The sequence below is a fragment of the Lutjanus erythropterus genome, chromosome 7, assembly GCF_056507025.1.
Source record: "Lutjanus erythropterus isolate fLutEry1 chromosome 7, fLutEry1.hap2, whole genome shotgun sequence".
In the NCBI taxonomy this organism is placed as follows: domain Eukaryota; kingdom Metazoa; phylum Chordata; class Actinopteri; order Lutjaniformes; family Lutjanidae; genus Lutjanus; species Lutjanus erythropterus.
This window is the reverse complement of record NC_139323.1, coordinates 7,031,582-7,151,123: the sequence shown is the minus strand read 5'-3', so window position 1 is coordinate 7,151,123 and position 119,542 is coordinate 7,031,582. Positions and strand designations below refer to the sequence as shown.

Below are 119,542 nucleotides of genomic sequence, written 5' to 3'. Positions count from 1 at the left end.
TTTCACAACAGCTTTTCTTAGAAATTGCAATGAATGTTGTGATGCTTTCGGGCATTTTTTTGCAATGAAACTGCAAAACTAAGTGAAAATTGCAAAAGAAAGTCACAATATTTTTTTGTATAATTCATTGAAAATAAAAGGTAACTTGTTCCAGGGAGAACAAAACCACACTCTGCTCTGAGTATTCTAACTAACCTTACCGAAAAGGCAAAGAAATACAAAAATTATGAAAATCTGTTTTATATGCAAATGCAGAAAGGCACCAGCGGGGTATTCCACAAAGAAACACAACCTCTGAAGAATCACTGACAGTCTCAAACTCAGTCAAAACAGCACAAAATTATAAAATAAAAGTGCACAGAACATCGACAAATGTCAATAACAACGTCTTTTCAGTACCTGTGACAGAATTTAAAAATGATGTTTATGTGGGGAATTGCTGTGATTGGTGAAACTTGCGTGAAGCAACGGTGATTGGTCAAATTTGCGGAAAAGTTGCAAATTTGCAAAATTGCACAGAATTCGCAGGAATTGGTTGAATTTGCGTGAACTGTTGCGATTGCAATGTTGCAACTTCCTGGAGGGACTGATTATTGGCATGAAAGTCATATACACAATATTGCCAAAGCATCAAGGATAACAGTCAATAATAACATGAAAATACACAGTTACATACATAAATACATAAGGAAATGACAGAAATTGAGAAATGTGTATTTGAGTGTGTACATTCATGAAGTGTGGCTGCAGCATTCTTAAGTTGGAGAATGGCTGGTCTACTGTATATAGAAACAATCAGTTTTTGCTTAGAATCAGTTGATCAGTTCAAATCAAGAAACAATTAACACTATATAAACACAAAACTGTAAAGCTGTGAGGAGAATTGACAACGTTTAACATGTGTTGTGTTTGTTCCCATGCTGTGACCTACACTGACACATGTTGCAGCTTCCATAGTGATGATATTATTTTCTTCCAGGAGATATTTCATTTTGGTTTGATCAGAGAGAGCATCAAAAATCTTTGAGTTTACACATAATTTTTGTGAGGAACCTTGTCCTATTATCTTCATATTTGCCTCAGTATGGCAGGGGATATTGCTCTGTCTCCAGCTGTCTCTGTGGACACGGTTGACACAGCCTGTCCTCTGCCTCTGTCTGCCTGTGTCAGCCAGTCTCTAAACCAGGCCGTGATCACTGAGTCTGTACATAGTTAATGTCTGTCTCAGTTTCTGATCAGTCACAGTGGTCAGATAGTTTGCCCCCGTACTGTCTGTTTAGGGCAAAATAGCATTGAAGTTTGTTTTGAGTTTTCATAGATGGTTCATAGATTCATGGTTAATGTGACTGTCTTTTTTGGTTGGGCCAGATTGCATGAGGCCTGTCCCGAGGCCGTGTGCCTCAGAACCAGCTGGCTGAGGGAACTACTCTCTGTGTTCTCCTCTCGGCAATGGAGGGCTTTGTAATGTCAGGAAATGGGATCTTTAGTTTTTAGGTGTTTATAGAATTTGAATCACTTTGTCATTGTTTTGTGCCTTTTTGTGGCCATTTAGTATCTCATTATGGTGTCTCTGTGATCATTTTGTGTCCTGTAGTTGTCCCCTGTGTCTTTGTGGTCACATTGTGTTGGTTGTTTTGTTTCTCATTGTGGTTGTTTTTCACTCCATAGTTTTGTGTTCCTGTCAGTGTTGTGCAACACTTGCTCCAGTTCACAGCCCCAAAAATGAACTAGTTCACGATTTTGTTTTTTTGTCCTTTTTGTTTGTTAGTTGTTTTTATCAGGGACACTGGAGTATACATGACATTATACTAAATGGTGCGCAATATTTTTGTATGTATTTATTTTTGTATAAATTACTTTTAACTCAATTCAAATCATTAAAATCTTAGTACAGTAAAACATTTTTAAGCAAAAGTAGAAACAGATTTTTGCTTTGAATGCAGATGATGCCTGACATCTTAGAGAATTTGAACCACATAAAAAAACTTAAGTAAGATTATTAGATATTACAGCAGTAATGTGATTACTTTGTGATTGTATTTGAGATACAGTTGGTTAACGTGACTCATTTTTCTCTGTTTGAACTGCCCCCAACTTCTGTAACACCCACCAAGAGTGCAATTTATTAGGTGCACCTGTTCAACTGCATGTTAACGCAAATGTCTAATCATCTAATCACATGCCAGCAATTCAGTGCTTTTAAGCATGTAGACATGGTCACGATGACCTGCTGAGGTTCAAACTGAGCATCAGAATGGGGATGAAAGGGATTTAAGTGACTTTGAACGTTGCATGGTTGTTGGTGCCAGACGGGCTGGTCTGAGTATTTCAGAAACTGCTGATCTGCTGGGATTTTCACACACAAACATCTCTAGGGTTTATAGAGAACGGACCGAAAAAGTGAACGGCAGTTCTCTGAGCGGAAATGTCTTGTTGATGCCAGAGGTCAGAGGAGAATGGCCAAACTGGTTTAAGATGACTGAAAGGCAACAGTAACTCAAATAACCACTTGTTACAAACATGGTATGCAGAAGACCGTCTCTGAACGCACAACACGTCAAAGCTTGAAGCAGATGTGCTACAGCAGCAGAAGACCACACCGGGTGTGACTCCTGTCAGTTAAGAACAGGAAACTGAGGCTACAGTTCACACAGGATTATTCATCCATCTAGATCTTGTTGTTGTGAGTTGCAGAGTTTTGGAGATGTTAGCCATAGAGGTGTCTGCCTTCTCTCCGATATAATAGTTCTGACACACAGCCTGCGGTGCTCAAAGCACCAAGAAAAAAAAATTTAATTAAAAAAATTTAAAAATTCAAAGCCGGTGTCTCTTTCCAAAAAATCATGACCCAATTACAGCAGATAATCCACAGACCTTGTGGTGAGCAGGTTCGTGTAGGAACTGCATTCTTTCTGCAGAAGAATCCATCAGAACTGCTTTAGAGAAGCAACTACTTTCTTTCAAATAGAAAAGGGAAACTGGCCTGGTCGTAAGCAGTGTCATGTAAGAACTACTTTCTTAGAAAGAAGGTCGTTCACACGGACTGAAACAGAAAGTTTATGAGACGGTTTAGAACTTCCAGTCTATCTGAGCATACGTGAGCACGTGCTGCTGATTGCTATGATCGATAATGATACAAGACAAAAAAGATGAAACAAGATGAAAAAAGGCGTAACAGGACAAAAAAGACAATGAGACAAAGACAACATAATAGATGAGAATGACATAACGACATAAAAATATCAGAACAAGACCAAAAAAGACGTAAGATAACATAACAAAATGAAATAGACAACAAGATGAAGATGAAACCAACAAGGCAAAACAGACAGAAAGGGAGACTTGGCTGCAGAGAAAAGGTGAGGTTTTCTCACGTTTACTGCAGTAAAGAAGTTAAATCAGTACTTTTACCTTAGTGTTACCTGAGTCTTTTTTAAACAAGTATCTGTACTTCTATTTTAGTGAAGGATGTGTGTACTTTTGTCACCTCTTAAAATAATTTTATTGCATGTGAGAAAGCCACACCAAGAAAATGTTTACAGCCAGAACCACCAAGAATTTATTGCAATTATTAAACATATTTATGTCAAGGAGAAGCTAACAATTTTTTTTTAAGCTGCACATACACAGATTCCAAATGGATACAGAACTCTAATACCATAGAACCCAAGTATTATTTCTTGGGTGTAAACAATGGACAAAACCATTTCCCTATTAGTCATCTAAACTGAATTAATCTCTCCTGTTATTTCTTTTTCTCTGACTCTTTTTGTTGTTTTCTTTTTTTTTTCTTTTTGTATGTTCTTGTCTGGTTTTGATTGTTGTATGTAGTTCACCTGATTTCGAATGTTGCTCTTTGTTTTGTACTTGTGAAAAAGGCCAATTTTGTAAGTCAGATGACGAAATGATTTGTGAAATTCTCTCCGCAAAACAGGGGGTAATTGTGTTATTTTAATGTTTAGGTCATGTTTTGCATCAGATAAAGAGGAAAGCACCTGCCTGGCTTATATTACATTCATTTGGCAGATGCTTTTGCTCAAAGCAACTTGCAATAAATTCTTTTAAACCTGCGTAATACGTGGACTCAACCTCCTATGTGATCTGTAAATAATTTACACTCCATTTTATTGCTTCTGATATTTATTTAAAGAGGAGTTGAGATTAGCTTCCTTTCATTGTGATCAGATTATCACCAGGACATATTATTAGGTATGTGAATCACAAGAAACATCAGTGGCATATTTGGCTTCTCCCATATTTAAATTTTTTGGTGGCTTCTAATATTAGGATGTAAAATGTTTTTTGTTTTTTTTCACCTCTCACAAGACATTTTTGTCACACACTTTGAATTCACCACCCCACAACCCCAATCACAAGCACTAAACTGTGCGCAGAATGATTTCTGTGTGTGAAATCTCTCCTGAACAAACACTGCGTTTCAGACTTCCAGTGAAAAGGAGATGCCGTGTGACTTAGTACAACATAAATGTCAGCTTAGTGATTTACCGCTAATGAGACGGCACCTGTGACAAGAGGGAAGGAAACTTTTGTTGTGGAGAAAACACACACACACAAACACTCTGCTGCTTTTGAGAGTTGACAAGGAAACGCTCAAAGGGATCAAATAATTTTACATCTCATACATATGCATGTCTCCGTTAAAGCGTTCCACTTTGTTTATTTACACTGTGTTAAGGTTGTGAATACAGCTGAGAGGAAGGGGAATAGAAAGCGTAACAGTGCATCAAAGATATGAACAATCTGAAGCATCTTCACTTTCTATTAATGTGACTCCAGTCCTTGAGTTTGTATTGACCTAGTTGATTGCACTCACTGTCACATCCAACAATGCTCTGTCAGAGATTTCGTGCTGTTCTCAGTGCAAATGCCACCAAGTGTTACTGCAGAACATATCAAATGATCTCAGGATGTGGTTGGATTGTATTACAGATAATTAAGATACTGCATTTTAGACAGTTTTATGCAGCATGTGAGTACATTGTTATATGTTATGTATGAGTATATGACAGTTTGATAAATGTGTATATATTATTTTTTGTTGTACCATAATATTTAACATTCAACCATGATGCAATAAACTTTGCTCATAAACGTCTCATAATGATCGCATGATGGAAAGTAGTAAGAAAATCTCATTTAGACACAGTAATGTGACCATTTATCATCATTATATTAAGGTAGATATATGCTGAGATTTCCACTTAAACGAGCTCTTGTTAAAGGGATAATCTGCACCATTTTCCTAAAGAAAACAATGTATAGACTCATATGACATAATTCCTTTCAGTCATCACTTATGACTCACTAGAAATGTGCAGTGGTGTCTGTATCTGCAGGAACTCTGCCCTCTGTTTGCAGTTCTTTAATACTTTTTTTTTTCTCATTGATTTGGTGTGATAAATCATTAATCAATTAATTGCCATTGAGAATTTAAGCAAATGAAAATAGTCTAGAAATTGCAGTAATTGCACCTCATTTGACAGTGTTTTGTCTGGGGAGCCATTTGTTGACTGAGGAAACTTAAAATGAGAGGGGAAAAAATGACACAACAAAACAGACACACAAAAAAAAAGAGAAAAAAACAATGATGCATTTTCCACTGTTGCGTAAGGAAAATGCACAAAATTTGCAACCCCAGTTTAGAGAGGTTATGGTGACTACTGCACTTGTACTTGATTTTCAGTACCCTTTTCATTATTGATGCTGTCAAAGAATATGTTGTTGTGGGAATAAAGCTTTAACTGGGGGAAAGAAAAGCATACTTGATATTGTTGGCGTAAGGCACTTGTATAAGCAAAATTTCAATTTTTTTTTATAACAATTAAATGATTAATTGTTCATTAATATTACCCATGATCAATTAAGAAAAATGCTTACAATTTGGAACCCTAATACCTGCCAAAGTACCCAAATCCCCTTCTGTGGTAGTTCCCATGATCACATTTTGCCATGATGACACACACAGAGGTCACGAGGTGAAGACAATACTGTCCACACTATATCACAGCTGCTAATGAGGGAAGATTGCAGTTGTTAATTGACTCTCTGAGAAATATGAATTATAAATAGATCTTTTAATCATGATTGCTCTTAAAATGGATAGATAATGGCTGCATATTAAATTAAGTGAATGAGTTCATTTAATATTAAAAGAACCATTACTTTAAAGGGCTGTCAAAGACTATAACTGTAAGTATATAGTTCTAAATCATCCTGACTCAAGTGGATGGTGGACTTCAGACTGTAACTTTATACTTATGGTGTGGTTCCTCCATCTACTTGAGTTAGAATGATTTTAGAACTATATTTTTTATAGTTATAGTCATAGTTCTTGGTGTGTACAGCTCTTTATTGTGTGCTATATAGTATACTGTAACAACCTGCTTTTCTCTGAGTGTGTAATGCTTGTTATTTGCTTTGATTTTTTTTAATGAATAGAATAACTTCTCTCTGTGAGAATCCCCTCTGCTTTGTCTTTGTTCCAGCCGCGTCTTTGGGACACTGTAAATATTTGATTTGGGCAGGGATTGTTATTGGACTGCTGCTGAGTTGAGTTGCAGGGAGTTATCAGACAGCCAAAGTGAGGAGGGATCCGCTGTCTCATACTTTCTCAATCACATAGCGGCCACAGAATTCAGATCAAGTGTTAAAACCGTACTCCAGCTGGCTCTCAGTACTACATTATGACTGTGAATGACTCACATGATCACTTTGATTTAAAATACCTATCAGTAGTAGGAAAGACGAGCTGATTTTCATCTTTTTTTTTTTTTTGTAATGCTATGTTCAGTGCCCTAAGTCAAAGCAGAAACACATCTGAATTCTATTCAAACACGGATTTTCCTTTTAATTCGTTTAAAAACCAAACCACATGCTACTGGACCACTTCGAGCATCTTTAGCTATTTGAACATCTTTTACCAGCAACATATGGGACACATTAAGAAACGACTCAAACTGTAAAGCCAGTTAATAGCAGATTCCTGTGTGTATCAAGCATACTACCCCTGTCTATTTTAGGTGTCCACAGAAATAGTCAATTTTGATTTTTTTTTTTTTTTAATCAGGCCCAGAAAAATAGTACATTTTTAGTTAGTTTTTAAGAATCAGACCCATCACAACTTTAGGCTTTCAAGTGCCTTCATGTGTCCTGTATGTTGAGAGTAGTTTATAATTCATTCTGACACTAAAATATCATTGTGACAGCCAGCATGCAATGTAATCATTTGGTAAACATGGATTCTGTTGCCCTCTTACAGATGAGGTCATCCTCAGGCCTACAGTGCATATTTTTTTATCGGGTAATCTTTGCTGATCAATTCAGACAACTAAAATCCACATATTAGTTTTTGAAGTAAAGGCAGCATGGTAGTGCAGTGGTTGGCACTGTTGCCTCATAGCAAGAAGTGTATGAGTTTGAATCTCCCAGTAGGCTAAGGGGCTGGGACCTTTCTGTGCAGAGTTTGCATGTTCTCTTCGTGTCCATGTGGGTTCTCTCCAGGTACTCCGGCTTCCTGTCACAGTCCAAAGACATGCAGCATAATATGTTAATTGATAACTCTAAGTTGCATGTCGATGTAAGCGTGAGTTGTTGTTTGTCTCTCAGTGTCAGCCCTGCGATGCACTGGTGGCTTGTCCAGGGTTTACCCCGCCTCTCGCTCAATGTCAGCTGGAATAGGCTTCAGCCCCCTGCAACCCGTCACAATAAACGGTTAGGGATGATGGATGGATAATTTTAGAAGCAGTGGTTGCAGCAGTGGCGCAAGTGTTCTTTACTTAAAGTTACAATATTTAAAGATTTCCTTTAAAACATAAAACATTCAGAAGTCAACTTATTAGCAACAGATTGTGAGGAAATAACAGCTCTGGTGTTCTATCAAAACCCCGGAGCTGACTCATAGATATATTATAAGGAACTAGATCATGTATGCAAAGATGGCGCTCATTCAATCCAATAAGAGCCAAAAGCCATAAGACAAAAATTTTATAGCTCCCTGGTTATACAGCCCACTGAATGTGTGCAGTAGTGTGGCCCCCCACCCATGAGTTCCAACTCAGACTTTACATTCTGATGATGTCACAGGTTTTTCAAGGAAGTTTTTACAAATATAAACACTCCATAGCTCAAAAATTCATGGCAGAAAGAGTCATACCATATCAACAGTTTTTTCAGAAATGGTGTACAACACATAACAAGACGAAAACAATGTAACAAGATAAAACTAAAAAGACTTAAGAGGATGAAAATGATGTAAAAAATGTAACACGACAAAAACAACTTAAAAGACATAAACAGATGAAAAAGAAAAGACCTGACAAAACAACATGACAAGGTAGAAAATGTCCTTCAGAGGGTGACTTTTAACTTTTATATCGTCTGAGTATATTTCAGAGCCCATACTTTTTCACTTGTCCTTGAGCAAAGAAGTTGAATCTGTACTTCTACTTTTACCAGTCTTTTTACTGTCTTTTTACACAAGTATCCGTACTTATATATGTGTAAAGAATGTGTGTACTTTTGCCCCCTCTGATTAAATATCTGACGTGTTAGCATTTTGTGGTTGTTTGAGGTGGAGCTTAATAATGTTGAGTTTCATTATCTACAAAAATGCATCAGATTCAAAAGATCATCACAACTTACTATAAAACATACATCAGACTGAAATGCTCAGTTCAATTTTAAAATCATATGATACTTGTGGAGTACATTACTTGAGTAAATGTACTTCATTGTACCACTCAGTAGCAGCAGTAGTAGGTGTAAACTTTGCTTGTTCCTTTACTTGGTTTGAGGAGTTTATATTTATTCATTCAAAAACAAATAGTCATTGTTAGTCCTCACATTTGAAACATCAGGGGGCAGATCCTTTTCCTATATGACCTCCTCCCTCCTGAACAAGCTTCCTGTCATTGTCAGGGGAACGGACACTGTGTCAGGATTTATGGTCAGATCCAAAACTCATTCAGGACATCTGACAAGCTGACGCACCACTCATACCTTTCACTTTCTAAGTCCCCCAGCACTGAACTGATTCACCACGACACAGTGCAGAAAATAACTGCAGGCTTTCCAGCAGAAACTGTTGATGACCTGTGGCATCATGTGTAGAACAATTTACAACACAAAACTGTGTTAACAAAATGAAATCTAGTATTTTTCTTGAACGTACAAAGAATTACAGTTTGTCCTAGCAGACTGAACAACTTCCAGTGTTTGTTGTTGGGAGTGGAATAACAATGTTATGTCACATCACTATGAAATTTCTAAAATTTCAAATATTTCAGCCAATCACTCCAAAACACAAACCACAACAACATTCCTCAAGCCTCTCTGCCATCAGAACTTCCTCTTGGAGAAAAGTTTGGACCCCACGTTTTTGCCAATGGCTCCATCTTGTGGACAAAAAGTGAAGTCCTTCCATTTATGAGCTAAAATGCTGGGTTATTTTAAAAATTTTGTTTTTCAAGCCACTTTGATTTATTAATGTTTTCTTTATTGTGATTGCAGAAGGATGTGTGAAGCACTTCTGTACTAGTGGGACTTTTTCCCCTACATTTCCTAATTTTTAAAGTCAAATTTTGATTTTAAAATGCTGAAATTCATTTAACAATAAAGGGACGTAATCTTTCATTTTAGAGACCACTGCACTGACATCTGTTGGTGTCAACTACTTGCCTTAATGGGTTTAAATTATATTTTGAGTTTTAATTCACAGCAAGGCTGCAGTGAACACAAAACTAAATATTGTAACTAAACTAAACTAACTAAATATTTTAACTAAATATTGATCAGAATCAGAATTAGCTTTATCAATCAAGGAATTTGATTTCAGATTTTTCATTCCTCCCAGTGTAATTACACAAGAATAGAATGTAATAGAAGTAATAGTTGAGAACAAGGACAACAAAGTTGAACAAATAAAAGGAAAGAATAGACAAGATGACTGTGTACACAAGGATGTGAACAAATAGGTGTATGTATGAATTTATGTAGGGTTGGGAGGATTATTTTAAAAATGCATTCTGATACAGTTACTAATTACTGGTTAAAAGCAGTAGTCAGTAACATAATCCAAATATCACAATGTTAAAGTAATCTAACTTTATTGCTTCCTGTTACTTTTGGACTACCTCAATATAAAATATGAATAAATTGTTTAGGTTAATATGCTGTTTTTAAGGCTGCAACTGAAATTACTTTCATCATTGATTAATCAGTTGATTGTTATCTGAATTTATCGATGACTTGTTTGGTCCATGAAATGTCAGAAAATGGTGAAAAATGTTGCTCAAAGTCCAAGATGACGTCCTCAAATGTCAAATGTTTTGTCCACAACCCAAAGAAATTTAGTTTACTGTCAGAGAGATGTAAATACTCACATTTAAGAAGCTGAAATCAGATAATTTAGATATTTTTAAATTAAGATTAATTTTAAAAAATGACTAAAAACAATTAATCAATAAATTAATGAATCCTGTCAGATGAACAATAGGTCCAAATGCACGTTACTCAAAATTTACTCATTAATCAGTTAATAGTTGCAGCTCTAGGTGTTTTATGTTTGTTGTTAGGTTCATTAGTTTGTCCAGTTGTTCTTTCCTTTGTTGTGCACAATTTATTGATTGATTGATTAATTTAAAGACAAAATAATTTTGAAATTTCCATCTGGTGAAGCATTTTTCACTAGAGGTCATGATAATGGGTTGGCAACTGTGTGCTGTGCATGGTACATCTTCTTATGTGTAACTGTGATAAATACAGTAACCGTTTTTGTATCCACATTACATAATCCTGTTACATGTAATCTGTTACTCCCCAGCACCTATAACCAAGAACATTAATAAAAGCTCCATGTACAAGTCAAATGTTTGTAGGCTGTAAACATTACAAATAAAGCATAGGAAATATATCATAGACTGATATACATGGAATGGATTATTTTTTACAGTACATGAGATGTATACATGTCTATACAGTATGTCAATGGTACAAGGGTTATGTTGATAGTGACAGTGCATGATGATATCTACATGTTAAAAGAAGGATAGTGCATTTAAAATCTAAAAATACAATCTATAATGGAATTAATTGGATATTATGGTAACAATTCTTCTTGCAGGATTTATTAATGGAGGATTTGTTATTGTGCTCATCAATGCTGTCTTTTTTCTTTATAGCTGACTTACCAGTCTTTACATACAGTTTATGACAGGTATATCACAGTATGTAAATGCATCCCACTGCCCATATTATCATGGGTGAAGATGTTTGATATTTATGTCTGTAATGTGAGTAAAAACACATTATGACTTAATCATTTTTTCTTAAATCAGAAATTAATAATTACCCATTATTTGCCATCAGGTGAAATAATTAATTGGTATTCTTTATCTTCTTTAAGGGCTTAGGCTGGGTCAGGAACAAAATGTTCTGTAAATCCCAATTGTGATTCTAGGATATGCATATATACACTTGAACTAGTCTAAGTATTTCCATATTAATTCAAGATTTATCAGAATGTTATTTCATTGAAAATTTGTCTTCAAATTGGATTCCACCATAACACAATAAAAGCAAACCAGTTACAGGTACAGATATCAAATCCTGAATTGTTCCGGATTTCTTCCAAATTTCCAATGCACAGGAAGTACATTTGTGTGTAGTTCGAGGTACCCTGGTAAAGTCCAAAGTCGTCCCCTCATTCTAATACTCAGAGCTCTCTCCATTTCTGACGCATTCAGACTGCAGTGATTTGTCGTGTTAGTCATATTAATTCTGTATTTTAACATTTCACGGCTTAAAAGTCCCGGAAAAAACATCTACTATACAAAACAGTGACCTTCAAAGCGAGAGAGATGTTACACAAGTCTTGTTATTACTGACAACGAGTAGTTTTCCACAACATACAAAGGAGGAACATAATCGTGGTATGTGGAACAAAAATTGTATATGTTCTTGCTTATAGAGGGGGTTTGGTTAAAAAAAAAAAATCCCACGGAGAAACAAAAAATTTCCACTTCTGTGTCAACACGTGAAAGCACCGCTCCGCCCACTTCCCAGTTTTCCGTTCCTGTCTATCCACGGTCACACATTACCCATCCTGTAGCAGTCAGAGAACCACTGCCTACCTCAGCGGGTACACACTGAAACGATTGACAATATTTACAGGAGGTCTGGTGACTTTGCACTGATCAGTCGGTATTCTTATCGATCCATAATACTCGAGGAACTTCAAGTTGCCATTTTGTTCGGAGCAACCCAACAAAAATCTTTATATAATGCCTTAAAACCCCAGGTAGCTTACGTTACACATTTGCAGGAGACATAATGATTGCATTTCTGCATGAAAGAAATTGTCTCGAGCGCCTTTCTTAAACTCGCACGTGTAGGTAGTGTCCTGACCAATCAGTTCTTGGGGCTCGTGCAGAGCAGAGGGGTATAAATCTGAGGCGGTTGCCGTAGAGACGTCTGCCACTGAAGAGTTGAACGGAAGATCCCGTGATTATCGTGTAAGGTAATGCTAGCCCGGTAATGATTACTATATGCCATGCTCACCAAACGTAAACTTATGTAAAGGTATCTGGTGTGTTTCTGCGAATGAGTGAATCCTTTGCGAAAGCTGACATTAAGTTGGCAAGATGGTCAAAACGTCAACGCAACCACATCTTGGCAGCTAACGTACCGTTAGCTAGACGTTAACGTTAGTTTGGCATACATGAAGTGATTCTTAGGTGAAAATGTACATGGTTAAGTGTGTCGGTCTTATTTCGGTAAATAAAACAAAATTGAATAAACGGCTAAAAAGTGAAAATGACTAGTTGCTGTACTGATTACCAGTTAGCTAGATAGCAAGCAGGCTACAGTGGGTCGTGTACAGAAGGGAGCCCTTAATTTGCCAAACTCTCGCGAGATGTGTACGCGTCCTTACTTTATGATACACATTGTACAAACTAAATATGTTTTAGAACGTGTCAATGCTGTGTATGTTTACAACAGAAATCACTCGGTTAGAATCAGGGAACCATAATTGTTGGGGTTCAAAATGATCACTCTCGCGATATGTTTCGCGGGTTTGAGGTTCTCTTCTAGACACGGCCTAAGTTAACGATAGCATTTTTCTGAGCGGCTTGTGTTAGCTATTGTGACTGCGTATGTTGTCATTGCGTCATTTACGTAATTCGTCGAACGAAATTAAAGCGGCAGAATTTTTCAAGCAAGGCTCTGACAACTAGTTTTATTTCCCTCTCCTTTACCATGCCAACGTCTTCTCAGCATTGTGGGAACTAGCCGTAGCTAACGTGAGTAGCTAGACTAGCCGGTGGGCGTGGTGGTGGCGGCGGCTTCACGTGTTGGCCTGAACACTGTCAACAATGCAGCATGCAGCCATGCTTTCTGTTCCAATCAGCACTTGACATTATAAAAGTTGTGGGATAAGGCTTAACCTGTGTCATGTGGGGTCTAAGATAATTCATCTAATCTCACAATATCGTGCATGGTTTAATGTTTGATAAACGTTTGGATTAGTATAATCAATTAGCTAAAAGTTTAGTTTTCACATTAAAAAAATAGTGATACACGAGTGAAACTCAAGGATGGGAAGTGATGGTTCACTTTCTTGACACGTAACATTGTGGGACAACCCAAATCCAACCAATCAAAAATTGTGTGTTTGCAATGATGACTAAGTTATTGCAAGGGTTTACTAGTAAATAAGCTGGATATGTTTTCAAAGACAGCCTCATGTAATTTGAACTGACATATCTCCTTTTTATTCCACAAGTTAAATTTTCAGAATTTTGGATTGGATGACCTGTTTGACTTCAAATATGCTGACTTTTCCAATTTGTTTGGTCATGTCTCCAATATCTGAGATGAAGCCAGTGAGCTGAATTCGCTGAAGCCTTCTAAATTACTATGGTATCACTGATGGGTTTTTTGTCTACTAATGGGTATTTTACATTGTCCAGATTCTGTTGAAGCCTGCCCATTTACTACAACACATTTTGAGAGATGACCTTGATCAGTCAGTGATGGTGTATTTTTAAAAGTACACCATCTTGGTATGAGTAAAATCATTGTTGTGTTAATTCTTTGACTGGAAGTGGAATCAGACACTGTATATTTACCAAGTTGCATTATGCAACTTTCAAATATTGGACAGTAAGAGTTTAATAGTGTAAAGATAATTATTTGCTCTTATTCTGGATAGCTGTGTTTGTCACAGACCACAAACAGCCCAATATATCCACTATGTCAATTACATTTTCAATTAACTGGTTAATAATTTAAAATATGCCATTTACAGTTGTTTATATTAGTGACCCATATTATATTAGCTTGCCTAACCAGTATTGGGGACTTGGATGTTTTTCTTACATCGATATATGAAATACTTAAAAGCAATGTTTCCATCTAAAAAGCAGAACAAGTAAACGCAATGGAAATTTTACTTGATAAATGACTTGGGCTAAACAACTGATTGTGAGAATAGTTCTACAGTACAAATACTTGTCAGTTAAATACTGAACAAATTGTTTCAACTGTAGAATGTCCAAAAAAGATTACTTGTTTTATTGGAATAGTGCATTCTGTATATAAGAAATAATTGTGAACATCAAATAGCATATGACCCCTGACATTGCAATTGAACTAATCACCAGATCATTGTTACAGCAAGACTTAGGATATTAAGGAGTTCATCATTTAGTTGCTGCTGAAGTGTCGGTCATATGCTACTTGAAATTCACTTTGCATCTCCGCGGACTCAGCAAAAGGACAAGCATATGATACGCTGGACTTCATTGGATTTATTCATGTATGAAAGTATTGTCTTAATTTGTCATCTTTTTAAAAATAAAATGGAAATAAGATACAGAACTTGCAATGTAAATTTATTTTGTGTTGGGTTTCAAAGTAATAGAATCGGTATGTGTAACAAAACATTTTCAATTTGCAGATAAAGAAAGACTTTTAAAAATGTGTCCAGAATGTTACTTCTGTCTTCACTACATTTTTTATAGCCACACTTTTTTTATCCTGCTTGGGTATTTGGAGCATTGAAGGTTTATAGATAAGCTAGTTGCTTTTTGAAAGGGATTATAAGAACAAACTCTCGGGGTATTTCATCGGTTTTAAAGCACTCAGTTGAACTACAAATCTCTTTCTAAAAGGCAGGAGTACATTTTTAGCATTACTTATTTTAAGTTCATTCCAAAACATGTTTTCTCTCACAGCTAGTTTTCTTAAACTTACACAAAACATCTTCAAAAGTTGATTGTGACCCTATATTACATGGATACCCAGTAAGATAAACCTGTACTTGAACTATTTTGACATTAGCAGAGACAGTATTATGACATGTCAACATGACATATGGCCTACCAAGTCACTGTTGACACTGCTTTAGTACTGAACTTTTTTGAAATATTGAAAATGTTTGTGTCAAGTTTTTTCAGAGCTAAAATGCTGATTTGAACAATGTCTATGAGACGCTGCAGGTGGCAGTATTATCCATGTTTTGCAGGGAAGATGCCTCTTGAGAATCCATTGCACTGTCAAGAATTTTGATATCCATTTGACTGACATTGTAAATATACTGTCAATGTTGATCTTTCTTTGGTATTACATATCAATTAAATGTACAGACATCCAGAGTTCTCAAAATAGTTTGTTCATATTACTTGAATTGGAAGACATTAAAGAAAAACTTTTTGGTACTGTTTATTTTACATTATCTTCAGCATTGCAGTGCCTTTCTGCCATAGAATCAAATATCTGTTAGAGTGAGTAATTAATAGTGACATTTTAATGTAATTGTTAGTAAGCAATATCTGTATCAAGCTTTATTCACACCTTGTCACCTGAAGAGATGAGATGGGTGCCAACATTTTTGATACTTCTTGGCACTATTTAATTTGTTATATAAACCTGCCATATTGTGGGCCTGTTAAAGGGCAATATAACACCGGATATGATGATGATCACATCCAACCTGCAGGCTTCTTGATCCTCAGTCTTGTCTTACCTTTATCTCTATATATTGTTTTATGAGAGATGGTTCTTGAAGTTGTACCTAATTTAAATCCTGACCGGCAAAATGATCTCAGTTTAATATAGTCGGCATAGTTTTACATTTAATGAAACAGATGGGATGGTAGCTATTTTAGGAATGTTTAGAATTTAGGATAGTTTAATTTCAAAGTGAAAACAACATTAAAGCAGTGACTTTCTTTACCATATCCCAATGAGGACTTCATATAACTATTAAATGATAAAGCAGATGTTATTCTATATTCTTATTATTGTCAGCAAATCCCACAAAAAGTTCAAAACCAACAGCTTTCTGACTTCACTGCTCTCTGGCACTCTCCCCAACCCCAACCCTGTTTTTTCCTATATATTTCCTAAAACTGCTGGGCACTGGTTTTTAGCCAACTTTTCTCAAACAGCAGTGCATTTGTTAGGAACTATTTTCTGCTGTGGACTGATACACATTTGATGCTACACAGACATTTGTCTAAAGCCTTTTGTGGCTTACCAGACTTTGCTTGAGGTTAGCATCTCAAGGCTACATTAGCTGCTACTGGCATAACCCATCCAAATGTCAGACTGAACTGTGAACAGTTGCATTGTGGATCCATGTTTTAGGATCGGCTGTAAGACATAAGGGCAGAATCTGTTTGAGCATTGCTGTACTATTAAGAAGATACTATGATTCAATCACGTTTGTTTCAAAATTTCATCCCCAATATACATTTTTACTGATGCTCTGGTAACTACTTTTCAGTCCTTGTTTAGGAAAACGTGTGATGAGCACCAGGTTGCAGCAAAGCCTGCTACAGACAGCCCCCCTCCCTCTTCATGATCTTTGGACAACACAATGTCTGATGTTAAAGTCTGTCCCACTGTGAGTGGAAATCCCCCACCGCCAGAAGTCATAAATCCCAAGAAGCCTGGACGTGTAACCAATCAGCTACAGTATCTGGAGAAGGTGGTGATCAAAGCTTTATGGAGGCATCAGTTTTCGTGGCCCTTTCACCAGCCAGTTGATGCAGTGGCACTGCGTCTCCCAGTAAGTGACAGAATTGGATTTAAGTCTAAAATGTGTTGTTGCTGAGATGCCATCATGAGTGTTTTTATTGTCAGTCAAACTGTACTATTTTGGTGTTAGAATATAAAGAAAGACTGCCGTATTCATGCCAGTGTCTTTGTTGTCTTTCAGGATTATTATACAATTATTACAAATCCTATGGATCTGAGCACTATTAAAAAGCGTCTACAGAACAAGTATTACTGGGAAGCACTTGAATGTATTAAGGACTTCAACACCATGTTCACCAACTGCTATTTGTACAATCGGGTAAGAGGCCACAGTTTACATTTGGAGCGCTGTATAACACACCAACTACATTAAAGTGTCTACACAGAAAAAATAGACATGTAGACAACCAGTTATGAGGACATTTTGTAATGCAAAAATAGGTTTGTGAGCTGACATGCTTTTATTATATACATGCCGGTATATGTTTTCTTTTCACAGCCTGGAGATGACATTGTTTTCATGGCACAGACCCTGGAGAAGTTTTTTTTGCAGAAACTGTCTCAAATGCCTAAGGAAGAGTGTGAAGTTACAGCAATCACTGAAAAGGAACCAGTGAAAGGGAAAAAGACAAATGCAGGTATTTTACACAACGGCAGTTTTAGCATTCATTTTGTTTGATTGTTGCAGGTGTATTTGATAATGACAATTAAATGCTCCAAATATGCATCAGTATTATCATGTCAGGACTTTGTAGTAACATCCTCTCTCAATTTTGATTCTTTTCATGTATTCACTTTACTTTATGTGACGCAGGTACAATAAAGCAGAGATCCCATGTGTCAGAAGTTGTTCTCCAGCAGACAGTGACAGTCATTCCTCCCGATGTGCCTCAATTCATGCCACCCATCCAGGTCTCTGCACAACTTGATGCAACTGTAAGTATATTATTGATTTGCAAGCAACTTGCACTGTATGTATATATATACAGACTTTGGCCTTTTTATGCCTGGCATTAACATGCGTCTTGGGGGATCTTATCACAAGTGGACAGCTTGAAGTACAGGTGTGAATGCACCCAAGGCGCTTTGAGATCCAATCACTCAGACCACATTCAGAGGTGGTCTGTCTTGCATATGGCTGCATTCTTTTAGCAGCATGGACACAAATGTGTCCTGGGCCATAGTGAAGGACTGCCGACTCCACTGACGTCAACAGATGTTCATGAACAGACAAGAGCAGGAAGGAGAGACTCTCTATGGTGCACTAATATTTTATAATGTAAAAGTGTGCCTCCTGCTTTAAGTATAGTTATGAAATCAGTGTGAGTGCATCATGGAGCTTCTGTCCTGCCTAGCTGCTGGCAACAGAGGTAAAAACACATGGCTCATGTAGGCTGATACAGTTTCATATGGCACTGAACTGAAAAAAGGAATGAATACTTTAATCTTTGCACTGAATGGCCTAATGGACAATCAACTTATAAAGTTGCCCCAGTGTTTTTTGCATTTACAAGGATTCAGTGACATTTGTTAGCATTAAACAACACATATATACAGATAATTAATTATATTAAGAATTGAATAGGGTGAAAATATAAGTGTACCCAAGAAATAATTCTGTAGTGCATTTTTTAATTTGAATTTGCATCAACAGCAAGATTGTGATGATAATACTTAATGTAAAAATTTCAGTGTCTGAGATATATTGTTCATCCACTGACTGAGTTTGAGCATGATGCATCACTGATGTAAAAACACAGTCCTTCCCCTGCTGGTGCCCTGTCCTGTCAGATTGGAGTGCGATCCACTCCTCAGGTGTAACAGCCCAATTGAGGATGTTGCAGGGCAAATCCCTCTGTGTGGACACAACAGTCTCTGGTTTCCTGTTGTTTGGCCAGCCAGAGTCTCATTTTGTGTGTTTAATTTTCTTGGACATTAGCCAGTAACAGCCTCCAGTCAGAGCTGCAGCACGGCTCGAATTTGCTCACTGCCTTTTCTGTTTTTTATGTCTATATGTTGAGAAAGTGAGATCTGATCACAGATGGTCACTCAAGAAGCCTCTTGAGACACATTCTAATGCTAGGTATGAATTGACGTACTTAGAGCTGTCAACAAGACACATGTTGATGCCAGGTGTAAACAGGCTCTTTATATAAGGAAATCAAAAAACTGAAAGCATGCAGAAAAGAGATGCTTGGCTTGTCATTTTGGTAAAAAAAGGATTTAAACTTGGTTTAATTTGTTTTGTCATAAAGGGTAAAATAAATGTTTTTACATTTGAGTCAGATGCACTTACTCATTCTGTGTTTGTATGTCCATGGACATGAAAATCAATTATTGTATTTGTACCACACTACAGTAAATGCTTTGTCATCTCAGACAGACATTTTACAAACTTGAATCGTTGCAGCCAAGCACTCATGTTTAAACACTTTGCAGATTCCACAGGCTGTGCTTGTGCTTTTGCTGAAATCCATTGCATGTCGGAAGTTGATAATTCTGAGCTGGTGTTCCCAACTTTAATCTGAATGTGTCCCGATGCATCTGCTTGGGAAAACATGGACACCCGCAGAAAACTGATGTTTGTGTGGCAAGTCTCAAGCTAAATAGTACACTTAAAAAGGGGCAGGAGGAGCAGGATAGTAACACATGCTCAGAGAGACCACAATCAAACACACATCAGCTGAATGGAAATGGGAATGGCAACTACAAAGTTGTTACAGCTTATTTTACAATGAACAACACACACTTCTTAGTGTTCACTGTTCTGCCATATTGATGTGACGTCAGGTGTGTTTATGTCAGTGAAGTCAGGCCAGATGGATCTTGCCCAAGTTTCAGACTTTGAATTCTGACTTTTATGACTGTTTCATTGCACTTTCCCATGTTGGAGGTCTTTTTTTTTTTTCAAGTTCAAGAATAATTGATTGCATTATTTAAACTGAACTTTTCAATGTCAAAATACAAAACCAGCTGTAAATTCTTTGTCCCACTGTTTTGTCTTTAACATAAGGTTATGTTGTGATTTACTGATGTCCTTTTTCTAAATATTCAGATCAAAAAAGGTTTTAAAAGGAAAGCCGACTCCACACCCTCCATCACCTCGGTGATCACCAGCAGTGATGCATCCCCTGTTGAGGATCATTCGGTACCTTGTACATTATTCTCCCGGAGAGGCAGTGGAAGACCCATAAAACCTCCTAAGAAAGACTTGCCTACCTCTGAAGGCAAGAAGGTCAGAATGTCTGAGCAGCTCAGGTACTGCAGTGATATCCTGAAGGAACTGCTCTCAAGGAGACACTATGCATATGCGTGGCCCTTTTACACCCCTGTTGATGCAGTTGCTTTGGGCTTGCACGACTACCATGACATCATCAAGCAGCCTATAGACCTGAGCACCATCAGGGTATGATGATGATGATGATGATGATGCTGGTTAATAGGAGTATATAACATTATTTTCAATTATTTCAAATCCGTCTTTCTGACATAGTGTTTTTTTTTTCTTCAGAAAAAAATGGATCAACGGGAGTATGCAAATGCAAAGGAATTTGCTGCTGATGTCCGATTGATGTTCTCCAACTGTTACAAATACAACCCACCTTCGCATGAGGTGGTCTACATGGCAAGAAAACTGCAGGTAAAGATTTTTGTTTTCAATTTCATCAAATCATGCTGGCAATAGTGAAGGTACCATATAGAGCCAAAATGCATTATGAATACCCTTATTTTAACCCTTAAGGAGTTTTCTCTGAAGAAGTTTGATGGTTGATTTTAAAGGGATAGTTTGGAAGCGGGGTTATATGAGGTACTCATCCATAGTCAGTGTATTACCTACACTTAATGGCAGTCGACACGCCCCTGTTTTGGAGAAGTAGCAGGAGTACTTGGGTAAGAAGCTAAGCAATGTACTGCCATGTCCAGGGTCAGAAGCAAAATGTGTTTTAGCCATTTTAAGTCCCATCAGTTTAAGAATATACTACATTTAGAATATTTCTAACCCTTTACCTTGCCGTCAGGCAGCCTTTCTGACAGAAAACTACCATTATATAAGTTGTTTTATCATTCTCTCTAAAGACACCTGACTCCTTTGCAAAAACAGAATTTTTACCTGGCAGGACACTGCAAGTCTGTAGCTGCCTTGTTAGTTTTTCTTTGTTATTTGTGTGACTTTGGTGTTTGAATGGGTGAGTTTGAATTTACTTAATTCTCACAATAACAGAAACAAACTAACCAAGACAGCTGTAGTCAAGCAACTCCCATGATCTGCCAGGTAAAATTACTGTTTGGCGCCAAAGCCTCCAGACTTTGGCATAGTGATACTTGTCATATATAACAGTGGTTTCCCTTTGGAAAAGGCTGTTAGACGACAAAATATAGTGGTGAAAATATTCAACATGTAGTGTACAGTTAAACAGATTTATTTGTTATTATTATTATGTATTTGGGGTGGCTAAATGCATTGGGATTTTAGGTTTCGTCAAACCAGCAAAAGCAAAAGACAGCCTGGCAGTGTTGAACTTGCTCTGTAGTGCACCTGGCTCTGAACAGAGAGGGTTACAACAAACAAAGGATCATAAATAGACTGGGCTTTATAAAATGAATTGTGCTAAATGTTCCATGTTCCTGTGCCACTTGTGTAGATTGGCCATCCCTAAGTTTTGTTTTCTATAATGCAGTAAAAAACATTAGTGTTTGTTTCAACAGGAGGTTTTTGAGGCCCGATATTTGAAGGTTCCCCCGGAGGCAGAGGGTTGTGCCATACCTCATCAGCAAGTTGACAAGGGAAAAGCAGACAGATTTGGAAGTCTGTCGACTTCAGCAAGTTCTGAAAGTGAGAGCTCCTCAGAAACAGAGAGTTCATCAGAGGAGATGGCCACGCAGCTGGCCAATCTAAAGGAGCGGGTTGGTATATACATGCCAGTAACCGTGCAATTGGCTTTTGAGAAGTTATTCACTTCAGTGCATTTTACCTAACTGTCTCATTAATGGCTGGCTTCTCAGTTGAAAGCCGTCAGTGATCAGCTGAAGAAACTTACCCAACAGCCTCAGATGAAACCAAAGAAGAAAGACAAGTTGAAAAAGGAAAAAAGAGCCAGAGAAAAGGATATTGCTAGACTCAAGCACAAATCCTCAAAATACAGATCTATGGTAGAGAAAATTGCCAACAGCAAGAACTCTGCTTTGTAAGTGAACCCCACTTGATCTTTTTATTATGGTTCATATTTTATACATGTTATACTTGACTTTATTCCAAAACATGTGCTACGGCTAACATGAGATGTTTTATTTATATATATATATGTCTAGGCATGGCAACAGACACAATATTCATGGGGTCTTACCTTTAAAACGTGAGGATGAGATCTCATCAATACCAGTGACCTACAAGGAGAAGAAGCAGCTGAAAATGGACATCAACAAACTGCCTGGTGACAAACTGGGCAAGTTGGTGAACATCATTCATGCCAGGGAGTCCTGTCTGCGAAACTCCAGTTTAGAGGAGATTGAGGTTGACTTTGAAATGCTCAAGCCTTCCACACTGAGAGCCCTGCAGAGGTTTGTAGCAGCATGTCTGAGCAAATGCAGCAACAATGGAAACAGTAAGTCCAGCTGAATCCTTCTTTGACCTGTCAGCAAATACAGCTATTTTTATTAAATTGAATTGAATAAACTTCTGTCCCTCTTGTAACTTTTCTCTTTGTAATGAAAATGAAGGGTTATCATCTCTTTCGTGCCACAGAAAAAAAGCTGAAGCCCACAGGAGGATTGCAGAACGGAAAACTGAAGGATGCTGGGAGATCTCAGGTTGTCAGTAAAGAGCAGCTGCTGATTAAGAAAAAAAAGCCCGTTGGTAAGAACTGGAATTGATTAAAAGTGCAACCATCACAGTTAAGCTTCCACATATGAGGCACTGAGTATAAAAAATCTACTTTTTGTTAACAGCTAAAGTTGTGGAATCTCCTGACCTCAGCTTCCCTTCATGCCTCAGTGATAGTAGCAGCAGCTCATCATGCAGTTCTGACAGCAGCAGTCATTCTAGCACTTCTGAGAGCAGTGACTCCGATACAGGTTGGATGCTCTTCCCTTAGGTCTTTGTCCTCACCTACCTTTGTTTTACCCCATTTCTCTTGGCTGCACAGTGAATATTAATTGTTTTATATTTTTGCACATTCCTCAAGTGTTTGCACTTCATGGGTTTCTTTTTTTCACACATACTTTTAATTATCTGTCTTCATGGAAGATGTGCACACATCTGTCCCAATGACACCTGAAGCCATTTTAGGAAAATATTTGATTGAGTGGTTGTTTTGTTATAGTGGACAGACATTTATGCCTGATATTCTGCATCAGTAACATGGATAAGTCAAGGAAATTGGATGAGTTAAGTCAGGAAGAGTAAAATCATATTGCACTCAAAAGCAGAGCTTTACTGTCCTGTGAGGTTGAAAGTTTGGTGTGCCTCTGACCTCCTTTGTTGGACCCTTAGCCACAACTAACAGTGGTACCACACAGTGTACATTCTGAGAACACTTCTACACTACAGCAAGGTGACAAGTCAACCCACTGGAGATCAACAAAAACAAGCTTTGTATCTATGATCAAAAGATATCCTCACATTTTTCACATTTCTTTTCAACTTCAACACTTTTTTAATAGTTTCTTCCCCAAGTATTGTTAACAGTTTGATAATTATTGGATGCAGGGGGTGTGAACTTTTACAGCTTCTGAAGGGAGGGCTTCCTAGAAAAAGTTTGTGAACTACTGGCTTAAGCTAGAATAATGCACCATAATTTATTTTTATATTTATATTAATGATCTGAATCTGAAAATTAACTAAAACTGTCAAGTAAATATAGTGAAGTAAAATGTCCAAATTCTAGATTCAATTTTTACATTATGAATTATTTTCACAATGTGTTCAGTATACGTTTATGAATTATCATGTTACCATAACCCACTACATTACTAAAGAGAAACATTGTGAAGTGTTTTATATGAACAATTTTAGAGAAAAGTCAGACGCCTGCCTCGGTAGACTGTGAAATACTAATGTGTATGTCTATATGTGTATGTTTCAGCACCAAAAACAAAGAAGCAGAAATCTCAAGATTCTTGCCAAAAGGTTAAGACAAAGGTAAATACATTTAATATTTGTTTACTGTATATTAATTAAGAGATCCATGGTAAGTTAGCCTTGCTGGTTGCAATGAAAAATAAGAATGTAATTTCTTCTCAAGCCAAAGGTGACTCCTGCTGTCTGTAGCAAGCCAGTATCCGAGACTAAAGACTTCACAAAAGCCTCAATCAAGACTTGCCAGACTCCTGTTGCGGTGCAGTCCTCGGTAACCGAGACCAAAGGCCCCCCAACAGACCGTAATGCAGACCAGACCTGTGATGAGCTGATTATATCCCCTCCAGGTACTGCTTCATTTGTCCTTTTGTCTCAACTGAGGGAATTGAGATTTCTTGAAAAATGCACATTATTTTGAATTGCCGTAGCCGTTTACAATATTTTTCTGTTTAAAATTCAGATTTTCATTAAAGCAGAACCTGCAGGTTGGAGCCCCCACTGAATCAATGTTTAGTGAAATGATGTAGAACTTGATGTTCAAAAAATACATATATACACACTGCAGTGAGTCCTGGAGCCATGAGAAAATTTTACTTCCATGTCTAAAAACAACAAACCGGAAAGACATGGATCGAGGCAGACAGACTGCATAATTAATATTTTAATAAATGTGAGCCAGTTTAGACTGACTGCTGGTTTAGACTCTGAAAGGGTTGAAAATGTATATTCATATGAACATAATGGACCACAAGCTCATGATCATGAGCCTACTAGGCATCAAAGAGACCAGGAGCAGAACAAGGTTAGGAGAAATTACAGTCACAGGAAAAGAAATTGACTTGTGGTGTGAGGAGAATCAGTTGAGAAGCAGGCAGGTAGGGCTGAACGATTTATCGTTTTCTGATCGAAATTGCGATTTCAGACAACACGATCATGTGATCGCCAAAGCTGCGGTTTTTTGCAGTGCTCCTGAGGGCTGTACTACGAAGCAAGCTCAACACAGCCAGGCTTTCTTTGTATGATCTGGATCGACAAAGCCTAAAACCGCAATCAGAGATAACAGGTATCACGACGGTGGTTATGAACTCACTGTGTTAATCCAGGCTTTCGTCTTCAGACTCTGTGCGCGCTCACATAAAAGGGGCGTTTGTTGCGTCATTTCACTCTTCTTCCGCATGAAGTGAAGCGATCGCGAGCCACTTACTGAAGTCAAAATGATGAAGTTGTTATAATTATGAGCTGTGGAAAGTATACTAAATACATTACGGCAAAAAACAACATTGTTGCTGCAAATAAAGCAGGAGAAGAAGAATGATGTCAGAAAATGACTGATGGACTAAATGCGGTCTTAATGGTGTCGTTTATTCTAACATGAAAACTGCACGTTAAACAATAAAACTCCATACAGCAGATTTAAACATGATAAAGTCTGTCTGACACTGTCCTATGATGACAGAGACGTGGAGATCACTGAAGTTTTTGGCTAAACGAACGTAAAATGAGTGTAACTGATTTAAGACTGTCTGTGATAAATGATGATAAATGTTCTAATCAGTGATCTGAGCTGCAATATCACCAAGACAAAAGAGATGACAGTAAAAAGTATTCAAAGTGTCTGTAGTTGCTTCATCATTATTTTACTGTGTGGATTATATACAATGTAAATTTAAAGTGTTAATATGATCTGGAGCAAACGGGAAAAATGACTCTGCATCACCAAACGGGGGTTACCATGACACCGCAATGCATACAGTTTGTACCGCTGTTTCATTTTTACATTATATGGATTCGTTCGGTGATATAACGAACATACAGCTAAGCAGCTTTTCATTTTTAATGTCTTCCCTCAGTTTAAAAGCTATATTGCTCATAAACAACCTTGTTAGGACAGTTATAAGTTAAAGAACGGCGTGTTTGTCTTCAGTATAGTCAGTAGTTTTTCTCTTAATGTTATTTCTCTTTGAAGCCCTCACAAATACCTAGTTTGAATAATTAATAATGATTGTAAATGTTACTATACATTGTGAATATTGCACTGAAGCTTGATTGGAAGAAAAAATCGTGAATCGAATTGAAATCGCAATATCTGCCAGAAAAATCGCAATTAGATCTTTTCCTAAAATCGTTCAGCCCTACAGGCAGGTGTCTTTGTGAGTGAACAGTGTTAGCTGACAGCTAATGCTGTGTTCAGCTCATGCTCATGATGGAGTATCAGCTTTTATCAGTCCTGCCTGACATCACCTTGCTTCCTATAAATCCACACAAGTGCCGCAGCAGTGAGAAAGAGAGAGTGACAAAGGGATGGAGACTGAGGGAGGGAGGGAGAGGCAGAGATGAACAACAGTTCCCTGATGAACTTTTTGTTTGTTAGGTTCTTGTGTCAGTGTCAGCTGGCAGTCAGACTGCTGTTGTTGTTACAGAGGCAGCAGTGAAGTCCCGCTTCTTCACCTGCATGAAATGCACCCAGGAGCGAGAGCCAGCGCCTGCTCTTCTCCTGTCAGGAAAACTGTGGACTCAATATCCTGACAGGCATGGGCTGTGCACCCGTGGCATACACAACGATTCGGCATGGTCAGAGGAAGTGAAATGGACTGTAAAACTAGCTAAAAATACCAACTCACTGAAAGACAACCGCTCAGACTCAATACCACCTACTTCTGCACATTGGTTAGAAGCAGACTCAGGCACAGCGACTACCTCTTCATATGTAATATTATTATAAAAATAAGTGTTTAGAAGAGCCTTGCTCAAACAGTGGATCATTCATGTGCATTTGTGTGTGCACGTGTGCATTAGTGTGATTGACAAAGCTGCATCTTATCAGAGCTAATCTCAAATACCTCTGACCGATCATCCTAATTTCTTTTGTGCACATTGGTAGCAGTGTGCTGAAGGACCTCTGTGACTCAGAATTTTTGAAAAAAAGATTTTTTTTTTAAATGTCTTACTGCTGGTGACAGCTGTGGCCAGAGGCATTACATTTTTACATCCTATTCTTGTGAATACAATATCTCAAAAGTTCCTTGAGGGAATTTCTTCAGAGTTGATACAAACATCCAGTTGGACTCAAGGATGAACTGATTAGATTTTAACTCAAAAATTCATATGTCAATTATGACAAAATGGAAATGAACTTTTTCTTCTACCAGCCAAAGTGGCTGGTGGATTTAATTTCTAGCAAGCCACTATTTTGTAAGAGTTTTGTATAACATTTCTCTTGCTTTAGAAAAAAACACATTTTCCCATAAATAGTATAAATTTAATATTATTTACCCTTTTTAATTCTCTCTCCATCACATCACAGACACACAAGCAGTCAAGCAGTGGTGCATTGTAATCTTTGACAGTCTGTTGTAAAGGGAGCTCTCAGGAGCATTTCTTATAAAGTTAACTAAATTTTTAAATAAATAAGGAAAATGGCTGCCCAGAGTTTTCTAATGTATAAATAAATAAAACTAGAAAAGCTCAAATTTCTGGCAGGAGAATGACTGATTTAAGTCATTGCTGTCACCTCTGAGTGAAATCTTTATGATGCTCAAGTGAAAACCTTAGAGACAATTTTAATGGACATTCACTCTCATGTCTTTCTTATCCCGCATGAAGGCTAAAACACACCACCAGCGGACACCGCACATCAAAACAGCCACCGTCATTATTTTCTATGGACAAGCCCCACACAGGTGGCAGCAGGCGTGTGCCCCCTGAAAAACAACTGTTTAGTGCTTCAGTACAATGTTGGCCGGACTATAGACGTTTATAGACATAAACTATGTTTCTTGCTTTTCATTGTAGTTTCAACTGTTCGTCCTGTACTCCAGCTCCACTCTCTGCCTGCAGTAGCCTGCACCCTGTTTCCTCTGGTAGTTCTTCTCTCTCTCTGCTCGCATGGCAGCTCAACCTGTGCTCGTCTCTGTCTCTAATGTATGTAGAAGAGTGGAGAGACTAGATCCTCTTTACATACACTTGCGCTGTCTTGAGTCAATTTGACCTGGCTCATCAGCTCAGTAGAGCGGGTACTTACATCTCAGCGCTGCCAACATGTATGTGTGTGTGTGTGTGTGTCTTTTAGCTGATACGGGCTTGTCTTTTATCAAGTAGCTGACACTGGACGTTTCACTTCCTATAGATATAAAGTTCCTCTATTGTTTTCTTATGTAAATGCTTTTATTGTGAAGCAGCAAACTCAGGAAGAGTTAGTTTTCATCAGCTGTAACTTAATGATGAAACCTTGATGCAGACCTTGATGAAACAGTCAAGTAAAGCGGACCCCTGAAAGTACACACAGCAACAGAAGAGAGAGAAGAAGAGAGGAACTAAACCTCAAACCACATATATTCATTTAGGAGCTACAAAGACATTTCTATAGACTTCTATACAGGAGTTCAGTCTGACAACACACACACTTGTTTGAGGGGACAGTTTGAGATGCTGAGATCAAGAAGTATCCTGAGCTCAGTGTCCTGAATTTGGGTGACGCGCTGCAGTGTGGCGCTGCCCATGCGTGTACATGAAGGCACATGATGCACCAGTGGTGTGTTTTAGCCTTTATCTTCGCATTCTTTCCTGTCTTTTTTTATTGCAGCTTCTTGAACAAATACCTCTCATTGAGATTCCTTAGTCCTCCTTCACTGCAGTACCATAACCTCTAATGAAACCTTGCTCTACCACTGCCTGTACACTTACACTTACTCTCCCTCTAATCATTTATGTACCTTGCAAAAATAATTTCATCGTACCTCTTTTTAAACTACCTGATATCTTTACTTCGTTTGATTTCTTCAGCCAGTGCATTCCAGAAAAAAAACATCCCACAAATTGATATGCACATGCTTTTAAAAGTGGTGCAAAAACAACATTGTTTCAAGTTTAATTTGACTCTCAAGTTATACCCCCGATTCTGTCCAAGAACATTTTTTGTATGTTGTTGGGAAGTAGGTTATTTCTTGCTTTATAAATGACTTGAGCAGTTTTAAAATCCACCAGACCCATCAATTTCAGTACATGTGACTTATAAAACAGGTTATAAGTGTGTTCCTGACATCCAGCATAGTAATATTATAGTAATAGCATAGCATTATAGCATAGTAATATTCTTATGGCTCTTTTGTGCAGTGTGCATAAGGGTTGGTTTTGTAGGTGTGGCCCCATACCTCAATACAATAATTTAATTTCCTCTGCCTTCATTTTATTTTACTGTAGACAAGCTCTCTGTATAGTTGACTAAACACAGTGTGGCTCCCTGACTCTTGCATAATTATGGCATGTTGATGATGAATATGTGTCATTTGCTGTTTGACAGATTTGTCTGCCCTTTTGTCCCCCATGGCATCTCCAGGAGTTTTGTTGGACTGGGCTGCCACCAGATTTGAGGTACTTCTGATGAAACAGCAACACTCCACTAACACTCTTGGCTTTGGCGTTTTAAATCTTGTGATACGTTTCAGATCTTTAAATGATCTGTTTATAATTAATTATAACTAGCCCTGATCTCTCACTCACCCACAAATTCTGGATATCACTGACAAACCCACCCGATCAGAGGCAAATCATGGTGCGTCCCTAGGAGTGAGGATTGTGATGTATGAACTGTTCAAAGACATAGCCCAGACTCTGCTAGAACTCACTGGTGACTTGCCAGTGCAGAGACAGATATCAAGCAGGTTTAATACCTGTTCATGTCAGGGGCAACTCGAGGAACCATACAGCAGCTCCTCCAGTGAGAGCAGACACAGTGCACAGGCTGAGAGCTGCAGACATGGGATAAAGAGGAGGAGGAGATGGTAAAGCCCAAATATAGAATTACTACAACATATTTATATCTGAAAATGAGCAAGAAGTCATTGTAAAGCTGCAGTGGCTATAAAGTAGTTAAAACAAGCTCCACCTCCAGCACTGCTGTGGAGACAGACAGGTCTGACTGTGCGAGACAACACATGCTGCACACTGATGCTTCATTATTAATAATCTAATGTCATCTCCCATTCCCTTTAAGAGAGCCAGGTGCACCTACCTCTGACTCTGCAAGTTACAGATGAGTTACAGATTTGTGCATAAATTGGCAGTGTCTCTCTCTCTTATGCACACACAGCTCCATTCTGTTTCACCTGCCTGCAATCAATCCACTGTTAATCAGAAGGTTAATTTTAATGGCCCATGGATTAACTGCAGTGCCCTAGAAACAGAGTGTACACATGTTGTGAATCTGCCTATAATGCACCTTTTAATTGCATTATCTGCACGACAGGCATCTGTAAACTACAACTTGCCTTTGCCTTAGACTTCTCTCTATTTCTATTTAAACTGACTCCATGAACATAAGCTCTGGAATATTTTCAGACGTCTTCTTTTTTCCTTGTAATTTCATGTTGATTTATTTATTCACTTGTGTAGCCCCTCCTCACCCTCCAAGCCACTGGGGCTTGTATCACAGACATTGATTATAGTCTGTCAAAACAGGTCCCCAATCTCTGCTCTCTCAGCTTTAAGAAGTGTTAACTTCATCTGTGGTTCTCATTTCGATCCCTTTCAGCCACATTAATGAACGAGTAGCATCTGTTTTTGTGTTTTTCCTTTTTCCTAAATCATTTTCTTGCCATTTCGCCACAAAATCTGTGGTCAATTTAAGCTACACTAACAATGAGACTGACTTTTGCATAGTTCTATTTTTTACAAAAATACAAAATGATACTCATACATTATCTTTTTTTCTATCATCTAACAATAACTATGTTGCTCAAAAAATGCTAATGAAAGCTGCACTGTGTGCTGTTTGGCATTGGACGTAAGGTGGAACCTGAGGTATTTGCAATCTGCAAGCTCACCACTAGATGCCACTAAATCCTACACACCTCAGACAGAGTTCAGGAAAGCAGTAACTCTGCACATATAAATTAAACAGTCAAATCAAAAGTGTTGTTCTTCATTTAACTGGTTCAAATTTGGTCCATCAGTTTACATTTTCAAATAGAATCATAATTGTAAGAAAAGCATTCAAGAATTGTAAAGGAAAAGACCCCAAAGCAACATGACCTATAGTAGCAGTTCTCTGTATTGTACCATATTATCCTCACAATATGATATTGGGGATATTTTTCTGTGTGGTATGTGATAATCATATTGCGCAGTGTTTTTAACTGCTGCCTGCATTGTTGTTAAGCATGAAGAACCTAAAGATTTTGATGTAAAACTAAATCTCACCTTTCAGCAGGGCCCAGTGCTGTCCCCTCTAAGAGACAGCCCACTGCAGGCCAAAGATGAGACCAGTAAGTCAAAACAAGACCCTTACTTTAACATCAGTTTTTTAAATTAAGCAGGACACTTATTTTTGAAGTGACTATGCCAGGTTTCAGATGCCCTGAGGATTTCCCTGACAGTCAGGTGACTAATGTGCCTTACACCAACACAACAAGCAAATCCACTGAGGAGGAAAATTCCCAAATTCCCAAGAAGGTAAGCTTTGTTTAGTTTAATTGTTACTCAAGAGTTAACAGGTATTTTTAAACCAGGGCTCTATTTTTTACACATTTTGGAGTCTAAACTTAAAAAAGCACCCAATAGATACAAAAAGTTTTGGAATCTGTTCAGTAGATTGTCTCAGCTGACAGCTGTGAAACAGGCTGCAGTGAACAATGTAATGCAATGTAATCCCTGTCAAAGTATGCCCTCTAAAAGTGCTTGTTTTTCCCACTGACCGGATCTGATGTTATTCTAAGTGCGTGACAGATCCAGACAGAGAAAGAGACCTTTTCAGGCAGCCCTTTCTTATGGAGAACTGAAGCTGTTGCAGTGTTCCCTTCAAAACCACCAAACAGGCAACAGTAATTTAACCCATAGAACATCTAATGTTTTAACGTGTGTTAAAACTAAAAGTTGCACAGTACCGCAGATGAACAGATCGAGTCAGCAGAAGCCAAGCAGTCCCTACGGTAAAGTTACCACGTGGTGAAATTACCACGTGGTAATTTCACCACGTCTGTCCAAGTCCGTCGGGATCCTGTCCATAATGTTGTCAGACATCTGAGCCTGTCAGTGGCCAAACAAGCACTTTTAGTGGACATATCTTTGACAGCTGCCTTTGCCCCCAAGTTTTATGCTTCCACCTGTTTTGCAGCTGCTGAACAAGAGTGATCTACTGGACGAATTCCAAAACCTATTATACCTATTTGTCATGTAGAGCCCAAAATTTGAACAATATGGCCCAATTTTAAAATTACTGGAAGTACCTTTTAAGATCTTACTGAATTGTTGAAGGATAATTTTGCAGATCAGGACACAGACACTGAGAACTAAGGTAAAGTTTAGTTATTTTTTAATTACATCCCTCTAGAGGCCAGAAATTAATGGTTGAAACTTCTAAATTTATTAGCCATCTCATCCCCCCAGATTTGAAACATATTATAGATTAACAATATTGTTTTTTGGGGGGTTTTTTTTCCAGGACATTGTTCTGAAGAATGCGGAGTCTTGGGCGAGACTGGCAAAGCAGTCAGTCACTCCAACAGCAATCAAGTCCTCAAAAGAAAGCTTCCAGCAGTTCCGTAAGGCAGCCATAGAAAAGGAAGAACGTGAAAAAGCTCTGAAGAAGAAACAGGTGGAAGGAAATAAGGACAGGGAGGCTCCTGAAAAGATCAGGTATTCAACACATGAGATTTTCCTCAAAATTCAGTGTCTTTATTTCATTTTCCAAACTGAAATTGCTGCATTTAAACTCTTAAATATGCTAAAACTACATTGTTAAACACAATTCAGTGTCAAGGTTTTTGAAAGAGAGTCTAATTCTAAGGAGTTTCCTCTGTAAAAGGTGATATTTGATTTAAAGAAACAGACATGAGTGTAAACTGCAACTTGACCAGTTGGCAGAGGCATACAACTGGAAGGCAGTAATTCTAGTTTAGGTGTCTAAAATTTGCTGCTGACCCTGTCCACAGCAGTACATTTCTTAGCTTTCTGCAGCGGTACTGGCTGTCTGCCATCTACTGTTAGTAATACACTGACTAAGGATAAGTACGTCACACAACCACACTTTAGAACATCCAAACTATCCATTTAAGTGTTTATTTAAAGAGAGTGACTTCCAATTAATAAAGACATTCTGTTTCTAGTTTACCAGGCCCAAGAAAAGCAGAAACAAATCCACAACTGACGAAAGAAGAAGCCGATTCACCAGAGAATATTTGCAGCGAGCCTACTGTAGACACTCCTAAAGAAGCTGAGCAGCATATACCAAAGTCCCCCACTGAAACACAGCTTCTAACCGCACAGTCCTCAGTGGATAGGGAAAGGGAGATGGCCCGCAAAAAGGAACAAGAACGTCGCAGACGAGAGGCTGTGAGTATCTTCGTGCATGTTTTAGTGTTATATTGCTTTTCTGGTATTGTTAAGTGACCTTTCACAACTGCTCTGTTGTTTATTTTTCTCTTACAGATGTCTGGTATTGACATGACTATGCAGCGGGACATCATGACTACATTTGAGCTTAACCTGGACTAAAAAGCTTTGTGCAAGACTTCTGTGTATTGTCTCAATAATTTGTGCTGTTCTTCTTTGGCACAGAAGACAAGTTGACATCAACCTTATGTATGTTCTTGAGATTTAAAAAGTTAAATGTTAATTGTGGAAAAAAAAATCAATAAACTATACAGGGGTCTGGCCCTTAATTTGTATTTGAAGTGGTTGGTAAATGTGTACACTGACGCAAACGATTGGGTGAAGCATGGACACAATTCAAATTTTGTGCATGTTTTTCTGTTGTTTTTTTCACATGCAACCATACACTGAAGTTAATATACCACCTTGTCTTGTTTGCTAAAATGTGCAGTGTTATTTTGTTTTAGTTATGCAATTTGTTGAACCACCATGTTTCTGTTTATCCTCACTCAAAAAAATGTTAAATGTAGACAAAACACATTTATATGTCTGTTACATGCACACATGACTTTATTTTTCTTTAGGAAATATTCTCGCACAGAAAATAGTTAACATTTTGAACAAAGGTTGGTAGGTCGGAGTTGCCAAAGATTCCAACATAAAATGGAATTGAATAATCTCAGTTCCTTACTTGAAAAATGCCATACATTGTTTACTGTACACGCACTGCACTTTGTTGTTCATACAGTTCTGCCTGTTCCAAAGTTGTTTTTGGAGATTATCAACATATTCTGTATGTTACAGTTTGTATATGCCAAAATAAATATTTTTTTCTGTTTTTTTTTTTTTTTTTACTCCAAATAATAAAGCTATTTTCACTAAGCAATCTGAATCACTTCATCTAGTTATAACGGCAGTGTGGTGCAGACCACAGTAACCCGATCAGATGCGGATCGTCCCCATCTAGGAAGTGTGCATGATCTAAGTAGAACTGTGAGTATGTTTATTTATACACACTGGACAATTTTTGCTATGTCCTTCTGTATTTAGAGTTTACCTTGTTTTTTCTGTTTTCTTCAAGGTCATCTATGAATTAAAAAGCTCAGGTGATCAGGACAGGACAGGAGCAGCAGGTGATATGAAACAGTGAGGTAGGCCCACTTTCTAGAATAATGAAAAGAAAGATGAATGGAGCTAAATGTTTGCAGCCATATGTTTTGTTACATCCATGCAGAGACTGAAAGAGCAGAGGAGTTTACTCAAGTAAAAGCGCTGTTACTTTAAAGGAATTGGATGTGTAGTGACAGTGAGCTGGGTAGTAAATATGTAGTGTATGCATAGTAATAATACACATTTTCTCCAAAGTAGATATTAAAGACACAATATATATTATTTGGAAATAATTGACTTTGGTGCCCTCCAGTGGTAGTGTCAAGACGGATACCATGGCACTTTTTTAAGGGATCATAAGTTGGAACGTGGCTTTATTGAGAGCAAATAAATCACTAATTTTTTGTAGATTGGTTATAAGCAAATAATAGGCACACATTTTGGTGTGCCAGGCTGTGAGAAATCCTTGTGGCCAGCCGTTATCCTTTGTATCTGGTATGGATGCCAACAGCTACACATGTTGGTAATGCATTAATAAGTCTTAATAGGGTTGCTCCAATATTTATTAAAAAGTGTTTAATTTATTTTCAAATTCAACATTATTTTTTTCAAAGGCTGTATTAGACGATGTCCTTGAACCACATGGAAATGGAAAGTGGAGTATCAGTCTTCCATGCCACAGAAAAATATTAACTGTGTCCAGTTTCCTAACTGGCATCCTAATTGTAGGCAGGGGTATCTCATGTTGTATCTCAAGTGGATTACTAGTGATCTGACCGTATAGCCAGTCAACAGTTGAAGTCTAATCTGCCTGGTTTATTGATCTTTTATCTGGGTGCGATTTGCTGAAGTCAGAATCTATGGCCCCGACCACTGGCATAAAAAAGAAAGATGTACGCCGTGTTTCCACTTCCTCCCACTGTACAAAATATCCTTGATAAGAGCTCTGCCATCTTGCACTGGTGACATCATTTGAAGCCAGAGTCTGCGTGGTAGTGAGGTCCAGCCCATACACCTGGCTGACTCAATCACAAGCAGAGCTCAGCTGTCAGTCATGCAGTGAATCCCACTTTTTATATAATCAAATAACTAATTAAAAATAAACTTAAGAGAAAAATGAACAATTGACCATACATCAGTGTGATAGGAACTAACTGAACACAGAGAAGACTTTATTTGTGTACTTTGAGGTTTTAGTTTGGCTCATGTCCTATGTACTAACATGGAGAGAGTGGGGTATATGACTTATACTGCAGCCATCCATGATGGAACGATCAAGATGATTTGGCATCACTTTTGAGGAGCTGGCATGTATATGATAAATCCCTGGTGTTGAAATTGCGTCTTTTTCTCTGCCCCCCCCCCCCCCCCCCCCCTTCTAGTTGTACATGAGTTGGTTCACTACTCGCGGGCGTACGAAACAAAGCAGGTCCATCCTCCCTGTTAGAAATTAACAAATTGCCTTCTCAGTTTAGCCTATAGGACAAGAATCTCAAACTGGTGTTCCAAGGGTCATTTCCAGCCTCCACTCAACCTCCCTCCAGCACAACTAACTAAAAGATGTAGAGAAACTGCTTTTTGTTCAGTATGATGAAAATATTTTAGTAAGGGTATATTATATAATATTTTATGTTAGTAATAAAAAAATAAATTTTCAAATATAATGCACTGTCTTGTAGTACTTCAACAGTGAAGCAGCCCCACATTTCCTACAGTACAGGAGTCACAAGATATTTAATTTTTGTTGCAATGAAACTTACTTTTATGGAGCACCAAAACTGACAAAATGTAGTAAAAGGTTGAATTTACAAAAGAAGGTTGGGCTTCAACAAGTGGGTTCTCGGTGGAGCGGTAGACCCAAAATCTAGTGAGCATATTCCAAAACAACTGAAAAGGTGCACATCTCAAGTCATCAAGTCACGGTGGACAAAATGCTCACATTTCACTTATTTATATGAGCATTTGCAAACGCTCTGATGGAGGCTTTGTGTTGAAATGTCTGTTTGTTTATTCTGATGTGAGCAATAAATAAGTGAAATGTGATATGTGCTACCCTTTCAGTTTTTTTGTAATATGCTCACTGTGGTAAAAGGTTATCAGACAACAATACATAATTATTGGTAAATATTAGTTAAATATTTAAAATGTTGTGTAAAAGAAAAGATAAGTTTTACACACAGATTATTTGGGGGAATTGATAAATGTATGTCAAACAAAACAAAATCCAAACTAGGTTTCCAATTTTCTGCATTTTCCTTAAATTATACTGAAAAATGTAAAAAAAAAAAAAAAAGAAATTAATCGTTCATAATTAATGAACTCACTTTCTTTTTTCCCTCCTTTTTGTTTTAAAGTTTAACTTATTTAACAAAGGCCTCTGTCAGACAAAACAATGTCAAATGAGACGCAGTTAGTGCCATTTCGAGAGCACTGATTAATTATTGATTAATATTTAAAAGAAATTCTTACAGGGGATTAAATAATTAATGAGTAATCATTAATTTAGCAAATCCAAACAAAAAAGTAAAAAAAAAAAAAAAAAAAGAATTGAAAAAATAAGGCTTTACATGAATTAACAATATAAGTTCCATTATTACAAATTCTATTTTGCCTTTATTTTGTCAGCTTTAGGGCTCCATATTTAGAGTCCAAAGATCTTAATCTGTTACACATCCAGTCACGTGAGGGATTAGGCTAATCTTGAGTTGGTTAACCTGCTTATTATTTGTCTTATCTTGTCTCGACTTGTGTTTCCTAACAAAATAATTGACCTGCTGCGCTGTGCCTGATAAAAGCGCACCTGTGACCGCATTACAGGCGATTAAAATATTAATGCGCTGCCCAGAAAACACCAGTCATGCCTGCTAATTAACTGTCGAAGCGGGGACTTATTGTCCGAGAGCCGGCTGGTGGAACAAACGCAGTATTACTGGTATAATAGAAATCTTTGATTTTGAACACGTGCATGCTGTGTTTCAGACACAGTATTGTTGCCATAACAGCAGCGTGCAGCCCCGGTGCTTTGCAGTGATTTTCTGTTGGGGTTTTCTCTCTAGCGCCTCTTAGCTGTGCAGAAATCGCCGTAAAGCTCTGCATCGAGGGGCTTATTGCTTGATTTCGGACTTGCCTTGTATAGTCAACAACACCGTCTCCTGCTAAACAACCACTGCTGACACACGCAAGCGTGAAATCTGACGTGATGCTCTTGCCACCGTCCCATTCAGCCGCTTGTTGGGATCCTCCCTTCAGACAGTCGTGCGTATGCGCTGGTAACGAAACAACGGCATTGTCAGAGCAGTATTTAAACAGAAAGGAGCGATTAACAGAGAGGGATCAATAGGTAACTTGATCTGGATTGATTTCCTGCGGCAATGTAAAGATGGCGAGAGTGCTCCACAACTTGCTCTTATTTCTAATCAGACTTGCGCTGAAAATCAGAGTTTTGGGGTATTGGTCGTTGATATACGGTTATTGTGCTCTTTGCACCATCGTAGCCCTGCTGAAACTTTGGTGGAACATCATCTTGAGGCCGACAACAACCTTCCAATGGGTGATCCGTGAAACTCCCCCGGCTTGTCTGAATGACACGTCCTTGGGAACCCACTGTTATGTTAGGATCAAGGTAAGACACACACACACACACACACATGCACTTGGACATGAGAGGCGTCTGGTCCTAAAGGGGAAAAGCCCATGCATTGTGTGTGAGAGGCTCTCTTGCATGCTAGGACATTCAGGTGTAAAAATGCTTCAACACCTTGCCTGTGTTGCGTCGTGAAAAAAAAGACAAACAGGCCTGATATGTGAGCAGATCATGAGGCAGGCGTGTGTTTGTTTGGTTTTTTTTGAGACGTTCCTCAGTGGAATCAGGGTTTGCTGCCCGACGCTGCGCTCAGGTGGTGCTGAAAGAACAGCTCCTCTCCTCCGCCTCACGTCTCTGCATGCAGGGCAGCAGCGGCGGGCTGCCAGCCTCCAACTAACAACCTACAGTATGTGTCCAACATTATGTAATTAAACACCAAGACAAAAAAAAAAAAACTACCTAAACCAAAGCCTAGTGTCAGTGATGGAGGAATTATTCATATCATTGACCTGGAAACTGCAATACCAGTGGTGGAAGAAGTACGCAGATCTTTTTACTTTAGCAAGAGTAGAAATACCACAGTCTAAAAATACTCTGTTACAAGTTAAAGAAGCAAAATGTAACTTCAGAGTGCAGAATATTATCAGTATAATGTACTTAAACTATCAAAAGTAAAAGTACTAATTGTGCATAATTGGCCATGTCAGTGTTATATCATTTTAGAGTATTATATCATTGTGTTTTTAACACTAATAAAGACATGTTAGAGCATTTTAATGTGGTAATTTGTCAGTATTAGATGGTTTGTATAATATGAGGTCAGTCGTACAGGATCATATCATATGAGCATATATGTTTTAAGTAGTAACTACGTACATTTACTCAATTACTGTACTTGAATACATTACTGACATACATGAGTATTTTCATTTATACCACATTATACTTCTCAATACATAAGATATTTTTTTTTTACTTTTTAGTCTACATTTATTCTACTCTTATTGTTATTAGTTACTTTTCACATAAGAAAACATGAAATGCTTATATGATAGGATCCAGTGTTATACTATGATGATAATATTCTATAATAACATAACATTACTTTAGATACTTTAAGTACATTTTGCTCCTAAGACTTAAGTAACATTTTGCTTTCAGGACTTTTACTTGTAACAGAGTATTTTTAGACTGGTATTTCTACTTTTACTTCTACTTAAAACATCTTAGTACTTCTACTACTGTTGAAATGTAGTGGAATAGAAATATGAAGTAGCATAAATGGAAAATACTCAAGTACAAGCACATCAAAACTGTACTTAAGTACAGTAATTGAGTTAATGTACAAGATAAACATTTACCAGTTAAAGTCCTTCATCTAAAAGTACAGGAGTATTATCAGCAAAATATACTGATCATATGTTTTGTAAAATCTTCTTTTGCTAAGGTTCTTCTTACTACGGCTGGTAAAGTTATTGCAGTCAAAAATGCAATATATCATTCTAAAATGTTATGAAGTAGAGGAACATAGCAGCAGAAAATGAAAATATGCAACTAATATACAAGTACCTCAAGACTGTACAGTACTCGAGTATCTATACTTACCCACTGACGAGTGTTATTTTAACAAACTGACCCCATGTTTTCATGCAGAAACATTCAAGCATGGCATATTTTGGTCACCTATTAGAGCAATAAATCCCATCTAGTCTATGTTTGATTTCATGCTGGGATCATACATGATGCAAATGAAACAGACAAAACTGAGACTCATGATTTGACCTGCAGATAGATAATAAGAATAAGCACAGTCAGACAAAGAAAAGAGAAGGGAAAAAGCAAATATTTGATCATTCATGTTAAGATATTCCGTATCTTCAGTGTCAAGAGCTGCCTCAGAGAAAATGTCCATGCAGGCTGAAATTAGTCCAAGGAATGACAATAAGTATGATTTAGAAAGGGTAACTTAAGCAGTTCAAACTGTTGATGCAGCCATTCTCAGTGCATGAGCTCATAAAAAACACAGACTCCACTGCAACTGTAATATGCTTTATGATATTGTCAGCAAAGGGACCCCTAATCTGAACAGATTTACAGCATGAGTCAGACAACTAACCACTTCTTAAAACAGGGAGGGGAGGCTGATTTCCATTTTCTCAAAAATGAAAATGAAAATCTTCAGTTTGACTTGTTTATTGATCTACAAAACACACCAATCCAAGGAACAATATATTAAAGTAAGAAGAATACTTTTTCCAACGTAGCCCCAAGATGCTAAATGACAAACATAAGACAGACTATTGCTCAAGAGTAATTATAGTAAAAAAAAAAAAAAAACTCACACTCAATAAACTCTGAACAGACATCTACAAGTCTAAGACTGTTCCAGAGTCAAGCACCTGATAAAGAAGCTTACATTATTTACCAAAGGTACCACATATGAACCTGGTGTTACATCACTGTTGAGTATGCACTTTCCTTAATCCATCATTGGTAACATTAATGATGAATTCATCAGTTAATCTAAATTATTGCATATTCTCTGGCAGCATTATATAGCCTATCAAACTTATAAAGACGTAAACATCTACATATTAAACACATTTACTTGATTATCAGAAAACATGCGGAGCACCATCATAAAAATACTGTCATATTATCTATTAAACCAATTATATTTTACTCAATAAATTACATTTTTAATGTCCGATTAATCGATCATTGATTAATTGTCATCATCCCTAGTATGGACCACTGTTATCTGGCATTAAACACTACAGTGTGAACCAAATATTCAGGAGCCCGTTGAATATATTGTGCATATGATGAAGCCTTTATTGTTTGACCCTTGAGTTTGCAACTTGTGTAGGTGTGATGTGGGAACTTGAAACCTCAAGTGCACACACACACAGAATGAATTAACAGTAAAGTAGTGGATGTCTTGTGTCCAGCAATTCAATATTTGATTTTGATTTTATTATTTATTATTTATTATTCAAAGCTAACATTTCTGGAAGGCGTATTCAGGATTCAGCACTTTTCATGTGGATGTCCACTCAGTGCTGATGGTAAATGTCGTCAACTGAAGCAATAAATTCCTCAGTGTGTGCTATATTGACTGAGAAAGCTGAGTTCTCCTGCTCGCGGAGCTGTGCCAGCAGTGCCTACATGTACCAGGATACATTGCGTGCATGCTTCTGGCACCACGCCCATGTTGGCATGTATCACCACCCTGGCCTATAGCTATGGATGAGAGCAACACAATTGGGTACTTTGCTTCTCCGAAAACAACAGCACTAATTTGACTGGCAGTCAATACAAAACTCGAGGTCTTTGCCAATTTAAATACACTAAATTGTTTTGCTTTTTAGCTGTTAGGAACACACGTCATTTACTCCGTAACATAATGGCCGTTGTTACATAGAAAAAAATAAAGAAATAGGGGTCCTTTCATTCTGTCTCCATCAGAATGAACGATCCTTTCATGCAACCACCTTATTGAATCGTTAGGCAATGTACTTTAGACATCTGTCACTTTTATGTCAATAAGACACTTTATTTGGTTGTTGTGGTACTGCTGAACCAAACTTCACTCTGAAAGCAGGTGTTTTATGGTAGGGCCATAGTTTTTCACCTTAAAAACTTTAATTCCATTGGCACTCTTTTCTGACTCACTTTGATCTACAGACACAAACAGCACACGTCATTTACTCAGCAACATCGTTAACTAACCTGTGATTAAGTTTTTGACACAAACACATATAATGACTTCCTGCTTATCCAGCACCGGCTTTCACACAAAGCATAGTCGTGGACATGATGTATGGCTGCTCTCATCAGTTAGTTTGTTGGCTAAAACATACCATTAAGTGACAAAAAATATTGTCTAGCACGCCTCCTCGCTACCATAGCTGATATAGTCTGTAGAACAGATTCTGCAGCACAAGAACTCAGCTTTCTCAATTAGTTTAAGCAGCACAGAGGATTTTATTGCTTCAGTTGACCACAATCACTATCAACACTAACTGGACATCCATGTGAAAATTGGTGAATATTCCCTTTAAGGTTACTGGAAATTTCTTGATAATATTCTAGCAAGAGAGTTTGTGATAGACTGATTTTTATGTATGTGTAGATTCAGAGGTAAACAAGCTTTTCCTGTTTTGTTTTCCTAATAATTACATTATACTCCACTTATTTCCATGCAGCTACACTCAGTAATAGTCATTTAAAAATGCTGAGTTGTTTTATTGTGTCTGTGGATGAGACTGTCAGCTTGACGCTTCCATCTATATGACTGTCTATGTTCTTTCCACCCAGGAGTCTGGCCTGAGGTTTCACTATGTCGCCGCTGGAGAGAGAGGGAAGCCACTCATGCTGTTTCTACACGGCTTCCCCGAGTTCTGGTAGGTCAAAGGGAAATCAGGGTTTGGAGTGGGGGGGGGGCAGATGCGGCAACAGTGTTACAGCTCCACTGCACTCAGCAGCAGACTATAAGATTATGCTTGTTCAATTGCTCGGTGTTTGTTACATCGGTCACCTCTTCAGAAATTTCCCCTGACTATGAGAAATGCTTGGCTGTAATGTTTCAGCTTTGCTGTGAAATCTCTGCGGTCTGGCTCCTGGGCTGCAAAAACAAATCCACTACAGTGAGGAGTCCTCACTCACAGACGCGATTTGCCACGGGGGGAAAATGGTCCAAAGCATTCAAGATCTCCTCCTCCTGATCTGAAATGAAAAATGGTGTTCAGCGTCGCTCCTGGATTGGGGCCAAAGAGGTTGTCAAGAGCTGTAAGCCTGTCCATATCTCTAACATACTATCTAAGCTGCTGACAGGACAGGGATTAATTAACGGCAGAGGGGAGCTCTTTCTGCTTCACTTGCCGTATTCTTTACAGAAATGATGAACTGTGCTGAGAGTGACATGGTTGGAAAGAACTCCTCACACTTTTTTTATGAAATGTGTTAATTCCCTCTTAGAAATGAGAAAGAGGATGGTGTATGTGTGTGTGTCAGAGGGAGGGTGGAGGGGTCGGAGGGGGCTTACTTTCCTCTAAACCTCATCTATATTCTAAGATCTGAGGGTTGAGTGCTGGGATCTTATACTGACTCATCAGAATCACAGTCAGGGCTCTGCATCTTGCTTCCCCTCGCCGGGGCGGAGGATGAGGAGGAGGAGAAGGAGGGGGATTTCAGTCCTGATGAGGAGCCTCTGCAGCAGACAAGATCTCCAATTAGGAAGCCAACCCAGTCCAAATGATCAGTGGGCGGATTAGAATCTAAAACAGATTCTATTATACTGAGGTGACCTTCACTGAGCTGGAAAGAAAGCTGAGTGCTTGCTTTAAAACAAAGTTTGCGATGTTTGCAAGTATCTCAAATTTGATATGAGTACTTTTAAAGGTGCACATCAAGTTCACTTTAATCATCATGGGGAGAACTACGCAGCCTATTAAAACAGTTGTGTAATTGCTGTGTGGCTCTAAAGGGGAATCTCTACTGACTGAAAAATACCTTCACTGATGTCATCACAGTTATTTTGGTCTGTGCTTGGAGACTCCTTATGTTTAACTGAAAGTCTGTGTTACAAACTGGGTATTTGGAGTTGAAAGACAGATTTACCTGGCAGGGAAGAACCAGTGAAGGACTTATGGGGAATGTAGGAATCAGTGTTTTGCTTGACCCCACAATAGCAACTAAATGTCAATGTATCTAACTGTTGTTTTTGAATCTGTCTCCACTAAATTGCTGGAGTATCCCCTTTAAAAGGATATTAGGCTGTAAAGCTGCAGTGGAAGAAACAAATTGTCTAAGGTGCAATGTGTAAGATATGGCCAGAATTTAAAACATTTAAAAACAAACTGATATTCACAACAGAGGTAACTGTTATGATGTTATGTCAAAGATGTCTATGTATTGTGATGCATAGAAGTTAGCATGCTAACCAGCTAGCTCCAGTCCACCATGTCTCATAATACAATATTAGACCACTGCCTATTGAGGTAGTGGTCTAATATTATAGCTCAGATCTGCTGGGTCTGCTGATCTCCAGCTGGGAGATGTGTGTGCAAGTGGAAAGTTTGCTGTTTAATATTCTCTCATAGCCTTTTTTAGTCAAATAAATCGACAAAATAAACTCAAAAACTGCAAAGAAAGGAAATGTTTTTTATACCATGGTTCTCTCTTTTACCAAAGTAAGACAAGCAGCTTAATTGGTTTGTTAACTCATTGTAAAACATGCTTCATTCAAGCTCGACAGAAACAAAATCAGACTCACCAAAATTAGTCTTTCCAATGTTCCAACAATCACCAACCTTGACTTGGTCAAAATAAGCCCTTAATTAAGCGAGTTAGAAGTAAAAATGTTGTGGCTTCCTCTGCCCCGCTACCTCTCTCATGCTGGCCTCCCTCTTGCTCCTTTCCTGCCAGATGCATTTCTTGAACCCGCCATTTCTTGGTCATCCTGGTTGGAGTCACTGTAAATCACCTCAGTACTGTGTGTTGGTGTTGGAGGCTGTGTTTGGACCTTGTCTGGCTGTGTTCACGGAGAGGCTGCTTTAACCTGGGTCTGTTGCCTGTGATGTAAATACAAACCTTCCACGACTAGAGTCAGTCAAGGGTCACTAGCTACAGGGCTAACTGAGCTAACGGCAGCTTAGATGGCTAGCAACAGCCAAAAATAGTTACAGCTGATAGATATAGTGAGGAGTAGTTAGCCTTTACTTTGGTGATACGCTAACCTGACATGCCAGATAGTTTGGTACACAGAACCATCTGCAATGTAGTCCTTAGAAACTGTCTGGAAAAGGGCTGGCACTTTAACAAAAGCACTTGGCAGGTGATTGAATGAACTATATATCATCTATCACGTCTAGCAGGGGCAAACTTTAACCAACCAGATCAAACTCTTGCCAATACCAGTCGGTAGAAGAGCGAAAACATCTTTTCCATGGAGAAAAACCTTCAGTGTCGTTCTTTGCTCTTCTTTCAATGAAGAAATATTATCCAGTTCTGACATAAACTGATGCTATCGTAGCATCTACGGTAACCTCTTCAGGACACTTCTCGCTGTCATCACACCTAAGGATGCTGATTGGCTGCACCACTTTTGGTGCGGACACAAACGCATAACTTGAAGCCTAGCAAGATGGATTCTCACATGATCTTATGATCTAATGAATCCAGCTGCAGTTTTTTCGAGGCTTGACCCATAGCACAATACACTAAAAGTCAGGATAGTGCCACAGTTGTCTCTTGCAAAATCCAAAATCCAAAACTAAATGCCAACATACACGTAGGACAGACAACAAGAAAAGCATGTAGAAAAGGCACACACCTCAAAGCAGTCAAAGATAAGGGAAAAACACAGCACCATAATAAATAGTATAAACATCAATGAGACTGTTCCCCAGCTTAATGGTGGTGCAATACAAAAACTGCTGCAGAAGAAGTGTGACAATATTTAAAAGAAATTAAGTAAATAAATCACCTTTGTATCTGTTTGTGTGCCTCAGGTTCTCCTGGCGATACCAGCTTCGTGAGTTCAAGAGCGAATTCCGTGTGGTGGCCATCGACATGCGAGGTTATGGAGAGTCTGACCTGCCGCTCTCTGCTGAAAGTTATCGCTTCGATTACCTGGTCACCGACGTCAAGGATATTGTGGAGTACCTAGGTGAGGCAACACAGGAGAGCTGTGTGTCTGTAATCTTAAAATAACTTCAAGGAGTGGACAGTGTTTTGACAGTGTCTTGAGTCAAAAATAAACTTGTTTATCAGTCTCAAACTGCGGACAGCCCTCAGGCCTGCAGCATGGCATGACAAACCCCCTGTGACTCATTCTGACTGAACATGGGACACAGTGCAGATACAGAGCATCTGACTGCATGCTAACACTAGCAGGATGCTAGCCCGAGGCAGTCTGCACACACCAGCATCCACTAATCATCATCTGGCCAGAATGACATTTTTTGCTCTTTTATTGGCCAGCACTTCACAGTTTTATACATACTGCAGAAGATAACCTGTCTTTGAATTGAAATGTCAGTGAAGCTTCCATCTCCAAGTCCAGATACAAGCAGATGGTGTCTGAGAGCTCTATCTTTGTTTTCTCCTTCACACCTGTCACTTCATTTTCAAGTGTGTTACAGCTACTGTTTCAGCACTAATTACAAGTAAACTGATACAATTCAGATGGTCATGTCTTAATTTTGCTACACAGACACACTTCCTCACTTGTCATGCATGAGTTATTACAGGATCATCCTGATTTGATTTTTATAATCTTGCAATCATTCCTATCATTACTAATAACATCATATTCAATAAGTTCATAGCTGAGATCTAGGACTGTAGTATCACAAAAAAGAGGTACAATGGGACATGAAACACAAGCAACACAAGCAAGAATCAAGGGTGTTACAGGCTGTATACAAACTCCTAGGTGAGCTAAACGTATTTGGAGAAGGAAAACATAGGAAAATTGCAAAATAATACTCAAATAGTGACTTAGAGATTTAACAAAGTGAGAGATTTAACAAGTGAACATACAATATTGCACAAGGAATATGCAGCAGACCTAACAGTGCTACATTAAGTCACTGTAGTGTTGGTGTTGAAAAGTCTGACAGCTGATGGGATGACGGACCTGCGGTAGCGCTCCCTAATAAGGGATTATTAGCAAAATTTGATAACGTGATTGCAATAATTGCAAGGCAGTATAATCATAATATGGCCATGTTGTCAGATCTCATTAATTAGTACAATGAGTATCATAAACAATAGAAACGAAGACCAAAACTGAGAAAAAAGGGAACTTATAATAAACTGTAATAATCCATTTAAGATACTTCCATTTGCGGTTGCATGCCTCCAGTCTGGACAAGCAGCAGTACTGGTGAAGGAAGCCAAGCAAAGCTGCCACACTCCTTTGGCAAAAGCAGTTTCCCTTGCAGAACAGGGGAGTTGCTTGTTTGCTGCACCCTTGATTGTTTTTTCGTTTGTGTTATTGTGTGATTTTGGTGTTTTATAGGGTTACTACAGACTCACTGAAGTCACACAATGCCACAAAAAAATAACTAATTGAGGGAGCAGTAGCTGAGCATCTCCCATGTCCTGTGAAGTAAAATTACTGATTTTGTCAGAGGACTGCGGTGGCTTTGGAGAAAGTGATGGTATAATGGTGGTTTCATTTTGGAAAAGGCTGTTTGACAGCAAGGTGAAGTGGTGAAAATATTTGAAATATTTGTACATTGCTTAGCTTCCTACACCAGTACACTTGCTGCTTCTCCAAACTGGGGGGTAAACTGTTGACCTAAATCTACTGTAGGTAATACACAGACTATTGTACCTCATACAACTCCTTCAAATAATCCCAACTATCTAGCCCAAAAACTTGGGCATTGAAGAGATGAGAATAGATGTTGCTGTAGGCTCCAGTGTTTTTAGAGAGCAACCCACAGTAGGGACCAAAAGTCAGAATATCTATTCCTTTAATAGCCATATTTCAGACATTGTTCATAAGGTATTTTTTGGTACTTTGGGGCAGTGGACACGTTCCATACATGACAAAAGTTAATGTGGCAAACGGCTGTCTATTCACTTATTGTAAATTCATTTGGAGTTGTGTTCATGTCAGCCTGGTGAATCTAAGTCCAGTATCCACTCTCCTTTTAGCTCTGTGTTTGGTCTCCACCAGATCCCATTTAGTGGCTAAATGTTCCCAGCCAGACTCTTAACTATGCCTGTCTGCGGTTTGGTCTGGATGTTTTACTAAATACAGCCTGCCTGCTGCTCCTGGAAACAGATTTGACAAGAGCAGTGTCACTGACTCAAAAGAGGAAACTATTGGCTTATTGTTTCAAAACCAAAACTGCTGAAAGATGCTAAAATGCTCTATAGAGTCAAGAAGAAACTACAGAATCCGGTGATAATTCTCTTTGGGTTCATCACAACGAGTGACACCTTTTACTTTACACTTTTCATTTGGTCTGTTATTATTATAAAAATATTGAGTCATGCAGCATTAAATAATGCCAGATTAGGTCTATGTTCCACAACAGGAACCCAGCCCAGAGGCACCATAATGGCCTGTAAATATTCTCAAGAGGCTTTTGAACAAATTCCTTATTAAAGATTTACATTCTCTCAGAAAGTGCTTCTAAAAAGAGAGGCCTACAGATGATGTTTTGTAGCTTCTTAAATTGTTCTAGCTGTCATTTTTAATTTCTTAACCGTCTTTCAGGAGCTAAGCACTCAATAATGCATATTGCTGTGCAAGGGAGTCACTTAATGGTCATTTCAGTGGAAGTGGGAGGCTTGCATTGATCATATGATAACTGCTGTACTCTGATCTGTGGTTGGAGCTCTGTTAACACCAGCTGTTAGAGCCCACATGTTCCACATCGTGGTCCACATTCACACTCAGCTAATGGTGCAAACACCATTCTAAGGTCTGGCCTTTAACCATACATGGCAAGTAACGTTGCCCCTTTTTCATTGTGGTAACAAGTATCAGTGCTAAAAGCAAACACAAAAGACCTTTTTCATTTTTCAAAAGTGGCTCAGTCCCTTTGTATGTCAAATCAGTGTTGAGATGAGGTCTGCTATTATGATTCATGCCAGTAGGTGTAAATGGTGCTAGCACAGGTACAGAGATGAGTTTGTAGGGACAGGAACAGTAATGTGATCAGTATCCCTTCAGACGGATGCCCTGACCTTGATCTGCATTTGGCTGTATGTCATGGAATACATCCATTTGATGGGTGTAAATGTCCTCTGAGGGACGGAGCCAGCAATAAAGAAGCGAGAAGGGTATTGATTCAGAGGCACTGACATGCTTTAATAAACAGCACAACATCACCATCAACATCCAGCTGCTATTAGAATCTATGGAAGGCTGTTTCTGTTATAATAACAAAGCACTGTCTTATTTGCTTTTCTGTCAAGGATACAACAGATGTTGTCTCGTTGGCCACGACTGGGGTGGGACCATAGCGTGGCTGTTTGCCATTCACTACCCAGAGATGGTGACGAAACTCATCGTCCTGAACTGTCCCCATCCTTCTGTGTTCACAGGTATGATTTGCGCAGAGGAATGGATCCGCGAACATTCTTCTTTATTTTGTGAAAGAAAACCAATTTTCTTCATACTAATTAGAGAGACTCTGGTTTGGCTCTTGGATTATTACCATAATTATTATCATTAATTAGGACGTATTACTTCAATTTCATGTTTGCATCCATCTGGCAAATCCTCTTCTGCCTTAAGGGGAAGATGATGAGAAGCTAATTACAGGAGGCTAATGTGAAGCTGGAACAGCTGGTTTAACTGGTGCAAACAGAGAGGGAAAGTAATTGACAGTTATCACGTCCACAACCCTGACACACTTGCCCTTTAATTACTATCGAACAACTGAACTGCCCTCTCCTTTCCTGTCCTCCTCTCTTCCCCTCCAGATTATGCCCTGCGTCACCCGAGCCAGCTGCTGAAATCCAGTCATTTCTTTTTCTTCCAGCTGCCCCGCTTCCCGGAGCTCATGCTCTCCATCAATGATTTCAAGGTGGTCTGTTATGTGTGGGCTTGAGCGGTTTCAAGGTCAAGGTCGTGTGTGTTTGTGTCTCTGTGTGTGTTGTGTGTACATGCATGTGTGTTGATGTAGGCATGTTTACTGGTGTGCATTGCATGTTATTACAGTGTCAAGATATTTGTAGTGTTTGCATTAGTGTGGCTAAAAATAGCCTGCTGTGACAAAGGTTAGTGGTATTTAACAAAAGGATCAACCAGTCCTGCGGGACATGTGACATTATAGATTAATACCAAATCATATGCTAAGCTGGATCAGTGCAGTATTGAATTTTTGATCTCAACTTTATTGTTGTTCATATTGAGATACTAACAGAATAGAGTGCACATTTAAAAATTGCACAGTTTTGGTTTTACAAATCCAGATTTTAGCTTTTATTGTTTTTTTTTTTTTTTATCTTAGGTACAAATAAAACAGTCAGTTTAATCAAATAAAATGTTTGACATTCTGGGAAATATGAATATTTGCTTTATTGCAGAGAGTTGGATGAGAAGATTTATACCACTCTCATGTTTGTCATTAAATATAAAGCTACAACCAGCAGCTGGTTAGCTTAGCGTAGCATAAAGACTATAGTCAATTGAAAGAAAATTTGTTGTCAACTATTTTGATAATCAATTCATCATTTCAGTCATTCCAACATTTACTGGTTCAGGTATCTTGATTTTAAGGGTTTGCTGCTTTTCTTTAACATTCATGACAGTAAATGAAGAATCTTTGGAATTTGGACAGTTGGTTGGACAAAAGAGGTCATTTAAAGGTGGGATGTGATGGGAATTCTTCACACTTTTTTTAATCATGAAACTAAACACTTGTTTGAGTAATTGTGAAAATAATTAACAGATTAAATGATAATGGAAATATTTGTTAGTTGCAGCCCTATTGGCATGTTTCATTGTTTTTTTTATGCTAAGCTAAACTAAGCTAACTGGCTACTTGCAGTAGTTTTTATATTTATAGGGTTATAACACCACTTTATAACAGCAACAACTTGAGTGGTTGGAGTGTGAAAAATTGTCCAGATATACTGCAAGCAATGTCACAGAGGCACTGCTTGTACAAATGAGTAAGTTAAGTGTTATTTATTCATAACTAGTATTCTGTTTTAAATCAAACTTGTTTCTATACAGCTGAGGGACAGTTTACTTATTTGTAACTCCCAACAGCTCCTGTTTTCCTTCCAGACTTCCTCCTTTTTGGGGATATCCCTATAAAACGATATGGATGTGTTTCCTGTCAGCCTCATAAATCAGTCTCTCACCCTCATTGTTGACTGCTGACTGGAGGGGAATTAGACACATTAAGGATGTCAGCGCCGATATTGATTAAGGAAAACAGGTTGGAGGTAAAACAAGTGCGTGAAACTTAAAAATACAAAATGAGCAATTTTTCAAACGAGTCACTTAGCCTGCTCATTAATGCACAAATTTAAGGTTAGGACATCTTCAGTTGGAAAAACTGAAACGATCTGATGTTTGCTCATTCGCATTGCTTCCAGATAAAAGAGCAAATAAGTGTATTTCCCAAAATGTTGAACTATTTCTTTAATTAAAAGGTTAAAATTAAATGACTCCTTGTAATGATTAAGCTGGAAGTGAGATATAGATAGGTATTTTAGGTATTTGCTATCTAAGTGTACTATTGGATAATGTTCCTTTATGCCAGTGTTGGAGTTTTCAGAAGTAAAAGCACAGCATGTAATGTTGTCGAGGCAGCAGTAAGTCAGGGCGCCGGAGCTGTGGCCGAAGGTCATGACAACTGATTTTCACCACTGAAGTACTTTTTCTGACTCATGTTACAGTGATATGGACGACCTTCTGTACCTAAATGTTTTCTGGATCAAATTGTACCAGTCGTAGAAATTTCACCCCGGTGTTTGCTGCTGTCTCTGCTGCAGGCTCTGAAGGCCTTGTTCACCAGCCGCAACACAGGGATTGGAAGGAAAGGCCGATGGCTCACTGCGGAGGACTTGGAGGCCTATCTGTATGCACTCTCACAACCGGGAGCTCTGACCGGAGCCCTCAACTATTACAGGAATGTTTTCAGGTGGGGGATGATTAACTCACCAAAAGATAAATTCTTTATCATTTTATACAGGGATTTAAAATGGTACAAGAAATGTTACTGTTGTACTATTAGATATTTTATTATTGATTCTAATTTCTGATTCATTAACGTGTAAGTGGCAGTTTACTGTTGTAGCTGGAGCTAATTTTAACTTTTATATGTGGTTGTGGAGTTTAATCTATAACAGTGCATCAATATAAAAGAGAGGCATTATACAGCAGATACTGGAGCAGGTATGCTGTTGCCATAGGAGACCATTTCACTGTTACTGCACCACTTTGGGATGCTTTTTAGTCAGTGTCAGTGTTTGGTCATGGTTAGTTATTGTATAGTGCAATCACACAGGCACTTTATATGTTGTATATGTTGTGCATTTTTCAAAAACTTTACGTTACATATTGAGTGTTGCGCATATGCACTCTTAGAAATGAGGGTTCCAAAAGGGTTCTTCTACAAAGGCTGAGGTTCTACACAGAACCATTTGCTTCTGGAGAAGCCTTTTTTTTTAAAGAAAAGGTTCATCAAGTGTTCTTTGTAAGCCAAAGATCTCTACTAACAACCCTTTTTGGAAGAAAGACTTCTTCAGTGATTGTTGAAATCCTCTTTTTCTTATTCATCAAGAGTTCTTTGTAACATTATATAGGGGTTCTCAGTTGAACTCCCTGTGTGTCTTCTAGATAAAACCCTTGGAATATAAAACGTTTATTGGTAGAAACCCCAGAGCGTGTTCTAGATAAATCTCTAGGAATATTAAAAAGGTTCTTGGTAGAATTCCATTTGTGTTTTCTAGATAAAACCCTTAGAATAATGAAAGGTTCTCAGTAGAACCCCCTGAGTGTATTCTAGATATACCTTAATACAAAAAGGTTCTCTGTAGTGCCTTGAGTGTGTTCAAAATAAAATCCTTAGACTACTAAAAGGTACTTGGTTAAACCCCATCAGTGCGTTCTAGATAAAACCCTGAGGATATAAAAAGGTTCTCAGTAGAACCCCCTCTGCAGTTTCTTGTTTATGCCCTTACAATTTGGTAGGATTATCAATGGAACCCTCAGAGAGAGTTCTGGGTGGAACCACTACACCATAGGGCTCTCTGTAGAACTTCTAACAGGGGGTTTCTGGGTGAAACCTTTCACAGGTGGTTCTAGATATAACCCTCAATGTTGAGTTCTAGGTAGAATTCTCTGAAAAGGTTCCAAGTGGAACCATTAGAAAAGGTTCTACAGGTTCTTTTATTTCAACGAGTGTCGACACCATAGATAGTGTTGATATTTAATGCAAATTTAGCAGCGCCCTCTACTGTCTGAGCTCTGAAGGGACAGAAAACTCAACCTGTCCCTCTGTCAAATATTTATATGTACATCCACCTTCACTCTTAAATCAAAGACTGTCTGTCCAAGAGTGATCGGCACAGATCAGATCAAAGAAAGTATCAGTGCATGCTTTTTGACATGTGAAATGTACATGCATGGCTGAACGCACCATCTGCTCCCATCTCAAGCAATGAGTTATCTCTCAGAATAGCTTTTATGCTTACGTAAAAGAAATATCACTGACCCATGTCCAATTAGTCTCTCTACAAGCGCATACAGTACCTAAGCACAAATATACACACAACATCCATCCATCCATCCATCCATTTATATATATCCACTTGTCCTGTCCAGAGTGATGGGGGGATGGAGCTTGTTTCAGCACATTGTAGGCAAGACATAAAACAACAGTAAACACCTGATGTAAAATGTCCAACTCTGAATGTAGGATTCACAGAATGAATGTATGATTTTACCAGTGTTTTTAAATTAGAGCCAGTCTCCTGTCTGCCTGCTTTTATGTAGTTTTTGTGTAGCCAGTGTGATTCATTTATGTTTTGTTTTGTGTAAAATTTCAGAAACTCGCTTAAAACTTGTGCAGTAATTTAATGGAAACATATTTACAGACTGTGGAGACCATTCTAGTGACAAATTCTTGCCAGGCAGTTGTTTCCAGCTGATATCAGATATAACTTATTTGGATGGAATATCTCAACAAAAACTCTCTGACCCAATAGTCATTCTAGAAAAAAGAGACGACTGGCTGCTCTGTATATTCAACCATAGGTTAAAAATGTGTCAGGTGCTCTTGGAAAACAGGGAAAAACAGAATAGACAGGAAGGTGATCCAGACACTTCAAAACATAAGAAAAATAGCAACAATGAGAAAGAACGTGTAAAAGAACCCTTTATTTTAGTGGCTAAATCGTGGTTTGACCATTACAGGTTTTTTTCCAGGGCTTTAAACAAACAGACAATACAGGTGTAGCCTCACTTATACAATAGGAATAACCAATGGGAGATAATCAGTGACCCAGATAATAGGAGATGAAAACAAATAGCAGATCAGATAACACAGAATTTCTTTTGTATAATATAAAATAAACCAGGGTTTGCAAAAGTGCACACGTTCTATACTCAAGTATAAGTACAGTACCTATGTAAAAAAATAAAAGACTTTTGCATCAAAGTGGAAGTACTAATTCAACTTATTTATTCAAGTAAAATTGAAAAAGTATAGGAGGTGAAATGTACTAGAAGTATAAAAGTAAGTATTGGCTGTTTCTGTGCAAAGCTGACTGAGTAGTCTCCCGCTTTGTCTGTTTCATCTTGATACGTCTTACATCATTTTTCATCTTGTTCCATCTTTCCTGTGTGATATGCACTGATGAATACACCAAGGAATTGTCTTTTCTGTGTTATTGTTTCATCTATTTGGGTTGAAATCAGTCCTCATGTTGGGAAGGTGGCGTGCCATGATGCAAAATAAAAATAATCACTGATTCCCACTGAATGCATTAAAAGTGAAAAACTTGTTTTGAAAATGTGAGGAGTGGAAAGTACCAATATTTGTGTGAAAATGTAGGGAGCAAAAGTAAAAAGTAAATACTCAAGTTAAGTCTAGATACCTGAGTAACAGTAGTAAGGTACAGTAACAATGTTTTTATACTTAATGAAGTACAATGTGCTGAATGCCCTCTATGGTAAATACTGAATCATTAGCATTATGAAATTCACTAAAAGTCTAGACATGGGGTAATTACAAAGCTGTCTTTTTGTACTTCCTATGAAGAAAAAGTCTTCCACACATGGAGAGGCTATATGACAAAAGCAGTCTTACATTTAATAAAATCACAAATTATTTAAAAGTTCTTATTCTCAAAAAGGCTCATTGCATGGGTGAAATAGTCTCAAAAAAAGTCATCTTAAAAACAATCCAAGACACACTGTAAGGTTTGTAAAACCTTAAAAAATATATATATATATATATATATATATATATATTTTTTTTTTTTTTTTTAAAGTAAAAATAAAATGAAAATGTCTTTATTTTAGATGGCAAAAAGTGGTGTTGACCAGTGAGTTGCGAGGTCTTCATCAGGGTCAGTCAGGAGGGACTTCAGTAACAGCAGCACTTCCACTCTATTGTCATCAAGTTCTGTTTGTGTAAATATCATTTGAATACTTAGTTTGCATTTGCAACATTATGACAGTGAGAGCAATGCTTCCATTTTAAAGTACCAAACAGTTTGGTACCTTTATTGTCTGCTGGATGATATGAATGCATCAGCCTGTCTATAAATGTGGGGGTGGACCTAAAAGAAATAATAAGCGGTTCAGGAAAAACTGAATTCAACAAGGTGTCTGATGTGCCAGTGAGCCTTCATGAACAGTACCTGGAGTCATACTGCAGACGCTTCTTATCTCAAGTCTTAAGATAGGAAGAGTTTAGGATTTTTCCCAGTTTGCTTTTACAGAAGCAAATCCCAACTATTTTTTAGAATCACATTTTTATCTTATCTTGAGTTATGAAATCCTAAATACTCATTCCAACATTGCTCATCAACTTTTATGTCTGTTACCTAGCAACCAACCCTACTTTTTTCATCTTGCAGAGCAAAACAACTTTGTGACAGTTGGTTTACTCATCGAAAGACACTGAAACCACTGAAACATACAAAAGTGGAGCAAAACAACAACTGGTGCTTAACTTAAAGACAGTTGAGTTGGAGGTTTTGGTCATATCTGGAGAGGAATCCAAAAATATTTTTTGAAAATTTATAGTAAATTCTACCTTGGGAGATAAAACAAAGAGTGGGCTAAGATTGCAGTCTCCATTGGATCATTATGTAAAAGCAACGAAAGAGCAACTACACAGATTAAACAAGGTAACTAACACACAGCTGAACTTTTATCTAGTTAAGAGATTTTAATTAAGATTTTGACAAGTTGAGATACTTGTGTAATAAACTTTTCTTATCACCAGTTAGGATAAAAGCAGTGATTTATAGGAACTGTTCATTTGTAATGGCTTTTTTTTAAATCATGTCCTAACTCGTATTACCATGGTTACCAAACAGTTAAAATAGGATCTGCAAGTTAGGAAGTTTTTTTTTTTTTCACGTGCCCCTAGGACCCTGAATCTGAAGCAGCTAAATGGAATTCAGCCATGTTGATATTGATTTTACTGTCCATCCTGAAACATCACTGTGTAAATTCTGTTTCAAATGTACATTTTGCCCCTTAAAGGGACACCAAAATCAAAAATACATATTTTATTTCATATTTTATTTCATATTTTATTTCATATTTGGCCTGTAGCACTATTTGTCCATTTAGATGGTTCTGAGGTGAGTTGCACAGTCTTTAAGATATCGAATATAAATATGTCTGTCCTCTCTGCAATATAGTGGGACTAAATAACAAAGAATCCAGAGATCTTGTTATGAGCAGTTTCATTTGGAAACTTTCTTTATCCTAGAAAGAAAGTAGTTTCAGTTAGATTCTACTGCAGAAAAAAAAGTAGTTCCTACATAAAACTGCAACAAGGTTTGTGGATTGTCTTGAGTAAATTGGTCATGATTTTTGGAAAGAGACACTGGTTTGGAATTTTTAAATCGTTTTCAAACATTTAGTCCCATTATACTGGGAAGAAGGCAGACATCACTACAGATGATCTCTCTAAAATCTACAACTCACACCAAAACTATCTAGATAGATAAATAGCACTACATGCCAGGGGAAAATATGTATTTTTGATTTTTTTGGGGGTGACATGTCCCTTTAAAATCTCTCATACAAAAACATTTTGATTCACTCAGGTTTTTTTCTTTCTTTTCTCTTCCTAGCTCCCTCCCCCTAAGCTACAACCATGTCAGGTCTCCAGTTCTGCTGCTGTGGGGCGAGCGGGACGCCTTCTTGGAGCAGGAGATGGCCGAGGCGTGCCGCCTCTACATCCGGAACCATTTTCGTCTCAACATCATCTCTGGGGCCAGTCACTGGCTGCAGCAGGACCAGCCTGACATTGTGAACACCCTCATATGGACCTTTCTCAAGGAGGGCGAGGGTCGCAAAAGCTACAGGAACTAAATCCACAGCGAGGCCTCCTCCTCCAGCACCCCCACCCCCTCTTCCCACTCCCTTCTCACTTGCCACACCTGGAAGCCTGGAATATGCCTGTGATACCAAGCAACATAGTGATAATGCAATCATTCTTTAAATCTTTTCACATTTCAGATATTTTTTAAAGAAGTCAGCAGCAGTAAAGGAAAGAATCAAAGCACACTTCACCGGAGAGGACACTGGACAGTACGTGTGACACATATTCAAGATGTTTTTTGCACATGACATCCGCCTTAAAGTTTGTCAGTTACAGCATTACAAATGTGTGGCGAAATCTCCTCGTGACTTGTATTGTGTGGTGCCTTTTAACTTTCAAGCTGTCGCGGTGTTAAGATGTCCTGAGAGACTGGGATGTGGCGTCGTCTGCTAATACCTGTATGTTTCACTGGGTCGCTCCGCTCTTCTTTAGGCACAGTCCTCTGGGAGCCATAACTCTCCCGTTCCCTTTATCAGGTAGTGTTGTCTAAAGGAGTTTTCTTTTTTGTATTTTCTCCTCAGAGATACTTGCTCAGAAGTAGAGAATGTTGTTGATCTTGATCTTTATGTATAGAAATGTCAGTGATGGTTGACTATTGTACTATTTTGTATCTATTCCTACACACTGCATTTTGAAATTCACTGAGCCAGGTCTACACCATTTGATTTTATAAATAAACTAAGTGTCAATCTGTTGGACTACACTGCTTTTTACAGTCTCTAACAGTGGTATGTTTGAAGCTGTGCAGTGCGCCTCATGCCCCCCATGTGTTTGGTGCCGTCTCTGTCCACGCTTTTACACAGGAGAGATGAAAAACGCCAGAAATAGTAACGGATGTGCAGTTAAATATAGCACAGGGCTGAGTGACACAGCAGTCGATGTCAGCTATTTTGGGTCCGCAAACATCTGGGTTCATATTTATACCCTCCCCACAGCAGACATGTTGACGTGGAATTAAACAGAGGTGTGTAATCATGAGACTTACATAAACAGCACACAACTGCACACACAAATTCACTGCAGAGCTATTTAGAGAAGAGAACACTCAGGCAATAATGCATGATTACATCTGCAGAAACCATTTAGAGGATTTTTCATGCAAGCATTTTTTAATGTTTGGACAAAATATCCCAGAATTTGAATAATGATGACTAAACTTTTTTTTTCTTTTACATCCAGGCTAACCTCTTTCACAAATATAGGCTTTGACTGTGACTTACATGTAACAAACCTTAAAAAAAAAAAAAAAAAATGGCAGACCAAATTATTGCAGAAAATGTGTCAGTTACAAAGATGTTTGACTTGGAAAGTTTAGCGAAGAGTGTAACCGTACAAAAAAATCTGATATGGACACGCAGTGACAGTGTTAATCCCATCGCTGAGAAAAGCATGAAAGATCTTCAGAAAATATGGTACAAGATGCAAATAAATCATCTTTTTTGTTGTTGGGTGCTTACTGATTAGCTGGTTACACTGACTGTTACCATGGTAACATGTGTCTTACGCCTGAGTCAGCCTGAGGGTAAGGTCTAGGTCTAGGTCTAGTTTTTCTGGCTTACAGTTAGTCAGTCTATTATTGTGAAATGGTCTAGCTTGCAATAGACTAATCCATGAGCAAAATTAAGACTAGTCTAACATTACAGACTAGACTAAAATATCTTTGTGAATTCAGCCCCAAATGTTCTCATTAATGGCTTATTGTCTCTGATTTATAAATAAATAAAATATGATTTATTGACCTTTAACAAGCCCATTAATTGCAGTTCAACCGTATTAATAATTAGTATAAATCTGTACTGATGTTGCACCAAATCTCTCTGCAGTAGCTCCCACTGTCCAACCAGGCTGTTCATCCTTTGTGTTTCTGGCTCTAACGCTGATTCAAACATTTACAGGTACATTTGCACTGACATCATGGGACAAGAGGAAGGATGAGGTACACGACAATGACATCACCACCAGTCAGGGCCAAGCTCTTTTGTTGCCTTCATGGACAGTCGGAAATACTAAATTTAGCAGTTGAGGGTATATAAGGTCCAGGTCAGGATTTTTATGACCTTTTATTTAAATAAATATTGAATGAATAGCACACAGATCGGAGTGTAAAAATGATATTCCCGTTAACATTGTTTCTTATGTTTTATTTAATGCTTGTGTTGTTTCATTCAAAGAGAAATGAATGAGACTGAAACATAAGTTTTTGCAACAGTATGCTAAAATATTATGCATTTATTTTTTCTACCTGTGTTAAAATCTTAATAGCCCATATATTTGCCCAATCCATGCTTCTCCTCATATATCTACTGCAGCACAGCAAGGCTAGTTCAGTTCAGGATTATTTTCATTCCTGGTTCTGTCTGTAAAGAGCTGCAAGGGTTTTTATCTGCCCAGATGCTGATGAAGATCTCCACCTCTTATGTGAATGGCGGAGCAACTAAATAAGTAAGCAAGCCAGTTTACTGCAGCAGATTATCCCTGATCAGTAATGGCAATCCTTTTCAGCAGATCAGATCAAATATTAATTTGAAAATGTATTTGAAGATCAGATAATGGAGGATATACACAGCAATAGAATGTTTTTTTTTTTAGAAATAGCCCAACTTTAATCCAATTTAATGGTTAAAAAACGATAACCATAAAATAATAGGTAGGTACAGATCTGAGTTCCATCACTACCTTATTGTGCAGCATAGTCTGAGCCATTCCTCTCCAAGATATGGAACTCCACCAGCAGAGGGCACCTATGTGTCTAGAAAAAGAAAAGAAAAGAATAAAAAGAAGAAAGAGAGGAAAACCCTTTTATCTTTTTGACAGTGGGGTGTTACAGCAGAAAAGGGTATAACAAAATAGAAAGAAACATCAATAAAATGCCAGCAAGAATGCACCCATATTCAATCCTTTTGGTAGATCAGTAGTATCAGTATCCATTTAAGGATACTGATACTGGTACTGGTATCATAATTTTTTATCATAGCCCAACCTTAGAAATGATATTACACCTGAGTGAAATATTGGTATTGCACAGTTTGGATACAATAATACTGCAGTCAAATAGTCAGTTCATCTGCTAGGAGCACTGTTAATTGTAAAGTGTATTTAATGTCACAAAACCTTCTCATTATTATCAAATCAAAAGTTTATGTTCATATTCCCTGAACAATATTTTGCTCATTTCTGCATAAAACACTGCAAAACTATACAGCTTCTTAATTAAAAAAAATATTTTAAATATGTTTTCAGAATTGTTCAATGTTCTATTGCAGCTTCTTTGGTTTGCATGACTTGCAGTACTTGCTTTCATGTTATGTACCAACACCTAAAACCGACTTGACCTTACAGGTAGCACTGAAATTCGAGTTGGGGTACAGTACCTGAACGCACCTTCGGGAGCACGGTACCTCCTCGCTTGCACTGCGCATGCGCCACAGCCAGTTGTCGGTTTCTTCTGTTTTGCAAACCGTGCCTAGTGGGTGGTGAGCAGCGTGCAGCAGTGATGTCAACAACATCGGTCAGTGGGTCAGCCCGTTAACGAAGATAGACTAATTTTAGTCGCCGCTGAACCTCATTCTAACAGACAATTATCGGCTGTAATTTATTTCTACATGTCTGTTTTTTCACCGGGCGTTCAGGGTTTAAGGTTGAAGAAGATAACTAAGTAGTAACGGTCGCCTGTGTTAGCTAGTGTTAGCATGCTAGCCGCGAGAGGAAAATGAGAGTAGTAGTTAGCTATAGTATATTTAGCTTACACACAGAGAAAAAGCCGATACGTGTGTTAGGAAAGGTGTGTGTGTGTGTGTGTGTGTGTGTGTGTGTGTGTGTGTGTGTGTGTGTGTGTGTGTGTGTGTGTGTGTGTGTGTGAAAGTGGCGGAGTGTGATTTATTTTGGACGAGTGCTGCTTTAGAATAAATGAAACTTCTCATCGGGAGAAACTGGATATTCATGATGATGTTATCAATGATTTGTTTTCCTGGAAGCGAAGGGAAGCAGCTCATGTATCATTAAAGCTAATGTTGCCGTTTTAATAATACAGTTTAATCCTTTCAGGTCACATAATAATGAATCTGTGTGGGGTTGTCGCGGTTATCTCTTTCTATTTTAATTGGTTTTCTTCAAATTGGTAAAACAGCGCCTCTCTGGGTTGCAATGATGGTGGTAATTATGTCAAGTCACCTACAGTTGGGGGGGCAGATGAAGTTGGCATCCAGTGATTAAAAAAACAGAAGTATGTTAAGTACATAGGACTGCAACTAACGATATGTTTCCATTGTCGATTAACCGACCGACTGTCTTCTCGATTAATAGATGTTAGCTTTTAAATATCAGAGAATGGTGAAAAATGTCAATCAATCAAAACTGAGATATTTGTCATTTGTCAAGTTGTGCCCTTTGTCTTTGGTTTTTTTTTTTTTAGTTTGGTCAAGGGCTGGGCCATATATTGATATCGTATCGCTATCTTAATTTGAGACTATATACTGTAATATAAGACTAGATATCATCTTATGCCAAATTATGATATAAGAATATCCAAAATCTAAGTGTTGTCTTTTCCTGGTTTTAAAGACTTTGACTACTAAATTAATCACCAACTATTTTGATAATCTTTTTGAGTAAATTTTCAAGAATAAAAAATCAAAATTATCTGATTTCAGCTGTGAATATTTTCTGGTTTCTTTCCTCTTCTTCCCTCTATGACAGCAGACTGAATGTCTTTGGGTTGTGGACAAAACAAGACATTTGGGAAACTCTGATTGACATTTTTCATGATTTTCTGACATTTTGTGGACCAAACAACTGAGAAAATAATTGACAGATTAATCAATAATGAAACGTCATTTGCATCCCCAGTTGCATTACGGTAAAGTGATATAGTCTTCTGGACTTACCAGACTGTTCTATTATATGCCTTTCCCCACTTAGTTAGTTTATCCACATTAATCATTTATTTAACATAAATCTTACTGTGTTAATATTTTGTGAAAGCACTAGTACTTATCCCTGCAATATTGCAATATCCATATTTGGTCAGAAATACAGGGATATTTGATTTTGTCCATATCACCCAGCCATAAGACAACCTGTCTGACTTAGCGTCCTCAAAATGTTTCCACTGCATGCCGCTGAGTCCTATTTCTTCCTCTTCTTCTGCTTAATGAATTCACAGGCTGACGGCTCTGTCTTGTCTCTGTCTCAGACAACGTAATAAAACATGATCACCACTGAGGCTGCCAGAGACTTCCAGGCCAAAGAACGCAAATACAAAGAGCAGCTGAAGAGATGTTTGTCATCTGCTTTGTCTGCAGACCTAAACGGGTAAGTCATGTGACGGATAATGTGACAGATAATATGAACTGACCTGCAAAGGCCAGATGATGAATGATTGACAAATGTCAGTGATAATGGGGAAGTTTTCACACTGTAGACAGAGCAACACAGGGAGGGCTTTCAAATGGAAAAAACTTTTGGATTTTATGATCTTTTTTTGCTGCTTCTGCAGTTTATTTTAAAGGCACTTGAATAGTCACCATCACACAGTCAGTAATAGTGAACTGGTACAAAGAACCTGCTGGTAGATCCAGTTTAATCAGGACTCTTACTGTCATATAAAGCATATTTAACAGTTGTTTGACAAACAGATCTTACCTCATGGGCCTCTTTTAAGCCTTTAAAGAAGCACTCCAGTGCTAAGTGCAATATCCATCGCAGAACCAGATTACAATTTTTTGAGAAAGGAAAAATGTGTGAGAAGACAGCATTATATTGAAGTATTTTAGTTATGCTTAGATGGCCCAAAAATCTTGTAATGTATGTAAAAAAAAAAACGCGTTTTTTTGATACAGACCCCAACAATCAACAATTAAATTTTTTTTTTCAGTTAAAATTAAAATTGAGATGCACTAATCATATTGCATATAATTAAATTGAATTGATATTGATACTGAAGTGACTAAAATATATTTTGCTGCTGACCCTCCGCTGCAGTTCCATTTGCGTAGCCTCTGTGCTGGTACTGAATGTTCTCACTTTCAAAACACCCTTCATGTCAGTGTACTGCCTGTCAACTACGAACACGGCCTGCCGGCAGAAAGGTTTTTTTTTTGCTGTGAATGATTTAATTGTCAGCAGTGGCCTTTTTGCAGTTGTTCCACTGTTGAATAAGAAATGTCATCCACCCACATTTGACAAGCGTCTCAACTGACTGAGGAAAAAGGAGTTGAGGAAATAAAGTAAAATGAAGCTTTTAGGCACAAATTACACCCTAGTTATGACAGAGTTTCACACTTTTGTTGTATGTAATAGCATTAGAATATCCAACGAGGCTGGAGTCTTCCTCAGATAATAGAATCAGTGGGTTTGGAATATAAAACTCATAGAGCGAGTACCGTCCAGCAAATTTCACTGATGACTGGAAGCTCACACGAAACAAGCTCACGTGTGTTTGAGCACTTCACTGGGCTTCAGTCGTGAGTCTCCTTGTTGCACGAGTGGCTCATCAATTCAGGCACTTTTCATCAGAGGGTTACAGTAATGGACATACCAGCATTTGAACTCGTGCCGCCCAGTTGGCCTTGAGCTGACTGATTTCTGGGTCACCCAGATCAGTCATTGAGCTGGGACGAGAAATAATGATGGGGAAGAAGAAATGGACTGCCTCAGGACTCTGCATGTCTTACTGTGAAGTAGAAAAGTAGGCCATCAGATTCATCTCTGAATCTAAGATCATAGAGGTTGTTTAAGAGGAACTTTGTTTAGTGTCTCTTGTCTATAATATGTTGTTTTTCTAGTCTGAGTAGGTACTTCATTCACACTGGGCTATATGTATGTATTTTCATCTTCAACCAGTTAGTAAAGGGAAATTATGAGGGCATAGCCTCTGATTAAGTGTTCAGAGTTCTTGCTGGTGTGGAAATCTTGAAAACACTTATAATGTTGTGTTTTAAAGGCTTGAAAAGTACTTGGATTTTGGATAAAGTGGGTGAAGCAGCTTGAAATTGTAATTGCATTATTTTCATAATAAATGACTATCTGACTGAATAGTTCATCCTTTAGATAAAGATATAAAAGAAGTCAGAGAAAGCCTGTTTGCTTTTTGCACAAACTGAAGATGACTCTGCTCGAGCCTCACTTGCCACTCTGCATGTGTGGCTACACTTGGTGTGATCTGCCAAGTCTTTGTTGATGTGCACCCTCTGATGGAACAGCTAGTGGGAACACAACAGATCACAACATGCTGGGATGTTGCTGTTTCATGGGCATTGGATTGAAAATGCAAAATTAAAGAAAATGAAAAGGATTTTATTGAAATTTAAATAATTTGTCTAGCGTTTGTTTGAATGATTGTTTTGTATTTCGGTCTTTATATTGGATGCCAGGTGACACATTTTGAAACAGGAAACTTTGTTGTGTTTTCCTTTAATTTGTCACCCTTCTTTCGAATCACAAAATGAAATACTACTGAATAATTCTGGTAGTTCATAGCACAATGACATCTGATTTAATGTGATAAATATATGAACTATATCAGGCCTGCAGCTAATGGTTATTTTCATAGTGGATTCATCTGTTGATTATTCCATTAATCCATAAGTTGTTTGGTCTATAAAATGTCAAAAAATGGTGAAAAATGTTGATCAGTGTTTCCCAAAGCCCAAATGTCTTGATTTGTCCACAATCCGAAGATATTCAGTTTACTGTCATAAATGAGTAAAGAAAAAGAAAATATTCAAAATTAAGAAGTTGGAAATAGAGAATTTTTCTACTTTTTTTCTTAAAAAATTACCCAAACCAATTAATCAAAATAGTTTGTGGTTAATTTAATAACAGAGTAATAATTGATTACTTTCCTACTTCCTTGCGACCATTTATTTTTTGAAGAGCCTGGATTATCTCTTTGATCATCCTGCATTTTTCCCTGTTTTCCAAGCACACCCAACACATTGTATATCTGTAGTTGAATAAACAGCACAACCGGTCATCTTTTTTTCAAGTGGTGGAAAAGCTTGAAGATGCACCTGGAAAATGCTTGAAAAGTGCTTGAATTTTACTTTGGAACAGCTTGTATGAACCCTGAGTGTTTTAATGTGTTTCCCCAGGTTGCTGCAGGAGGAGCTGGAGGCTGATGTTTCTCTGTACGCCGGGTCGGGCTCGCTCCGAGCACACAGAGCCGTACTGTTGGCCAGAGCTCCCCATTTTCTTCGGGGACAGATGCACAAAGAGCCCACCATCATTCATCTGCCTGGCTATGAGCTGTCTGCGCTGAAAGATTTCCTCAGGTGGGCAGGGGGTGAAGTAATTGCTGATTTTCTGATTACAGCATTTATTTTTCAGTTTTTTTTTATATAACCTGTATTTGTCCTTGCAGAAGAAAGCTTCAAAGGCACAGTTCACCCCCAGAACACATTTTTCCTCTGACCTGTAGTGCTGTTCATCCATTTAGATTGTTTTGGAGATATCAGATATAGAGATGTCTGCTGTCTCTCCTATAATCCTCTCCTCTCCAAAAATCATGGCTCAGTTACTCAAGATAATACACAGATCTTTTTGTGAGCAGCTTCATGTAGGAACTTCTTTCTTTCTGCAGGGACTACTGTAGAATCTTTCTGCTGGAAAGAAAGAAGCTCCTGCATAAAACTGTTCACATCAAGGTCTGTGGATTATCTTGACCAGATCATGGTTCCTGAATGTATTTTTTGGTGCTTTGAGCACCACAAGTTGAGTCCCATTTAGTCCCGTTATCTTGCAGAGAAGGCAGAAAGGGGAAAAATGTGTAGTTTTTACATTTTAGTGTGAACTGTCCCTTTAATAACTTTTTCTGAATACATCTCCATAGTTTGAATTGAAGCTTTTGCTCTAGAGACATAATTTCCGTTCCTCCCCTGGTGTGACAGTTTCACAGACTCTCTGACAGAGGGCGCCAAGCACACCATCTTTAACCTGCAGGGTTTGCTGGTGTTTGCATGTTTGTTTCAAGGAGCACTGCAAATGCTGCAGCTATTAAATAATAAATTGCGCATCATGTTTTCATGTTAGTGTTGAGACACACAAACTGTATGAGTGTTTATAATCATCTGCTGTAAGTTTGCAGCGTAGCAGTTGTGTAGTTTTCGTCACGGATCTGCAGTGCGGTCTTCTAGAGTGTACAAGTCTTTGATCCACCGATTTGTGTCTGTGTCTCATTAGCAATTTATAATTAGGGCTAGAAGAAAGAGTTGCTCTCATTTGGTTGCACGACCATGGAGTCTAAAAGTTTGTTTAAAGCTCCTCTTACACATGGAAGCTGCAACATTGCTGAGATTCATGTTGAGACTGTTACTACAGAGCAGAACAATTTTAGGCTTTGGTTGAAAAATAATACCACAGAACAAAAGTGACACAGTATTCTTTAGAGTAGTACCTTTATACTAAGTTTGGGCACATAATCAGGTTTCCTCCAGGGGAAGGTTGGCTCTTACTGGAAATATGATTAAGGTGCCAGTATCATATCAGTAGGGATTTTAATTGATATGATTATATTGATATCAATGCCATTATCGATTCTGCTTATCAGCCTCATTCTTTATTCAGTCCCTCATTGATTCCTGATCAGTTTTCTGTCTGGAGAAAAACAGGTTTTCAGCACCAGTGCAGAAGACTTGGCAGAAGAGCCCAAGATGCTTGCAGCATATTTCAGAAGTGCTCAGCATTTCAGGAAACTATAACAGGTTGCTTCTGATTTCAGCCTGTCAGTTTACAAAATGTTTAGCTGACTAAAAACAGGAAATCCTGCGTAGGAGTGGGCGACATCCAAAATCTCCTATCACAGTATATGTTATTTTATGCCACGATACAGTTTTTTTCTCTGAATTCATTTAAGAAATGGTTTTAAAATAACCATAACATACTGTACGTCATCACATTTTATTATTTTTTTCTTTTAGTTTAGTTTTATTATTTTTAGTTCTTTAAGTTAAAAACAAAATTCTCATTTTGTAAATTTCTATATTATGTACAATTTCACTCTCCACTGTTTTCTTGTCTTTTTCTGCTGCGTTTAGCAAACCAACTTATGATCTGTTCAGACTGAAAGCAAAAGGTGTTATTTGCATGATCATATGTGTTTATTCACAACAAATAACCAGAATACAACTAGCGAGCAACAGCAGGCACTGAGGGCGTGTGTCCATATGCCTTTGTTCAGTTCAGCCTCATACTGACTTCAGCTCTCACCAAAGACTCCACTTCTTTATTTTCCCCTTCAGTCTGTCTTTTTTTCCCTCTCTCTGCTCTGTATTCAGCAGTTAACCTGGACGAAGAGAAACTAATTATAACACCCGACAGTGGAGGTCGGCACCTCCATGGCACGAAGTGAGAGTGAAGATAAATTCGCTTTTTAATCCAAAAAGTTTAAAAATAAACTCTCCTCCAGAGCTCCCTGGCACTCAGCAGCTGTCTGCTGGCGAGCAGCGTCTCTGTCTCTCCGCTCCGCCCGAGCCTCCACAGACAACACTTTGCAAAGCCCCATGATATGTGCACATTTATCTGTGAAGTTGAATATTTTCCACTTGCAAGAATTTTCGTGTATTTGCATTGCGTTATTGATGTCATCTGCTTTGTTTTCACTTTGCTTTCTGTGTGAACACACCTTTACACCGCCTCCAAACTTAGAACATGTGAAGTCACCCTTGTTTCTATATAGTTGGGGGACACTTTACATACTTAACTCCCAACAGTTGCCTGTTTTCCTTAAAAATCTTGTCCTTTTTGAGTATACCCCCACTGAAAGGGTGCTATGGATTACAGGGATGTAAGAAAATAGAGTATCACAATATTGATTCTCACAACACTAAATTGTGATAACCCCTGTATTATGATATGTATTGTATGGCCAGATTCTTGCTGATACACAGTCCTAGTGGGTGTGCTGCCTCTCAGCCTCTCTAATTAATCTCTCCTTGTCCATGACTGCTGAATGTAGGGGGGAACAGAAACGTCAAGGATCTCAGTGTGGAGCAAGTCTGAACTGAAACTGAACAAAAATAGAAGCAGGGCAAGCAGTTTTTCAAACAAACGACACGTCAATTAACCTGCTTGCTGACGCACAGAGAAGGTTAGGACATCCTCATTGGGGAAAAGTGAAACAATATGATGCGGAAGCAGTGTTCAAGATTCAACTGCCACACCCTCGGTGAGACTAGAGCTGCAATGATTAATCAATTATTAATTGGTTATTAAATGAATCGCCAACTATTTTGATAATCAATTGAATGGTTTCTCTCCCTACTCTTCTCTTAAACTAAACTGAATATCTTTGGGTTGTGAGCAAAACAAGACATGTGAGGACTTAATCTTGAGCTTTAAGAAACACTGATTGCCATTTTTTCACCATTTTTTGACATTTTATAGACAAACAACTATTCATCAAGTTAGTTAGTTGCAGCCCTTGCAGAGACAGTAAGGGACATCTCCCACAGTCACAACAGTATTGCCAAATCTCTACTAGTGGACACACTTCACTATCATTGCACAGCAGACACTGTCATAATGCCCAACCCTAATCCTGCACAGTTCAGGTTGTGGCTGGCCACTGTGTCACCAGAGTCACAATGCATCAAATGAGATTTTAATTTAAAAAAGTGTGAAAAGCTGTGTTTTAATTAACCTTTAGAGTTTCCCCCCCCCTTGCAGGCAAGTGTACACAGCAGACCAGAGCATGCGCTCGGCCGAAATAATCCCAGACCCGGTGGGCTCAGTGCCAGGAAATATTCTGTCTGCTCCTGACCCGGCAGACCTTCACAGTTCCACTGACTCAGGTAAACACACCAACATGTTTTTTCCATGGAGGGTTATTTTAGGTGATGTGACTGTTCAGCTGACCCCGTCCTGCCCCTCGCTTCACATCATGTTATCTCTACCATAATCCACTTAAGAGCTAATCTCATTTGCATCCCTGTTGTCGTTATTGCTAATTGCAGCACTGCCATGCTACGGCTAATGTACAATTCAGCTGTGTTTTAACAAACTGTTGTTGCAGTATTTTGAACTAAGTGGTTTAATGATGGCTCCCTCTGCTCTACACACACAATACGTTGTAAAATGTCTCACACGTTCGCTACCTCTGTCCTCATCACTGTCCCTCGGGTCTGTCCTCATTTTCCATCTCAACCTCACTCCAGATGCTGTTCTTGAGCCAGCCTCGGGCCTCGGAGCTGACCTGCTGGATCTGTACCAGAGAGGAGAGCAGTGTGACATCACCATCCAAGTGTCAGAGCAGGTCTTCTCCTGCCACAGGTAGAGCTATTTATAGTGACCTCTCTGCCCCCTACCCCCCCACGTCATACATCTGGAATCCAAAAGCCAGTTTTATCACCGTGGTGAGAGCATGTTCACTGCAGTACATCACAGCCACATTTACCAGATGTGAAACACCACAGAGGTCGCACATCTGCTGTTGACTCTTGCCAGTGCTGAGCAGTGGTGGGTGGTCATTCAGTGATGCAGAGGTAGTAGTAGCAGCTGGTAACCATGGAGACAGGTTTCTCCCAGCTCGTGCTCAGGGGAGCAGCCAGCCAGTGAGAGCTAGTTGCTCTGCAGCACTGATGTGTAGAGCAGCTCGATGTTAGCTGCTGCAGTTCTCACCCAGATGTTGAACCAGGGCTTCTCCAGCCCGATGCCCATATATACCTCTACTTCACTATTAATGTTTTTAACTGTCTTGAGATACATCATCCTTTTTACAAGAGAGAGTCATACACAAAAATACATTTACACATTGTACAGTAACATAGGTCATAAGGGGCATCACATAGAGAACTTGTCTATGTCAAACAGTTACATTCTTTGCAAAATATGTCTTTAATTCCTAGCATGAAAGGAAGTGTGTCCACATGAACAGATTTAAAGACTGTATTTAGATTTTTAAAAATTTGTCCAACTTTGTGCCTTTACAGATTGTCTCTTTCTCCACAGTCAAAAAACTTGTTTGACTTAAAATATATTTCCAACAACTTAAATAAACATAAAAAATAAACTTGGTGCCAAATTTTTTTAGCTCACCATATTATCAACATCATGGCTTGTAAATTTACTGACAAAGTGATTTTTATTGGCGTATTTATGGAAATTTGTATACAGTCAGCAGGTACATTAGGGAAACCCTCTCACTCCAGCAGCTCCCTCAGCATCCATAAGCAGGCCACTGTCCAGGTGAACATGCTCCATTACAGTATATGTTATGTATATTATATTATTCTCTCACCTATCTCAGTGAAAGTTAAGAATGAAATGCACAGAGCCAGACGCTGTGTGTCACAAAGGTGCCGTTAAATGGATCTTTTTAGCTGCTACACATACTCCATCTTTGAGGCATGTGGCTGCGTGCCAGCTGTGTTTTCTTAGGAGGTTTAAAGTTGGATAGATGATGATCAGCTTCAGTGTATGCATACTGAGTTTTGTCAAGTGATAATGCAATGCTTTACTGAATAGCTAATTAATCTTTCTAATTAACTAGGTTGTTGTAATTACGGCATCATGGACGCACAATGATTTGATTGATTGATTTTAACATGTGATGTAAAAACATACACAAGGTTGCTCTTCTGGTACAGTGAGGTATTTCAATCAGTTTTAAACAGATTTAATTGGTTTTTCATACAGTTCTGTGTAGTTTTTACTTGTTGGGGGTCATAGTCGCATGTAGAGAAGAAAAAGGGTCGTGTTGCGTGAGCGTCTGTGCCAAATGTATTTCAGCAGTTACATCCCCTTGACTGCCTCTGACCTAAAGCAGTGTTTCCATTTCATGATACAGCTCAGCTTGACTCCTCTCGTGCTTTTTTTGTGGTACCTTGGACCTGGTACTTTTTTTTTCATTAGTTTTTTTGGTATCGCCTCGATTGAGGTTTCAAGCAAGCTGAGCCGATACTAAAAGGTGATGTGAGAACACTGCAGGCCAGTGATTGGTCAGAGGGGCATAGCGAGTGTGTGATTGAGTGAGCGAGGCAGAGCCACAGAGAGTGACGTTGAATGCAAGCAGAGGAAAAGGTTAACAGCACAGTTGTCAATCTGGAAGCATGTGTACAGTGCAAGTAACAGATCGTCAGTGAATAAAATCTGCAGCCTCTTAAGACCAAAGTAAAGCTCTCATGTCTTGGTTCCCAACTGTTGGAATGGCGTTGCTATAACAAGTAGCTCCTCTTCCGTGGAGGTGGTACTATTTGCAGTGGAACATGAAGTAGAAGTACCAAAAGTGAGTGGATTAGATTCATGCCAAGCTGAATCATGTAGTGGAAACGTGGCTTAAGTGCATTTACCACTAGTCCAGTTTACAACTTGGAAGAGAAGGGTACAGTCCACGATGTAAGGCAGTGCAGAGGGAAATGTCATTACTACTACAGAATCATTCTCGCAAACTTCCTTTACATTAGGGCTGCCACTAATATTGTTGGTTTTGTTTTTCGTGGGACATAAAATATAAATGTTAGTATACCTCACAATACTTTCTAATTTCCCTGCTCTGTTAGTGGGTCTAAGATTCAAACCTATTGGTTCCTGCTGAAAACGTAAGTCTCTAAAAAAAGGTCACACATTATTTTTTTTCATTTTTGCAACAGAAGGAAAGGAGGGAGTAGTGCATATGTTGGGTGCTATTGTTAGCTGCAGATGAATACACATTTGGCACGCTGGTAACTATTTGTGGCAGTAGGATGGTGTACGTGGGACTGAGTCAAAATAAACTACAGTGCTGTGTTCTTAGTAATGAAGTGTGACTCACTGATGTGTTTTATTAGTGTTTGGACAACAATGGAGCTCTGTGGCAAAGAGGAATAAGATACATCAAATTTTCATTCACTTTGATACACACACACACACGGTACTTTTTAGCAGCATCAATTATTATCTTATTAGTTTTGATATCACCAGTCTTCTCCTTTAATGGAGCAAAGTAAATACTAGAGACTAGTATTGTCATGATACTTGAATTTTTAACTTTGATACATTACCTTGATTGTTCGATACCATTTTTGATACCACAGGGAAAAACTGACACAACATTGAGGACATCAAATTTTACATTTTTATTGAAAGATAAATATGGCAAAGCTATAACATTAGACACAGTGAGAAACTTAACTTAACCTAGAATAGAGCTGCAACAAGTCGATTAATTCATTAGTTGTCAACTAATGAATTAATCGCCAGCTATTTTGATAATCATTAATTGGTTTGACCTTTTTTGAGACAAACATATTTTTTGTATATTTTCTGGTTCCTTTAGTCCTCTAAAGGAAAGACAGTAAACTGAATATCTTTGAGTTGTGGACAAAACAAGACATCTGAGGACATCATACTGGGCTTTGGAAAACAGTGATCAAAATTTTATGGACCAAACCACTAATCAGTTAATCAAGACAATGAACAGCAGTGAAAATAGTCTTTAGTTGCAGCCCTACTTCAGAAACAGTCAGGGTGTTTTTTCTCTTCGATCAGGCCTTTGAAAATAATTAAATTATCTAATTAACTAGTAGCACAGCTGGATTGATATTGTGGAGTATGAGTACTGAAAGCCTTTCGTATATTGAGAATCAATGTGTATGATATATTGATAGACTACTAGAAAAGAAGTAAGTAAAGAAGTAACAGCATATTTCCATATCGGTGACAGCACAGTCCTGCAAGGCCAGGGAGAATAAAAACACCCTCCAGAGACCACAAAACACACATTATAATTTTTTGTCTTCCTGCTTGAGACTTCAAAGCCACTAAAATGCACACAGGCCGCCCAGATGACATGTGAAATATTAAAATGGTGGGTGGATCTGACATGCAACTGCCTGCTTTATTGGGTTTCTAGGGCAATCCTGTGTGCGCGGTCCCAGTACTTCCGAGCCATGCTGAGCGGGAGTTGGATGGAGAGCTCCAGACAATGCATCACTCTGCAAGGGTAAGACCGGTGCATCAGCATCATCCAGCAGCAGGTCACAGGGATCAATAATACACCTCCGCTCCTGGCCTGACCATTCTACATTTCATTCCTGAACAATACAGCTGAATTACAGCGTCTGCTGCATCAATTATTCATGTCTCGCAGCAGAGGTGGCTCTGTACAGTATGGGGTTTCACTCACAATACCATGTTAAAAACTCCACACACCCAAACACACGCACACAGCCAGTGGAATCTCAAATCGCTTGCTCAGATTTCTACCAAGCTAGGATGTGATGTTTCCTCTTTGAGGCACATAAATATCCTCTCATCCACTGGCTGCCGAAGAGTCCCCCCCCCCCCCACACCACCACCACCACCACACCCACCCCCTCACTACCACCCGCAGTCTCCTTTCAGAGCGGCAGAGGCGAGTGGAGCCCATTTTTTTCCTCCAGGGAGAGACGTGTCACTTGCCTCAGCATTACTGATGTGAGGGTAACGGGGGAAGACGCGGCTGTCAGAACGGAGAGCGGCTGCGTTGACGTGCGGGGGGAAACCTGTGAAGTGGCCCTCGGGCGGCAGTCACATGGACTGAGTGCTGCATGATATATGGATTTTGTTTACAGCGTTCTGAGTTGTGTTTGCTTCCCTTCCAAAAAAAAAAATGTTAAGTATATACAGAAAACAAATCAGCCTGCACTCACGTAGAGGAATATCAAGCTGTGACTGGGGACAATTGTTTATGTTAACTTGAGAAATATTGTCTGAGAACAGATCCTTTTGTTAACCATTTCAGCCTAGGGCCGGATGAGATGGAGATCCTGCTCCAGTTCATGTACGGGGCCATTGTAGATCTGCCGCCTGGAGCCAGTGCCAGGTACTGTGTTTAAACAGACTGTCCAAAATTAGAATACAGGCCCAGAAAACAAACTGACCTGTATTTAGTGTCTCTTGTCCTACAGTCAGGTGGTGCTGGCAGCAGACATGTTGGGTTTGGAGGGGCTGAAAGACGTGGTGGAGATGGTACTGACCCGAGACTACTGCCGCTTCTTCCCCAAGGTCAGATACACTGAAGGAGAACTAGTGAATTCCTGAAAGGGACAATTCACCCCAAAGTCAAAAATACAGATTTTTTCCTCTTACCTGTAGTTTCATTTATTCATCTAGATTCTTTTGTGTGAGTTGCAGAGTTTTGGAGATATCTGGCAAGTAGCTCAAATAGCTTTTAGCACCATGAGTCATTTAAACCCAGGAGAGAGGGCAGACCTCTCTACATCCGATATCTTCAGAACTCAACTCACCACAAAAAAAAATCTAGAGGGATAAAAAGCACTACAAGAGGAAAAATATGTATTTTTAATTTAATTTAATAATTAATTGAACTGTCCCTTTAAAGGATGGATTCAGTAGGCTTATTACCTTTCTATATGTACTGTGCCAAGTAATTTCATTTTTCTTCACTTCACTTTTCTTAGTTATTGTTAATTTAGTGCTGTATGTGGTCAAATATGAAGTTACTCGCAGTATTCACACTTGTTATTTAAGATTATGCCTCAATCTTTGAAACCAGATTGAAACATTCTGTATGTATACAGAGCGTCTTTTATCTTAAAGTAAAGAATCTTACTATTTTAAGTATATATAATTGCCTTTGGATGTACAAATTTTAAAACCAAAACAAGGCTTTCCTCACATCAGATAAGTGGCTTTCCTAAACACAGGGTTCATGTGTATTATGATGTCTTAAATATGATTTTGACATGTCTTAAAAAGTGATGAACAATGCTGTTAAAAAGTTGGATATAACTTAAGTTTTGCTTAAGTTCTGCTTTTAAATGTGTAGAAAAAATCAGAGGCTCTCGATTACGCTGTAACCGCTTCAAAACAAAACCAGCATTTAACCAATAACCACTAATGCAAACTGTGCACATTTGTGCATATACATGTGAAATAGGTCTGAAATTGCATTCATAATGGCCTTAAAAAGGTTTTACAAAGTAAATATATGAAACCTGCAGAAGCCCTGCTGGTCCTATGATGCTGGAATAATAATCAGTCATGTTTAGACAAAATCAGTCTAGTTATGGAGGGATTGGGATACAGTTTTATACATTAATATGTGCAGGGTTTCTGCAGGTTTTTAAAAAATCTAAAATCATATTATCTGAACTTTAGGCTTTAAAATATCATAAAAACTGTTTTGACAGGTCTTAAAAATGAATGATGAAGTTAATATTACTTTTCTTTTTTTTAATATTACTAGATAATTTTGACAACCTTATGTCAACATCAACTAACAACATAGCCATTAACTATGTAAAATACATCACCGTCAACAAAACATGACTATATTGCAGTATTAAAAAGCATAATTGTATCATCGTCATCTCGATCGCCATCATCATCACTATCAAAAAGGTAATGGACTTGTCAACAGCAGCAGCAGTCATGTCCTCCTGTCATTAGCATTCAGTGTTTGAATAGAGACAGAGATGAAGGAATTCTTGTACCTGTTTTTCATAGCGCCACTTAAGCGTAGGCCAGATGGTAACAGCTTGTACTCTGAATTAAGGGGATGGGTACACTCTGAACGAACGGCAATTGCTTTTTTTTAAGCACCTGCTTGTTGGATATGTGATTTAAACTACTGAACTGTACTCCTACTATCTTACTGGCCACTTCCACAATCTTAGCAATGGTAGATTTCTCTTTAGTACCAAGGCTGCAATACCAGCAGATAATAGAAAATGAGATGATAGTTGTATACACTTAGTTTGAGTGAGAAATACAAAAACAACACTTGTTCATTATATTACAATGCACATGCATCCACCCATCACCCATCTTATCTTAATAAAACAGGTTGCTAGTTAACTAGAATGCACTGCTGATTAATTTATTATTTTATCCACAAACAAAATGTCAAATGGTTTATAGGTGATGTGAGAATGAGAGGCTGTGTTTACCACAATTCTATAGAACAGAGTGTTATAAGAGTTTTATCAAGCTGGAATTTAGTTTCCTGAGGCAAGAAAGTGTTGCTGTTCTTTCTTACACAATATTTCAGTTTTTTCAGGCAGTTATTGATCATAGTGCTCAGGTTTTAATAATCGGTCACCATGTCACTGCATGACAACACTACTCAGGGGAGCTGGGGGAAGGCGACTGAAGTCTATACACATATATTTTCTTTTAGAGACATTAAGTGGCTGAAAAGCCTTGCCATGCTGTTTCCTACACTCACAACTGAGTTTGTTATCCCAGTCTGCTTTTTTTTTTTTGTCAGTCATTCGGCAACTCATTCGTTGTGCCACAGAATCAAGTCTCAGCACCACATGAAACTCCTCCAGTTACCTTGCATCCAAATGATTCCACTGAGTTTGACATAATGAGGTATACAGAAGAACCACTCTGTATTGGCAGAGTGCTTCAAGTTCAGGTGTCTGAATCAGTGTCAGAAGAGAAAAAAGTTGCATCTGTGCTCCTCTACTTGAAAATCTCCACCTTTCATTAGAGTGCTTGATTTGTTCCGCATAGCATGCAGTCAAAATGTGAAGTGTCGTTATTGCTCCCAATCAAATGTTATCAATCCTAAATTAAGATAATAATTTTTCTACTAGTAGTTACGGTATATCAGATCATTTTAGTAGTCCAAAGCAGCAGTGATTTAGCAGTTTGTGGAGTATCACAGCTGAGAACACCAAGAACAAATCCCATTTTTATTCCTTTGGCTTTACACTTGTTGGTTTTGTTTGGTGCCTGCATGCTCAGTGTCAATAATAATGTTGTTATACTCCTCTCAACACTTTTTCATTCCTATTTTTCTATGTGGTAGTTTCTTAGTGTATCATTTTTTACTCTAGCTACTGTAGATCACAGAAGCCTCAGAGCATCATTTTCTAACATTACTGTATGAATCTAAATGGTCCTTTCTTTTTCCTTGTGTGTTTGCAGCTGATTGACGGGGTTCAGAGAACAGTTCTCGAGTGTCTGTCTCTCACACATGCCTTAGGTCTCCAAAACCTCCACATGCTGTGCAAGAGGTGAGTGTCAACACTCAGTGCTAATTGAGCAAGTAGCTTTTCTAAATGTGTTACAGCTTGGAGATTCATTATACATCATGTACATAAACATCTGGAAATGTCAACACTTTTTAATGAATGGCCCTAAAAATTTAATTGCTATCAAAGTTGATCTTAGAAATAAATTATTAATGTCACTAGAAAAAAAAGTGCAACACATTCCAACCTGTCGCCTCTCTTGCCACTGCAAGTTACATCTGCATCTTGTTGCTAGGTAACCAGCATGTGGGTTTATACGTCAGTGTTATTATGTAGCCTAGGGTCAGGGTTAGTTGTGTAATGCAGTTTCTTTTAGTATAATTTAAAACAGCACTCCAATGACAAAAATATTTTGATATTTGTTATCCTTTAAGGTAATTAGTCTTTAGGATTTTTTCCAACATTTCTTGATTGATTTTTGTTGTTTAATTTAAATGGAGATGTCACATTTCAAGGTTAAGGTATTTCTAAGGACTGTTGTTTAATAAAAGACAGTGTATTGCATTGCACTGAGAAGCTTACTTGTGCACTTGGATCACATTTTAAAGAACAGTGTGTGGGATTTAGTGGCATCTAGCAGTAAGGTTGCAGACTGCAACCAGCTGAATACCCCTCTCCTCCTTGGCTGAGAAAATAAAGGTCCTTTTTAGAGCCAGTGTTTGTTTTGTGTGTTCTGGGCTACTTTAGAAACATGGTAGTGAAACCTGGTGGCCTCCATGGAAGAGAAATCACCAGAGAGTGGCCAGAAAAGAAACAGCGCACTTAGAGTCATTTCCTGTATCTGTGTCACAAGGGTCTTGCCTCTGCCCCACCCCTTTAGGAGACTCGTGAAAAGCCCCTTGGAGTCGAAGATTCCAAATCTTGAAAGTGGAAGATTCAAATTATCAGTCGGAGACCTCTCAGCTGACTGAGATTCTTAAAGTTGGGCAGTTGTTTTCCTTCCTTTTCCTTTTGTCAGTCGGTGGATTAAACAGGGATAACATTTCAGGGATAACTTCACTTCTTAAAAAGTCCATGCGACAGCTAATGAGAGACGATGAAACAAGATTGGCAAAACAAATTTCCACTCTTGTTTTTGAGCTATCATTGTACACAGAGCAGTGCAGGGTGGATTGTAAACTTTACAAACCACGTCATGAAATCACCACAGACCACAAAACTGTGATAGAAACAGAGAAAGGTGACAGAAATGGAGGTGCGGTGCGCTGGGATTTTATACCTGAACTATGAGCAGCAGGATACACACTTTTAATTTCTCTGACTGTGTTCAAATCTGATATATCACCACATCAAAAATGACAAAGAAAGGCATTAAAGCATGAATCTTACTGGAAAAACATACTCATGTAGGATAAAGATGTGCAAATCGACTCTGATGATCCGAAACCGCATATATGCATAAATCATCCACCCACCTGGAACAATTATTGTCTTTAATTTAGAGACCTGCATTTGCACTTTAGAGCTGCCCCTGAGATTCTTTTTTCCTTTGTCAGTCAGTATGCATTTGCCTACAGTGACCGGGTGACACAGGAGGACACAGGAATTATAAATAAGTGGAATCATAAATAAAAACTGGACTGCTCCCACAATCACAGACTCTGGTTTGGTTGAAATAAATCCTTAATTCATGGTGTGAAGGAGCACAGAGCGTGCAGGGCAGGTGATGCCAGACAACAGCAGAGTTGTAAAACATACTGGGATAGGTTCATATATGAATTTAGACAGGCACAATAAGTCTACTCTGCTCATTAGTGCCTGCCTGTCAAAAAATTAAGCTTAAAATGTGTTCATGTTAGAGAACGCAATTAATATTTCTACCATTAATCCTATCTGCAGTTTACCTGCATGCCCGCAGGAATCTGCAGCCTGCACATCTCTAATGTAGGCAGGTATAGGAGTTTAATGTGGTGCTGAACTGAAAGGTGGAACCAATCGGTGAATCTTCATATCGAACAGGCAAATCTGATTGACAAAAAGTCTGACTTGAGTTCAGCCCTACAAGTCACATATCTTCTGAACACTTAGAGACTAAAATTTCATTTTCAGACAGACAGGAGTCAGGAGAAAATTAACTTTGTTCGAGAGCTGTCCCTCTCAGCAGCACACTTGTGAGATTTGGCAGCAGAGATAAGCTCTGTAGCAATATTAAGCATATTGATTTAGCAGATAAAAACGAGTGGCAAAAAAGGTATAAACATCAAATGTGTACTGTATCTAGTGTTCTGTATCTGCTTTCATCCATCCAAATGATGTTCACAACACTTCCAGCACGTCCAGTTGTGCCCACGTAAGAGACAGGAATTCTATACCATTTCATATCATTGGTGCAGCTTGTGCGTCATCTTGTTTGAGCATCTTTGGAGAGCTCTCTCTGTAGACATATACTGCTCTTTCTAAAGAAACGGAAGCACAATGATTCATCTTTTCAGGCGATTATGCACTAATGAAAATATACTTATGAATATTATATTCCACTTCCAGTAGATCCCCCTAAATCTTACACGTTGGGCCTTTAATTTGAAACCTTTATGCTGTTATGTCTTTTTATATTTCAGTGTGCTGCACAGCTTTTTTTAATTGCTTTGCTTTCTATTCTCTTGCGTGCACACAAACTCAGCATTCAAGTACATTTCACTGTAAGTCCTCCTGTAGCTGATACTACTGCAAGCTAACTACGCTCTGCAGAGAACGGGCAAGAAGTGTGTGAATGTAGGTCAGGGGGATAGGATGTGTTGAGCGAGTGGGCTGGTTCTGATTTGCAGTGGTGTGTGTCTGCGTGTGTGCGAGGGGGGGTGGGAGGTGTGGCCTCACCATGTTGCCTCTGCTGAGTCTGATGAGTCACGACAGTGAACCGGGCTGCGCTGCTCTGTGCAGCAGTGCGTTACTGACCTTCTCATCCTCACTCATGCTGTTGTTCCCGGGAGCAAAGCTCTGCCGACCGCTGCTCCAAGCCTCAGAGGCTGAGACTGCTCGGGATTTACACTGCAGAGACATAGAAACGGCCTCCATGAGTTTGTGTGATTGTGAAAAAGTGAAGTTGCCCAGACACTGAATTGCCTCTGAACAACTCCAAAGCAAGTTGTCTATTCTTGGTTGTGTGTTTTCAGGTGGGTCGCTGATCATTTTGTGAAGACCTGGTGTGAGAGAAACTTTTCCCTCTTGCCCCCTGAGCTCCATAGAGCCTGTCTTACAGCTGTAACTGACACCATGGTGAGTTCCTCCCTTGGACTCATCAACCCTACTGTATTCATGTAATTGCACAGACATCATCAACCCATTCTCCACTGTTTTTCCACAGGAAGGAAAGTCAAACATGATCAAATCAAAGATGACCTTTATTCAATTCTCAGTTATTAAAGACAGACTAATTTAGGGACATGATGTGGATGCAGACAGATGGGGAGTGATCCAGCCTCATAATTGATAATTCAATTTTGAGTCTGTCTCTCATCACCACCAAGGAGGTGGTGCTCATTCTGTAAACAAAGCAAGACAAATGTACTATTGTTCACTCTTGGCCAGCACTGAATGGGAGCTGGCCAAGAGCCATTACACAATTTGGGGAGTCCCTCTACTGATCAATAGGTCCTGGCCAGGAGTAAAAGAGGGCTTTTTACGTAGGATTGTGTTCTTTTAGCTTTATTTTTGTGTTCTCGTCTAGAGAAAGACTCTATAGCTGATAGATGTTTCCATTCAGACTGTGCAGAATGCAGTTACCATGCTCTGTGGCACTGAGCAGTTGCTTGGCAGTCTCCCAGAAGTCAAGTGGGCCCAACAGGTGAGAAGTCTCGCCACAGAGCTGCAGGAGGAGAGCCTCAGTGTCATTGTCCAAAATCTCCCCAAAGTCACCCGCACTCAAGCCTTCCAGGACCTCCGCAGGGTAAGGCGGTGGCTAATGCACTTTCCTTTACTGTTATTACCTTCAGCTTAGGTTTTTTCTCAGTGTCTGTTACATGTCATTACAGAGGGAAGAGTTTACCAGAGAGCCCACGTTATTGAAGAAGCTGTGTTCAGCCATCAGAGAAGGTGTGACTGTGGACAACTGCTGTGAACTTTTCACTGCTGTGTACCATCTGTGTGGAGATGACATGGAAGAGAACTATCTCCTGGAGCAGAGAGGGCACAAACAAGAAGAGGTAAGATGAAGCAGATTCTCCGAACTCCACCCTTTGTCTTTTTGAAAACAGACATCATACTGTGACCATTAGGCTGTGCTCACATCTAATCTATTTAGGGTGGTTTCTCACTCAGTCCTGTTCATTAACGGGATGGTACACACAAAAATGAAAATCCAGTCATTATCTACTCACCCTCATGGTGATGGAAGGTCATGTTTAGTTTTTTAGTCCTCAAAACACTGCTGGAGTTGCAGAATTTCCCACATAATTGAAGTCAATGGTGACCAGTTTTCAGATGGAAAAGAAAAAATGTAAAATGCCTCCATAATACTTGTCTGGTGTAATACAAGTCTCTTAAAGCCCCAATATGCCAAGTTGACTTGAAAGACGTCACTTACACCATGTTTTAGCTGCAATCTTCACTGTAGATCTGTAGCTTGGAGCCACATTCACCTGCAAACATCTGAACTGGGTGTGTGTGGTGTGATGGTGTGCATGCATATGCGAACGACATGCTGTGACTTGAGGAAAATTGGATTCAACCAGATGAGCAGTATGGAGACATTTTCTGTTTTGTTTTGTTTTTTGTCAGTTGTGTTTTCCTTTTGAAAACTGGTCACCATTACTTCACTTGTTTGGGAGATTTTGCAACGCTGTTTTCCTGTGAAACTCCAGCAGTGTTTTGTGGACTAAACAACTTAACTCAACCTTCAGTTGGTGTGAGGGTGAGTAGATAATGATGGAATTTTCATTTTTGGGTGAACTATCCCTTTAAGACCAGTGTGAATGATGCAAATCAAACCTGAATATTAACCATTCTACCACACTAACCTCCTGTCTCAACCACAAGCAAAATGGTATGGTAAAAAAGTCACATTGCGATTAAGACTGTGATTGTGATGTGGATTATGAATAGTAGGAATGATCATTTTTGCATCACAGTTTTCATTTCGGCTAAAAACCAAAACCAAAACAAACAAAAAACAATTAAAATCGTGATGTTGTGACATTAGTTGGGGTCTGTACCAAAGAAACATGTTTTCTTTCATCTGGAGAACAAGATTTTTAGGCCAGGACATCTCTGCAGCTCTGCAGTACTTCACTATAATGCTGTTTTCTCATACATTTTTCCTTCTTAAAAAATTGTGATTTGGTTCTGCAATTTGGATACTGCACTTATACTGCGAATACTGCGATTTCACTTGCATGTCTTGCGCAACAGAAACGCTCTCATTTTCATCTCTCAGCTATTTACACTAGCTCAGCTGCATCTCATGGTTGTAACATGATTTGAATTGTTTGTTTACCCTTCAGGGTTAGTTTTTTAAACAATATGTGCATAAACGCAAGATTGATGCCCAGCAAAAATGCAATAAATAAATATGTTTATCTCTATTCTGCAACCAGGTGGAGCCGAGCCACTCTGCTCCACACTCCCTTCACTTTACCCAGCAGAAGGAAAGCAAGAAATTCTTGAACTTGTTCTGCAGTGTTTATTCATGGGCAAACTGCAACTTTCACTGTACATTTCATGCCACAAGACAACTTCACTGCTAAACTTTATTTCCTCTGCTCTTATCAGTTGATCTCTTGCGTCGAGTGTGTAGGCTCAAAGTTATTGCTGCTCATGCTCCTGCACCTGTCAGTTTTTGGCGCTAGACTCTCATGCGGAGCTTTTTATTTCAAGATGGATTAGGTCAAAGATTTTTTTGTTTGTGATTTATTCTCGCCTAGTTGCATACAAAAGTTAAAACAGGCATGTGTAGGATTTTAAAAAGGTGTCACAAGAACAAAAGAACATTCAGTATGATCATGAATATATATGAATTTGCAGTTATTCACAATTCTTTTTCTCGCGTGTGCTGCCGTGTTTGATCTTCGGCGTTTTACTGGTAACACTGATTTCTTGCTTCTTCACAGTATGTGTTTGTGCGCCCCCTGATGTTTCAGCAAATACAGGAACGGATAACGCGCTGAACATAAACGTGTCTGTGCGAGTTTGTTGCTCACTCACTGTCTGCGGGGGCCCATGCCACAGCATAAACAAAGCTTAACAATAAGTCAATCAAGTAATCATTAATAAGATAGAAATGCCCCTTTTTCCTATTTTGTTTCCCCGTATTTCCATTTTTTAAGTTCTGCCAGCTCTGCCAGACAAAATGTCTAATGCACAATTACTGCCATATAAACTGTCAATTAAACAAATCAATTTTTAATTGGTTCAGTTTTAACAGTGAATAATCAGTTAATAATAAGCATTAACTTCTCTAATTACAAGTTGCTGGTTTTTTTTTTCTGTTTTTAGTCTGGACCAAACCAACCAAACTACAGGTGTGAACACAGCCTGACCATTCTGTTTAATGTCAGTTTGTCTCTCTCCTGTAACTAGAGTTACTAACAACCATTATGTGCTTTCATGTTCTTTATCTTCATGTGCTTTGCTTCGTTCTGGATGCAGGGTAGCATACAGCTTTGGAAGCGCAAACTCCACATTTACTTGGCTTTTCAGACCAAAGCGAGGACCTTGGGGTAAATATGTGTTTAGGGTTGGTCTGAGTGCGTCAGCATGTATTGTCCAACGTGGTTTGGCAACTCCGCTCCTGGCCAGGATGTGAAATGGGTCTGATGCTGCTTGGCTTTGGTATGTTTGGGGTTTCCTATGAGTCCTTGAGTTACAGGAAGATATGATAGTTATTGGTGGTGATTTCTTGGACATCTAGCCATACTGTACATTTGATCACAAATATACTTGAACATCAGTGTATAGATGAGCAAATTAGTAAGAAAAATCCTATAATTACATCACTTCAGCTACGTGGAATTTCACATTACAACCGTCACATTAGAAAGACCACAAAAGGACTGTGCTCAACTTTGTCTCGCTTTCTTAAGATGAGGTATGATGAGCTCTCAAACTGAAACTCTTCCAAATGCATTACTTTAATTTAATCTGGCTCAGTCCTTAAAAATGTATTTTGAGAAAATATAGGTGCACTTTATTATACACACTCAAAAAAATCAGCTTTTCTGTGTACATTAAATAACTTCCTGTTCCTGTCTACATTTAAAGGGGCTCCATGGAGTTTTCTTGCAAACAAAAGCATTACATTAATGCTGTGTCTGAATTCCAATACTTCTGTTAGTACACTGTCATATAGTGCACTTTGCACACACTCTGTACTCACTTGTGTAGTGCGCAGATTTGGACAGAGTAGTGCTGACAGTCGTGCCTTTACCAATCACAGCTTCCTCTTCTTTGTAGATGAACTGAAGCCAGACGGAGCTTTACTGGCCCCCGCCAAAACATCTACCAGCTTGTTTCATCATTTTGTGTTCAATTTCATTTCATTCAGCATGAACATCCATTTTATTTCATTTGCTTTTGTTTGCCCTCTGTTTCTTGTGGGTTTAAAGATTCGCCCATCAACAACAGGCTGAATCTCCCTCCTCCTACCTACTGAAAACACACCAATATGTTGATTTATATTTGAATTGTGGTACCAAATTTTTACAAATATTTGTGGCTTCGATCTGACAACTGTATAGTAATACATGCTGACTTACATCTATATAATTTGGTGTTTACTGCAGCCACTGTTGTCAATGCAGCTGCTTCCTCAGCTGTCTTGACCACCATGTTTTCAAGTTTCGTAGCCATGCCTCTTCCCCAACATAGACAAGATTGTGACTATTGAGATTGAGAAGTGTCCAACGTTCCACAATCAACTTTTTGTCCATTGTAAGTACAACATCTGTGTACTCACAGTGCACTTTGTTTTGCCGTTAATGTCAATGTGAATGCACTTGTGCGTTCAAAACAGGAAGTGCAAGTACAGATGTACACAAATTGAGACACAGCATAAGTTCACCAAAACTCATTGTGTATATCTCTGAGGTTTAACAAATTGATTGAATGCATTTCCATCCTCCTAAAACATTTGCAAAGCCATTTTTAAGTACTTTAAGCCCTGCATTATATACCTGCTAGCCTCTTTTCCCCTGCCTTTGCTGGCACATTACACTGAATATCGATGCAGATCAGTGGAAAAGTATGGAAACATTGGCAAGACTGTGTATTCGGTCACCTGCATGCATGTGCACAAGGATGCACATGTGGGGAGCTACTCAAAAAACTGCTTCATAGTACTGCTCAAGGTCAAAAACTCCATGGGTCACCTTCAACAGCACATGACACAAATGATGCAACCACCCCTTTAGCCAGCGAATAACAAGAACATCATCCCTCCTACATAGTTTCCTAGTTTCATCAAAATTTAATCTGCAGCAGCTCTGGTTATTCAGAACTGGAAGTGTTAGCCTTTGATTATAGCAAGTTTATTTTGTTATTTAAATTTCAGAATACACACATTATTGAATGTCGTTAGTTATCAATATAAAGTGTCTGTATTGTGATTATTAGGTGATGCATCAACAAGTATTGAAATGATGGTATATGGTAGTCAAGTTTAAGATTTAAACTGCAATTTAAGTCTCAAAACTGTAAGCGTTGGTGAAGAGATACAGTTAAAACGATTAACAAAATGTATTGTGTATGAGTGGGCAGGTTAAGCTTATGAGATGACTTCCAGGGGAAAGTGACCTGGCTGCACGAGTTAAAGCGCATAACCCCTGTAAATACCGTACTGTATGGCAGAATGGATTAGGCTGAGGGAGACTGTGACATGTGCCAGCGGCCGTCACTAATCTGGCTGTGTGTCTGTTGGTGAGGGGTGTGTGGTTAGTGCAGTGGAGGAGGTGGAGATAGCTCCTCCCCACCTTCCAGCCCTGTTTTTATAATCAGGCGTGGAAACAGGAGTATGGGCATCAGCCGCTGACATCACTGATTTCGCTCAAGGGAGCTCAAGTGGATTCTGCAACAGAGACGGAGGAGGGGGGGAGGGAGGGACAGAGAAAGGGAGGGAGGGAGGAGGGAGGGGTATTTGTTGCCATGGCGAAAGGTTCTTCAAGCAGCTGCTGATTCGCTTGTGCTGTAGCGCACCCTTTTCCATTCTTCTCCTCTGCCTCCCTCTCCTCTGTGTTACCGCCAGCCGTTCAGGCAGGAGATTTGTACGCTACGCGGTCGGCTGTGGACCTTCCTGCTTCAGACCTTTTACGCTGTCCGCCACACGCAGGGATGGGAGACCCTGTCCTCCAAACACAGAGAAAGGATACTTGCAGGTAAGGAAGGATATACTTGCTCTAGTCACACACAGGATATTCATGCTGCGGTGTGTGTGGATGTATGTGTGTTTTTTTTTTTCCTCCCTGCTGAAGCAGTGGCACTGCATCATTACAGATGAACTGAAGCCCTTGGAGCATATGCTGTTGCCTTATTTAACACTTAATGGCTTCTGTCTACATAGCCTGGCCACTTCTAACCTTTTTATTCTTTATCCAGTGCTGTTGTTATGAATTTCTGCTACATGTTAGCTTACCTTTCAACTGTCTTTGGCAGAGGAGTGGACACTAACATGTTAAATGCACCAGACACGCCATGCTTGTTTAAATGGGTGGGAGTGAAAGGCAGGATTCCTGTCTTTGTGGGTCTGCATATGATTAGAACCATCCACAGATACAAAAAACATGCTGTTTCCTCACTGCTGAGCTAGTAATGTGTTGAAATGCACTGCATGAATAATTCATTTGGCTGGTATCAGTGTGTGCCTATTACTGGTACATTTCTTGCCAGTGAAATTGGATTCCAGGTCTCACAGCCAATAGAGTAAATTTTTACCTCATTTTCTTTTGATTAAATGATGTAAATTACAGGGCTCTGAAATTGTTTTTTGTATGAAGTATACATGTAGAAAAGGCTGTGCTTTGTTTCCTTGCCAGACGTTGCTTGCTGATCAATCCATTGATTTGTTTGTTTCCTACTGGTCAAGCAACCAAAGGGTAAACACAGGGTGTGGAAATGAGAATTTGTGAATGGAAAGAATGGCTCCTCTGGACCCAGGCAGCATGTTGAGAAAAACAGTGGAGCCCTTCTCATCTGTGTTATGCTTGGATTTGACTAATCTGTTTTGCAGACAGAATACTACCTGACAAATTGATGACTTTGTCTTTCTTTTGTCCTGTTTTGACAGATGCTATTGATAAAGGGGACAATCGAAGACTTGCTAAAAAACCTGTATTCACAAGCTCACAGGTAATATTATCATCCAATAATGCATTATTAACATTTAGTTATTTAGTTTTATTGTTGTTTCAGAGTCAGGAAACGACATGTGACATTGATTCAGCTGAAATAATGTGAACTTGCAGGGCAGTTTTAGCTCGGAGAAGTTTATGTAATCCCTGACAGTGATTAAAGTTTGTAGCCATCAGATGCCATATGTCATAAATGCCCCATCCTCACAGCAAAGAGATACAGTATGAAAAGAGCAGCAGGGCCTCTCTAAGCAGATGTATGGTTAAGATAAGCCTGGCTGAAGTGATCCAGACAGGGATTGCCAGGAGGTTAGGCATGAGTGGTTAAGAGCAGTGGAGCTCCCACAGATCTCTCAGGAAGTGGTTTGATGCAGTCAAAACAGGAACTTTGCCAGTCTTTCTGCCAGGCTCTGAACCTGCCAGACACAGTTCACTGATGTAATTGTTCCACTGACACTAAAAGCAATTATGAGCTCCTAGTTTATTTTGCTGATTTAAATTCGCAAAAGTAGAACAGGAACATGTGCTAAAACCTGAAAGCAAGTTAAAAAAGGATTAGATCTGCAATGAGTAATTCATTATTAAATTATTTGCCAACTATTTTGATAATCAATTACTTGGTTTGAGTAGGAGAAAATGCCCAAATTCTCAGATTCCATCTTTTTAAATGTGAATATTTTCTGGTTTCTTCAGTCTTTTATGACTGTAAACTGAATTTCTGGGGGTTGTAGGCAAAACAAGACATTTGAGGATATCAACATGGACTTTTGGAAACATCAATCAATATTTTTCATAATTTGCTGAGATTTTATTGGCAAACAGCTATTAATTAAATAATTAACTATGAAAACAATCGTTAGTTGCAGCCCTAAAAAGAATTTTCACTGGCAGATTACACTATTGAAATCTCAACAGACTGCATATATGTTGATGATGTTAAACCACATCTTTTTCTAGTGGTATGCCCCAGTGGCTTGTGGTAATCTGCACTAATGTTATTCAGTTTCATATGAATGCGCTCTGGTTCTTTGCTGATTAATCCCGTCCTGCAGTTACATGACTAATGTGTTTTTTTTTCCCCCTCAGTCAAGGGCTGTAAAATGCCCTTCATCTGCACCTGAGAGTCCTCCTGTTCACAGGACCCAGAGGGTGTCTGAACACACAACTTCTTCCTCCCGTAGTGCTGCATCAGCCATGAAGTCTGATGGGCTGGCGACGGCTAACAAACCAGGAGATGGTCACGCATCCAAAGCAAAGAATGTGAAGAAACCAGGAGAGCGGAGTGTAGCAGCGAAAGCAAAGACAGCATCAGCTGGTACACCGGTTGTCAATGGCACAGGGGCTGCAGGGGGCAGGCGGGATATAGCCAGTGCCAATGGCCTCAGAAGTGCTCATGGGGCTAAAGAGCAAGAAAAGAAGCCAAACCCAGGTGCGAGGCCTAAAACATCTCCCCCGAGCTGCACATCTACAAGCCAGACACCGGTAATGAAGGCTCAGAAGAGTTCAGCAGGAAAAGCTGACAGCGCTGCTGGCACCACCCAAGCTACATCCACATCGGGCAGTGCCTCGCCAGAGAATGGTGCCAGCAGCCCTCGCAACGACACCCACTCCGTCCCAGGTTTACGCTCTTTATCGACTTCTTTACATTTAATCACCGTGACTGACACCAATTACAATGTAGGACATCACTGTAGCCAAGCTGAAGTGTCTGAAAGTCAACTCCAGTGTTAAAACACTGTAGCTGAAATATGAAAGAACCTGTGGGCTAATTAGTATGATGAATGCTGCGCTGCAGCCAAGAGGGATTTTTGGAAGACAAGGGCGGTGTCATGTATGAATGTTGATTTATCAGTGAACAAAGCACATGAGGCTGTCCTTGGCAGCCTGCTGGTATCAGTGTACAGACTCACAGCAGAGGTCAAAACCCTGTACAGCTGTCACACAGGGGGGTGTGACGGATCACTTTGAGCTTTTGTGGCGAGGATGGTTTCAGGGAGGTGGGGTAATCCCGACTGATATGAGTGTTCTGGGCTAAAGAGGGCCTCAGCTGTCTGCCCTGCTGGTAGAAGCGCAGCATGTGTCCCTGTGCCCCACCCTAAAAGTGACATGTGAGCTCATACGCTAACAGCACAATACCCTACTGTGTATCCCTGCTTACGATCATTTGGCTTATTCTTGAGTAAATGGAGGATATGTGAAGGAATTACGTGTAGCCTTTGATCGGTTGATAGTTTCCATACTGTGTGCCCTGACAAACTTTTATGCATTCATTCACTTTCTGTTTTAGGTGCAAAACCCAAACATCAGGCGAAGGCGGTGAACAAATCCCCTCTGACAAAACCTCCTCAGAAATCAGACACGACGAAGACCAGCAGGTGAGCTTTACTCCAAGCATCACGGTGCTCATTATTATCCTTTCTTGTCACATCTAAAGCGGTGATGCTCAACTTGCGGCCTGTGGGCCAAATCTGGCAACATTTGAGAGACTGCATGATGGACGAGTTTCCAGCTGTGTTGAATGTTATTAGAACCAGACAGAAATATATGTCGGACCTATTGGTCTCCTTTTTTTGTTTACAGAAAATAATGCAGATTCCTCTGTTTTTTTGTTTTATAGGCAGCAATTTTGGAATATCTTATTTTCAGATTTCCAATTTAACATGACAAACAGAACAAACACACACAAACATGGCTCCAAATCCTGTCCCTGTCCCACCCACATACAAACCAAAGAGAACCTTACTCAAAAGGAGTAGGTAGTAGTCAGAAATAAATAAATACATGCAACATAAAGTAAGAGGCAATGTAAATACACCCTTGATTAACCCGACAACTATTGGTGTATCAATCTGGTAACGTTTTTATATTTAATCAACTTGATCATTTTCTTTATTTAAGTTGTTCTGTCGTTATTTTTATTTATAGGTTAGTAATTTATTATTATTAAAAGTACCAGTGAAAGTTTGCTATTTCAGTGCCCTGCTGCCATTTTGGATTTTCTATTTATAAAGAATATTGGCCAATATATATCAATATCAGACCCCAGAAATCCAGTATTGGTTGGGCTCTGAATTTTATATAACTTTTTCAAATGTAATCAAAGCATTTACACCTAGAATGGTTTTAGCCATAAACGAAGGAAAATATCTGATTTATCTGTCATTCATGTCGGCCTAGTGTCAATCCTTGTACCAAGTTAATTTAGTAAATCAGTTCATTTGAAAACAAAGAATTTCAAAGAAAGATACGTTATTGGTGATTTATTTTTATTTTGTCATTTTGTCTGTTTATTAATTTCCTGTCATTTTGCAAAAGTGGCCTTCATCCAAAGCTAGTTAAGTACCTCTGATTTAAAGGCTCTAACTGATGTCAGCCTCCCCTTTGGGTAGATCCAGCATAAGTACTATTCTACCACTCTGTGCCTTAAAAAAAAAAAGTAACTCAAGTGAAGTTTTGCAAGTTCAAGTCAATCCATTGAGCCTTTTGATCATCAATAATTTCCTGTACACAAGTCAACGTTAACAAAAGAGCATTTTACAACTGTAAATAATTAACACCCAGAAATAGGAAATGTTGTGTTAAATGGCAAAAAAAACAAAGACTGAATGTGGTGTATAAGAACTCACAGGATGTGTATAAGGGGCCTTGAACTTGACTCTCAAAATACTGAGGATATCAGGACAAAAACAACCCAAAAAGAGATCATTGTAATAAAAATCCTTAAGTGTAGCTGATATATTTCTGTTATCTGAACTGATTGCCAAATAGATTTGATTTGAAATCAGTTGAAACATTAACAGCTGTATACTGATAACCCAGTAGTTATCAGTATACAGTCTTGTGATATCTATTGTGTGGCCTAGCTTAGGTTGAATTAAAAGGCATACAAGACACTGCTGGGAAGTACAAGGGTCTGCTTCTGGACTACTAAATGATGTGATATCACGTGTGCACTCATCTTTACCCAAACCAGTCTTTTAGGATGCATCAGAGGCCTTTCTGATACTGCTACTGAAACAACCCTCATTCTACTGTTTGTATTAGGTTACACTGCAGCCTATACAGCTGTGGTTTGAACTTGCATTTATTCTGAACAAATGCCTTGCATCCTCCCTGCAGTTTTAACATGACCAGACCAAATTGCAATATGAGCTAAATGTCAATATATCCAACCCCTATTAGCTTAGAGCATTCAGTGCCTTGGAAGCAAACAAACATACCTTAGACTGCACACTCAGTAATGTAAATATAGGGCAAAAAGATGGCTGTTGCAGCACAGTATCACCTTGTTGTTTTTTTTAGGCCACATGTGGCTGTCAGGAGGATAAAAGCAGCTGTGTAGTGTTTTCTGACAAGCCTCTTATCAGTCCTTCAAAGGTGTTAAAAATACCCATTTTACAGTCAGCATCATCCAAACTCCCATCTGTCCTGGAAGCACATTAATATTTAATAGTCTCCCTGAAAAGCAACCGTGCAAGTTTGCCAATAAATAGCTGATGGCCTAATAAAACATATCTTGGTTTCCTCCTTAGATTGGCTTCATTTGCAAAGAAACAGATGGTACAGTTAACAGTTTCTCTATTTAGTATTCAGATTTTATGTTACTGGATTTTGATGCTTCTGCAGCCTGCTGAAGTTACCTGTATAATTCACTCTGGGATAGATGGGTAACATTGAACTCCCCTCTAACCTAAAATTAGGTTAATAAACTAATTATTTGTACATTATGTATTTTTTTAAACTGGTCCTGTAATATTACCAACTAGTATAACAGTCTGAGATAGATTCTTTAAAACTGTACTCTGAGATGTCACCTAATGAGAGTCCATCAACCTTGGCACAGCAAAACTGTAAAAATGTGTCCTCTATTCTCTTGTTCCCAAAGACTTTGTTAAAAACCAGGGGAAGGAAGGGAACATCCTTCACAAGGACACAAGTAACAACTTGAAATTCTTTGCATTGATAATCAGTTCATGTCTCAGAGGCTTGACCTTGACTAAATTGGAGAAAAGTCTTTGCTGCCCCCTGCTGGTGTGAAACATGAACTCAGGATTTACTTTCTCTTCTGCAGCTCTTATCATAAATACGTTTTAATGATGATGTGAGTCAGAGGTATTAATTAACTGGGATATTGTTGGAAGATCATTTGTGGTCACTTTGATGTTTTATGTTGTCTGCTGATGTCTTGTTTTACAGCCCTACCAATAAGTCAAGCGTGAGGGAAAGTGGAAAAGCCAAGACTGGAGCAGCAGAGAAAACGTCTGGTGGAGGAACGGCAGTGAGAGCAGACACCAAGGGAAGAGGCACACCAGACCACCATGGTGAGCTGTTCAAAGTCTGATGGATTCATATGTCTGTAGGTGTACTGCAGTGATGTATTAATGTTCTGTTCTGTCATTGGTTTAGTCTCCAAGCATGGATCCAACATAAAAAAGCCAGCTTCCCCCAGGAAAGAAGACAGCAAGGACGGGGTGAAATCCTCAGCACCAGACAAAGCAGCCAGTGATGGTCCTAAAAAGAAGATCACAAAACCAGTTCCAGCGACTGGAGCCTTGGCTAAATCCAGCGCTAAACCAGCAAAAGCTTCTTCTGCCCCCTCCAAGCAATCTTCTGTTGTAGCTTCCAAGTCTGGACCAAAGCCGAAAAGTAGTACTGATTTATCTATGGAGAAAGCTTCTGTAAAGACTGGAGGCATTTCCAAACCCTCAGCAGCTGCTGCTGCCCCCAAGAAGTCAGGAACCAAAGCAAAAGAGGCGGTGAATAGTAAAAATATAGATTGCAAAACTGAGCTTGCTCCAAGTGAAGATGCGGGTGATGCTGCTGTGGGAAAAGATAGTACAGAAGTAGCGCTCTCTGACAAGCCTGCAGCACACTCACAGGCAACAAGCCAGGGCGGAGGTGATCCACTCAACCTTCAAGTAGAATCAAGCCCAAAGCAGAGTCTCCAGAAGACTGAAGCACAGTCAGAAACTACTGACGGTGCAGGTGAGGAGAGCAGTGTTACACCAGCAGCTAGCAACATCCCCCCTATCAAATCTGCTAATGAAGGCACTTGCAAACAATCTTCAAACAGTGTCCTCTCAGCTCATATCAGCGGAGGGCAAGTTCAAGAGGTCACCTCCCCTAATTCTCCCAGAGACACTGAACGCCCCATAGACACCCCCTGCAGCATGGGAAGCACTGACACTCCCTTAGAGGACTCCTGGAGCGGCCACCATCAGGTTAGCCCAGAGTCCGAGACTGGCAGCACGCACACCACCTCCTCTGACGACATCAAGCCCCGCTCAGAGGACTACGACGCGGGAGGCTCGCAGGATGACGACTGCTCCAATGACAGAGGTGTCTCTAAGTGTGGCACCATGCGCTGCCACGACTTCTTGGGTCGCAGCAGCAGTGACACGAGCACTCCGGAGGAGTTGAAGATGTACGAAGGCGGGGCGGGGTTGAGAGTGGAGGTGCGGCTGCGTGGGCGAGAAGCAGAGACCACCAGCGAAGAGGAAGGAGCGAGACAGCGTCCTCGTTCTTGGTTGCAGAGAGACGAGGCTCCTGTTGAGGAGGAGCACTCGGAGGTGGAGGCCACTGTGACTGTAAAGAGCGTGCCCGACCACCAGCTCTTCTCCTCAGAGGAGGAAGAGGAGGACGATGATGAGGAGGCTACAGAAGATGAGAGGTCTGAAGTTGAGGTGATTCCAGGTCAGGCTCCACCACCGCCAACTGAACCTTCGCCACATTTTCAGGGGATCGTCAACCTAGCTTTCGACGACGATGGCGTGGATCAGGAGAACGACCAGCCCGACTACCAGTCGACTTCTAATTTCCGTCGCTCTGTCTTGCTCTCTGTCGACGAGTGTGAGGAGCTGGGGTCAGAGGAGGGCGGCGTCCAGACTCCACCTCAACATCCTGATGACGCAGCGACTCCCTGCGATGTTTTCGAGTCTGACTCTACAGTCACCAGTGACCAACAGAACCATGTTGAGCATGCGGGTACGAAGCACAAAAAACAGGATGAGGAACAGGAAGAAAAATCCTCCGTGTTCCTCACAGAGCTCGAGGAGCCCGTGCAAGAGGAGAGTAATCACATCGATGCTGACACAAGAGACGTCCCTCCTCAGGAGCGCCCCTGCCACCTGGATCTGCGGCACACCGAACAGTACAACGGCGGGCCGCGCAAAAATCACACCAACCCCTCAGAAAGCAAGAAAGCTGATTTACATCTAGACTTAAATGAGCCTCAGCAGACAGGGGACTCTCCTGTACATGCTGCACAATCTCCAGCAGGTAATGTATGATCTACGGACTCTTCTAGACCCCAAACCTGAACCCATCTCTTATCCCCAAACTCCATCAGTGAAGGTGTAGTTTATCCCTGCAAGATCCATTCTCTCCTGCTCTGAATCCTAGACCTTGCCTACATCCAACACATACCTATCCCTCTTTCAGAAAAAGGATATCACTGAGCATACTAGTTTAGCAACTAGTTACAAAATAAAGTTCAAATTCAAATGAAATCAGTGGTGATCACATCCTCATAGTTAAAAGCTTCCTCCCATTCCAACCCATTGATTGTGTAGCTGTTGTGAATTTGAATTTGCAACGTCAATATCCTTTTAAAGATGGAGATTGGTCTCATCATAACAAATAACCTAAACTGTACATTCGAAAACAACTGAACTACCTTTAGTCAGAGGCATTTAGGCCTTGGTAACTCAGTTTACACAAAAAAGGGGAAAGCAGTGTAATCTTCACTAAGACTGATCATAGAATTGTATTTGTCAAAAAGAATCTGCCTTGTGACAAGGCCTGTGACGTAAATGCACTTTTATGTACATAAAAATAAGATTTTTTGATTATTTTTGTCATTTCTTTTATGCAGTGGAACAGTCGTTGGCCTTTTTAAGCCATAAGATAATTTGACATATTTGAAGGTGCGACATATAGCATTTTAACATCAATATATCATTGACAAATTAATTGTGGTTTGTTGGTATAGTAACTGTTACGGTTACACCATTGTTGCTCCATGAGAGTTGTTTTTCTTTAGCTTCATTAGGATAAATATACTGGGCTTTTAGTTACAGCTGGGCATTGTTTAAAATATTACAATACCAGTACCCTTAAAGTTATACTTATATTAATAGAGTACTTTATTCAATACTCATCATGAAATATTCTGTTTTTTAACAGAGACCACAGACAGGCATACTTTTGTTATTTTGAGATACAAAGTTTTGCTCCATAAGCTTTACTTTTGTGCCATAACACAATGTAGTGTCACTAGACATTGCTTAGCTCCTCACTGATGGTCTTTCAGTTTTCAGTTATTATACTAACATCTCAGAATTAATTTTTAAAGATCTGTTGATGGTAAAATGCCACGTGTAGCACCTTTAAAATTTGTGTTCAGGTAAATTACATGCAAGTAATGATTTTTTTCAAACTTCTGTAGAGTGAAGCCACTGCTTCTCAGAAAAGTGTGTTATTCTGGGAAACTTTTCCCTTGCATCTCCCTGCTGTTAAGCTTTATTTTTATTCGAGAATGTACCTCTTCCTGAGTTTTTTTTTTTTTTTTTTGGGTTTGTTTTTTGTTTTTTTTTATTTTTCTTTGCACTGCACTCATGCATGCCACTATTGAAATTAATTTGTCATCCCCGTATACCATCCATTTTTGTGTATGGCTTTTTTTTATCCATTACCTTTCGTCATACCCAGTAGACTTATGTCTAGATTTTTAAGAAACTGTATTTTGTTGTCTATAAGCTTTTGTTCAGTAGGTTTGTGTAGTGTCAGTAGCCTCCTCTGTAAAGTATGTGATGTGTCTCTAGAGCAGCCGTCATGGTTCTGCCATGTCTCTCTTTCTTCACTATCATATTCAGAAAAAGAAATCTTGCTGCACCATTACTGAGGGTCTGTTCCCATGCAAACATGTAAATTATGTTGTTTCCACTGTTGAACAGTGATTGGTTACTTCATCTTTTCCATTCTGAAATTGTTAAAAATAGAAAACACCAAGAATGTCAAAAGAAACTGGGTGGTGTGCCATCTTTTGTGCTACTAAGTAAAGCACTGTTGCTTGCGTTTTAGGTTTTTTGTGACAATATTTAAGTCTGCTCGTTCAAAGACCTGCACGTAAATCTCCAAACATATCACTGTTACTTACTGACTGAAATGCAAAGTTCACTGGTGCTGGCAGTGCATGGCTTACTTTGTTTGAACAGGTGGATAAAGAGATGCATTCAGAAAAGCATTCCTCTGTGCATTACCTTTAAGGCAACTGTACATCCTTGACATCCATATGTGAAGTCATGAAACTCAAGGATTTGATATTGAAATTGGTATCGTCATCTAACAGACCATAATTGGACCTTCATTGTCACTGCTTCCCCACTGTCCTGCTTTCAACTAACTTCACTATGGTATATCTTTTAAAGGACACAGTTGCATTAAGGGTAAACTTTCAGTAATCAGTGTTTTATTGTAGTAGGCAGCGACTAGTCTCTGACTTGAAAAAAAAAAGAACTGTGGAGGAGTATGCCAGTTTGTCATTTTGCAGTATTGTCAATTGTTTTTAGGGGAGAATGGTTGTGACAGATTGGATCAAACCTGCAAACATGACCGCCGACCATCCAAAGCCCTCTCTCCCATTTACGAGATGGATGTGGGAGAAGCCTTTGAGCACTGCTCGGACAAGGACAGGAAAGTTAAACTGAAGGCAGAGGAAGAAAATCAAAGAAGGGACGATGACAAAAGCAGCGAGTTCGCCGAGCGGGACTGGAACCTGCTCCGGCAGCTCCTCTCAGACCACGAGTCCAACCTGGGTGTCATTAACCCCGTGCCTGAGGAGCTCAACCTGGCCCAGTACCTTATCAAGCAGACACTGTCCTTGTCACGTGACTGCCTGGACTCGCAGGCCTTCCTGTCCCCGGAGAAGGAGACCTTCAAACGCTGGGCAGAGCTCATATCACCCATGGAGGACTCCTCCACCAGCATCACAGTGACCAGCTTCTCCCCGGAAGACGCAGCTTCTCCACAGGGGGAGTGGACCATCGTGGAACTGGAAACACATCACTGACTGCACAGAGGAGAGCCTGCTGGACAGTTGACGCCTTCTCTCTGAACTTTGATCGTCCTTACATCAAGTTTGTCTTAATTTATTATAATTTATAAAATATTTCTGTCTCTTTTTGACATTTGTTTTTTTCTGAACTCTGCAGAACTCTGGACTACAGCAGCTTATTTGCATTTCCCATCATGCCCTCTGGACTGTTTGTTGACAAAATGGGCTGTTATGCATGCTGATATTTTTGTATGTTTGACTGTTAAATTGGTGTTGCTTCAAAGCTCTAGAAAAGAATAGAGTAAGAAAAAAATCATTTCTTTCTCATGGCAGTCTTCTGATAACATGTTTCTTAAAGGAAAAATAATATTGGCCTCCTGGCTTGCATTTAATGTCATACTGAAAATAAAGATTTGTGTTTCTGGAAAAAATGTGTTCTTCACTGTCAAGTCACAATGATTAATTGTTTGGGAGACGCACATACACTGATTTAGGTCATGCTTATAACTTTTTTTGGCAGGTTTACCTCTGCTTATTTTAGACCGCGCACAATAGACCTTTTTCAGAGCTGCCATTTTGACATGAAATAGTGTAAACACAGGTGTCATCTTATAGGGGGACACATAGGGTTTCAAAGTTCAAGGTGGGGGTGAAACGACCCCACCAATCCTGAGGCAAAACAGGGAAAAGCAGTTGTAAAATTGTCATGGACTTAGAAAACTAATTGTCATTTGAAAGGACCACTAATAAAGTCACAGCATATTTTATATTACAGGTCATTATAAGTTCGAGGTTTTTTTCCATTTATGTTGTTTTTTTTTTCCATAGAGATATTATTTAGTAACTAACTTATGCATTTATATACACATATATAATTTAATGTATACATTTAACAATTAAAGTGTATGCTTGATATCTACAAAAACGTAGTAAGTGTTAGCTGATACCACAGTGACCTCTTGTGTCTGTCTGTTACTATGACACCAAAGACACTCGTGCTGCGTGTAAGAAGCTGTCTCGTGCGAATGCAGCGCGCGACATTGATTCAACGAGCCAAAATCAGTTTGAGGCTTTCACAATTAAAACTGCAGTGTAATTTGTGTTTTAGCGAACACTGAGTAATGGCAACGTACAAAGAAACGACTGCTCAGTGGAAAACAACTATTATAGCCAGCACATCACTCCAGGTAAGCCCAGAGGTTAACTCTTTTTACCTGTTGAATATTTTGGCTTCAGAGTGCGGTTAAAAAGACAATATGGGTTTGCTAGCTGCGTAGCAAACGCATTACTACCAAAGACAAACCGCAAAATTTGCGCTCAGGTAATAACAGTCATTCAAAATTATTCATTTGGCTTTTAATCGAATTGAGAAGCTGATGTTAATTTCATTATCTGTATTTATTTTACCAGAACCATGACACAAACAGGATGCTCAGCGCGCAGCAGCACCGAATCAGATTTTCAGACAGCGTTGAGTCCGGAGCCTTTATTTTTCCTCTGTCAGGTAACCTGCCGTGTTTTACCATGTTAGATACTTCCACAATCATTAACACAAAGCCCAACAGGGCCCTCTGGGCAAAATTACTTTTCCACAGCAGCCATGTTCATATGAAATAGAGCAGCGGAAACAGGTGTTACCAATGATGAATTAAGATCCTGTTGTATTTAGTGTAGCTTTCTGAGTGAGCCACCATGCACCTTAATTAACATCAGTGGTAGCACCTGTGTTCAGCCAGCTCTTTTATGTCAGAATGGCTCCTGTTAAAACGTCTGTTAGCTGTGACACACACGAGCCTTACATTTTTAAACACAGTATACAACATTAACAATAACTTTAAACTTTCATAAGCTGCTATTGGATTAAGGGCTGGGCAATATAGGCTATATCTATCATGAAATTGGACTTCATATCATCTTAGATTTTGGATATCATTAGGGTTGCAACCAACGATCACTGTAATAGCCAGTTAATCAGTTCATTATTTTCTAGATTAATTACTTCAATAGTTGTTTGCCTGTAAAATGTCAGAAAATGGTGAAAAACGATCAAAGCCGAAGATGACGTCCTCAAATGTGTTGTTTTGCCCACAACTCAGATATATTTTATTGTCAGGGAGGAGTAAAGACACCAGAAAATATTTGTCTTTAAGAAGCTGGAATCAAAGAATTTGGACATTTTTTCTTAAAAAAAATACTGAAATCAGTTATCGATTATCAAAATAGTTGCTGATTAATTTAATTTTAAATAATAATTGGATCAATTGTTGCTCTGATCATGAGATGGCAAAAGTGTTTTCTCCTGGTTGTAAAGGCACACAGTAAAGTGAGTAATAAAGCGATGTCATTTTCTGTACTACCTAGATTGTTATATTTGCCTTTACTAACTTAGTCATTACATCCACATTACTGATAATTTATTTATTTTTTAATGTGTTAAAAAGCACCAATAGGCATTCCTATACTAATGTTGCAACATCAAGGTATTTTGTCCAAAAATACAGAGATTTTTAATTTTCTGCACAGCACTACTGTTGGGTTGTTAGTTTAATTTACAGAAATGCTTCACCAACACTACACTACACTCTACACTATTTCAGAATTTCTTGTAGGTTATTTTTGAGGAAATTTATATGTATATGTTCTTCATAAGACTATCTGTAATGGACATTGTGGCCAAAGTACACCTTACAGTAAAGAACTAATGTAATTTTGTGTTTAGTTTAATATAACTTTGACATGAATTCCTTGTGTCATTTATTATTTACTTGTCTAGGTACTGCATTTCTGCTGGTTGATGCTCAAGCACTACCAGACTGTTTTGAGGAATGTGGACTCACTGAGCGGATAAAGACGTTTATGCAAGTTCACCGCAACAGCTTTGTACTTCTGTATGCCCCCTTCAATGGAAAAAAGGAATTGGAAATCTTGTCAGGGATTCAACGCAGGTAGATAAACAGCTACATCGTTTACTCTGGTGACATGGACATTGTGATTCTAAGATATTTGTTCAGTTATACTTATAATAACTGGGTAAGTCTGTTTTGTTTCTCAGATTCTTTGGCACCAATCTCAGGATCCTGCCTGTGCGAAACAATGCTGAGATTGTCAAAGGAATGTTGACAATTGCCAAGGTAAAGATAGAGGCAGTACACAAAAATTTGTTAATTAAAATGAGACATGCTGTTGTTCCCTTGTGATACACTGAAGTAAGCCAAGGCTCATTTGTCTGCAGGCCACCAGTAAGCCTCACATAGACAGCATCCGTGACCGGATGTCTCTGGCTCGAGCTCACATCATTGAAAGCAGTCCTGTCTGGGAGATGCTAAGACAGATTCTGTAAAACTCAACAGGTGATCCAGCATGTTTTTACAAACATCTATTGTTTTATTTGATGCTAACAAGTACAAGCTGTACTTGGTGACAATGTGTTTCAGTATATTAGCACAGTTAATTCTGCTTTTACATTTTGAGAATAACTTTGCCATAGAAAAAGCCACACTTTATGCAATGCACGCAATCAGCAAATAAAAGAAAACAGTGTTTATAAAAGTAACCCAGTTGTCTGAAGTGACACTACTCGGCTTAGTTCAGGATCTTGAGCTTTTCTTCTGTGATCTCTTCAATACGGACAATAAGACTCTCCATCAGGTCAAATGTCACCAAAGCACTTTGCAGCACCTGAGACACACGGGAGAACAGTCAGCTTGCTGGTCCTATAGTGGCCAAAATCAAAATGATACTTAATAGGAAAGAAGGTTTCTGTACCTGGTGTTGGACTTCTGGGGACATATTTGATACTTTTTCGTGTTTCACTGTTATGCTTTTGACCAATCTGGTGGATCTGGCAGCATCTCTGGCTTCTGTAGGAGGAAAATAGAGCTAGTTCACAGTATGACAACAGATGATTGTATTGCCATTTGTGCGGCGTTGTTTAAAATGTCATTTTGTTCCACAGATTAGACGCTAATGCTCACCTTTTGCTTTTAGCTTTTGATCCTCCCTCAGTGCCTTCAGTTCAGTGGAATAATAGCTTCTTGATATGCTGATGCACACGCGCAGGTTTTTAAGGTATTCCTCTTTGATCCTGCACAACTCTTCCCACACATCTTTCTGAAGGTAGGAGGATAGATCATCAGCTTTGTGTATTAACCAGTTTAACTGGCAGTGAAGAGCAGTGAAAGTGTTGAATTAGACTGACTTACTGTGCTCCTCAGTTCTTTGTCTCTGATAACAAGATAGCGTAGAAGATTCAGACTCTCCATTATCCTGGATAAACAAAGACAGGACATTACTTAATTGCTCAATCTGGATGAAATGTAGCAGTACATTTACAGACCTTTTGTTTTTGAATCTCTGCAGGAAAACCAAATTCCAACAAGGTCTAGATCAGTTTACTGAAAAGTAGTCAAAGAGGTATAGAGTATAATTTTTTCCATCTAAATCTACATTAATTTAGCTCCATATTTCATGAAATGCAGCCTGAAGGGGATCATGCATTTGGATACGTATGTATGTGTGAGTGTTACATCTCTACGTCTTTCATAGATTGTAGCAGGCTTAGTTTTAAAACTAGAGTGAAGACACTGTTATCATATGAAACTAGATGATGTAATGCATAGTACTGCATCATGGTAGCTGGTCGAGAATAGGGCTAAATAATGCTCAAAATATGGGCTAAATTTTGGCAAGAGAAAAATGCCATCTCAGAGGGGTGCTTTGACCTCTCACCTCAGTATATCTCACTGAAATGTGAATGGGTTCTGTGAGTACCACAGATTTTCCCCTTTACAGACATGCCCACTTTAGGCTGATCAATTTTGGACTAAATAACATACAAATGTGTTATTTTTGCCTATCTATTTGAATTTGTATTTGAATATTCTGACATACTGGGGTCCCAGTACAGTTGCATAAATTTGGTATGGCTGGAAAGCTATGGGTTCAGTGAGCCCAACTGTATTCATGTATGATGATGTTAGTCCCTTTAGTTTCATTTAGTTTTAGTTTTCATTGTATACCTTTTTGTGAAACTTGAACATGATAGTGGTTATTTACTGGAACTGAATGCACTTATTGGGGCCAATTTGATCAGCCGTATGTAAAAAAAAATTAACCTTCTGAATAGCAACAACTTAAACCAATCCCCTTGAAATCTTCATGACCTTACAATTTTGTCCAAATGCTGCAACTTTTCCACAAATCTGAGCAATCATTGCAGCTTCCTGTGAGTTCAAACAGTCATAGTCTTGCGGGCAAATATCATACATGTACATCTCAATGAACCAGCTCAGTGTTGTGTTTTCTTATTTGTCATTTTTTTTGCATTTATATTTTTCCTATTTTATCACGGGTATTGAAAAGAAGACAACATTTGTCAGTCTTACTTGCATTTATAAATGCTCTGTGTACTTTATTATTTGATCATTTTGTACTGTTTCAACTGAGTTTGAGCTCCAGACAGATTTTGTTTCTCCCCCAGGTGCACTAATTAATTAAAAAAAAAAAAGCAGATTTTGTAATGATGCAGTTTTTGTAATCTGGAGCCTTTTTGATAAGGCTGCTCAGAACACACAGAGTAGAGTGCAGTTTTATTCTCCCTGGAACAAGTTGTCTTTGATTTGAATGAATTATACAAAAAACAACTTTCTTTTTCAATATTCACTTGCTTCTGTAATTTCATTACAAAAAATGCCTAAAAACATTGCCACATGCAATGCAGTTTTTTAGAAAAACTGCCGTGAAATCAGGCATTTTAAGCCGCTGCAATACCAAAAACAGCCCGCGAAATCCTGCAAGGACTGACTATATTATACTATACTATACTATACTATACTATACTATACAATGCAAAAAATGTTATTTAAAACTTTGCAAATCTTGGCTGGTTGTATTGCAATAGGTGCTTCACTATCTGTTACCTGGCAGAGATCTGCACCCCTCTAGACTTATTTGTAGCTTCTGATTTGATCAAATCAAAGCCTTTATGTGTAGAATTTGAAAAATATCTCACTTTGGTGACTGGCCACACTTGGTATCTCAAATAGTCCGATTGTCACAAAGGGACTCCTCCCTGATTGCATCGGCTTCAGGCTGGCAAACATTTGTGGCATGCAGTGGGAAATATTAAATATACAGTATGTTGTCTGTAGGTAATGGATTACGCCTGTAGCATCAAAAGTAACAAATGAGAGGGCCTGTCTGTTTGCTTAACTGTTGTTCATGTTACTTACTTGTCCATGCTGTTTAGCAAATCTGTCTGAGCACCTTGTGGCAAAGAGAACACCAGTCCCAACAACGAGAGAAGTTCCTCTCCCAGGAACCACTTATTGGCGTTACCTTCCTGGAGGAGAGTTATCAGCAATTAAACAGTTAAATAAATCAAGATCACTGAAACAAACACCATCAGACTCTTTAAGACCAAAATCAAATACAGAGGCAGGATCTTCTGAATTGTTATAAAACATAGGAACATGATTTTTGTAAGCCTAAATCTGTCATCTTTTCTCTCACCTTCATAGAAAATTCTACTTGATTCCTGATGTTCTTGACTACATAGCTCTCTACTCCTGCGTGGTTGCTGGTTTTTAACATGCACCTGCAACAGATGATATGATTATTGTTAATAGACTTGAGATCAGTATAAGATGTACAGGAGCTACAGACAATACTAAAAGAATAGAGGAAAGAAAAGTAGTTATGAATTGCATTATATAAACTTGATTTATATAAACTTGTGAAACAGTTTAACACTGGAGTGAAATGTGGAAAATGCTAGAGCATAGCTAGGTGGAAAACAACAGCTGGGAAGAATGTATTTGAAATACAATATGAAAATATGCCAAAACTGTCTGTAAACATCATAAAATGTAGATGCTAACTACATTCAAAAGTGGAATATTTTTAAAACATGAATTTAAAGGAGTAAGTCATATGCAAAATGTGCATTGTATTCACATGATGTAGTCCTCGGAGGGCATGCAGCCTATAAAGGTATATAGTGTAAGTTCATAATGGGAAAGGGAAGTGCATGGCTTGGATGTTTTATTCAACATGTGTTTTTTAGCGAGGCAAGTAGAAAGTACCAAAAGAAAAAAATCAGGAAGTCCTGCTTGAGTTACGCAGATAACCACGGGAAAAAACACACAGACAAACAGACCTATGCATATTGACTCTACATCTTCATTAGGGTCTGACATTAGGGGCATTCTAATACATACCCCACAGAGGGCCCTATAGCATCAATCCATCAATCAATAGAAACAATTTGAAAATATATATTTAAATAAATATCTATGTTCAATTTCATTGACAGTTAAATGAATTCATTGATGGTAAGTTAAGTTCATATATTTCTGGGGCACAGGGCAGTCGATACGCATAGGTCTGTCTGTTTACTTTTGCTTGAAGAATAGATTTATTGTGTCAGGAGAGTGCCTTATTCTCTGTTTTTGTTGCCATGGCTGTCTGTAAAACCTGAGCAAGGCTTCCTGATTTTTGGCCTTTCATATACTGTCAGTATTTCTTCAGCTGACACTCATAAACTTTCTCCTCTGATTTTTTTCACCTGAAGAACTTGTGCTTTGCTTCATCGTCTAATTTATTGATGAAGAGCTGGAAGATCTGCAGTCCAGAATCTCTCTGGAGAGACAGGATCACACACAAAAAAAGAAAATTCAACAAATTCATTCAGTTTCACTGTATTGCAGATGTAGAACACATTTCTCTCATTAAGTATAATTGTATACTCACCAAATGTTTCATTGGGCAGTCAGTAAGAACTTGCCGCAGGTTCTGTAAAATTCAGCACGCCATAAGTCACTGATTGTTCAAAAGCACTCATATAGGTAACTGATTTGAATCAACAGTGTCTATAGACCAACATGCCTTGTTGGCCCACAGTGCTTAACTTACTTACAGAACAATTGTAGTCGTACTAGTAAAAGCATTATCAGTAGAGATTTGATGCCTTTATGATTTATTAAAACTATTATCATATTTTCAGAGTGTTTAATTCTAATCTTACAACCCATCTACAGTTTAACTACTCAGTCTTTTAAGACCATTGCAGATAAACAGCTAATTTTGTGATATGTGACACTAAAATTCTTCATACAGTTATAAGACAGTCAAACTGAGGCTGATAATATGCTGGTTTTACCTGTGGTACGCTGTAGAAGCTCTTCAGTTCCAGTAGACTCACTGGAAGGCTGTTGTCCGGCACACTCTCCAGGCTTGTTGCATACAGTGCCTGACAGAAAATACGTAATTATGGCCAAGAAAATTGATGTCATACTTTGTCTAATCTCATCTCAGAGAATGTTTCTGCACTGATTGATGTGGACTTACCAGGCCTTTGAGCAAATGTGATTCCTTTTTGCTGTCAAACCAACAAGATTGCAGATAACATAAAGAAATCGATCATTTTAAAACTAGAATTATATTTGACTCATATTGCATTAAGAACATACCTACTGAGTAGTTGATTGATGTGTTCCATGTTACACTGAAGAACAAACACAGGACTGGAACAACAGGAAACAGTACAAAGTAAATTGTTTGTCGCAGGAAATTGAAAATGATCTCTGTCGCCCCTCTGTGTCAGTGAACGTGTATCATGAGTCAGACCTGATTTGTGGCTTTTCATCTCACCTGAATACTGCTGGAAAGCTGTCTATGGCGATGAGTTGCACAAACAGCAGATAAGCCAGACAAGCTCTCGACTCCTTGGACTGACTGTTGTCCATCTGGGTGCTTTTCTTCAGAGAGTTGAAGAACAGGAGCTCTGAGAGAGACTCTTGGATTGCTGGGAGTGTGGCCTGACGCACCGTTGTTAAAGTAAATCAGGTCACATTTAAATATCATCCATTGTTTAACTATATTCCCACTGATAGAAAAGGAAGAAAAACTTGCTCTTACCATTATTTGTGTCGCAAAGTGCCACAGTGATGATTTTCTGTCTCGGTTTAGTTCAGCCTCAAGCAAAGGATCTCTCAAGCTCCTCATGCAACTGTAGATAATCAGAACTAAATGGTTTATAACTGCTTTGTCTACTCCAAGATTATTATTTAACCTCATTCTAAAATAAAAAGTGGTGTGAAAAGTGTTCAAAGATAATTAGAATTTTTTTAAAGTCGGGTTTTTGAGGTACTTATCTATACTAACCTATAGTAGATGTTGGTCAGCATGCCCCCACTTTTGAGAAGCAGCATGAGTACCAATGGAGGCAACAATAGACCAGCAACTCCTGTGTTCTGCATGGTACAATTTGGCTGTAGACCCTGTCCACAGCAGTACATTTCATAGCTCCCTACACCAGTACTCCTGCTGCCTGTCGAAACTGGGTGCGTTTCAACCACCATCTACCATACAGCATTCAAAAACTCCAAACTGTAGTTGACATTTTGTACAAATCTGGCACTGGACTATCTCACTGTCGTGTCTTGAAAAACTAAAATAATGAGTTGCATTGTTAGCTTGACTGAAACAAATGAAAAAATTACACTAAAACCAGGTTAAAAATCTAAAAATTAACACATACATATATAAATATGATAAATGAACATCCCCTTACATTAATCTAAACAAACATAAAGACAGAAACCTACTACTTGAGAAGCTCAGTCCGTAGTTCCTCATCCTCAGAGCTGGTAATGCATTTTCCATTTTTCCTTGTCACCTCCTCTATGAAAGGCTTTGTAAAAGTAGCCAAGGCCTCGCAGCAGCAACACAGACCGTACTCATCAGCCTCTTCCTGCTGCCGCGTGTAAGGAACAGGCAATCGAGACAACTGCTTCTGCAGGGCGGACAGAGCCAAGCCCACACCTGCTGCCTTTCCTTCCTCTAGCCGAAGCAGCACTTACAGAGACAAACGATGTTAGCATTAATTTCCAGCAGGGGGAGTCAAACACCATTTTTTAACAACATAAAACAGTCTATGAATAAGCATTGTAAAGGCTTATTAGCTATTTTCATGCATTAGGTGTAATAACATCACATCAAGAGATGAGTTACCTGTTTGTAGATGTGGAACAAGGGCTAAGATGGTCTCAGAAATGGCTCCTGGTTCAATGTTCTCAATTAGTTCCACCAAGCTATGCAGGAGTTCATCTGCATGGCAAGTCTACACAACAGAACAGACATTAAACCTTTTATAATAGGAAGGTTGTCTCATTGTACCAACCAGGTGTAGGGAGTAAAAGACTACATGTAATGGGATTACATAATCTGATCAAATTACAGATACATTTAGTAAAAATGGCGATTATTAATAGGATTACAATTTTAGAATACATAAAGATATCCTACCATGCACAGTGCACACATAGTTGTCAGTTCATTATCATGGCCTCTATTGAAAAAATGGCTCACTGGGTGAAAATTTTACCATGTGTTGTCTTTAAATCAGTCAGTTGCAGTCAGTAACATAAAACACTGTAATGATGTGTGTCATTGTGCCATCGTTTTCAATCATATTTAATTTTTTTTTTTTTTTTTTTTTTTTAAAGTCAAAATTCTCTGATTTCAGCTTTTTAAATATTTTCTATTTTCTTTACTCTGACAGTAAACAGAATATTTTTTAGTTATGACAAACCAAGACATTTGAGGATGTCATCTTGAGCTTTGATCAACATTTTTCACCATTTTCTGACATTTTATGAACCAAACAACTAATCAATTAATTGAGAAAATAATCATCTTGTTAATCAATGATAGAAATAATCATTAGTTGCAGCCCTAAAAACACCACATCAGGCTAAACAATGTCACCATATTTTATATTGAGTCAATCCAAAAGTAACGGAAAGTAATTAAGTTAAACTACCTTAATATTGTGATACCAGTATTACGTTACTGGCGACTTTTTTTTGACAGATAATCAGTGACTATAATGGAATACATTTTTAAAGTAACCCCTCCCACCCTGGTACTAACCCTGGTCAGATGTGTGATGGCAGCCTGGCAGTGATCAAGACTCTTGTCTTTTTTAACTACTTCATTCATGAGAGGTGGCAGGAGAACACAGCCCATAGACTTCACAATCCTCTGTAAGTGCAGGAGAAAGCAATCATTAAAGTTCATCAGTAACCATAGAAACAGACGTTGCTGAAGGTTTGCCAGGCCCTTCCTTTCTATTTGCATGCTACAATAACAGGTGCATGCAACAACAACTGCAGTTTCACACTTACTTTGCATCTGAATAGACCGACAGCAGTGTTAAGTGTGATCTAACGGACTGAAAAAAAAAAAAAAACATTGTGTGTGCCAGGAGGGCAGGCATAGGCACCCCAAAGTTGGTAGCTCTGCAGAGCTTTTCGAAACCATAAAATGCAACACCTCCAGTTAGTGCGCTGGTTCCTAACCTGGGAGGGGAACACTAAAAATTACAGGCGGTCCCAAGGCTTTGTCTGCTCTGAGGTGCTCAAAATTATATTTGTACATGTTAACTAAAATCTCAAATCAAAACTACATATTTAATTTATCCATCTACACTGCTTTGGCATGAGTTGCAGAGTTTTTTGTTTAGAGTTGTCTGCCTTCTCTCGAAGGCATGAGCAGATGCATGCTTCTTTCTGAGCAGTCATACAGATGGTGGGTGTAGTTTAGTAGACAGAAGATAGTTCCTACATGAAACTACTCTCAACAAGACCTGTGGATTATCTTGACTACGTTTTCTGTAAAGACACATTGCTGTTGAGTTTTTCAGATGTATTTTGCACTGACACAAGCAAGCAATTAATTAGAATTTGTCAATCAGAAGTGTACCAACTAAGCAATATCTCTATTTATATTTAAGGTGGTCTAACACCATACTCCAAATAAAAGTTTCAGCCACAATGTGTCACATAAATACTACATCATGGACACAACTATATTTCTTTTTTTATTGGTATATCATTTTTACAAGACATGCCTCTGAGACCAAGTAGCTCTAACTTTAAAAAGTTGAGAAAGCTGTAAAAAGATTCTTTATCTTTTTTAACAGACAACAATCTCATTACTATCAATAATTATATAGAAATTGCATTGCTCTTCAGTGCCTGTATGTCCATCCATGTCCAGGTTTTATTCTTAGTGCCCATGTTCAAAACCAGGGATTTCTCATTTGATAATCAATCATCTGAACCCTTTGAGATTGTTGTAGCATCGGAAATGGAAAGGAATAAGAAATTACACATGATTCTAAAAGTATGTACACACAACTGCACCAAGTGTGGAGAGATGGGACAGCCAAGGGCACTTAGAGGAGTGCCGTATTCAGGAAGGTTATCAGTGGAGCGAGAAATCTGACTGAATATCTGCTTGTTTGCTCCCCACACCTCCGGGTCAAGAGGCCAGCAGGCACAGAGTGGTGGCTACATGTTCATGTTTAGCATAGTTGTTGAGTAGCAGGGAAGTGCTGCCATTGCTCGCTTCAGTAGCTATGAGGCCGTTGTTGTTCGGGAGGCTGCAGTGTGGCTGTGTTTGTGCTTTTAGTGCTGTATGACAGATTAACACCGTCAATCTACTGTCACTTTCCAGCTGTAAAGCATGGCTGCCACTAGTCAGGAGAGAGGCCCGAGCAGAGCATCTGTCTCTGTCAGATGTGTTGGCGGTGGAGGAGAAATACCTGGTTCTTCCCTTCCTGAAGGAATTTTAGTAGTTTTGCGCTGTCGCCCCTGGTGAGACAGGCAGATCCCAAATTCTTGAACTGCTGGAAGTCTTCTGGCTTCAAATCGTCCTCTGGAGTATCTCGCTAAATGCAGGATTGAGGCAGAACAGTTATTAATTATCACAAGATATTAGCAGATTTTTACTCTCAGCATAAACTACAAGAAACACACATTTAATTAAATAGATTTTATGTCCTGACATGTCAGGTTGAGGTATCAGTGAATACATGAATCTGTCCCCCGATCTGATACCATGTCATTTATTAGTCCCAAAACAACACCTTGCTACTTCCCAATGATTTTTCCATACACTAAATGTTTTTAATCTGAGCCAGGCTGTAGAACAACGATAGCGATCACATCACATCCATAAAGGGTTAGCTGTGTACAGCTGTTAAATAATAATAATGATGATGTATATACTTTTTTAAGACACTGGTGTTAATACTCATATTAGAGATGGAACTATGCGAAAATTTCATATTATGATTATAGTCATATTATCCAAAATTGTCTCGGTTATCGGTATGTCAGTTGTGCTGAAAATATTAAAAAAGTACAGTTAAACTCACTGAAATCAGTTTGCCATGATTTATATTGAAAACCTCTCAACAATTTGAAATGGCTTCTTGCACTATGCAATGCCACTGCTTTCACTGACAAAACAAACCCATGTTGCAGCTGCCGTGCAACTGGGAGTTTGTTTCTAACTTTGATTGCTGGACATCATTTACTGTGAACTTTCCAAGCACAGTAATCAAACATTTCAAATCTTAATCATAATTAAAATTTGAAATGGTGATACTAATCGTCAGGAATTTTATCACGATTTAGACCAGTAATCGTTTCCTCCTGACTCGATATTGAAAGTACAGGTATCAGAATAAGTATCAGGAGCAAAAAATGGTATTAGAACATCTCTACCTCATGGCATCATTATGAAAAGGGAAAATAAGTAAGATTGACTCAGCTTAATTGTACAGTGGTAGAATATTGTTGACTTACCCATCTCCGGATTACATCGTTCACCTGATCTTCATTCATCATCATTGTCTCCTCTGGCCCCAGAGTCAATCCTATTATCAATATGTCTTTATTTTCAGTGCTGCACAATAGACGCTGAGGCAGCTGTAAGAGGCAATGCCTGCACCAGTATCAAAATGACCAAATGTGTAGCTGTCCAGGAGTCTCAAGGGAGAGAGAGAGAGAGAGAGATTCATCGTGTAAGGAACTCAGACATAAACCTCTTATCTCCCTTTGTGCTTGACATGTAATAGGATTAAACCAGAGCACTTCTTCCGTGTGGTCACAGAAAATGTGGAACTGTCTGGAAGGATCCAGTCAAGTAACACTTTCAGTTCTGTACAATAAACAGTGCAGAGGTGGTCACGCTTTGGAAGGGACCCAAATATATTTCACCAGGGAGAGACCCCTCTGTGAAAAGTTTTGTAATTCAGACAAAGTCCACTGAACATGTTTGTGCTTATCATGCTCCACTACCCACTCACACATCCACTCACTGAATATTTGCCTAATTTCCTGTACTGTAGGTGGGGATATGCCACTGATACAGTCAGTGATGAAAATAGCAATTCATATGCATTTTCATATTGCTGTATAATCAGGGACAATGGTGAAAACAATTATTTTAATTATTTTGTTGAGACTAAGACCCCTGTTTCCCTTAAACCTATAGTGTGGAACACAGCTGTCTTACCTTCCAATTAGCTTGTCTAAAAGGAAAATTCTAATGTTTTTTTTTGTTTGTTTTAGCACAACTCAAGTAAACTTTACATGACCACTGATCATTCTTCAAAGCATGCTGAGGTGTTGCAGATAGTTAGATTGCTGAGTCTTGCAATTTACTGTAAATTTCTTGACCCCAGTAACGGAGTTGGGTTGGGGTTTATCAACTTTTATCATTGAAATGTCATCTACTGAAAGAAAATCACCTTGGTTGTTAAGAGTTGCATGGTGGTCAATTTGCGTAATTGGCACAATTAGATCATTAACAGGGAAAATTCAAGAAAGTTGTTTACATTATGTCACCCAAGGTAGAGTGAAGTGGGAGTAATTTAAGTGAAATAATTAATATAATCAGCATAGCCATCTAGTTGGCTACATCACTCTGCTGTTCTGTTCACGTAGCATGCAACTGCTAGTCAGTGAAGTTATGTAGTGTTTGAAAACAGAAGTAAGAGGGAATTAAATACCACAGTCTCTACGATTTGCCTGAAAAGTAGATTGTGGAAGCCGTAGATCACAATCTTGATCTAAAATCAGCAGATGCCCTCCCCTATTTATAGCAATGAGGATAGACTAAATATAAGAAAGACCTCTTAGTGTGATGCTGCACAAATTAACAGCAAACCTCCCAAGCGGCCATTAAGCAGAATTTTTATTGCAAGGCTTTTGTTTTGGACTACACACGTGTACCTAATAAACTGACACCTTTGTGGAAATTTCAACAGTAAAATTTGTGTAAACATCAGCAATAATGTGACGTAGTGATGATAGAGTATCGTGATATAGTGGTATTGTCAAAAATGAATGATGATATGTTAATAATAATGATAATTTTGTGAAAATAATGTAATTGCACTTTCTGTACACCTGTACAGATACGATTACAGACTCTTTCCTCCATCCTACACTTGTATTTCAGTGTTATTAATTTGCCAGAAAACAGACAAAATGCATAACAAAGTAAAAGTTGAATTTGACTGATAGGATTATTTGTTATTTGAATTTTTCTATAAATGTCACAGTAATATCGTTATCATGTATTCTTTTGGCCACAATGATCATGTAGTGGAAATCTGATGACTTGACAGTCCTAATGTAATCTATACATGATTTACAGCTATTGCATTGAAACAAGTTAAACAACCGTGACATCCCTCTTTATCTATATCGTGAGCAGAACTGGTCTGAGCCTCATAGTGATTGGTGTAATATATTAGACAAATAAATCTACCTGCGACATGTGCTGGACGATCCAGACTGTTCTATATAATTAAATGGAAGAGCATGTTGCACAGAGGACCGCGGGATTAAGAGTGCCTTTCTATGATTGCTTAATGACAACATATTGCTCCTATGTGTAAACACAAAGGCTTCAAAGGCTCGGATCATCGTTTCCCCCCAGCATTGTCGTGCGTGTGTGTAATATAATAGAAGTACAATCACTGACTTCCTGCTCCAGCCAGACAGCTTCAGAAGAGGAGCAGCTCAAGTCCTGATTTTAGATGAATAGGGAGACGAGCGTGTTTGAACGGTCGGATTTAGGCGACATCTGCCGCTCAGGTTTGCTCTGTGTATTGCTGTGTGATGAAAGCCTCAGACAAAAGCCACAAAGCAAACACAGTACAGACTGCTGCTCACTCCATGTTTGTCACTGATTTTGTCATTCGTAATTGCTGGCTGATGAGGTTTTATTTTGACAGTGGTTCAGGGTGCAGGAAGTACAAAATTAAATAACATGTAGGATCAGTGCATGTTCATGATATGGCTCATGCCTTTTTATGCTTGATGGTGCTGATCATCTGATACATCAGATCAAATTAAAGTTGTTCTAATTAAGTTAAAATGCAAATTATTTTTATTTTTTATTGTTATGTTTAAACATTTTTGCTTATTTAACTCACTGAGTCACAGTGAAACAAAAACAAAACAGAAAAAAACACTGTTTTCAGTGTCAAGTATGATCTTCCATGTTCAAATTATTTTATTATTATTATTATTACTTACTTACTTAGCGACCATATGGAGAGAGATTTTTTTTATTTGAATGATTTATTTTTATTGGGATGTAATTCAATTTATAGTAATAAGTACAATATACTGAGAATATGGTAGAAAAAAGGGGAAACTCAGCCTTACATGAAAACTGACTTAAGTAAGTAAAGGTATTGGCACCTTGATTGGCTGATTTTGATTTTTCATCACAAAGAATACAAATGCCCTGATGAGTGAGTAAAAGCAGTGATCACTTTCCAACTCAGGAGGGCACTGTTTGTCTGGAGGGCCATATCTGTGGCTGTAGAACAAATCTATGGACCCCTTATGGATTTATAGACAGTGGTGAAAGAAGTGTTCCGATTTCTTACTTATGTAATAGTACAAATACCACAATGTAAACATAGTCCACGACAAGTGAAAGTCCTGGATTCAAAATTATACCTAAGTGAATTGTCAGCAAAATGTACTTAAAACTCAAAACTTGTTAAACAGCATCTTAAAGGGAAAATTCACCACTTTTTATGTGCATGTCTGATCGGATTTGATGGTAAATACAGTTATTCGGAGCAATAAATTCCTCAGTACGAGCTTTATTGAAAACTGATTTCTCCTGTGCAGCAGTGCCTACACGTACCAGGATGCCTTGGGTGCGAGTCTATAGCGATTACTCTGTTGCCCAAAACATAGCGTTAGGTGGTAAAAAGTACTTATCTACACACCCCCACTAATTACCAACTACATCACTGTGACATCATTTGTGGGTGTAGGTTGATCTGATTTGATTTTTAGTAAGTAAAAAAAAACACTAACTGTCCTGATGTCACTGTCTGATTCAGATGTCTCCAAATCCTGATTGGTTCATGGAAATATGTGATATCACTTTTTTCCAAAATAATCCCCACCCACTTTAAACCACTTCAAAAGTAAAAATAAATACAGCAATCCTACATGTGAAATAACCCAAACTGATTTAATTTGGGCAGATTATTATGTCTGTGTAGGAGCCCATCATTCACAGTAAGAATCTGACTGAGAAAATTAGTTATCAGGGTTGCGTGTTGGATTTTTACATGTATTGTTATATTGCTATTAATGATAGCCTAATGTTTATGTATGTGTAATTTAACATGTTCTGCCCTCACTTAGATTTGCTAATGGCATAAGGCGTGGCCATCTGTATCATTGTGTGAGGAGGAGATAAAATGTTCCAGTGTGAAATCTGAGACACAATCTGTAGCTTAACACCTGCAATTAATCTTAGAGTTAGAAAAGAAATTTATTTGGAAGCCCAGACTTAAGTATCCTTTTCCATCACTGAATGTCGTGAGCAATCTTCAGGTCAGGTGAAGATACTATGTGACAGTCTGTGTGCTGTCTCGGCATGTGGGGAGCGGTCGGCAGTGTTCAGAAGTATACATGTATCTCAGGTCACTGATATCACATATCCATTTATATTTAATTTGCTGGACGACACACAGTTGTGTAACAAGGTGTATAGTGGATGGGTTTGTATCAGTTCCAGCTCCAGTAGATGAGTTTAGGATCAAAGTTTAGATTTGATTCATTTTTTAATTGCATATTCCTATTATGAAATTTGATGGTGTTTTTGAAGATATAGGTCAAGATTTATTACATGTTGATGTGTCCTAGAACACCAAATACAGTCACATTACTTTTTTCTCTGATTGAAGGAAAGAACAAGATTGTCTGTATCATTTCAGTCGTGCAGCACATAGTGCAGTATTTATGGAGCAGTCTAGTATACAAACAGGCAGCAATCCTAAGAGAGTGAGATAAAGCCTCTCCATTTTCCCTTTCCATCCCATATTTCCTTGGTGACCTCTTAGAAAGCAAGAGGTTCTAAGTGAACTATTTATCCAGTCGGCTTCCCCCGGAGGCCTCTGCAGACTGCTGCAAGCTCTCCTGTCTGCCCCAAAACCTCCCCAGGCCCCGCTGTGCTTGTCAAGAAAAACTGCCATGTTTAGGGCTTCTCCCACGGGTCCTGCTTCAGCTTCACTGCCGCTTTCTGAGACAGCCAGATGAATTTGATTTCGAGATATTTTTTTTATACAGTCCAGATTTGCTTTTGTGATTGCTGCTTTACTGTTTTAAATGTTTTATCGACTGAATTTGAAGGATCAGTTCACCCAAATCACACACATAAAAAAGAGTTTCTCAGTTACGTCTGTGTTAAGCCACTTAAAACACTGAAAAATTCAATCTAAATGAAATTACAGAAAATCCACTGGATGGAATTTCATTGTTCAAGCCATCCAGCTGTTAAGTTCTAAGTGCATGTATCCAGCAGTAGTGTGAGAAGTATTCCCATTTAAAATACTCCATTACAAGTAAAACCCCTGCATTCAAAATCTTAGATAACTAAAAGCACAAATATTATCACAAAAATATACTTGAAGTATCATGATGCAACTGAAAGCTGTTCTAAGCGACCCCTTTCATTACATCATTAGGTTACACTTAATAATTTGAACTACTTTGTGTAATTTAATTGCATTATATTTTCTATGCCGATTGTATCTTTTGTATTGAATTTTTTTATTTGCAAAGCAACTATTAGCCTAATTATAGCTATCAAATAAATAATGTTCTTACAATACTGATACTAGTAACAGAAATGCCTTTGATACAAACTAAAACCCTGGATCAGGTATTGTGAGTACCCAAGTTTATGCACTGATCCAATATCATGTAATTAATCAGCCCCAAAACACTGGTGGGAAATAACAGGACCCTGTTTTGGGGCTATTTTATTTACAAAATATCTTAACCTAAGCGAGGCTACAGTGCTACAATGATAGCAACCATACTGCTGTTAAAAAAAATCTAATTGGTACCTTATATCGGCTGATAGTTCAGGTATCTCAAGTACCGCAAAGATACTTCTGTATGGTACATAATTAACTACTTTCCACCCCTGTCTAGAGTCAATAATTTCTGTCATTCTCCTGAAGCCCCTTACCTTACAGATCTAATAATTTAGTATGGTATGTTCTTTATATACATGTGGACTAGATTTGAGCAGAACTGTGCCCACAGTTTAGTATCTTCTTTGCTCAAGCAGTATATTTATTTATTGCTATACAAATATATTAGTGCAGTACTCATTACCTTAAATTTGTTCACCTGTGTCTTTCCTTGTTAAGTGGCTTCTTTGCTGCATGTACAGTTGTGACACTGTGACACAAGTTGAATTTCTTTTATTGAGACAGAGATACCCCACGGAACTGAGAGCTAATGGAGATGGTGGTCTCACTAGGGAGAATCTTGACCTTGGCCCCTTTTTGTAAAAGCTTTACCCCTGTAGCAAACAATTGCAGGGAGGGGCTGTGCGGGTGCAGTCTGAGCGTGTGAGCGTGTTTGGTGAACATTTGTTTGTGCTCTGCCAAAGGCTGTCGCGGTAATGTAGTCCAGTCTTTTTCACATCTTTCAACATGGTGTAGAGCTGCTTTATCTCCCAGTGTACTGTGAGGTGAAAGCTCCCAAGGTGAGACAAAAGGCCCAGGCCGGATGCCTCAGTCTGTCCTGAGCTGCTGCATCTGTCTGGCTTGGAGAGCCACTGGGGGAACTGCATCAACAAATCCATACTGCTTGGACCTGGACTTCACCACCGCCTGCTCAGCCTTTTGTAAATCGGCATTTTGATGACAATTCCCAGTGTCGAGTTGTTCCCAATCAATACACACAGAGCGGACGCCTTAATAGACACAGATAACTGCTGCTTGCCTGCTGTATCTCAGAGCTGTGGAGACTGACACCCTGTCTGACTGATCAATAAGTGGCGCGTGGTCCGGTGCACAAGCTCGGTCCTGCCCACTCTGCTATCACACACGGGGCTTGGTTTCCCCTGGCAGCAGGGTAAAACTGCCCAGCAACTCCCCAAGGTGGATGAATCGGAGATGTTACATGTGAACTGGCTGTCAAAACGATTTTGTCATCTCCCCTTCTCTCCGGTGTTTAAAGATGCTGACACACTGTGTTTGGGGTACCAATGTCTTGTTGGAAGTGATGGAGGCTTTTAGCCTTTTTTTTTTTTCAAAACTCCCTTTATCCGTTTAAGTGTTCACTCGAGTGTTAGAATTTGTATTTCACCTGCCACAGACGTCTCCTGGCACTTCTGCCCACTCACGGCTTCTTTTCAGGTCATCTGATGCAGACCCTTCTTTGAATTTTCAGACTTTATAACTTTATAGGGAATCATTTCCTTCACTAGTTATGAAGGTTATGCTATTTTTATAAAATCTATTACGCGTTAGCTTTCTCACAAGTAAAACATAACGACATATTCTCATTTCAATTTGGGTACATTTAAATTGAATACTATAGCATTTTTGGCACAACTAATCAATAGTTTCTTTATATTTATCTCAGATAACATTAAGGGAATATAATCAGTGTGTAGATAATTCTGAGTAAAGACAAAACACTGAGTATAGAAGGCCAGATCAGATTCAGCTTGGGGTCATTAATGTTTCAGAGGATGCCAGAGGGAGAATGGGAGAGTCTGTGCACTGCCGGGATCCATTTCCTTTGACTGTGGCTTTGTCATTTTGGATCATTCCCACCGTGTGCAGAACTATTGTGAAGTGTCTCAACCCTAATGGATTGATTGGCAACATAATGGCACGTGATGAGAAATATTAGGTTAATGTTATGCTTGTTACCTTTCAACTTTCTTTTCCTAAATGAATCTTTAATTTATAGATAAAATAAGAGGGAATCATCAAAAAATGTCCTTTCTCCTGTAGGATTTTTTCAGCATAGACATCATATTTATATAGTAATTTTTCCCCCTCTTTCTCGCTTCATCGTCCCCGGCCACGGCACAGTGTAGACCTCTGGGGCTGTGGAAGTACTTACCATCCTACTCCTCTATGCCGTGATCCCCACAATGGCATTACTCTGCTTTGATCCTGCTGCAGTCTGACACATGACCACACAGACCCCTGAATGGGCATTAGCACAGGCTTCAGCAAACCCAACATCTGTGCCTCCCAGCACTGCCACTGCTCAAATCATTCATTAAATCAGAACACAAAAAGTAACTTTACTTGAATGCCTCAACATAAATATTTGATCATGGCTGAGAATAAATCTTTGTCATTTTGTACTCCTTCCTCTGGCTGCGGGCTCCTCTAATAGATCTTCCTGGCCTCGCTTTCTCTGTGCTATTTGGATACAGGCACATGCTTGGCTTGGTCATTTGTGAAATGGATCTTATGAATTTTTTAGAAAGATTCATAGCTACAATCAGGCCTGGTTAAGGGGATGACTGTATCAAGTAACATCTTGAACTGCCATGCTCACTCACACATCATATTCTGTTTGCATAGATAATATAGGCTCAAAGAGGTTTTGTGTGTTTATTTGACAGAGGTACTAAACATTCCTCTGTTATAACACATCTTACAGCTTTATTAACACTCTGGCTATGCAGTGGTGTGTTGTACTGTACATGGTTTGTTTACTTATGCATAGAGGCCCTACAAAGTGTTTTCTCACTCTTTTGGAACTGATGAACAGAAAAGGTCAAAGTCAAAACAGATCTTTACAAAGTGATTTCAATTAATTACAAATGCAGTATGAGTAATGGAAAT

The 119,542-nt window shown here is 38.8% G+C and overlaps 5 protein-coding genes across 6 annotated transcripts; 4 read left to right on the top strand and 1 right to left on the bottom strand.

Moving 5' to 3' along the window:
- Positions 1-11,695: 11,695 nt before the first annotated feature.
- brdt (bromodomain, testis-specific) lies at positions 11,696-33,796 on the top strand. Of its 2 annotated transcripts, none has more exons than XM_084722505.1 (20): positions 11,696-12,535; positions 16,808-17,092; positions 17,243-17,380; positions 17,561-17,699; positions 17,876-17,997; positions 20,117-20,467; positions 20,573-20,701; positions 21,769-21,966; positions 22,066-22,247; positions 22,372-22,664; positions 22,805-22,915; positions 23,008-23,133; positions 24,144-24,199; positions 24,303-24,483; positions 29,436-29,506; positions 31,341-31,398; positions 31,479-31,585; positions 32,574-32,767; positions 33,238-33,463; positions 33,560-33,796. In XM_084722505.1, exons 2-20 carry the CDS (start codon positions 16,901-16,903, stop codon positions 33,623-33,625), a joined length of 2,940 nt encoding a protein of 979 aa, XP_084578631.1. In that variant the 5' UTR covers positions 11,696-12,535; positions 16,808-16,900; the 3' UTR covers positions 33,626-33,796. The 2 variants fall into 2 exon arrangements, with proteins under 2 accessions (XP_084578631.1, XP_084578630.1); XM_084722504.1 differs by having other exon boundaries at positions 31,467-31,585.
- A 3,892-nt stretch (positions 33,797-37,688) lies between these two features.
- Positions 37,689-57,956, top strand: ephx4 (epoxide hydrolase 4). Its single transcript, XM_084722121.1, has 7 exons — positions 37,689-38,234; positions 42,516-42,601; positions 45,710-45,867; positions 49,140-49,268; positions 49,650-49,753; positions 51,675-51,823; positions 57,003-57,956. The coding sequence occupies exons 1-7, from the start codon at positions 37,992-37,994 to the stop codon at positions 57,241-57,243; spliced, it is 1,110 nt and encodes a 369-aa protein (XP_084578247.1). The 5' UTR covers positions 37,689-37,991; the 3' UTR covers positions 57,244-57,956.
- Positions 57,957-60,789: 2,833 nt separating this feature from the next.
- Positions 60,790-97,967, top strand: btbd8 (BTB domain containing 8). The gene is made up of 19 exons (XM_084722503.1): positions 60,790-61,034; positions 62,415-62,563; positions 65,344-65,523; positions 68,915-69,039; positions 69,403-69,517; positions 73,077-73,166; positions 73,947-74,027; positions 74,113-74,209; positions 77,105-77,193; positions 80,322-80,424; positions 80,912-81,094; positions 81,180-81,350; positions 86,381-86,510; positions 87,419-87,480; positions 88,569-89,100; positions 89,770-89,857; positions 92,679-92,803; positions 92,889-94,760; positions 97,052-97,967. Exons 2-19 carry the CDS (start codon positions 62,460-62,462, stop codon positions 97,549-97,551), a joined length of 4,647 nt encoding a protein of 1,548 aa, XP_084578629.1. The 5' UTR covers positions 60,790-61,034; positions 62,415-62,459; the 3' UTR covers positions 97,552-97,967.
- Positions 97,968-98,620: 653 nt separating this feature from the next.
- On the top strand, positions 98,621-100,888 carry c7h1orf146 (chromosome 7 C1orf146 homolog). The gene is made up of 5 exons (XM_084722119.1): positions 98,621-98,723; positions 98,947-99,040; positions 100,310-100,481; positions 100,589-100,667; positions 100,769-100,888. Exons 1-5 carry the CDS (start codon positions 98,658-98,660, stop codon positions 100,874-100,876), a joined length of 519 nt encoding a protein of 172 aa, XP_084578245.1. The 5' UTR covers positions 98,621-98,657; the 3' UTR covers positions 100,877-100,888.
- A 43-nt stretch (positions 100,889-100,931) lies between these two features.
- On the bottom strand, positions 100,932-111,365 carry LOC146323511 (glomulin-like). Its single transcript, XM_084722120.1, has 18 exons — positions 111,192-111,365; positions 110,144-110,269; positions 108,469-108,579; positions 107,548-107,656; positions 107,142-107,391; positions 106,453-106,543; positions 106,186-106,352; positions 106,005-106,058; positions 105,883-105,913; positions 105,695-105,784; positions 105,286-105,327; positions 105,101-105,174; positions 104,047-104,131; positions 103,767-103,876; positions 101,735-101,802; positions 101,511-101,642; positions 101,302-101,396; positions 100,932-101,214 (listed from the first exon to the last, which is right to left on the bottom strand). The coding sequence occupies exons 1-18, from the start codon at positions 111,234-111,236 to the stop codon at positions 101,119-101,121; spliced, it is 1,776 nt and encodes a 591-aa protein (XP_084578246.1). The 5' UTR covers positions 111,237-111,365; the 3' UTR covers positions 100,932-101,118.
- Between the last annotated feature and the right edge of the window lie 8,177 nt (positions 111,366-119,542).

What these genes read in the sequence shown, in the direction of transcription:
- brdt (XM_084722504.1), top strand. Translation starts at nt 16,901, where the DNA reads ATGTCTGATGTTAAAGTCTGTCCCACTGTGAGTGGAAATCCCCCACCG. An exon ending in ACATGGCAAGAAAACTGCAG is followed by an intron (nt 20,702 to 21,768) that starts GTAAAGATTTTT and finishes TTGTTTCAACAG; the next exon opens with GAGGTTTTTGAGGCCCGATA. An exon ending in GCAGGCCAAAGATGAGACCA is followed by an intron (nt 31,399 to 31,466) that starts GTAAGTCAAAAC and finishes TTATTTTTGAAG; the next exon opens with TGACTATGCCAGGTTTCAGA.
- ephx4 (XM_084722121.1), top strand. Translation starts at nt 37,992, where the DNA reads ATGGCGAGAGTGCTCCACAACTTGCTCTTATTTCTAATCAGACTTGCG. An exon ending in ACTGTTATGTTAGGATCAAG is followed by an intron (nt 38,235 to 42,515) that starts GTAAGACACACA and finishes CTTTCCACCCAG; the next exon opens with GAGTCTGGCCTGAGGTTTCA. An exon ending in TCTCCATCAATGATTTCAAG is followed by an intron (nt 49,754 to 51,674) that starts GTGGTCTGTTAT and finishes TCTCTGCTGCAG; the next exon opens with GCTCTGAAGGCCTTGTTCAC.
- btbd8 (XM_084722503.1), top strand. Translation starts at nt 62,460, where the DNA reads ATGATCACCACTGAGGCTGCCAGAGACTTCCAGGCCAAAGAACGCAAA. An exon ending in CTCCACATGCTGTGCAAGAG is followed by an intron (nt 77,194 to 80,321) that starts GTGAGTGTCAAC and finishes GTGTGTTTTCAG; the next exon opens with GTGGGTCGCTGATCATTTTG. An exon ending in CAGAGAAAGGATACTTGCAG is followed by an intron (nt 86,511 to 87,418) that starts GTAAGGAAGGAT and finishes CTGTTTTGACAG; the next exon opens with ATGCTATTGATAAAGGGGAC.
- c7h1orf146 (XM_084722119.1), top strand. Translation starts at nt 98,658, where the DNA reads ATGGCAACGTACAAAGAAACGACTGCTCAGTGGAAAACAACTATTATA. An exon ending in TAGCCAGCACATCACTCCAG is followed by an intron (nt 98,724 to 98,946) that starts GTAAGCCCAGAG and finishes TTATTTTACCAG; the next exon opens with AACCATGACACAAACAGGAT. An exon ending in GAATGTTGACAATTGCCAAG is followed by an intron (nt 100,668 to 100,768) that starts GTAAAGATAGAG and finishes ATTTGTCTGCAG; the next exon opens with GCCACCAGTAAGCCTCACAT.
- LOC146323511 (XM_084722120.1), bottom strand. Translation starts at nt 111,236, where the DNA reads ATGATGATGAATGAAGATCAGGTGAACGATGTAATCCGGAGATGG. An exon ending in CCATCACACATCTGACCAGG is followed by an intron (nt 107,657 to 108,468) that starts GTTAGTACCAGG and finishes TCTGTTGTGTAG; the next exon opens with ACTTGCCATGCAGATGAACT. An exon ending in AGAACTGAGGAGCACAGTAA is followed by an intron (nt 101,643 to 101,734) that starts GTCAGTCTAATT and finishes ACCTTCAGAAAG; the next exon opens with ATGTGTGGGAAGAGTTGTGC.